This window comes from Eublepharis macularius, chromosome 2, assembly GCF_028583425.1.
Source record: "Eublepharis macularius isolate TG4126 chromosome 2, MPM_Emac_v1.0, whole genome shotgun sequence".
In the NCBI taxonomy this organism is placed as follows: domain Eukaryota; kingdom Metazoa; phylum Chordata; class Lepidosauria; order Squamata; family Eublepharidae; genus Eublepharis; species Eublepharis macularius.
In genome coordinates, this window is record NC_072791.1 from 117,522,310 (window position 1) to 117,658,707 (window position 136,398).

The window sequence follows — 136,398 nt, forward strand, 5'->3', positions numbered from 1 at the left end:
ATGGAGGCCCAGGTTGCAGAAGATGCCTGGTATGCTTTTTTCCACCTTTGGCAGGCCAGGCAGCTTGCTCCCTATCCTTCAGCCTATAACCTAACAACAGTGATCCATGCAATGGTCATCTCCAGATTAGACTACTGTAACTTGCTCTACATAGGGCTTTCCTTGGTTCTGACCTGGAAATTGCAACAGGTCCAGAATGCTGCTGTGCATGTCCTGGTGGGCACGCCATACAGGGCACACATAACTCCAATCTTGCAGCAGCTACACTGGCTCCCTGTGGAGTTCTGGATCAGATTCAAGGTGTTGGTTTAACCTATAAAGCCCTAAACAGACTGGGACCAGCATACCTGAGGGACCTTTTCCTGTATATGCCCCGGACGATGCTGAGATCAGCAGGTAAAGACCTACTGGTGGTCCCTGGCCCCAGGCATGATTGGCCTCCACCAGGGCCAGGTCATTTTTGGTTTTGGCCCTGACCTGGTGGAATTCTCTGTCAGAAGACACTTGGGCTCACCAAGATCTTCCATCTTTTTGGTGGGCCTGCAAGACGGAGATGTTCCACCAGGCATATGGATGAGGCCAACGTTAAATCCATCAAATGAGTCTCCCTGCCAGTCTACTACCTGGGGGAGAGCTATATGGCCACGTGCCCCTCCCCCAGGCATGAGCAGCCACAAGATATTGATCCAGACCTTCACCCTTTCTATATATGGTGAGCAGGTAAATTTCTTAAATTGTGTTGTGTTGTGAATTCTGTGGTTTTATTGTACTCCTGTATTTTATCTTTTTTATTGTAACTTGCTCGCAGGGAGGATGGGCTATAAATCAAATTGATGATGATGATGATGCAATGTTAACCAGAAAGGGTATTTTAAAAAGACAGAGGCAGAGAGGTGAAATTGACAGAGCCTTAGGGGAGGCCTTCCTGAAAGCGAAGATGAAATTAACAAAACCTCTGAGGAGCGACCACCGCTGTATCTATCTTTTTAAACAGCCCTTCCCGGCTAACATTGTGTCTCCATACACTTGATGAACATGTGCCAAGGTGTCTCGTGTTGAGAAACCCTGAGTCAGTCAGGGTCAAACTGAACCCCACTGAACATGGAAATCACAATGTTTTCAAAATCTCTGCCTTCCCAACCAGCATCACTTACATCTTATCTGGGTTCAATTTAGATTTGTTTCCTTTCAGCCATTTGACTACAGCTGTCAAGCAATGACTCTACTGCATTACCAGAGGATTCTTCAGTGTTGTGTCTGGTTAATTCCCCATTGTAAGGTAAATGCTTTTGTTTGGTTAATTCCCCACTGTATTATTATTATTATTATTATTATTATATTACAATTCTAGACCGCCCTCCCTGTCAAACAGGCTCAGGGCGGTGTAACAACATACGATTTTTACATAAAGATTAAAAAAAATAAAAACATTAAAACATTATTCCATATACAATTAAAATTGGCGGGTATAAATATTAAAATACAGCATTTTAAACGCTGGGCTTGGCTCTTGCATCATGCCCTGCGTCACACTTATGAGCTCCTGCATGGGTGGTGGATGGTCTTCAGTGGTATGGCTGGCGAGAGGACAGCCTCGCCCCCACCAAATGCCTGGCGGAACATCTCCGTCTTGCAGGCCCAGCGGAAAGATAACAAATCCTGCCAGGCCCTAGTTTCCTCAGACAGAGTTCCACCAGGTCGGAGCCAGGATCGAAAAGGCCCTGGCTCTGGTAGAGGCCAGACAGACCTCCCTGGGGCCAGGGACCATCAGCAACTGTTTATTAGCTGATCGAAGAGACCTCCAGGGAACATATGGGGAGAGGCAGTCCTGAAGGTATGCTGGGCCAGTTCGCATAAGGCTTTATAGGTCAACACCAGAACCTTGAACCGGACCCGGTACTCAACTGGTAACCAGTGCAGCTGACAGAGGATGGGTGTTATATGTGCCATGATTGGAGCTCTGGCAACCACCCATGCAGCTGCATTCTGAACCAGCTAGTTTCCGGATGAAGCCCAAGGGAAGCCCTGCGTAGAGCGAGTTACAGTAGTCTAATCTGGAGGTGACCGTTGCCTGGATCACTGTTGTAAGGTCATGGGTCGATAAGTAAGGGACAAGTTGTCAAGCCTGTCTTACACAGAAAAATGAGGATCCAACAACCGCTGCGACCTGTGCCTCCATAAACAGGGAAGCATCCAGGACCACCCCCAGGCTCCTCACTCTCGACACCGGCATAAATGGCACTCCCATCGAGAATGGGGAGCCAGTGTCCCGCACCCATGGACCCTAGACCCACATACACGACCTTCGTCTTCGAGGGATTCAGTCTCAGCCAACTCTGCTTCAACCATCCAGTCACAGCTCCGAAGGCACGTTCCAGGACATCTGGGGCAGAGTCCGTCCGTCCATCATCAAATACAATTGGGTGTCATCTGCATATTGATGGCACCCAAGTCCAAAACTCTGTACCAGCTGGGCGAGGGGACACATATATACGTTAAATAGCAAGGGGGGGAGTATTGCCCCTTGAGGGACACCACACACCAACGGGTGGTGGGATGACAACTTCTCCCCTAGTGCCACCCTCTGTCCCCGACCGTGGAGAAAAGAGACAAACCACTGCAAGGCTGTCCCTCGAATCCCCACATTGGCAAGGCAGTGGATCAACAGGACATGATCGACCATGTCAAATGTTGCTGATAGATCTAACAATATCAGCAGCTCCGACCTGCCTTGATCCAGCTGTCTACGGAGATCGTCCATCAGGGAGACCAGCAATGTCTCTGTCCCATGTCCCGGATGGAAGCCAGACTGGAAAGGATCTAGGGATGAGGAATCATTCAGGAAGACCTGCTCTACCACCGCCCACTCAATACCTTGCCCAGGAATGGGAGGTTCGAAACTGGGCAGTAACTGATTGGGTCGGTAGGGTCCAAAGATGTTTTTTTCAGGAGGCCTAACCACAGCCTCTCCTGCTGCCTTCAGAGTTATCCGAAGGCAGCAAGCCCAGTCTTCTCCCTCCCTTTCCTCCCCCATTCCTGTTGTCGTTTCCCTCAGTAGCAAGAATAGCACCCTCCATGGGATGAGAGCCGCCCTTTGGTTTCTGGTCTGCACCCTAAACATGCTCAGAGTACTTTCATTAAGGGAAGGGGTACAAACACAGGTAACCTTTTCGATAACAATCTTCAGAACCACGCAGCAGAGATGGGACTGATTGATACTATGCTAGACTAGTTCAAATTCTATCTGGAAGGGAAAATTAAAAACAGAAAATACACAAATAAGAATGAATCAGTGAGGCTACACCAAACTATAAGATTCCATCTTGTATCTAATGCTTTTAAAGATCTACACAAAACAACTGGAAGAGATCATCTTGAGATTTTGGATGAGGGTCACCAATATGTGGATGACACTCCTTTCCATCAAGATCCAGAGAAGCAGTGGATGAAATTTAAGAGTGTATGAAAAGTCCAGTGGCACCTGTCATTGTGGCAGGAGTGGACTAATGGGAAATGTCCTTTTCATCTTATCTTTCCACAAAATTGTACATTACCTGAAAAGATTAGTAGAAAGGATATTCTGTGGAACTTCTGTTGCTGGTTGCACTGTTAGTTCTGTTGCCACTATGAATTTGGTTGGTGTAGACCAAGAAATATCAATTTGAAGCTGTTTTTCCATGAAACCAGTGAATTGAATTGAATTGGCAATGGAATGTGAGTTCTGTGGAAGTGTTTTCATTTCTAAAACCTTGTTCTGCATTGTCTGGAATACTTCCCACTGTTTTGTATGGAACTGCCATTTCTTTAGTGCATGTTCCGGCATGTTTTGTGCTGTTCCAGGAGCCCTTTGGCAGGGAAAGAGTTAATAAAAGCATGCCACTTCAGTGTTTTCACTTCTAAAATATTGTTCTCCAGCGTCTTTAATACATCCCACTTTCTGTGGTGCTGGCATTTCTTTAGTGCCTGTTCCAGCTCGTTGCGTGCTATTCTGGGATCATTTTGGCAGGGAAAGGGTTAATAAAAGCATGCTGCTTCAGTGTTTTCGTTTCTAAAATCTTGTTCTCCAGTGTCTTTAATACATCTCACTGTTTTTTGTGGTACTGGCATTTCTTTCTTTCTTTCTTTTTTTTTGAAAAATTTTTATTGGGTTAGAATTCATTATTTTTTACATTACATTCAATTTTCCCCAAATTTTCATTCCTAACCCCCCTCCCTTCCCCCCCCCCGTTTTGTTGACTTCCAACAGCTTTCCCACCCTTTGTCCCTTTTCCCTTACTTCTGTTACATTCCTCTATCTAAAACACATATATATTCTCTATTATATTAAGCAGTAAATCCTTAACTACTTTTCTTCTTATATACCCAAACTGTAAGTTTTTATTTCCCTCTTAGATAAACAATTTATCCCATTTTCTAGTTTTAAATATTTCTATATATCATAAACCATAAAAATCTTACATTTAAATCAAACAATTTGACTTATTCTCTATATATTCCTCATTCTATCTTTTTATGGTAATTCTATACAGCACATCGCATAGTCAATCAATTTGACTCTTCTATACATTCAGTTTGGTATATATAAGTCTTATCAAAGAAAGAAAATATTGTTAATTATTCAATCCTTATATTTAAACCTCATCATTAATTATTTTCTATCATTATTCTATCTATTAACCCATATATATATCTTTATATATCAACCTGTTAACTGCTTATTGCTCCACATTTATCCCCTCCTCCCTTGGTAAAGTCGCCCCCCTCCATTACATTTTTATTTTACTTCAGTAGTTCTCAAACTGCCACAGTTTTCCTCCCACCTCCCATTTCTTCTCCAGATATTGTTTCAGCTTCTCCCAGTCTGTGTTAAACTGCCCTGAGTCCAGATTTCTCAGTTTTCTTGTCATCTTGTCCATTTCTGCCATGTACAGCAATTTGTAGGTCCAATCTTCAATAGTTGGCACTTCTTGTACTTTCCATTTTTGCGCATACAAAAGTCTGGCTGCTGCTGTCATATAAAATATCAACGTCCTATGATGGGCTGGAATTCCCTCCATTCCCAAGTTTAGTAGCAGGAGTTCTGGGTTCTTATTTATTTGAAATTGTAAAATTTCACTCATTTCTCTTATTATTTCCCCCCAGTACTGCCTAGCTACATCACACGACCACCACATATGATAGAGGGAGCCCTCATGCTTCCTACATTTCCAGCATTTATTGGAAGTGTTCAAATTCCCTAGCGCAATCTTCTTTGGTGTCATGTACCAACGATAGATCATTTTGTAGATATTCTCTTTGATATTTGTACATGTCGTTGTCTTCATTGTAGTTTTCCACAAGTATTCCCATGCCTCCATTGTTATCTCTTTGTTAAAATTTATAGCCCATTTCACCATTTGTGTTTTAACTGTCTCATCCTCAGTATACCATTTCAACAGTACTTGGTATACCTTGGATATTCTTTTCTTATCCTCTTTAAGAAGGGTCTGCTCTAGTTCCGAATTCTCCATTCGTATACCTCCCTTTACAGAGTCTGTGTTGTACAAATCTCTGATCTGTCTGTACTGGAACCAATCGTAGTTCGGTGATAGTTCCTCTTGCGTCTTTATTCTAAGTTTAGATATTTCTATTTTAGTTATTTCTTTATAAGTCAAACATTGTCTTTCGTTATCAACAGCTCTCGGGTCTATCACCTCATATGGAACCACCCACCAAGGGGTTCCTTCTTGTAGGTAAATTCTGTACTTCTTCCAGATTATATATAGACTTCTCCGTACAAAATGGTGCAGGAACATCGAGTTGACCTTTACTTTATCATGCCATAGGTATGCATGCCATCCAAATATTTTTTTATATCCCTCTAGGGCTAATAGTTTCTTGTTCTTTAATGTCATCCACTCTTTCAGCCAAACTAGGCAGATTGCATCATGATAAAGTCTCAGGTTGGGCAGTTGCAGTCCGCCTCTTTCCTTTGCATCTTGTAAAACTTTCATTTTCACTCTAGGCTTCTTGCCTGCCCATACAAAATCTGATATTTTCCTCTGCCATTTTTCAAATTGTTTAGAGTCTCTGATGATTGGTATTGTCTGTAGCAAAAACATCACTCTTGGTAACACATTCATTTTAACCGCTGCAATCCTACCTAACCATGACAGGTTGAGCCTGTTCCATTTAATCAAGTCTCTCTCAATCTGAATCCACAATTTTTCATAGTTATTCTTGAACAAATCAATATTCTTTGCAGTCAGTTCAATTCCCAAATATTTCACCTTACTTGTTACCTCACAATCCGTTGTTTCCATTAACAATTGTTGTTTCTGCTTAGTCACGTTTTTGCATAATATCTTTGACTTCTTTTTGTTAATGAAGAAACCTGCCAAGTCCCCAAACTCCTTGATCTTATCTATCACTTTTGGCATATTCTCCAGTGGGTCCTCTACAATTAACATTATGTCATCCGCAAATGCTCTGACCTTATATGTATAGTCCTTTATTTTTATTCCTCGAATTTCCTCATCTTGTCGTATTTGTATCATCAGAATCTCCAATACTAAAATAAACAACAGTGGAGACAACGGGCAACCTTGTCTTGTTCCTTTGCTTATAGTCAATTTCTTGGTCAATTCATCATTCACCACAATTGCTGCAGTCTGGTCTCTGTAAATTTCCTTAATTGCTCTGATGAATCTTTCTCCTAATTGTAGCTTTTCCATAGTGGCAAACATAAAGTCCCAGTTTAAGTTGTAAAATGCCTTTTCAGCGTCAACAAAGAAGAAACCAACCTCTTTATCACAACGCTTATCATAATATTCAATAGCATCAATCACTGTCCTTAAATTGTCTCTTATTTGCCTATCTGGCAGAAAGCCTGCTTGCTCCTCCTCTATAACCTCCGAAAGCCACCCCTTCAGTCTCTCCGCCAGTATCTTCGCAAAGATTTTATAGTCATTGTTAAGTAACGATATAGGTCTGTAATTTTTCACACTAGTCAAATCTTGGCCCTCTTTTGGGATCAATGATATGTTCACTTCAGACCAAGTGTCTGGAATCCTTTGATCCCTTAAAACTCCGTTGATCACCTCCTTTAGGAATGGTGCCAGCTCATTAGCCATAGTCTTATAAAATTTGGCTGTAAGTCCATCTGGCCCTGGAGCCTTTCCTAAGTTTGCAGATTGTATTGCCTTACTTATTTCCTCATCCGTTACTTCACTGTTCAATTTATTTCTCCAAGCTTCCGAGATTTCTGGAAATTTGATTTTCTCCAAATATGACGCTATTGATTCTTTATTCACTTCTTTCTTATTATACAACTTAGCGTAGAATTTATAAAAGGCTCTACTAATGGTAGTCTGCTCCAAATACGTTTTGTCATCTTCACAAATTTTATTTATTATTTTCTTTTCCCTTTTCTTCTTCAATTGCCATGCCAGGTACTTCCCAGGTTTATTAGCCCCCTCAAACGCTTTTTGGTTCAGTCTTTTAAGATTCCATTCCAATTCTTTATTACTCATTGCTGTTAGCTGTTCTTGAAGTATTTTAATTTCCTGGTATATTTTCTTTTTCCCTGGTCTCTTTTTTAGCTGTAATTCTTTGGCTTTTATTTTCTCCTCAATCTCTTGTCTTTTCTCCTCTTTCTTCTTTCTTGCTCTACCATTTAAATCCATTAGTATGCCCCTTACAACCGCCTTGTAAGCATCCCAAACTTTGTTGGTTGGTACTTCTTTATTCACATTATATTGTATGAAAAAGTTTGTCTCTTTTCTCAATATTTCCATATTCTCATTTTCCTGTAACAAATCCTCATTTATTCTCCATGCTTTCCTTTTTCTCCTTTTTCCTAATTTCCACATAATTGGGTTATGATCTGAGCCTACCATCGGCATTATTTCCACCTCTTTAGTCCATAACGCTAAGTCTTTTGAGGCCCAGATCATATCAATTTTTGATAGTGAAGAATGCCTTGCTGAATAAAAAGTAAACTGTCTGCTTTTAGGATATTCTCTCCTCCATACATCTTCAAGAGTCTCTTGTTGAATCAACTCAAAGAAAAGCTTTGGTAAAAGTCCTTTTTTCTTTTGTGCTGTTGTAGTTTTTTTATCTAGTTCCAAATCTGTCACTCCATTGAAGTCTCCAGCAAGAATTATCTGATCATATACGAAATCGTCTAATTGCTTCCTCAAGTCCTCAAAGAAGCTTTCTTTTGCACCATTAGGTGCATAAAGTCCGACTACCAACACTTTCTTTAAATTCCAAATACATTCCACTGCTACAAATCTAGCTTCCACATCTCTCATAACAAATTTTGGCTGTAGCTCCTCTTTTATATACAACACCACTCCTCTTTTTTTCTTGTTAGAGGCCGCTACAAATTCTTTACCCAATTTTCCAGATTTTAAATATTTTACATCCTGTTTTCTAATATGGGTCTCTTGCAAGCACACAATGTCACATTTTTGTTTTAGTAGCCAGTGGAAAATGTTTTTCCTCTTATTCGGTGAATTTAGTCCATTTACATTCCAAGATAATACCTTACACTCCATACTCATTGTCTTGTTGGTAAGTCTTTTTCATTGTCCTTAATAAATCGCTCCATCTCTCGCTCAGATCTGATGCGTTTTTTGGCCCCTCCAAACTCAAAGGACACTCCTTCCGGTAACTCCCATCTGTACCTGATTTTCATGTCCTTCAAAATCTGAATTAGCACTTTGTATTTTTTCCGGTCCAATAACACTGATCTGGGCAATTCCTTCATTATGATAATCGTCTTGCCATCAATCTCCAATGGGTCTTGAAATTGTTTTGTCACAATCATCTCTTTCATATTTCGTGTTGTAAACTGCACAATCACATCTCTTGGTAATTTCCTCTGGGTTGCAATCCTCGAGTTCACACGGTATGCCACGTCTAGGATAGCCACAATTTCCTCTTCCTCCTTCCCCAGGTATTCAGCCAACACCTCGGTCATCTGTTCTTGCGCTGACTTTCCATCCACTTCTGGCAGACCACGAAAACGTAGCTGCTTCTCCATATGTTTAGTTTCTGCAACTGACATTCTCCCCTTCACCAGTCTCATCTCTGTTTGTTGCGTGTCTATTAAGTTCTCCATCGCGTCTTCTACTGTTTTAACTCTCTGCTGCGTCCCTTGTAATTCACTTCGTATCATTTCCATACCTTTTTTCACTTCTGACAGCTCCGACTTTACTGTCTGAGTAACCTCTTTAACCTCTTTAATCAGCTCCAATTTCGTATCCTTGAGCTCTTTAATCATATCTAAAAGTTTTTTGTCCAAATTTTTATCCAAGTTTTCTATCGCCGATTGCCACTCTTTTTTCGACATCGTGGGGCTTGCTTTGGCTCGCTCCCACGAATCTGCTCTCTTCCTTAACTCCGTGGCGTAAAATTAAACGTTTTCCTTTTTCAAATGTCCCAATCTTCTTTCCAAAATTAAGTTTTAAATTTTAAAGTGTCCAAAATGTCGGGCGTCTTTTCTCTATGGTTTCTCTATGATTTTGTAATCCAAGATGGCCTACTTCCTTTTCCGCTGAAGCCGCGACCCTTCCCTTTTCAAAAATGGCGATTCCCTACTTCCTGCCCTTCAGCAAGGGCCGCTTCTCTCCAGCCGCTCTATTGTTATTACGCACTTCCTGTCTCCCATCTTCCCACAGCAGGTCTCGCGATGGTATCTTTTTCTCACAGCTCCAAAGCCACAGGTATTCAAAACAATAGTCCGTTTTCTTTAATAACTTCTTTAAACTTAGTCTCTTTTCAAATACAACTCCTGCCGAGTCTTCCCCTCCTTTTCGCTAGTCTGTTGCAGTTTAAAAGTCTACTTTTTTTCCTCTCTGTTTTTATCGATCTGTCCCGTATTGAAAGATAACGATCTTTACCTTCTCTTCACTTTTCTCGGGTTGTAATCACTGTTTCGATTTTAAGTTCTCCTCTCAGCTTCTTCCCCCAATCGAAACTTGGGTGTGAAGGTCTTATGCCAGCCGAATTGGCCCCAAAACTGCCGCAGAGATTATAGCCGACCCGTCGCAAGGTGGGACCTCAAGGATCGGGAGGGGGCCCGTTGTGTAGAGCCCCCCCTCGTCCGAGATCTAGCTCACCCTAGGGTCTTGAGCGTTCTTAGCCTGCTCCCCGCCTGAGAGCAGTCGGCCGCGGGCTATTTTCACCCCTCCGGCCGGTTAAAACGGCAGTCCGGTCAGCTCCGCAAATGGAGCTGCGTTAGACCTCCATGGATCCCAAACCGGAAGTCCGTGGTACTGGCATTTCTTTAGTGCCCATTCCAGTACCTTCCGTGGTGTTCTGGGAGCATTTTGGCTGGGAAAGCATTAATAAAAGCGTGCCAGTTCAGTGATTTCATTTCTAAAATCTTGTTCTGCATTGTCTGTTATGCTTCCCACTGTATTTTGTGGTACTAGCATTTCTTTAGTGCCCGTTCCAGCCTGTTTTGTGCTGTTCTGGCATTTTGGCAGGGAAAGGGTTAATAAAAGCGTGCGCTTCAGTGTTTTCATTTCTAAACTCTTGTTCTGCATTGTCTGTTATGCTTCCCACTGCATTTTGTGGTACTGGCATTTCTTTAGCGCCCGTTCCAGCCTGTTTTGTGCTGTTCAGGGAGCATTTTGGAAGGGAAAAAGTTAATAAATGCGTGCCAGTTCAAAGTTTTCAGTTCTAAAATATTGTTCTGGAGTGTCTTTAACACATCCCAGTTTTTTGTGGTGCCACTATTTGTTTAGTGCTTGTTCCAGCCTGTTCCGTCGTTTACCCCGTCCCATGGAGATCAGTTTCCCTGTAGAAAATGGCTATTTTATAAGGCAGGCTATGGCATTATACTCTGCCAAGGTCCCTCTTCTCCCTAAACTCCACCCTCTCCAGGCCCCACCCCCAAAATCTCCAGAAATTTTCCAACCTGGAGCTGGTGACCCAATAGCCTACTGGAGTGCCTGCGGCGTGCGGTGGGCTCAGGGGGTTGCCGGCTGCCTGCTTCTCATGCTGGAGCCCTGCCGGCACTTGCTGGGAGAGGGGTGGGGTGTAACTTGTCTCCACCCCCAAAGCTACACTGCCCTCACAGGGACACTGAGGAATCCCAGCTCTCAGCTGGAATTTGGCCCCAAACCGGCCCTGTTGCTTCTGGCCTCCCCTGACAACCTGTTAAGGCCCAGCAACATGAAGCACCAGGAGGCCCTGGTCAGCCTTCTCACTCGTAGGGGCAGCGCTGCCACTCAGGAGGCATCAGTGGGGCCCGTGCCGGAGGCTCCCGCTCAGCAGCTCCTCCTTGATGTTCACTGCTTGGGGCACTCTGCCCACTCGGCTCCCAGCTACTGGAGAGGGGTGCAACCTATGAAGAGGCTGCTGTGGCAGCGGGAAGGGAAGGTGTGCTGTCGAGACTTGCTTTTTATCCCCATGAATGCGCCGGCATGGGGATAAAATGTGAGTCATCTCAAACACGCTTACCCAATTATGTAGTAAGATAAGAGCATTGACCTAAGATTTGGGACATCCAGGTTCAAATGCCATTCTGTGTCAAAGGCTTGCCTGTGATCTTCGGTCCACTGCATTCTGTCAAGCTGATCTGCCTCACAGGGTTGTTGTGAGGATGGAATAAAAAGCTGGAAAATATTATAAGCCAGTCTGAGACCCAATTGGGCAGAAAAGTGGGGTGTAGATAAATAAACACACCCATCTTTTTAAAGGACACCTTATGTTTCTACTCAAAAAGGGTGCCCACAGAATAAAGTCCTTGACATGGAAACTCTCATTAAATTGGCTGCTGTCAGAATCCCTACTACAATCTTTATGCAAATACATACTTGATTCCAGTGGTCATCTCTGTTGTTGTTGATGGCCTGCAGATTAAATAGCACTTCTGTAATTCAGCCATTGTGGAGTGTAGGTGCTGTAGTGAGAATTTCCTCACTAGCCCATGCTAGGAGACATAGGGTTTTTTTTAAAGGGAGTAAAAGCTTTTATTGCAGCTTCATACAGAGCCTCAATTCTTCTGTCCTGAGAGACAATATTCTTTGGGGAGGAACAGGATTGGTGTTGAATCCTTAAGAATCACTTCTTAAGGATTCAACACCTCCTTCAAACAATATGGTGTCTCAGGGGAGTGTGCACATTTTTCCCTGTGCAAGATGTGCACAAGATGTGCATTTGTTTATCCTCTATGGTGATTTATTCTACAAGAGAAAAACAAGGTTGCACTTACTTGTAACTGTTATTGAGTGGTCTTCTGTGAAGGTATGCATGGGAACGGCGTATATGTAGGGTAGCTGCGGGCATTCAAAAGCTCCTAAAAGTACGAGATGCTCATCTGGGGTGAGAGGCTCCCTTCCTTATTTCTGAGACTGCCACTGTAGAAGGAAGTGAGAAGAGCTCACAGTGGGGTCAGAGGGATGGATGTATGCCTGACAGAGAACACCACTCAACAGACAACAGTTACAGATAACTTCAACTTTGTTTTCATTGTTGTGGTTTCTGTGCAGTCCTACATGGGATATCGCATACAAGAAGAGGCTTGCCTGGTTACACCAACTACAGGGAAAAAGAGAGCTTCCTGAGAACAAATCCAATTACCATCAATACATGTATCTCAATTAATCAATATAATTAAAAGTGCTAAAGTGCTCTAAGTGAACAATGGGCAGGGACCACTCTGATTTCAAACACCCAATTTATAAATGCCACAAATAAGTCAATAAATAATGCAACAATATAAATACATACAAGCTGCAATACAATTTCAGTCCATCAAGATACAGTACAAAAATCTTCCAGACCAACTGTTAAGTATATAAAATGTATAGATATTTTACCAACCATTGTCTTCTTGATATTATTGCAGGAAAAACCTGCAATATTTGTCATAAAATGATTTATTGATGATGTATTTGTGATCTTCAAGGGGCAAGATGAGGTGAATAATTTTGTGAACTGGATGAACTTTGTAGACAGCAACATTAGCTATATAAGTTTTTTGGACATGGTAGTTTACAAACAACAGCCAAATACGTTGTAAGTAAGACCTTCTAAGAAAAAAATGGACAATGTTCATATCTGCATTTCTCCTCGCTCCATTCAGTAAGTTTGAGACATCCCATTAGGTCAGTACCTCTGCCTAAAAAGGAATTCATTTGACATTGCAGATTATGAAAAAGTATGAGACTTGGAAAAGACTTTTTAAAAAGGTTACCTGAAGAGGGTCATTCAGCATGCCAGTAATAGAGCTAAACATACAAACCGTGACTTCTCTCTTTCACAGAGGATTAGAACAAACGATAACTGAATTAGATGGGTGGTGGATTTCACACCAATGTCATCAGGAATTTGCAGAATTAAACGTAAACACTGGCATGTGATAACTGACATTGAGGGCTGTGATAAGGCACCAACCATAGGATTAAGATGAACAAGAAATTTGAGGGATATCTTGATACACTTGGGCTTTAGGGAGCCCTTACCCGAGCCATCACAGCCGAGAGGACATCACCCTTGTAGCACCTGTACCCACTAGCAGTAGGGGTGTCAAGCATCAGAAACCTGATAATGGGCACACCTCTCCAATCCTCTTCTTTCTCCACATGTAAAACAGTGGGGGTTGTGTACATCATACAATGTAGTTGCCCACTATATTGTGGGGAGCCCTACCCACCCTTTAAAAGTGAGAATCCAGGAGCACATTTCATGGATAAGAGCTAGGCTCCTCTGTTGCTACATTTTATACAGCACCATGAAAATCAGAGAGATTTCCAGTTCTTAGCCCTAGATGTAGCGAAATCCATGTTAAAAGATAACACAGGCAGACATTTACTTAAACTGGAGGCTCAGTGGATTTTTAGATTAAATAGCCTATCCCCACAAGGGACTTAACAATGAAATAAGACTATTCATGTTTTGTGTGATACATTATAGCCTTGTGCAACATTGGCTTTAAGTACATGGTCCCTTTAAATCAGATTTGGAGGAAGAATTGACAAGGATTTAGGCCTGTACCTCAGATCCAGGCAAGAGCAAGTGGAGAATTCTTCTTCTGGATACTAATAGTGATTATGCGGGTGAAGGAATGGAGACCCCTTGTACTCACAGATATGGAAAGAATGGCATGGAGATTCGTAAGTATTGAATCTGACAGTAGTACCTATGGGATTGTGGAAGTTCTAACTGCTTATTGAGTTTGTCCAGGGCTGTAGATGGGTTAATAGCTGAAGACAGAGGCAGAGGTGAGATAGCAGTACACAACTCCAATACCTCTGAAATCTCTCCCTCAGACAGCAAGGGCAGTGAAGTGGAATGGTGTCTGGGAGTCAGAACCACAGCAGGATTCTCACAACCACAGCAGAAACCAACAAGCCAGTTGCAGCCTATGTGAAGGATGAAAGTTACTACTTAAGTGAGGAAGCTGAAGCCAAGGGAGCTTTTCAAGATGCTTTGTTTTCATTATTGCTTTCTTAGACAGTGGTTTGAACTGGCTTTTAGATGGAACTGAAGCAGACACTGATAGAACTAGTGCATCTTTAGAGCTCAACTTGGTCACTGGAGCTGTAGATGGAACAGAAGCAGCATGCTTGGGGTGCCCTGGTTCCTTGTTGGAGGCTGCTAGAACTAGGGATGTGCACTTCAGGTTTCCAATTCAGGTTTTTAAATCAAATCGGGCCCAATCTGTAAAGATTTGGGATTCCTGAATTGGCCACAGTATCGCTGAGCCAATTTTGGAATCCCAAAGCAAAGCTTCTCAAAGCAACTTGTATCCGCTCCCCCCCCCCATGGGAACCCTCCTCCCCTTCCCATGGGAGAAAAAAGCTGCGGGGCAGAAAGTTTAAAAACGCCTCTTTCTGTGCTGGCTTGCTCCAGCTGACTGGTGGGGGAGTCCTGAAGGGGTTTAAAAGTTAAAGCGCCCCTTTCCACACGGCTTGCAAGCCATGCGGAAAGGGGTGCTTTGCAACATCCCTTGGCTTGCTCCAGTTGACCCATGGGGGTCAGCTGGAGCAAGACAAGGGGGTTAAATGTTAAAGCGCCGCTTTCTGCATGGCTTGCAAGCGGCACTGAATGGGGCACTTTGCAACCCAGTGTGACTTGCTTCAGCTGGCGAGAAAGCTTCCCTGCCAATCAGCTGAAGCAAGCTGTGCCGGGTAAACTTCCTGCCCTGTCGCTTATTTCACCCAATGGGAGCGGGAGGAGGGAACCTCTCCTCCCGCTCCCATTGGATGAAATAAGCGGCAGGCAGGAATTTTGTTGGTGTGCTCTGAATCTTCATGGAGTATACTGAAGCGGGTCAATAAGCAATTTCTCAAGTGGCTCATTGCTTCGGAAATTGCTCATTTCCAATTCTTTTTCCTGCTTTGGAAATTCCAAAGCAAGAAACCCAATTTTTTTTTTTGCACACCCCTTGCTAGAACCATCGAGGCAGAACCTATGAAGGCCAATTCTCAAAGTGCCATTTTAAGCTGTGACATACTTTCAGGGCATGCTTCCAGTGTAAATTACACGCACACAGTATTTTGTAGAGTATCGTATGCTTCGCTCAAACAGAAGAGACATTTGCCATTGTCATCAGATTGTCTCATTTTTGTTCCGCACTGGGAACACTTTTTAAAGAATATCTTTGATGCCATGAAATCAAAGGCTACAGGGTGTATTCCGGATAGGAGCTAAGGAAGCAAAAAGAGGATAGGAGAATGTTCTTCAAAGGTGGGGGAAAAAAAAGAACTGTAGGAGGGAGCTGCTCACCTAGCCTTTTTATAGCTATGCAAGGAGAGTGCATGGAAGGGTTCAGATGAATATCTCATGCTTTTAGATGCTTTGGAACATCTGCTCCCACGTGGAATTGCATAGAAGCCACAACAATAAAGTAATAATCCTGAGGTTTGCTGCCTTGCTCATTAACCACAGATTTTCTTCAGTTCTGTTTCACATTTGTATTGCTTTGTGGGGTCAGACCCAAAATCTTCTCCACTTCTCCGCTCGGGGTGGGGTGGGGTTGCCTTTCCTCCCATTAATTGAAATATTCAGTACAATACTCTTTCTAACTCAGAAAAAGGTGTTGAGTGATTCTTTTTTGTTAAGGAGAACAGGTAAAAATGCCTACTATGCCCAGCCATAGCAAGTAATCTTGACCGTTTTGGAGGTAAAATCTGCCTCAAAGTGGGGGAGTGAGTGGGGTTTACATCATACCATGACAATAAAGCTCATTGTGAACTCTCTAAACCTGCAGTTCCTTGGGGACTTTGGCAGCAGCATGGAGAGAAATAAGGGAATTCTACCCTCTCCTCCTGGACATATTAGAGTTTCAGCATGAAAGCACTAAGGGAAGGGGAAGAAAGAGTTCTAGTCTTCAAGAAATCTCTGGAAATCTTTTCCACAGCCAGCCCGCACAACTACAGAACTCCATCTAGGCCTGCATAGAAGACTACTCAATGTACAAAAATTACAGGTGAGTACACAACCTTCTTTTGCTGGGTGGAGCTGTCAATTTTGTATTTTGTTCAGTACTGATTGTAAAGAGGGGACAGTATTAAGAAGTCAAAGGGCGTGTGTTCATTCAAACGAACCTGATTAGGCTTAAAGCACTCTAAGCATTTACTTTGGATTTCTAAGTACATGAACACATAAAGCTGCTTTATACTGATTCAGAAGATAGACTTCTCAAACAGTCAGTATTGTTTATTCTGACTGGTAAGCAGCTCTCTGGGGTCTCAGGTATGGATCTTTCATATCAACTATACCTGATCCTTTTAGCTTATGTCAGGGACTGAACCTAGGACCTCCTACATGCAAAGCAGTTGCTCTACCACTGAGCCATAGCCTCTTCCCACATAAAGTTACCAATGCACAGGATTGCTTTGAAAAAGCTCTTTGATCAAAGAATGATTTGCTCACAATTTGTACTTCTGTATTTGCACTTGTTTTAATATTTCAAGACAAGAGAAATCTTATGTATCTTAGTCATTCCTGGAAATCATCAGCATGTGTAGCAGTCTATTCTAGATGTTGAAATAGGGGTTTTACTGATCCTAAAATATATGAAGATTTGTATTCGTGATCTACACAACTTAAACAACTTGATACATTCAATAAACATAATCAGGAATTTGTTTATTTTTGGTTTACAAACAAAGGCACCCAATATTTATGTTTTATAAAAACTTAGGATTTAAAATTTTGTTTGCAGAATTTGTTTTGACAGCAGAAAAGGTTTTCTTATGGTCCCAAATTTTAAATTCTGGCATACCTATTAGTGATCACTGGCTTTAAAATGCTCTTCTGTTACTGTTTTGTAAAACTGATGAGTAAACTGCTTAGATTAATACACAAAATTATGGATCCATTTATTTTAGTTAACAATTCTGATATGAAATGCGGCATTCATATGAAGAATGGCAACACAAGATGAAAGTACCTTAACTGTAATGATTTGTGTGGTATGCCAAACTCTGTGGTATATTTTTTGAATGAGGAAAACTAAACATTCAAATAACTCAAAACCAAGATGGCAGCCACTATATATTAGAGTCACACGAAAAATTGCATAACTCATTTAATTACTGATTCCTTTCAGCAGTGTTCTGAACGGCGCTATTTTATCATCTGCATTCATTTCAGGAATTCCAGACCAAGTTACACTGAAGAAAGTGAACATAATATCCAAAAATCTTACAAACACCTCTTTCACTAAGTTACATCACACCCACGGAAATCATGGTGGGTTGTAGAATTCCAGGCACCTTGTGCAAAAAAGAAAAGGGAAAAAGAAAGCAAGCAAGAAAAATAACCTATAAACATGCTCAAATGCTAAGTAAATGATTTTAAGCCCAACTTAAGAGGAGGAAGAGTTAGGAAGCAGCTGAAACATATAATAGGAATATTGCCAACTGCAAAACCTTAATTCACAAAATCTATAATTTATTGTATGTTTCATCACTGTCACAGCAGTCTCTCACACTTCTTAATGTGTGGTCCTTGACCATGAAACATTTGTATTTCTGGAAAGAGTACACACAAAAAACTTCAAAAATTACATTTAAGTTCTAAATGAGAAAATTTTAACTTCTATTAGGAAGCTTTATCCAAATTTAGATACTTGCAAGAAAGTTAGATTTCCATAGCAGCTGAGTACAGGAAATGTGCTTTGTGTAATTCTTATATTGTTCATCCAGAATTCATCCTCAATCTACCTAGACAGTGATTATAAGAAGAAACAGCTACAGTACAAGTTGATCAGTTTACCACCATCATATCCAGAGGTACGCTGTTTGTATCAAAGAAGGAATGTTAATGTTCGCACAGAATTTTATGCAAATGAGTTGCACAGAAAAATTTAAGTACTGAATTATATTTCATCTTTTATTAAAGACTCCTATTTTTTTCTTGTGGAAGCAAATTAAACATATAAAAATGGATTCCTGTTTATTTAACACCTATTCAATATGTCTTTCCACCATTCTGAAAATAAACCTCAAGTTTTATTTAGCATAAATCTGTTGACTTTACAGCTTAGAAGAAAGGGACTGAGAATTCAGTTTTAAAATTCTGTGTGTAACAGGGAGGATATGGTGCGTTTCCTAAATGGATTATGTTCTGCATCTCAGAACAAAAACTTACGAAGTTCCTGATATCTTGTGCCCTTTCAGAAAAATTCTAGTGATCTGTAATAATGTGTTTTCTTTGTTCGTACTTCTTCTAATGAATGAGCTTACTTCTTTCCTTGGCCATATAGTCATTTCTTATAAAAACCACAGTTCAGAATATGAGGAAAGCCACCATTTGCACCTGTTTTGGTTTTTCAACTAGAGGAAGATTATGGAGCAATTTGGGTGCTTATGCTGACCTATATGCATATCCCCCTTCTGGATCATTAGCCAGTTATTTCAACTGCAATCTCTTGTGGGTCAGTCTGGATCAGTAGGTGCACTTTTAAAAACAAACCAAAAAAGGTTCAATTAGGAAGGTCTCAACTCGGTAAAGTAAACTCCACATCCTTATAGTCACCAGGAAGGAGGCAAGAAGAATAAAAGACTAATAGAAAGCCAAACTCACAATCATTTACAAGGACATTGCAGTTTAAAAGTCTAAAATAAATACGTCTACCACCCAAGTCAATAATTTGTTCACCTTAACTAAATAAGCTTATGTGCAATAAAAATTAAGTTTACTATGTTAAGGCAGATTTTAATTCAATGCATTCCAGAATTGCACAGTTACACTGGTCAGTGGCCTAAAGGTTTTCCTCACATACAGATATTAAATCTGTTTTGTTGGATATTTAACCTACATATTTGCCTAATGACAGATTGCTCCAGAACCAGCCATATAATCTTCACAGAAATACACAATTAAGCATCACATGTACTGTATTTCACAATCCAGATCTAATAGTTCATGTTTTTACAAAAGACAAGATGAGTAGGTACATTATACGGCTTTGTGCCATTAGACCACCATATGCATAGATGTCCTAATGCTAGAATTGTCCTCTTCAGTATCTCATAGTACTAGAGGCTCTAAAATAAGAGAGGAACTTGTAACACAGGCTCACGACAAAATACCAGATGTTTCTCGCCATTTGTGATCTTGCAATGAAGATACGCCAGATAAGAATAACAAGCACTGTATTGAAGCCATAACGGATGTTCCTTAACCTAAAAAATAGATAAAATGCAAATTATGAAAAATCGGGTAAAAGATACATGAAGTTGACTGGCAAATAAGGTAGAATGTAGCTATTTTAAACTTCTCCACACCCATCCCATTTGATTACAGGAAAAATTTCACAACAGTAATTAGTATTTGGTTAACAGGCAAGACATCTAACCATCATCTTGGATTTGTTTAGAAAATGTCTATGCAACTGGAGACATCTATACTGACTGTACTAGTGGCCCTCAACATTCATGCTGAGGATTCCTTGCCAGGGTGGCCCCAGGATTTTATAGCTTCTTTGGCTGCCCTAAGCCTCTCTATTATTGTGATGGACCCAACACATGGAAGAGGTCACACCCCTGGACTTAACGTTTTGTATTGAGCCTCCGAGGGAAGGACTAGTTTCAGGAACTGAAATTCAGCCCAAACCATTGTCTGACTACTAGCTAATCAAAGCAAGGGTGAATGTGGCTCAACATCCCATAGGAGAGGAGTGGAGTTAAAGTGGTTCATGCACAGAAGCTCATAGATTGTACTGGGAAATTTTAGGACTCCAGATGTACACTCTGTTGAACTGCAGTGGGAGTTTGGAACGTGAAGCTCAAAGCTATAAGACAAGGTTGCCCCTCAACTTTTCCCACCCTTGGAGTGGAATCCAGTCCTGCAACCACAGGAGCTAGGTAACATGAAGAAGGCTGAGAGATGTCTACAGCAGGAGTCCTCAAACTTTTGGCACATGGGGGCTGCATTAGACTGCTCAATAACTAAAGAGGGCCACATTTTAAATCAAAGTGTAACAAGATAATTAACCTACCTATTTAGATCAACAGTAAACATTCAGAGGTCAATGAAGAAATATTAACTTGAATGCAATCCATTTTGGAACAATATTTTATTGTCAAATCCTTTTATCTAGCTACACATGCTTACCTAGTAAGTATGATTTTTGTGGCTGTTTTCTGTTAGCCTTGGCAACATAATTTGTAAACTGCTCTGAGTGGGCATTAAGTTGTCCTGAAGGGCGGTATTGTTGTTGTTATTATCATCATCATTATTATTACAGTTTTCATCTTGGAAAAAGTTTGTTCACAGATGTATGTGGTGCCAAAGACTGAACACGCCTGCAGCAAATTTCTTTAGGTTGATAAATATATCAGGTAGACCACAACAGAAATTGAGCAGATTATTTTCTTTGGAATGCCTCTGAGATGATCACTGGTTTGCAAATCAATTAGTTCTATCTGAAAAAAGTTACTTGCATCTTCTGGTGCTAATTCAAATGGATTCTGAAACATTTTTACTTCCTTTCCATGCTTATGGCAATCAGTAAATCAGTTCTGGAATTCCACCTGCAATAGGTTCAGTGCTTTGACATGTCTTTCAACACTGAATTGTAAATTTTTGTCCTTCTCAAATTTTAGTTTACTGCAGCATGAGAAGCTTGAAAAGTTACTTTCATTAACTTGCTTCACAAAAAAGTTTAGTTTTGCTTCAAAAGCTTTCAGTTCATAATACATGTCACACTCAAGCCTTCCTTTTCCCTGTAACCTTATTCAATGTGTTCAGATGCTCCACGACATCAGTTGAGAAAGCCAAATCAAAAATCCATCTAGGGTCAGTAAGTACTTCTTGACTTTTCCCTTTCTCCTTGAGAAAGACATCAACATCATGGCAAAGACTAAAAAACATTTAAGGACTTTGCCTCTGCTAAGCCACCTGATTTCTGCATGGTATAATACATCTCCATATTCTGCATCTATCTCTGAGAGAAAATTTTGATACTGACGATAAGTAAGACCATGATGGCTGATGTAATTAATGTTAGAAACAACAATATGCATCACACTTTCCCACTGAAGAATCTTACTACACAAGGCTGGCTGGTGGATGATGCAGTGAAATTGCCATTTAATTTCAGTATCTCTTCACTGATTCTTGCAACTACACCAGTTTTACATCCAACCATATTTCCTGCACCATCAGATGTGATGCTTTTCAATTTATCACAACTCAGACCAAAATTTTCTACTGATTCACACCCCTTCAAGAATATTTTCTAGAAACGATTTGGAGAAATGACTGTATCAAAGGTGTACAAATCAATTAAGAAATGCATAAGATTAAGTTTGTTTGCAGACGATGTTTTATTATACATCACCCACCCACTAACCTCTTTGAAGCACCTAGAGGACGAATTACTCAAATTCAAATTAATATCAGGATTAGAGGTAAATCAAACAAAATCAAATATTCTATCAATAAATTTGACAGAAGTGCAAAAAACTTTAAACAACATAAATATCATTGGGCCCACCCCTACTTGACATATCTTGGAGTAAAAATTGCATCAGATTCAAAGCTTCTAATACAATATAACCATATAAACAAAATAAAAGAAGTTAAAATGGATATATATAAATAGGAAAAGCAAAATCTCACTTGGTTTGAGATATATAATTTAATTAAATCTTTTGTATTGCCCAAATTATTATTCCTGTTTAGATCACTCCCCATACAAATTCCTACCAAATTACTTAAACGGTAGCAAACAATGCTTAACCAATTTCTTTGGCAACGTAAACATCCAAGAATAGCTTTTAAAATATTAAAGAAAAGGAGGATATAATTATCCAGACTTGGAATTGTATTGTACCACAGCTTGATTAATTAACTTAAATCAAATAATCCAAGACAAAGGACAAACTGACTGGATAAAAACCATAAGCATCCCACAACCCAATATCACATTACAAGACATAATATGGAAGAAACCAAATCATAGACCCAAAGAAATGACTCATAATCCGTTTTTAATAGCCATTTTAAAAAACATGGGATAGATATGAAAGCAAATCAATACCGGGAGTTTCTCATTTTGCTACTATCGTTTCGCAAGAAGAATCATGGAGTAGTTACAAGATACTGTAGTTAATTTAGGAAGTAAAGATCAATACAGAAACCCTGGTTTAATAGATATTGCTTCAAAAATTGGCTTATTGAAAAAAATGCAAATTAGAAGAAAACATAGGACAGAAAATACCTTGCTTTACATATTTCCAATTAGCTTATTTTTCTAAAGACATCAAACTGAAAGAAATAATGAGTAAACCTAAAACCGAGTTTGAACAATTTATTGGCACTCAGAAATTTGTACGTAAAGGTTTAATTTCTAAAATTTACAGTTTATTAATACATACACTAGATACATCAAATACAGGTCTACATCTAAGATGGCAAAAAGATTGGGAAATCGACATTTTAGATACTGATTGGAAATGAATTTGGACCTCTATACTATTTAACTCACAAGTTATTAATCTTAATCTTCAATCACATAAACTTACTAATTATTGGTATCTTACACCTCAAAAGTTATCAAAAATTTACTCAAGAAGTTCCCCCCTATGGTTGGAGACAATGTGGGAAATTAGGTAATTTCGCACATTGTTGGTGGAACTGCCAATATGTTGAAGAATTTTGGAATAAGATTTGAAACCAAGTGGAACTTATAAAATCATATAAGATTCCTCTGAAACCAGAAATAATTTTTTGGGATATTTGGAAGGATCAAGACATACCCTCTATTAGGAAGGATTTAATAACTACATTATTCCATGCAGCTAAATCCTCTCTGGCTTTATACTGGAAATCACAATCGACTCCTACGATTAACACATGGTTCAATAAGGTATGGGACTTTTTGCTAACGGAAAAAATAACTGGAAAGCTTTATTTGCAGACTAACCCCACCGGCACTTTGAATTTTTATATCAAGTGGGAACCTTTTCTTGAGTTTCTCTCCAAAAATGAACTGATACTAACGAAACTGCCTTCTCAAGATGTTATTGATAAGGAAATGTGGGGTCTGTGGTGATTTTAGTTAGTAGAAGATAGTATCACCAATAACTCTACCGTAATTACTGCTCTGTTTATATTATGCTTAAAACAAGAGTTAATAGTTGTATACATAATGACAAATTTGTAACTAACATTGGTTGTAGTTTGGAAAGGTTTTGTTTTGTAAATTGTTAATTGTTAATAAAATTGATTTAAAAAAAGAATATTTTCTATAGCTGTAGTGCCTTTCAAACTCTGCAGTGTGTACAACTCTTTCAGTAGGATGGAAGCAGTCTTTCCCTTGCCGTTCCTAAGGAAAATGCACCAAATTTGCAGGGGATCCTCTCCTAACCCTCAAGATCTGAATCGGGCCCAATTTGGGATGTTTTGGCATTCCCAAATCTGCCTCAGTATATAATCAAGCTGATGCAAGGGGAACAACTTCACATCAGAGAATCACACTAAGAAAAATTCCCCCTCCCCCTAAAGAGAAAAAAATCACTCTCAAACCAGTCTCCATTGCTCCCTATGGGGAAACTAGGGGGGGGGGGCTTTCTAGGTGGCTGGGGGGGGGGGTGGCATTTTGCAAGCAGAATGGATCTGGACTTGATTGTACCTGATGACTGCACCTGGAGGCACCTTCTTTGTTGGGGCCTGAATCTTTTTAGGGAGCACACCTCTAATTGTAGATGCAGATAAACTGACATAACACAAGATACCTTACCAAGGCACAATTCCTCCATTACTTTAACCATGCACTTTTTAACAAATTCACCATCAGTGACTCACCTACCACTCTCAGCAGTACATTTAGCAATATGATAGTTGGCACTCACAGTAGACAGGTTCTCCTCAATGTGCTTTCTAAAACTATTTTGCTGCAAAAACTTTGATTTTTAAAGAATGTATCTTGTTCACTCAACCACGGCAAGGAGAAGAGACTTCCACCTCTACATTTCTCAGGAGTATTGGTTCATATGCACAGGCTAAGAAGAATGTTTTAAAAATCTGACCTACCAGATGGCAGAGTTGCAATCCTAAGTACATTGAATACTATTGAGATTTGTTTCTTAATGAACACACTGCCTTGAGGTTTAAATCTATACATGCTAACACTTTGAGGACCCTCCGAAAAAGGACAGGTAGAGAGAGCGCAAAAAAGAGCAGCCTCCCACCTGGAGCAGAGGATATGCCATTAAGTTGGCTTCAAATTATATGCAGTCCTATGCAGATACTTTAACTTGAATTGTATTTATATATGCATGGTTTTATTGGCCCCAGACTAAGCAAGTCCAACAAGCTTCTGTGCTTTCAGGACTATTTTACTGTGAATAAACTCCATACATTCTAAAATTTCTACAATTAAAATATACACAGCTGAGACCACCTATCCCATTTTATCTTTGTATGATGGAAAGTACGGCTTAATACTTGGTAGGATCAACCCTTCTATTAATCTTTTCCTCTTTCAACACAACAGGGTGAAACCAAATAAAGACTAAGTGACAACAAAACGCTGAGCTCTTATTTGAGTTTCTTAAACCCATTCAGATAATGATGCCTCGGCAGAACTCTCCTGGAATTAAAATCATCTTAGACTCTTGAATTATTACAAGCCTGAGTGCACAGGACTATGCTTATTTTTGGTGATTATTAGAAAGAAAGCAAGATTAGACAGAACCTGCTAAACAGAAGATATGAAATGATCTTCCAGAATTTAGTTGTTTAAGCTTTGCCCACAATGGTCAATACAAAATAGAAAAAATACAAAACAGCATTAGACAACAGAATAGAATAAAAATATAAAGACATACTTATTCAAGTGTTTCCTAGCTGCTGGAAGACCAGACATTTCCTCATTCAGAACATATTTCTTTGTTCCCATGCAGTAGTTTTCCATATACTCTGCCCAATGCAACTGGCGAACATCAAAATTAAATGCCTGCCACGTAATAAAATTGTTAGTATTACAATAAACACTGAATACAAAAATTTAACAGCTAAATATTAAGAGCAGCATAGACAAAAATGGCTTCATGCACAAAAATTAAGGCACCTGCAATGTTACTGTCCCAAGTACTATCTATTAAGAAGTCCTTAGACAAAAGTAAGGTTTTAAATGGATGTGATACTGGGAGTTCTACAAGCAAAGCTCCTAGAACGTTTCCCAGAATCACAGAAGAACACAATTTAGATCAGGCCTGTGGTATGAGTTTAAGCCTTCTCCGTGTCATTTTCATGACAAGGAGCCACTTGTTGTTCCATTGGAGTAGTTTGGATAAGACCATTTGGATCTTATGATGTTGAGTCTAAGGTTCAATCTATACAGTAAGTTTAACAACTTGGGTCACAGGAACCTGCTTTCCTTGCAGTGAGACAGCAGCTGCAAGGAACTTATTTACCCAAGCGACCAGATTCAGACTGAGACCATGGTGCAGGGGGGAAAGGGACCTCTACCCTCCCTGTGCCATTTTCCTGAGTCAAAATGGTCCTAGGGGATCCTTTCTCCCATTGCAGGTCTGCACATACACTGACTGAAGCATATGCAGCTCCTCAACCAGGCAACTCCCCACTCCCACTCCATTGTTTCAACTTGCAAAATCATTGTAGAGAGGGAAGGCTATGGTCCCAATTCAAATCAGACCCTGTGGCACTTGGTGAATTAACTTCCCTGCAGCTGCTACCTGGATGCAGGGAAAGTGATTCCAGTAGGGGGAACCTCCATTTAAAAATTAGTTTGTGCTGAGAGTGATGTAAGTATAAAATGGAAGCAGCCTTTGCCTATTAGCCCTTTCTCCCTTAAACATTTCTTAAAGCAATTTTTCATTTTCACTAGCAGTTGAACAGGAAATAAGACAATAAAGTGTCTATACCTGTATAGCACTTTTTGTCAAAAGTGGATTTTTAAAACATGTCTGACACTAACTGCAATCCTTCAGTCTAAGCCCATTGAAGTTAACTCTCCATAGGATTGCACTGTAAAAATGTTGAGTATCAGGATAACTGCAGAATATTTTTCACAGTGGTTATCTGAACTTTTAAAAAGCGTTTGATAGCTACTTAATAATAATTATCTATCTTTTAGTTCAGCCCTAATATCACAATGCAACAAGAATAAATTTGAGGTGGGACCACTCTCATTAATATTTTATTCCGCATCAAATACTTGACATTTATTTACATTATGGAACCATAACCCTTGGCACTGATAGCAGAACTTATTACAACAGAAGTATCCATTACTATATATCACAATACAAATAAGTAGATAGTACTCTCAAGAATGCATGTTATTTCCAGACTCTCCCATTACTACCCAGAAAATTCAAAGTCCTGTATGAGGGATGTCTACTGTCTGTGGCTGTAGGTGTCAGCTTGCTACCAAGTAAGGGCTTGCCTGTATAGACCTGTGCTAAATGAATTTTTAGAGCTCTTTGCAACAAATGTGTGCACTGTATACAGGATGAGTTGCAGATACATTTGATATCCTTCTGTTCTGGCCTTTGTTGTGGACCAATTGGTATTCTCTATGTATGGTAAGCAAGTATCATGATGACTGATGGGTAAATGAGTTGCCACAGAATCTCTTGGAATGGCTATTAGGGGTGTGCACAGGGAAAAGAATCGCTTCGGGATTAGGGCATTTCAGCCGCTTCGGTATGCTCTGTAAAAATTCAGAGCATACAGAAGATCACAGCAGGAGCTGTCGGCTTTTTTACCTGATGGGAGGGGGGAAGAGGGAGCTTCCTCTTCCCTCATCCCATTGGGTGAAAAAGCCAGCCTGAAAACTTTAAAAGCTCAAAGCAGCACTGAAAAGCCCTGCTCTGAGCTTTGAAAAATTCCAAGCTGGCTATATTACCCAATGGGAGGGAGCTCCCTCTGCCTCCCTCCCATTGGATGAAATAACTGGCTTGGAGTTTTTCAAAGCTCAGAGCAGCGCTGAAAAGCCCTGCTCTGAGGTTTGAAAAAGTCCAAACCGGCTATTTCACCCAATGGGAGGGAGCTCCCTCTGCCTGCCTCCCATTGGATGAAATAGCTAGCCTGGATACTTCCAAAGCTCAAAGCAACACTGAAAAGCCCTACTCTGAGCTTTGAAAAACTCCAAGCTGGCTATTTCACCCAAAGGGAGGAAAAAAGCCATTGTGAAAACTTTCAAAGCAGCACTGAAAAGCCCTGCTCTGAGCTTTGAAAAACTCCAAGCTGGCTATTTCACCCAATGGGAAGGAGGCAGAGGGAGCTCCCTCCCATTGGATGAAAAAGCCAGCTTGGACTTTTTCAAAGCTCAGAGCAGGGCTTTTCAGCGTTGCTCTGAGCTTTGAAAATATCCAGGCTGGCTATTTTCCTCCGATGGGTGAAACAGCCAGAGTGGAGGTTTCAAAGCTCAGAACAGGGCTTTTCAGTGTTGCTCTGAGCTTTGAAAATAACTAGGCTGGCTATTTCATCCAATGAAAGGGGCAGAGGGAGCTCCCTCCCATTGGATGAAATAGCCGGCTTGGAGTTTTTCAAAGCTCAGAGCAGGGCTTTTCATTCAATGGGAGGGAGGCAGAGGGAGCTCCCTCCCTTTGGGTGAAAAAGCCAACTGCATTTCCCTTGCCCTTGGATCAGCTGTTTGGCAGGGATTTCTCCACCAAACAGCCATCCCAGTTTAAATGCCCCTTTCCCTGCTGCTTTGCAGGGACAAGGAAAGGGGCATTTAAACCCTTGACCCAAAGCTTCCCAAAGCAGTATGACTTGCTTGGGGAAGCTTTGATTCAGGGTTTCCAAATCGAGCCCAGCGTGCTGGGCCTGATTTGGAAGTCCCGAATCTTTGCAAATCAGGTCCGATTCGGGTATTTTTCCGAAATTGGAAACCCGAACTGCACACCCCTAGTGGCTATTACTGCTGTCCCAACTCTCCTTTCTACAGTTGCTATTTACTTTTTACAGTTGCTTTTACTTTGTTGCCAGGACACATAGGATTGCAACTATGTTGGGGGTGAGAGTGCCGTCAAGTCATATCTGACTTATGGTGACCACTGCTGGGGTTTTTGAGGCAAGAGACTAACAGAGGAGGTTTGCCATTACCTGCCTCTGTATAGTGATCCTGGTCTTCTTTGGCGGTCTCCCATCCAATTATTAAACAATACCAACACTGGTTAGCAGGTGATCTGATAAGATCAGGCTTGTCTGGGCTATCCAGATTGCAACTATGTAATACTAATAAAAAATCTGGCATAGTGGCTAACATACAGGACCAAACAGTGTGCCCTTCTCACAGGAAGTAGTAAAATAAATAAATCTATAACAGAGACCATATCACTTCAATAGTTACTGCACTTCAGAATTCAAGCTTAAATCAGCTGCACACATAAATTTCTAATTTTCTCTTAATATTCATTATTATGCAAAATTTGCACAAAAAGTAAGAAGACTTCTTACATTCTTTATACAACAATTTAACTAATGCCCTATTGATTAGAAAGTTACTTGCCTTTTTGTCTTCAGGACCGAGTTGGCTCATAAGCATATTTACATTGTCTGTATTCCAGTCCCAAGAATTACTGGTAAAGTATTCTAGTAACATCATAGCTTTGTGAAGACGTGTTATTGTTTTCATCATCCTATATCCAGGGAAAGTGTGTTACTAAAGAAGGCACTGTTCAAAAGTACACCACCACCATCCTAAGTTCAGCAGATATAACGCAATACAGGAGCCTCCAATTTGGCCATCACATGAAAGCATTCAGTACATTAAGATAGAATATTTCTGCATTGTTTTTGTAAACAAAACGTTGCTTTTTTAGTCAGTATCATAAGATTTAACATTTAGACCCACGTTATTAGATCAGGAAGAGGAACTATATGCAGTAGTTTTAATTAAATTATGAATATTCAATAACATTATGATTTGATAAAAGCATATCCTTTCATTTTTAAAGGGTAAGATATAGAAATCTCTCCTCTCTACCCCTCAGGCTAGATTCCTTATTCCTGATCAAACAGAGACTACTTGTACTATGTATTCACACACCTATCAGATGTCAGAGCCCTCTCTGGGGAACATCTTTTTCTCCATCATTCTAGCTAGCAACACAGAAAGTAACCAAACAGCTTCCATCGTAAGATCTTTTTCCAGTATCACTGCTAGTTACCCCGCAGAGTGCTAGTTTAGATATTTAGTACTTAATATGCAGAAATATTCTATCAATGTTTACTGCCTAGCTGGGCAACTACTAGTACCTTATCCAAATACAGTGCATCCAGTTATTAGGATCAACTTGGAAAACAGGCTTTTAAATATTACTAAGAATAAATTTGAACCCAAAAAAACCTGAATGTGCAGGTTTGAATCCCACATATTTTTCATCTTGGAAGGGGGGATGGGTGGGTGGGAGGTCTGCTCTATGTTTTCTTTCAACTTAACCAAACAGCAACCAATTCCACCAGCACCTGCTAACCGTTACCAACAGCAAATGGCAATTCTCTATATGACAGTTACTAAGAGTCCATTTCCAGCCTGATCCTTATAATGGAACACACTGATGATAAACAGCAGGAAGGATGAAAGGGGTGGTGAAAAATAAAAATCAGCACCAAATCTGCAACAGCCTTTGGAAAGTTATATTTTCTCTGTACAGACTGTGGACACTTTTACTTGCCTACAATGAGCAGGATGGCCAAATTCTACTGAGTATGAGTATTTGAAATTTTAAAGAGTTGGCAAAGAGGTATTAAAAGGAAGATGTACCACAAACTAGCCACTAGAAAAAATACAAGGCAATAAAACTAACACAATATTTTTGCCTATGAGGATATTCTTATTTTAATCTTAATTTTAATATTTATTTCTATGAGCTACAATGAGGTAAAGTGCACATCTCTCACCCATATTATAAAGAGCTTAGCCAGAGCTCTTCTCCTAAACATTCATAAGCACAAAATTGAGAACAGAAAAACAAAATGCTGTATATAATCAATGGTTTCCAGCAATACAGGGGGAAAACAATGAATTAAAACACAATTAAACTTATGTTTAGAGTAACCATTCAATCTTTTTTCAACCGAGGACTTCTTGGTTTGTTCCATGGATGAACTTCATAAAAATTTAAAAAGCTAGAACTTCCACTATTAAGTAAAAAGCATTTCTACTATGAAGTAAAGGCTACTGAATTGAGCAAACCACAAGTTTCTAGTAAGACATTCATAGTTCCACTGCATTAGAAAGTGTCATAAAAGGGATACAGTGGTACAAGTGTTGTACTACCACAGCAGGTCTACAAGGAAACATTACAACAGCCCTTTTAGATCAGACCAAAGGTCCATCTAGTCTAGCATCTTTTTTCTCCCAACGGCTGACAAGATGCCCCAGAAAATCCACAGCAGGGATGCAGGTGCATCCCTCTATTGTTCCCCTCCGTCATCTGAACTTGAAAACCCTAGGTTGTTTAGCATTTCCTTGTAAGAAAGGTACTCTAGTTTCTTGATTTAGTTGCCCTTTTCTGCATGCTTTTCATCTTTACAGTTTTCTTTTGACGTGAAACATTTAGAGTATTCCGTATGTGGTCATTCCATTCATCTATAAAAGGGCAATATATCACTTGCAGTATTATTTTACCCCTTCCAAATGCTTGTGAATGTTCTTGAACTCCAAAAAATTGGAAATGCAGGAGTAGAATATGCAATTCAATTTATTTGGTCCAAAAATATACCAAAAAAATCTTATTGGTATTTTGGAACCCTGATCAATATCCAGAGTTATCAGTATTGCTGGTCCCAATCAACTCCCAAAATATTCCATAATAACTGGGACCTGCATTTTAAAGACTGCAGCAGCTTTTACCTTTTACCTTTTGCAGCTTTTTCCTGGCCAAAAAAGAGAGAGAGAGAGAGAGAGAGAGAGAGATGGGGGAGGGATGCAACTCTCACAGGAAAATAGAACTGCACTTTAGGGAGATCTCTACTGTCTGTCCAATCATGACAGTTCTCTCACACGGTCTGTGGGAGAATCGTTATGATTGGACAGACAATTGAGTTCTCCCTAATATGCAATTCTGTTTCTCTTTGACAGTTATCACTCACCTCCCTTCCTCCTTTTGCCCTGGAATGGTGAAAGAACAACTGCTATGACTGTCTGCCAAAGAGAGCATTTTTAGGAGTGCATGCCTTCAGCTGCCAGGTTGGTTCTGCTGCAATTCTCTGGTTTGACATTGGTTTTGTTAGGCTTTGTTTTGTTTACTTTGCATGTTCGGCTAAGATTTGTGTGTCCTGGAGAAAGAATTGGATTTCCTCTCCCGTGGGATGGCTGGACTTGTTTAGGGTCCTGGAGAATTGGACTCCTTTCCCCAATCTTCTTCAAATTTGGGGGTTCTTTAGAGGACAGGCAGCCCTAACTCCACTGCAGTTTTGGTACTATTTACTTCAAAAACATCTCCTCCCCCGCCCTGGGAATATTGGACTGGGTCAACTTCTGGACACCCCCCCCCGAAAAAACTCACTCACTGCTCCTCCGCCTCTGCTACCTGCTTTTCTCTGCAAGGAGAGGACTGTGGATTCCCATCCCACCTCCACCCCTACCCAAGATCTAGAAGTGCCCTTCAAGCCATTGCCAGCCCAAAGACAAGAAGTCTTTGTCTCGATTCAGTCCAGGTGGATGCATTGTCTTGAGCTTCGTTACTAGTTGCAAGTCAGTAGTCTCTCTTTCTATTCTCCCTTTGAAGTTCCTCTTCAGGATAACTGCTACTTTTAGATCAGCAACTGAATATCCTGGAAGGTTAAAATGTTCCCCCACTGGTCTTTGAATGTTGTTGTTTCTGATGTCAGACTTATGTCCATTATTTCTTCGTTGAAGGGACTGGCCAGTTTGTCCAATGTAGAGAGTGGAGGGGCATCGCTGACACACTAAGGCATAAATCACATTGGAGGATGAGCAAGAGTATGAACCCCAGATGGTATGGCTGATGTTGCTGGATCCACTGATGGTGTTGCTCAGATTGATATGAGAGCAAAGTTGGCATCTTGGTTTGCTGCAGGCCTTGGTACCTAAGTCCATGTTAGCATTAAGTAGTTTATCATTGTGGGTGAGTAGTTGTTTCAGGTTAGCAGGCTGTCTGTAAGCAAGAAAAGGTCAGCAGCCCCAGTGCTTGTGTGAGAAACGTTTCACAATCCGACATGGGTTGTAGATCATTGATAATGCGCTGGACTGGCTTGAGTTGTGAGCTGTAGGAGACCAACGGCGTTCTGTTGTTATTTTATTTGGGCTTGTCTTGTAGCAAGCTGTCCCTGGATGTCATTCTGGCCTTTCCAATCATCTTTCTCATTATGTCAGGGGGATACTGTAGTTGCAAAAATGTCTTTTGCAGATCGTTCAAGTGACTATCTCTGTCTGAGAAGTTGGAGCAGATGTGGCTCTAGCATAGGGCTTGGCTATATGCAATGGATTGCTTGAGGTGGCTGAGGTGGTGGCTCGAGACGTAGATATGTTTGCTGATCTGTTGGTTTCCGGTATAATGTGATACTTATGTGACCCTCTTGTATCTGTCATGAGTCAGCCAGGGCTCAGTGATAGTGAAGACTCCTCAGGGGAAGAGGAGCCCCATGCAGTCAGCCTGGAATTACCACAAGCTAAGGACTCCTTAGGAGAAGGGGAGCTAACGGAAGCTGATCAGCAGGGTGCTGATCAGCAGACACAACCAACAGCTGAAGCACAGCCAACACCCTCTAGCTCTGATCCAGCAGGTGAAACTCAGTTAGCTGGCCCCAGCCCTCCAGCTTCACCTCCACTCAGTCTGCCTTCCCTTGCCTGTTCCCTGAAAGCCTGACTGCCGGACCTCTGACCTTGGATTGCCTGATCTTGCCTAGCCTTCCTGCTGCAACCCTGACCTCAGACTGCCTGACTCTGCCTAGCCTGACTGATTGGAACTCTAACCTTGGACTGCCTGACTTCGCCTAGCCTGCCTGCCTGGCCCCTAGAGTCTCAGCCTTGGACTGGGTATTGGAGCCCAATCCGCCTCCCAGCACCAGTATTGGGAATCTGCAGGCCAGTACAATATCTGTATTGTGGTGTCCAGGAAGTTTATTTCCTGCGTAGAGTGATTGTTGGTTTTATAGTGGGGTGGAAGTTGTGGAAAGCCTGGTGAAATCTCTCGAGGGATTCTTTGCTATGGGTTCAGACAATAAAAATGTTATCAATGAATCTCAAGTAAAGGAGAGCTGCCAATGTGTAGGCATTCAGAAAACGCTGTACTAGGTCCACCATGAAAATGTTGGCATCCCATGTTGGCATACCCATGTTGGCAAATGTTGCGGGTGCCCATGGCTGTGCTACTGATTTAGAGGTATAGGTTCTCACCAAACCTGAAGTAGTTATGGGTGAGAACAAACATGCAGAGTTCAGTGGCAAGATCTGCTGTAGTCTTGTCTGGGATGATGTTTCTAATGGCTTGTAGTCCATCCTGATGGGGGATGTTGGTGTACAATGACTCAACATCCATGATGGCTAGAATGCCGTTTTCTGGGAGAAGGTCGATGGACTACAGTTTCCTCAGGAAGTCTGTGGTATCACGGACATAGCTGGGGGTGTTCGACGTACAGTTTTAGGATGGAGTCCATAAATCCTTCTATAATGGTGCCTATGCTCGAGACAATGGAATGTTCAGAGTTGCTAGGTTTGTGTATCTTTGGCAGGTGGTAGAAGGTGTCTGGTCAAGGTTCCTGGGGTATATACATGTGTTCCTGTATATGTTGGGACTTTCTTCATGATTTTGCTGAGTTCCCACTAGTATTCATGTGTGGGATCTGAGGATAGCAGCTTGTAGAAATTGGTGTTGGAGAGCTGTCATTCAGCTTCTCGTATGTAGTCTGTCTTGTCCATTATGACAATGGCTCCTCCCTTGTCAGCTTGCTTTATTATAATGTCTGGATTGTTTCTCAGGCTGCTTATGGCATTCTTCTCTGTGCAGCTGAGATTGGATCTTGAGCGGTGGTGGTTTGTTTATTATTTCAACTTGGGCTCAGCAACAGAAACATTCTATGTATAGGTCTACTGTGGGGTTGCAACCCTCAGGGGGAGTTCACATGGAGTCCTTCTTTCTGAAACATCTACCTACAACCCATGCTGGATTGTGATACTTTCCTCACACAGGCACTGGGGGGCTGACCTTTTCTTGCTTACAGATAGCCTGCTAACATGAAACAACTACTCACCCACAATGATAAACTACTTAACACTAACATGGACTCTGGTACCAAAGCCTGCAACAAACCAAAATGCCAACTTTGCTTTCATATAGAGCTGAGCAACACCACCAGTGGACCCAACAACATCAGCCATACCATCTGGGGTCCCTACTCCTGCTCATACCTCCAATGTGATTTATGCCATGACATGTCAGCAATGCCTCTCCACTCCCTACATTGGACAAACTGGCCAGTCTCTTTAACAAAGAAATAATGGACGTAAGCCCAACATCAGAAACAACAACATTCAAAAACCAGTGGTGGAACATTTTAACCTTCCAGGATATTCAGTTGCTGACCTAAAAGTAGCAGTTATCCTGCAGAGGAATTTCAAAGGGAGATTAGAGACTGCTGAATTGCAACTGATAAATGAAGCTCAAGAGAATGCATCCACCTGGATTGAATTGAGACATTGACTTCCTGTCTCGTTACCATTGCTAATTTTTCCACACCCACTAACCTTCTGCATACCCCACCGTATTCAATCATACCTGCTATTGTCATTCACTGGCTATTATCATTCAGCTTCTGTAATCACTCCACTCTCCAAGATATAAGGACAGATGGACTCACATTGTAGCTGCATCTGAAGAAGTAAGCTGTGGCTCACAAAAGCTCATACCCTATCACAAATGTGGTTAGTCTTATAGGTGCTACTGGACTCTTGCTCTTTTCTCCTGCTGTTAAAATGTTTTCTTGCTTGATATGGTTTACTATCAAACATTTCTTATATGAGTAAGAGATTACCTTCACAAGGAAACTTCTTCCTACCTTTCGAACCTCTTTATAGGCTTCCTCTGATGTCCAAAATGACACACTACAGGAAGCAAACTGCACAAAATAAACAGTGTACCTTCACAGATCTTTTTCTATATCAATTTGACTACTGCAGAACTTATGCAGGTTACAGACTTTTTGGGGAGTATTCTATGCTGTACTTGTAAGTATTCTATGCTGCACTGTCCATTAACACAGAGTACTGGCCAGGCATATTGGGCCTCAATGTAATCCTGCATTAACAAATGGAGCAAGCACCCTAGAATAACATAACGTTTGTCTTTGAATGCAGGAGGGCAGGGAAGACCAGCAGTAGCGGAGTCAGTAAACAGACTTTTAGTTATGCTTTTCTACTGAACTTGATGTTATAAGCCTTGATTATCTAATACAGAAACTTTCTTACATCACAATTGATATAGTATGAACCCTGAAAGGCAAAGGAAAAACAGGTTTCGCTTACCGTAACTGTTGTTCATCTAGGTCTTCCGTGCAGGCACACATGGGACTGCGCACGCGCAGGCCTGCCGATACCGGAGATTTTTATAGCTCAAAGCCACCAGGGGGCGCTCTCGCCTTCCACCGCGCATGCGCGGCCATTTTCCCGCCTAAATGGACTATAGAAGGCGGAGCGCCCCACACATACCCTCAGTTCCCCTTTCGCCGCCGTACTACTCTCAATTTTCACCATACAGCGGGGAAGGAGGGAGGGCATGTGTGCCTGCACGGAAGACCTAGATGAACAACAGTTACGGTAAGCGAAACCTGTTTTTCATCCACGGTCTTCCTCTGCAGTCCCACATGGGAGATTATAAAGCTTAATACCTGGGTGGAGGTGCCACAGTAAAGTCACTCAAAAATAGAATGCAACACTGCGGTGCCCACTGCAGTCTCCTTCCGGTCCAGGACGTCCAGCGCATAATGCTTGATAAAGGTATCCGCTGAAGCCCACGTCGCCGCTCTACAGATGTCATGCAGAGGAACACCTCTCAGCAGAGCCGCAGATGACGCCAAGGACCTAGTGGAATGGGCATGCACCTCCAAAGGACAAGGTAAATGAGCAGAATCATAACATGTTAAAACTGTTTGAACAACCCATCTCGCAATAGACTGAGATGTCGCTTTCTTTCCCCTCTTTTGTCCTGCAAAACAGACAAACAAATTAGAATCCAAACGAAAAGGCTTGGTACGATCCAAGTAAAAGAGAAGAGCCCTGTGCACGTCCAACGAATGGAGGGCCCTCTCCGCATCAGAAGACTGCATCGGGAAAAAAACAGGTAAGGCAATGTCCTGAGACAAATGAAACTGAGACACCACCTTAGGTAAAAAGTCAACTTTAGTCCGTAAGACCACCTTGTCCGCATGAAACTTCAAATAGGGGGGTTCTGACGAAAGCGCAGCCAATTCCCCCACCCTTCTGGCTGAAGTAATCGCCACCAAGAAAGCCACCTTCAAAGTAAGGTAGCGTAAAGGACAGGTAGCTAGAGGTTCAAAAGGTTTAGACATCAATCTAGTCAAGACTAGCGGTAAAGACCACTGAGGGACAATAGCCCGAACAGGGGGGTACAAATTATTCAGTCCTCAGAGAAACAATTTCGAAGTGTAGTGGGAGAAGACTGATTTCTTGTCTATAGGAGGATGGAATGCCGAAATTGCTGCCAAATATACTTTAACAGAACTATTGGCCAAACCCCCTAATTTAATCTCCCAAAGGAATTCCAAAACCTCAGGCAAAGAGGAAGAGAAAGGGTCCAGATTCCGGCTGCGGCACCACCCAGAAAAACGTTCCCATTTGAACGCATAGGACTGTCTCGTGGAAAGGCGTCTAGCATTCAATAAAACATGAGCTACAGCTTCAGAAAACCCCGATTGTGAATTATCAGCCACGCTGTCAGTTTGAGTCGTTGAATGTCGTGATGCAAAACCCCGTGCCAGGACAGAAGGTCTGGAACGAGTGGCAATCTGATCAACTGCGACTGCAATCGAAGGAGAGTGTGAAACCAAGGTTGTCTCGGCCAAAAAGGGGCTATCAGTATGACCGTCGCCCCCTCCCCTTGGATTTTGCTCAGAACCCTGGCCAACAGGGGGAATGGGGGAAATGCATAACACAGAGGACCCGACCACTCGACTTGAAATGCATCCCCATCGGACCCGGGGCCTAGACCCCCCCTGGAGCAATAGCGATGGGCCTTGCGATTGTCCAGTGTGGCAAAGAGGTCCAGTTCCGGGAAACCCCACATCGAGAAGATCGGAACGAGGTACTTGTCCCGAAGAGACCATTCGTGAACATCCCGGTGTAGTCTGCTCAGCTGATCTGCTTGGAGATTCTCCACCCCCGGGATGTGTACCGCTCTCAGCCAAACCGAGTTCTGTATGGCCCAAGTCCACAGCTTCATCGCCTCGGTACAAAGGGTCGCCGATGCCGTGCCACCCTGTTTGTTGACATAAAACATTGCAGTCGTGTTGTCCGTCAACACTTGCACTGATTTGTTGCGCACGGTATCTGAAAAGGAGATCAGTGCATTTGAAATAGCCCTAAGCTCAAGGAGATTAATATGTTCCGAGCGTTCGGCCTGAGACCATGTGCCGTGAGCATAAGCACCCTCACAGTGAGCTCCCCAACCCAACAGGGAAGCATCAGTGGTTACGGACAAGTGAGTTTGACGATAGCCAAACTCCACACCCTTAAATAGATTCGCATCTGCAAGCCACCATTCTAACGAGGCCACCACCCGTCGAGGGACTGATAAACGTTTGTTCTGGGAATCAGAGTTGGGAGAAAAACTGGCATTAAACCACATTTGTAATGGCCGCATAAACAGCCTGGCGAACGGAACCACAGCCGTAGTAGAGGCCAAACAACCCAAGAGAGTCTGGATAAAATGAGCTGATTGAAAACGGCAGCGCTGCAGCCGAAGGACCATGCCCTTAATCCTGGCCGCCCTGTCTGAGGGCAGGAAGCCAGCATTCTTGATCCCATCCAAGACTACTCCTATAAATTGTACAGACCGTACTGGGGTCAATTTTGACTTCTTCTGATTAACGAAAAGACCTAACCTAAGACATAAATCTAAAGTCAGGGATACTTGGGTAAACACGTCATCAGCAGAACTTCCAACCAGGAGCCAATCATCCAGGTACGGGAAGATTCGACAGCCCTGTAACCTCAGATGGGCCACCACCACAGCTATACATTTCGTAAAGACCCTAGGAGCAGTAGCTAAACCAAAGGGTAAAACCCGGTACTGGTAAATTTTACCATCATAAGTAAAACGTAAATACTTCTTGTGTTCGGGAAAAATGGAGATATGGAAATAAGCGTCCTTCAAATCAAGGACAGCAAACCAGGAGTGTCTAGGTAAAAGGGTCAGAACCATTTGCAAAGTGACCATTTTAAATTTTCGAATTTTTATCAGTTTATTAAGGGCCCGTAGGTCTAAAATGGGTCGAAGACCACCATCTTTCTTTTCCACCAGAAACAGGTTAGAGTAAAAACCGAAGGGGGCAGGATCACAGGGCACCTCTTCAATTGCACCCTTCTGAATCAGGGTGGCCAATTCAGTTAAGATCTCCGTATGAGGAGGTCCGGAAGAAAAGACAGGGAGACGCAGGTAAGGTAAACTCACAAACTCAACATTATAACCATACTGAACAATATCAGAAACCCAAACATCGGAACCGATGGACAGCCACTCCCTCCAGTAAGCATGTAGCCTGAACCCAAACATAGGCTCAGGTCCCTGTAATTGTCAGAATTGCTTCTGGGCGTGGGGGGCGTCCTTAGCCTGTTGATGCTGAGAACCAGGCTTGGGACGGTGACCTTGTCTGCGCCTGGAAAAGGATTGTTGAGGGCTCTGGTAACTCCTCTGAGACTGATACGAATACCCCTGATAAGGCTGGTACCGATATGATCTGCTCCGCTGAGAAGATCTGAAGTAAGGTCTGGCGGGATGCTGAGGAGCCTGGTGCAGAACGCCATAGGACCGTGCTGTGAGACGATCCGTTCTCTTTTTCGACAGGTATTCATCTGTCTTCTCAGAAAAAAGGAGCGTCCCTTCAAAAGGTAAGTCCTCTACTTTGTTCCTCGTCTCAGGCGGGAGAGCAGTCGTGCGGAGCCACGCAAATCGCCGCAAAACCACTGCAGAGAGCAAGGAACGTGCAGACGTATCGGACAAACTCCTGCTCGTATTAATCTGGTGTCTCGAGAGGCGGGTGGCCTCCTCTTGGATGACACGCAGGAGGGTCCGCTGGTCTTCAGGGAGTTTGGGAAGGAAAGCAGCCACTTTCTTCCACAGGAAGAGCTGGTAAGCCGACATCATAGCCGCATAGTTAGCCACTTTGATGGCAAAAGCAGCAGAGGTGTACAATTTCCTCCCCAGAGTATCAATCTTTCTACTGTCTTTGTCAGTAGGAGCCGACATGGAACCTTGTTTGCCTCTTGCCTGCATCTCCTCAGTGACTAAGGAGGAAGGAGGTGGATGGACAGCCAAGAACGGATGGTTTTCGTCCTTTGTACGATAAAGGCCTTCCACTTTTCGGTTAGTGGCGGGGATAGAAGCAGGCTTAACATTGAGCTTCTTCCACAACTCCACAAAACCATCGATCAGCGGAAAGGCTACGGAAGGAGTGGAACCCGAGTAGATATGCTGGTAGATCTTATCAGTAAATTTCGACTCCGTAGAGGTCGTTTCCAAATCCAGTGCTTTAGCCATTCGCTGAAGCAATTCATTATAGGCCCTGAAGTCGTCCGTCGGCGAAGGTTCTTCCGCTGGGCCAAGTTCAGCATCAGGTGAAACCGAAGGAGGGGACTCATAACTCCTTGGTTGGTTCCGATGGTAATCAACCTCAGAAAGGTGTGGTGTTCCATGCGAGTCGCCATAGGATCGGATCCAAAAGGAAGGAGACATCGAGTCCCTTCGAAAAGAGCGGTCCGATCGGAGCGGACTATCCCCCATGTAGTATGAGGCCGCCCGGCCCTCACTGCTGTATCGCTCCCTCGATCGGCTCCGAGTCGGGTACGGGCTGTATCTACGGCCCGATCCACTCCGATAACTCCGACCCGATCTGATGGACCTGGATTCATGGGAGGTCGATCGCGGACGTCCCGTCGGGGGTTTCTCTACCGGAACCGGGTCCTCCTGGGAAGAGGTCAAGACAGGAACCGGGTCGGGATCCTTACGCCTCTTTTCCGGTGGGTCGGAACCGAGCGCACCCGAAGGGGTCGGTAGCGGAGAGGAGAGTAACTGCTCCAGAACCGCCTTGTCCCTTTTGGAAGAGTGTTTTCTCTTCTTCTTCTTCTTGTCAGAGTCGGACGGAGCGGATGGTTCTCCCGCTGTCTCCGAAGCGACTGCACCCTGAGACGGTGGAGGCGTCGGTCTTGACACCGAAGGTGTCCGGCTCCGAGACGCAGCTCGATCCAAGGCTGGTGCAGCAGATGAAGTCGAGGGCGGTCGGCTCCGAGGGAGCTTCGGAACCGATGGTGCTGGTTCCGACGCGCTCCGAACCGAGGAGGACGAGCGATCTCTCGGTCTCGACTCCGAATGACTCGGGGAAGGTAAGGCGCGAGGGGTCCTCGAGCTCACGGTTTCGGCCGGCCGAGGAGTGGATCCGGGCGCAGCAGATGGAGGTGCCTTCGCCGGAGGGTCCACAACAGACATAGCACGTTGCCACAGCGAGGCGTGCAAATGGTCCGCCCTCTCCGCCCTGGCCTTCGAGTAAAGGCACGGCAATGTTTACAGGCCTGGGTATTATGGGTTTCCCCGAGGCAATAAAGGCAATTAGAATGGCCGTCTGACCTGGTCATCTTTCGATTACAGGAGACGCATCGTTTGAACAAAGCAGTATCCGACATCGAGAACGAGTAGAAGAGCCAAAAACCTCATCTATCGGCGGCGAAAAGGAAACTGAGGGTATGTGTGGGGCGCTCCGCCTTCTATAGTCCATTTAGGCGGGAAAATGGCCGCGCATGCGCGGTGGAAGGCGAGAGCGCCCCCTGGTGGCTTTGAGCTATAAAAATCTCCGGTATCGGCAGGCCTGCGCGTGCGCAGTCCCATGTGGGACTGCACAGGAAGACCGTGGATGAACAAGGATTTAATGGCTGTGCTCTTCTCTCTTCTATCAATAGAATCATATACTGCTTTAGAGCACCAAAGTATTTTGTCATACAAAACTACATTCATTCTACGCCATTTTCAGCCTTCAAACCAGGCAATTTCAAAGTCATTTTAAATGTCCCAATACCACAATTCTCAGTAGAGAATTGGCAATGACTTATTATTGCATTACTACTGAACACTGTTGCTATATCTCCCAAAAATTACCCATGCTGTTTTTATACCAGCTATATTTTTATAATCAATTACAAGACAATTTTAAAATTGCCTAGATTAAAGCAATAGGAAAAACGAAGGCATTACAATTATTTCCCCCCTTATTTTAATAGTGGAAAGTTGCTTGCAGTTCAGGTGTTCCTATACTGTAGATAGTTGCACAAAATATGAGATGTAACCTGTGTATTTGGTAATGGATTTAACATCCAAGCAGTGTACAACTTAACAGCTAAAATGTCTCTAGTTCATAATTTTCACTCACCACAAGCTAAGAAGAGTCTGTATAAGATTTTTATGCCACAAATTCTCCAAGCCATTGGGCAGAATACATGGTCTCTATTCCATTAACCTTTACAATGTTATGAGGCAGGTTGGGATGAGAGAAGGACATCACCCAGTAAACTTCATGGCATACTAAAGATCTGAACCCAGGTCTCCTTGGCCATAATCCAATACTAACCAATACAGCAACAAGTAGTTACGAAGTTAGGCCATTATTGGATTTCTAGGCAATTCCTATTTAGTTTTTCTTTACGGAAGAGCAATCTAACTACCTACATTGTTCTACTTGACAGAAAAATAGAAATATATAGAATTTGACTCATACCAATGTGTCATAATATTTACTATGCATAATAGGTACATGCACAGTAACTGCAGGGACTGTCATTCAACCCTTAGATCTGCAAATATCAAACTTAATTTAGAAGATGCAAAGTAGGTCCATCATTGCTAAATGGTAACATTACAAGATAAAAATTATCACCTATCATTTCATTTACTTTCTGCTGTTATTTAAATATAGAGTTTAACAATACTATCTTACTACACATTTGATTGCCCGGAGACAATCTGCAACTCACTAACCAAAGAACTTTCTGAAGTTGTTAGGATGAACTGTCTTTTTTAAAAGGTCAAATAGGCTAACGAAATGAAAGCTAGCCAAATTCCCTGGAGATCCAACTAAGATTACCCTGCTTAAAATAAAGTACAGAAATACGTATCAAATTTAAGATACGGAATGCAAATGGATGAGTTTAAACTATCCTCTAAAGAGCAGGACAATCATTCAATTCCAAACCAGCATTGTACCACCTCACCAATCCTCTTAGAAACTCGGGTGTTGAGGAAGCACACCAGTACTCTTGGCCATGAAGATCGTAAGATAATACAAGAAGATGCTTGTATACCAACAGTAATGAATGTGTCTGTTGGACATACTTCTCCTAGTGCTTTGCTGGTAGCTACTATTACCAGGAACTAGTCAAATCCTGTGCTTAGTTGCCTAACTTTGAAATCACTCCTTACACCACCACCTGCACCTTAAGTACACTCACCTGATCCACCTGCTGGCCAATCACATCCTTTTTGTTTCAGCAAAGAATGATACTATAGACCAACTCAGGTGTTCCCCCGTCTAGTGCAATTAAAGTTCCAGTAACAGCAGCAATCTGTACACTATCACAGCTGGGCATATGAGTGATAAAATCACATGCTGGTAAAAAGTGTAGACATTTATGTACACGTACACCTTTGTATTCAATATTTGCAATGTGTTAAATATTGCTGTTTCATTTAAAACTGTCTCTGATGTGCTTTATATTCCCTTCCCCTCCCTAATATTTGGAAGAACCTATGGTGACAAATTACAGATTTCCAATTACACAAATCAGTTAAGTGAGCATAAAATCAGATGTGTGAAAAATATGAAATACTAGTCAGTCTTGTAGTTACATAGGACACTTATATAAGAGGCAGAATTTATATACTTGACAAGGTATTTCAAAAGTACACTTGAACATATAAAGTGAATTTCTTTGTAAAAAAGTCATCCTCTAATGAGGAGGGTATGGGAAGCTGCCAAACCTGGGACAGCAGCACAGCTGAAGTTCCATGCCTCTGAATGTAAGAAGACTGCACTGAGCAGCACAAGTGTAAGAAGTTGGATATAAACAGGTAAAAGCAATCAGAGTTACTCAAACTCCAGCAAAGATGAGAACTATCACCTGCTCTTGCTTCTGGTTGGCACTGTGATACAAGTAGAGGCAGTTGCCTAAATCAAACAAGGTACAAGTAATATCCTTTATATAATGAAAGAATGAATTTCTAATCCCTCATCGGACATGCTAACACCACTGGCATTTTTCAGCAGGTTTCATTCTAGAATTCTGAAAAATCAATGGTACTAATATGCCTAGTATCTTTTTAAAAATAATAATGCTTCCTGTTCTAACCTCTCCCCCCCCCCGCCACTATTGTGGAAAGAACAAAAGCTGGGTAGTAGTCACACAATCTAAAAACTGATTCTGCAAAAGAAAGCGTAAAACTTGTGCTATTTTGAAACTTTAAAAGAGGAAAAGTGAAATTTCAGTTGAGTTGCTAAATGGGCAAATAGCTTGCTTAAAAATGTAGCTGGAATAATTATAAGCTGAATGATGCTGAGATACAATGTGATCAAAGTAACCTGCATCATCTATAAAAACTTCACAAGTATGTGCACCATTTTTGTATTCCCTCCCAGTGCACTTCAGCTTATAATTTCAATAACAGTGCTAGAACAGGATAATTCGAGGGATTTAGTAATTTGCCAGGATAGGTCTGTTATAACTGCAAACTTCAAGCAACCACTAAATCCCATAAACATCCAACTCTTTTACTGTTATTGTTGATTATTTTATTAGTAAATCTAAGGAAAAAGCTCATGCCATTGATCTTACACCACCAACAAGCCTCCACCATCCTTCCAGCAAAAAAGTTAGCCCTTTCCTTCTTACCACGGTTTCTGACCTGTCAACCTGAGAACAACATCGTGTAACAACGCAGGAAGTATGTGACCAACTGTTGTCCAATACTGATGTATAAGGGGGTTAGACTGGAGTTTAACATTGGGACGCCTTATTGCTTGTTCTAAGGGATTCCTCTTGAACACCAAATTTAAGTAACACTCTGTAGGAAAAATAAGGGGCAAATGGTTTGAATAGCTCTTGTTCAAAGTGTGAGCTTACAGTGAATTCAAACTGCCTTGGACATCTTGATTTAGGTACCTAGTACAATAGGAAGATCACACCATTTTTCTGTTGCCAGAAATGGAAGACCTGAATTCATACTCCTCTTACTTAAAGGATCATTCAACCATAAGTAAAAAGAAAGAAAACTTAGTTAATATGCATTACTGTGTAAACATGGGTTTGCATAAAGCCAGAGAAACACAAGACAGAGCTAGTCACCATTACCTTGGGCTTCTTCCTGTAATCCTGAGGTAGATATCATACAGGAATGCTGGGGCCTTATGGCTTACAGCAATCCAGTAGTGATATAAAAGGTGATTGGAGGTTAGATTTACATTGGGCCGTCTGAAGGCCTGTTCGAGAGGATTCCTCTTGAAAGTGGATATTACATGGTATTCTAAGAAAGAAAAGTTGTGTAACAGCTTTGATAATAACCATGTAGATGTAACGGATTTCCATGGACATCACAATATACAGTACTGCTCACAGAATTAAACTTACATTGCTCTTACACTTTCTTCATTAACTAGCCATGTTAAAATGTATTTATATTGTTTATTATAAGTAGTGTATCTCACATATAGTGCTAGTTTTGTTCTTTCTACTCACTGTAACGCCTCTATTCTGAGCTCTTAGTTCTAATTCCTATTATTAATCCTATGTTAGTAAACAACTGAAAACAACATAGGCTGATATAAACTATACATCAAACACTATACTGCACTACAACATTTTAATCCAAAAATTTGAATTACTTGAGATTACATATACGTTCAAGTTATATTTGAAAAAATTTAAATTTACACTACTATTCTGGATTGCAAATCTATACTAGAGTAACCCTTGTTTGTAGAAGTCAGAAAAAATGAAATGGTCCATGTTTTACTAAATAGGAGTCTTCATTTCAAGAACTAAACTATAACTGATATATTAACTTGAACAAAAATGTTTTAATTAAGAAATTACGGTAATGTTTAGCAGGCTGCAGTTCATTTTTGAGCAGCGAAGACAAACCAAGTTTCAAAGCAGGTACTATGAACTGCTTGGGAACTAGATGATAAAAGTAAAAAGTTGAAATGAAAGTTAAACTCAACTTATAGAAATAGACTAAAGAATTAATATTTTATAGTTTAAGAGTCTTACAGTAATATTTTTTAGTTTTATAACCTTAATCCAAAATGCTTATATCTTCCTCCAATGCACATGAGCGAACAGCATCAGTTTGACACAGTTTACATAAAGCCAGTCTTTCTCCATCTTCTGCAGTCTACCCCTTTAAGTGAGATCTGCAGATATTAAGCTGGCTCAGAAGTGAGACTTTTGGCTCTCCCAACTTGTACAAAATCATTGTTCTGTACTTTACTGCTAATCAGTGTGATATCCTGCCATTAGTTATAGTTCCATTGCTAAAAAAAATAGGAGTGTGTGTATTCTGTATATTAAAAAATTGTAAAATTATACACTAAAGCAGTGCAAATTCTGCCAGATATTCAGGGCACTAAACCACTGTCCCCTTAATCAATGGAAAGCTTATTTCATCATGGCTTGAGATTTCAACAGGCATTGCTTCAGAGGCTATAGCAGAGCCTTTATTTTGCACTGTGATCATCTCCAGTTCAGTCCCAGGCACTTCCAGTTAAAGGATCATAGGTATCAAGTTCTAGGAAAGACCTGTCCAAAAGTCTGGAGAACCACTACGAATCAGACCACACAATTCTGAGCTAGATGGACCAATAACCTGATATGGTATAAGGCCACTTCATATGCCATATGAGTTGGAAACTTTCTGAAAGTAGACTTTTTTCCTGAGAATACCACATTTTGCAATTTTCTTCACTTTGATACAATCACAGCATACACACACTCCTCAGTAAGGCTACTACTCTCAATTACTTGTATGTGTTATATACCTAGTATAAAGTACTTAGCATTCAAAATGACATAACTAATATTTTATAATGGAGAATGCTGACAAAACTTAAGCATTTAATCTTGAGCCAGTATCTTAACACTCATGTCACTATTTAAAGGCAAAACTGACTGGACATAAGCTTCTATATCAAAAGTTGCCTTCTTGCCTCTCAAGTATGCTGAACTACCCACAAAGGCTCTGTGTATTTTAAAATGCCAAGAGACCAGTTACCATCCTTGTAACTACCATTCAAGAGGTTATCTGTATAGTAACACATGGGTTCTACACTGGCATAGAAGCAACTCTGAAAAGTTCTAGAGCCCTTGCCCCCAAACATCCTCCCCAAAGGGACAGTTTTGCCTCTCTGTACATACCTTGTGGGGGCAGGTGAATACCATCCCACAATTCCTTCAAAACAAAGCATATAGAACCCATCAATGTGACAATGGAAAAGCTACCAGCAGGGAATACAGCGAGTTGAGCAACTACACAGATGGCCACATGAAGTACTTCAATTTCAGGTAACCAATCTATGTTTCTTCTTTGTGGTCTCCGTACAGTACTGCACATGGGAGATAGCAAGCTAATATGTCTGAAGATATGAAAAATATCCATAAAGGACTACTATTTACTGCCAGTCATTTGGTGAAGCAACATGGATCCGTTGCTAAGATGAAAGGGAGGTATGTTCTGTACTGTGGCCTAATAGTAATATGCAAATACATACACCCTGAAGGTCTAACGTATGACCCATGAAAAGCAGAAGAATGCCAACAGGGAAAGCTTTTACAAACCTTGTATGGAACATTTTTATTGATCTCCTTAGTTCCAGCATAGGATAGAGCTCTTCATTCTTTTCCAGGGAAATAAACAACTGGTATATTTTTTAAAAACCTCACTATTGTTTGCTGAGAAGGCAGAACTGGCTCTAAAGGACTTCTTCCTGAAGAGCAGAGCTGCTATTAGATTAGATATGAAGTGTTCCAACAGAACAACAGCACTGAAGCTGATAACATACCTCAACCCAAATGATGGTGAGGATCCTCAAGTCTGAAGTGATGGACCCCATGTCAGCAGAGACTGTTTGGTTCTAGTGTGGGAAGTGAATGGGTAGTTGTGTATGATACGACAACTGTATCTTTCAACAACCATGCTTGGTCTTTGATGGAGTCTGGATTTTGCCATACTGCTTGAATCCTGGACAATACTGGTCCTTGTTATATGGTTGTTGTTTTTCCTGGTGGAGTTAGCAGATGAACTGGGGGAGGGGAGCTGATATAATATGGATAATGACCAAGACTATTGTAAAGAAAAATAAACGACTGTTTAAAAGTCCAAGGTTTCACACACAGTCTGCATCTTCTCTTGCACCTCAGCTGAAAATATGAGCTTTCATAAAGGTATGATGAGTGGAAGAAGAGCATGACGAAGTATGCTGATGAATTGTCACAGATTTACAAGAATACCTAATGGCACTGATTTGTTCTGCCAACATAAAACCTTCCACCTAGATAGTCTTAAGAATACTGTGCTTGTAGTCAGGCAAGAACTGGAGAAGTGGGTAATTTATCCCTGGTAGGGGTATTAAACTATTTAACATATATCAAGATACCAACACCTGCATAGACACAACAATGAATACAGCTTATTCAACTTCTGACCCTCCTCACAGGTCAGAGCTGAGCTAGGGTTTTGCTGGAAGATGAATGGGAGCTAGGTGTGTAAAGGTGAAAAGTGCAATCCTGTTTCTGATATTAGTACATACTATTTAACTGTGGTATGTAGTTAACAGCAACAGCCTTGGTTCATCATCTTTTGCTACTTCTAACAGCACTGTTAGCATTGCTAAGGTCACTGAGATACAGCATCAGATTGAACATATACTATAACTAAAGAGATATTGGTATACTTTTATTTTCAGAACTGCAGCAAATTGACCAAGCTTGTGTAATGCTTATGGTCTTCTATAGGAGAAGGATATTGCTACCCAACAATATGTTTCAGAGACAACTCAGTAATAAACTGGGACCAGATCAAGTTATGCAGATGCAAGATAATTTGTCTTCAGAGCTGATATGGGAAGTAATAGACCTAACCTGGCCCACTAAAAAAAAAATCAACAAAAGGTCAGTATTGAAATTGTACAGAAAGTGAAACTCAGGTACCTGAGTTTCAAAAACTACCCTATGGGGAAAAGGTGTATGTGAAAGGGAAAAAGGAAATGATGAAGTCGACTAAATCACACTAACCATTTTAATGGCTAAAGCTGGAGAGAAGAAAATCTGAGATACTTCTCAGGGAGCCAGTGTGGAGCTAGCAGGAACAGAGTTTCCACTCCTCCACTTGAGCCCTGTACAAAGAAGCAAAGCTCTCTCTTGGGAGAGGGGATTTGAGTACTACTGTCTGGGCTAGAACTTTCTAGAATTTCTACTTGCTAGCTTAGAATCTATATGTAGGACTGCACAGAGACCACAAGGAAAATAACTTACTTGTATAACATCTTCAATATTCGCAGCACTTCTTGTATATATCACAGTAATTCATACAACAGCTCTGCAAGACAGATGAGTGGCTTGCTTAAGGCCACTGGTGAGTATTTGGACGAGATTTAAACCAACATCCTCTAAGATCACAGCTTATTCTTTTAGCCGTTGTACTACACCAGCTCCTAAACTCATCATCTCTTTTACATATTCCTTAAAAATGAGTAATGAGATCTATAATTTAATTAAAGGAGGAGTCTGGAATAAGGAGAGATATCTTTTAAGTAAATTGAATGGACATAGAGTAATACTGACTGGAACTAAGTCTTATTTCAACTTACTAAAGTTTCTATGTTTAAAACAACTTTTAATTTTTTAATCTACCTAAACACCTTCTTAAAACTTTATAAATAAGCCAATGCTATTCAAACATGGATACAAAGTTGACATACCAACTTCACCCCAATGGAAAGGATTGGTGCCACCCGTGGTACAGTTGTATACCATTATGTTTCTTGGTCTGAAAAACATCAAGATTCAGGAAACCTTATGAGAATCATTTTTCTAGAAGCATTCAACATAAAGCAAAGAGTTAAATATGACTCATTAATATTAGTTAATTCATACTAACAAAAGTAAGTGAAAGCTAAGCGAGAGAAGTTATTTTAGAGGGCAGCATTTAAATTATTACAAACTGATCATAAACCTGATAGAATAAGAATGCCTTTACTGGTCATTTAAGAGTAGCTTTGGGCATTCCAGATGTGCAGTAAAGAGAAGAACACGGAACATGCGCCTTTGGACAAGAACCACAGGAAAGCCTAATTGAATTCATTTGTATTTCCTCTTGTGTCACTACTCTAGGATATCTTAAGTAGCTATTTAAGTACTCAGGAGCACTGTACGGGGAAGGCCTGACTGTGGAGATTATTCCAGCATAACAGTGCTACCACTAAAAACCTGCAGAAACCCATAAAGTGTTCAAGAGGGTGCTCTAATTTCAAGGCCAAGCCATACAAGGCTTAACTGTGCTGGGAAGCAAAACAGCACCTGGTGCAGGTGAGCAAGGATTGAAATAACTTGCTTATTGAACCTAAGTCAATTTGGGGTTCAGGTAACATCATTCCCTGCAACTACCAAACTGTTTAACAGCTAACATACACAATTACTACAAAACAGCCTTTCCAGAAAGGAGTAAAATGGCAAGCTAGATGCAAAAGAGACACAAATCCCTGGTCAAAGCTACCATAAGACAATGGTTGTTGTGGGTTTTCCGGGCTGTACTGCCATGGTCTTGGCATTGTAGTTCCTGACGTTTCGCCAGCAGCTGTGGCTGGCATCTTCAGAGGTGTAGCACCAAAAGATATAGATCTGTGACACTGAGAGATCTCTATCTTTTGGTGCTACACCTCTGAAGATGCCAGCCACAGCTGCTGGAGAAACGTCAGGAACTACAATGCCAAGACCACAGCTATACAGCCCGGAAAACCCACAACAACCATCGTTCTCTGGCCGTGAAAGCCTTCAACGATACCATAAGACAATTTGACAGCACGGTATGGGGACCTACTTTACCTCACTGGCCCAAGCTATTAGAGCCTGTTGAATGGCATCTCTCTCAGCCTTATTCCATCAACCTTAACCCCAAATAAGAACCTTTCACCACCATAAGCCCTGAAAATAAGAACCTTTCACCATAAACCTTTCACCACCACTTAGCCTTGAAAACTAAACTATTTCTTTAAAGATTCTTCTTCAAGAGCTCCAGGCTTTTCTCAGCTACATTCCTGTTTTTCTGGTTAGAACAAACCAAGTTAGGCCTTTTATCTGGAACAGAACATTCACACTAAAATACTGGATTCATAAAAAGAAGAAAAATTACTTGTAATGAAAGACATTGACAGGAAAATACTATTGAGTTAGCAAACAACTAAAAAGCAAAAAATGAAAGGAGAGAGAATGCCATCTTCTTTCCCTGGGTCTAACACATCTCTAATATAGTCTTGAGAAAGGTACAATAAACCAAATTCCAATTTCTACCTTTTTGTGTTTGTTTTTGTTCTGGCCACATTCTTGAAATTAACTTTTTCCCCTTTTCAGCTAAATCGCATGAGCCATGCCTCCTGCAAGCAGGGAACAGCACCCACCCACCTCCCACACACCAAATATAATAGCTTTTTCTCTCCCTTCCAAACATGATGCTGTCCTGGAATTCCTGGCATTCAAATCAAGCCCCAAAGGGATTACACCCATTCGACTTGTTTGAAAGTCTCCTGCCTTCAGGAGATTCCAAGAAATTCATTACCTATGTGAGAGTCTTGGAAACTACAGGAAAATAATTATGAGTTAGCTACTCAGTATTGATATATTAACTGTCATCATCAAAGCAATAGGTTGAAAGCTAGCTAAGCATGTTCTATATATTTTGTCCAGCTAAGTGGCATAGGGTAAATTAGCCTCTGAGTATTAGTAGACTGCAATTTCAATTCATCTTCCATAATTGTAATTGTTATACAAGTTGCCTGTTGCGTGACAATACTAGGTAGGAACTAGGAACACAAAGTCAATAACACTGTTCCTTCAAGGAGGTCTGATGCGGACATTCAGTGTAACAATAATTTAAGCAACGTGTGACAGAATCTCATTTCCAATCCCCACGTCCAGCAAACGCTGCCACTTCTTGCCTCAAATCGTGCTTCAGCTTTGGGTGCTATCCCTAGCAATCTAAGTTATAAAGACACTAGTCATGTTCCTCAATTCAGATTTGACAAACTTCCAAAATTAATCTAGAAGCGTACTCTGGTTGACAAATGATGTTTAACACTGAATATAAAGGGAAGTAGAGGAAAGTCACAAAAGAGAAGTATTATGGGGACAGACTGCCACTAGAACACCAAAGATCAGGCAGGAAAGAAGACTGCAAATTTTCTTGTTCTGGCAAACAATGAGCAAAACACTAGCTACCAGCATTGCTGCCCTGGCAGTAGAGGTTTGTCCTTGTGCCGCCACAAACATAGGCAAAGTGGATGTTACCATAATGGAGAAGACTTCCCTGCTGTCACAAGTGGCGAAGCCAAGAGGAGGCATAGCAAGAATGTCACACATGATAAAAGAGGGACAAGGCTAATAATGACAGCCTCAAACTTCTTCAGAGAGCCAGCTGGGAGGCCAGGGAAAATGTGCTGGAGGATTCTTGGGTTAGCTCAAGTGCCTTCCATTCATCTGAGACTCTTACTGGGAATACAACAAGACTGAATCACCATTCCTACCCCACGCAAGAGGGAAGCACATATGCAATCTTGAGTCATTCTACTCCACGCAAGAGGGAAGGGCATATGCAATTCTGTGTCATTCTACAGATGCCTAAATACTGGCTTATCTCTAAATTTGCTCTGGGCCAAAAAAGGAAATCCAGTTGATAACCATCAATAACTACAAATCATTTCCTTCCTTATCTGGAATAGCTTCCATAGACTAACCCCCCATAAAACTAAGATATTCTTCAGGTTGATTCAGGGGTATTACTACTGTCCCGCCATCAAATGAAATACACTGATGACATCCTTCTGCTTTCCACTGGAGAGCCTTCTTAATAGTATCAGGTATTTACTATCAGAAATAAAATGGAACCTAATGGAATCCCTCAGGTTTCAGCTAGAAAAAGATCACCTAACACACTGACTTCCACGAATGCTTGAAGAGTTATGACACTATTGCTAAAGTGTCCAATGCTAACCTAAGTGACCAGAAGGATTTCCTGGTCAATTGAAAAAATATTGGGCATAGTTCTTTACTTATCTTTGTTCCTCAGAGCCAATCAATTGCCCAAACCTCTTGTCTCTTTATATCTGTAGTGTTTTTAAAAGACACAAGTCATTGGTGTTGCCCTCTCTGATTATTTCTCATCATGATTTCTATTACTTATGGATTCATCTATTTTTCATCTTAAGTCTCCTTTGCTCTGAAGAAGTTGCTCAGTTAATTCTGTTTTCTATATCCCTTTTCTCTGTGCTTTCAGCACATCCTTTCCACATTAACACATTAGCTGTTTATCTTAACTAGGAGGGTGCAGTGCAAAAAAAAGTCATTATTCAAATTTGAGTATGTGGAATACCACAAATAGTGAGTATTCCAGATATCCAGTCCTCAATAAACTGGTAGGGTAGCCAAATAAAACGGAATCTGGGAATCCTAAATATATTCAGCCATTATTCCCTTTTGGGGAAACTATTCAGGAAGGGCTGTGTCTGGTGGGCATTTTTCCAAAAAACTCTACCAAATTTGCTGGGTACTTAATCCTGACTGTCCACTAAATAATCTCCAAGTTTCAGGAAGATTGGACCTAGGAGGGCTTTGTTGGTTCAGATTGCATTGGGACTTGCAGTGGTGACTGGCTTTTGGCTAAGGGTTGCCTCTTTGCTTAAGTTCATGGAATATAGCTAGGCACAGAAGGACAGAAGAAATATGTTACCTTGAGTGTGCTAGAATTTGAAGAGGAAATGAAATTTGGGGACAAAGATGAGTAGCAACTAAAAGGAGCAAGAGAATGAATCACAGGGTTGGAAGGTACCTCTAGGGTCCAACCCCCTGTACAATGCAAGAAATTCACAAACACCCCCCAACTGCTCCAGTGATCCCTGCTCCATGCCCAGAAGATGGTGAAACACATCCAGGATCCCTAGCCAAACCAGCCTGCCACCCCAAAGTGGCGAACAGTACCACCCTGGGCATGTAAGAAGTGCCACAAAAATGAAACACTGATGCAACCCCTTCAGCCCTCCCCTCACGATCCTCCCAGACTCATGGAATCAGCATTGCTGTCAGATGGTCATCTAGTCTCTGCTTAAAAACCTCCAAAGGAGAGCCACCACCTCCCGAGGAAGACTGTTCCACTGAGGGACGGTTCTAACTGTCAGGAAGTTCTTCCTAACGTTTAGCCAAAAGCTCTTTTGATTTAATTCAAGCAGTTGGTTCTGGTCTGAGCTTCTGGGGCAGTGGAAAAAAAACTCTGCTCCATCCTCTATATTGCAGCCCTTCAAGTACTTGAAGATGGTTACCCGATCACCTCTCAGTTGCCTCCTCTCCAGGCTAAACATTCCGAGCTCCTTCAACCTTTCCTCATAGGACTTGGTCTCCAGACCCTTCACCATCTTCATTGCCCTCCTCTGGACATATTCCAGCTTGTCTATATCCTTCTTAAATTGTGGTGCTGAAAACTGAACACAATACTCTAGGCGAGGTCTAACCACAGCAGAGTAGAGCGATACCATCACTTCTCATGATCTGGACACTATGCTCCTTTGCTTAAGGTTTCTTTGCTTGGAAAGCCTTGGAAATAATGGAGAGTGGCTAGGGGTACCTTGAAATAATGGAGAGTGGCTTGGGGTACCTTGTTCAGGAGCTCAGAGAATTGGACCCTAGGGGCCAACTTGCCTGAAACTTGATGGGTCTTTAGTGGACAGGAAGGACCAAGTTTCCTGCAAATTCAATGGAATTTTGCCAGATAAACTTGAATATATTTGAGTATTACCAATACCAAATTGCACATCCCTAATCTTAACCTATAACTTTCTTAATTTTCTTGCTTCTTCTAAAGTCTTGCTACTCATCTTTCTCCCCAAATTTCATTTCCTCTTCAAATTCTAGCACACGCAAGGTAACATATTTCTTCTGTCCTTTTGTGCCCAGCTATTTTCCCTGCCATACTCTGATTATATTTGCTATTTCCACGTATTTACAGGACTGCTAAAACATTTTTATTCAAAACTTCTTACATTCTCCTTTGAGTCCACTGTGCACTTCCTGCACTCAAGTTTTCCCATTCCCTGATCGTGTGTCTTTGATTACAAGCATCTGGATAAAGAATGTCTACAGTTTTTAAAAAGTAGTATATATCTTTTAGTCAAATTGAGGGATAAAGAATTAACATAGGTCTATTAACCCTATTGATGGATATAATATCACCCAACCAGGCCATGGAAGAAGCTGATGTCCAAAAACTGGATGAAATGAGCACAGACCTCATTCAGGGGTCTAAGAAGAGACTGAGGCTGCTGAAGAGCACTAACACATCACAGGGGAGGGAACTAGCCAGGACCAACACTCCTGGAGTGCAAGTTCATGCCATTTCGCTTTCACCTCTGCAGGCACCTCTCCCTGTATGAAACAGCAACCTACTTCAGAGGCTTCAGCAGCAATGAGACTTTTTATCCTGCCCTTCCACCAAGGAGCTCAGAGACTGCTACTTTTTTATCCTCCTTTGAGATAGCATAGACTGACACTATGAGTGGCCCAAGGTTACCCAGTGAGTTTAATGTCAGAGGATTTGAACCCAAGTCTCCCCAGTCATATTCTGACACTCTGGACACGGACATCACACTGGCTATCAATGCATTAATTTCTTGGAGAAACATGTCATGTCCCACTGTCCTTTGACCTTTGCCCTGCACCCCCCAAGGGGCAACCCTTAGCCTGTGGACTCCTAGAGGTTAGTACCTTCCCATCCTCAGACATACACAATGTTGCAATTATTAAGGCTCAGAACAGTAAAAATAACATTATTTGTCCCTAAAACAATAAGTAGCATCAGCAATATTAACTTACGAGTTTAAATCTACAATTAAATTGGAGTTGACAGTATTATAGTATTGTATGACTTAGCCCATTTGAAAACTGCATTGTCACCTGCTATACCTATTAACTCCTGAATACCAAGCAGCAGCTATTGTTGCGTTGATCACTACATCTACTGGAATAAGATCTGCAACTGCATTGTTGGAGGCTCGCATTGTTCGAAGAATTCCTTTTCCTGCCTTAAAACAGAAGATATATATTAAGAAAACTATCTGAAGTAACTTATTGAATTTTCAAAGACAAAATGCATATCTACATTTCAAAGGATGCTTACAGCAATAAAGAGGCCACTAGGTCCATTAAAGTTGTCAATCCATCCCTATTGGAAAACAAAAAGAAGAGAAAAGCTTATTGGCATAACTACTATGAAGCAGCTAGAATTTTTTTTGCAACAGTAAATACCACAAAAACCACATTGTTATTTACAGTCTAATTTTTCCTCTATCATGTATACATGAATAAACAGTAATTTACCTTTTCCTAAGTCCTTTAAAAATATGTACATGGAAAAAGAGCAAGAGTCCAGGAGCACCTAGAAGACTAACAAAATTTGCTTTCATGAGCCACAGCTCACTTCTTCAGGTACAGCTAGAATGTGAGTCCATCTGTCCTTATATCTTGGAGAGTGGAGTGATTATAGAAGCCAAATGATAATAGCCGGTGAATGACAAAGGTAGGCGTGATTGAATAGGGTGGGGTATGCAGAGGGGTAGTGGATGTGAAGAAATTAGCACTGGTAATGAGATAGGAAGCCTGTGTCTTGATTCAGTCCAAGTGGATGCATAGACTTGAGCTTCATTATCAGTTGCAATTCAGTTGCAGTCTTTCTTTCTAATCTCCCTTTGAAATTCCTCTGTTATAAGTAGTTTATCATAGTGGGTGAGTAGTTGTATGGAATTTATTTCCATTTTATTTATAGTCCATCTTTTCACTGAGACTCAAGGCAGATTACACAGTGCATGTCAAACAGCTGGGATATTCAACAAACAATACAATAAGGAAGCTTATCGCTCTCTGTTTAAAGATCCAAACCACATGTGCTAATGTGAAAGCCCTGTGGATATATCTGTTTCAAAACTACCATTAGTTTTGAACTCCTTCCAATTCTATAGTTGGAACAATTTGTAAGATAAGAAGTTATCCCATTTCTAATTAAAGCATTTATGACAAAAACGACTGAGCTACCTTGGTAGGGATCACATCACTTACATTGATCATACAGAACCATTATCAGTGATTACACATTACTACTTATATTGCACTTATTAACCCTTGTCACAGAAATCTCAGTTAGAAGCAAGATTTCCTCAGGGCCGAGCACACATAATTTATCAAATGAAGTATGCCTCAGAACAAAGAGTTCTAAATACATTTATCATGTGGCTTCCCTTCACACACAAAATTTGAGGGAAAAAGGACATAGGGCCAATCCCCAATCAAGCAATACTGGGTTGTTGTTTTTTACATAGCTCTAACACTCTTCAACATTTCATCATATTTGTTGACTAGTAAACACTGATATTTGCTAGTTAAACAAGAAAAACTGACTTACTGGGAAAGGCTCCTTCCAGCTGGCACCCACAATTGATGGCCTAATAATAGCTATGTTTAGTTTCGCACCTTCTTGTTGAACAATGTATTCTGCTAAAGCTTTTGTATATGTGTAAGTATTAGGCCTATCTCCGATCAGTTTTGGAGTAATATCATTCACTAGGCTGTCATCCATCCACCTACAGAAAAACATTCATGTTTAAAATATTTATATCCTGCTCTTTTATTCTAGCGTTTCCAAGTAGGACTTTTGTATTATATAAAATTATATTCACACACCCACTTTAAAACAGAAAAAAGGACACTTTGAAACAGTTTTCTAGTTTATACAACTGACAACTAGTTATTAAGCTTTTAGGTCATTTTCAAAAACAAGTGGAAAATCGTATTTTACCTCAATTTAAGTGACCATTTGTTACTAAAATACTGAAGGCAGAAAAGCCGACAACGTGGATATTTCACATCACTGATCTGAACCAAAGGCATGGGGCTGGAAGTTGACTTCCATGCACAGAAAGGCACCACTAAATTCAAGTTTAGTTTCAATTCAACCAATTAAATATTACAAAAGGTAATGTAGCAGTTTCAACTACTCAATGAAAAAGATACTGAACAGGTAAAAAGTAGTTGTTCCCTTTTTTCCACCCAACACACAAATCAATATACTCACTGGCTGCTGGTTTGCTTCCAGGCACAAAGTTCCATTAAGACCTATAAGGACCCACGGGGGTCATCCCCTTCTCTCATTCCACAACATTTCTCCTGTTTTGTCTGTATTATTTATGCCAATAAAGGTTGCTGTGCTCTCTCATATAAGCCTGCCCAGCAATAATCAGAGGCTTTGTTCTGTGTAGTCACACTGTCAGAGGTTAGATGGGTAAGCACAAGAAACAAAGCCTTTTCAGTGATGACCCTCAGGTTGTGGAATTCCTTCTCTTAGAAACTTGCCTACCACTGAATTTATAATCTTTGGGCAAGGGCAGTTTTATTCTCTGGAGGTTTTTAGATTTTCTCCTGAATTATGCAGTTTTATTAGCTACTCTATTTGTAGACCATTGTCTTTCAGAAGGCTCTTAATTTTAATGGAGGATGTTTTAGAGGATTTAAACATCTTTATTCCATGTACTGTCGAAGGCTTTCACGGCCGGAGAACGATGGTTGTCGTGGGTTTTCCGGGCTGTATTGCCGTGGTCTTGGCATTGTAGTTCCTGACGTTTCGCCAGCAGCTGTGGCTGGCATCTTCAGTAGTTCCTGACGTTTCTTGGGGCTACACCTCTGAAGATGCCAGCCACAGCTGCTGGCGAAACATCAAGAACTACAATGCCAAGACCACGGCAATACAGCCTGGAAAACCCACAACAACCATCTTTATTCCAATTTATTCTACTGCTCTTTTAAATTGCTTTTATTTGCATGTATTTTTATCTGACCTTGCTAGTGTTTTATACATTTTAATGCTTAGCTGGTTTATTGCCCTTTGTTGTAAGATGCATCATTAATATGGGAAGGTGGTATATACACTTTTTAAATATCACACTGGCCATTCATTTCCAAAAAGACCTTTTCATAAAAAGTCCAGGCTTTTCATAAAAAGTCCAGGCTTTGTTATGGTTAAAAAAATCTAACAACTCCTACATGAAGCCAAAGATCAAATTAGAAAAAGCAGCTAAACAGAGCAAAAAAGGCTATTATATAAACTAAACAGTAAAATATTCAAACTAAGGCTTAGATAAGAGCTGTCAATGTTTGATATTTTTCTGAAGGGTTTGTTTGGTATTTAAGCAGGTCATAACGAATAGCATAAAAATTAAGGTGAAATTCACAGTCATTAGCAAGAGTTCCAATGGGATGGAAATTATGCCTTAAATTTAGTTCATCTTCCACTTTCTAAGAAAGTTTTTGAACTTCGTGGGTTAGGATGACTATGGTTTCAGAACATGGGAAAAAAGACAAATGTTTCTAGTCACCTACTAAAAAGTAGCAAAATAAAAAAGTAATTAAGGTTTGTGTGTTTTAATTCTAAGCATTTTAAAATCTGCGTTTAGTTCTTTGATTTTAATTATATATGTTTTGTAATACACAGTTGTTAACTGGACTGTTATATTTCACGTCCCTGCAACCTAGTATTGCATTATTTACCACCTTGAGTCTGAGATAAATATAACCTTGTGTCAACTATTAAATTGCCATCCCTTTTTATTGTATTAATGTTTACATATAGAATGTTTTTCAGCTATGATCCAGCATCCAGATTCAGGAAAATGTTATGCAAATACACTAAGTATACCAGTTTGATGACTGGTTGTACAATATTGTGCCTGATAGCAGCACTGATGCCTACACCTTCTTTGAACTTATATCAACTTTCTACTAAACTACAAACTAACATATTCCTGATTATTTAAAAATAATATTGGCAAATTGTTTGCCAGACTTAGAATTGTCAACACATTAGCTTCATGACTTGAGAGTAAAATTAAAATTTTCTATTATACTTTTTAATCTATTTATTTCATTTCTACATGGTTTGTTTCTCCAATGGATACCCAAAGTGATTTACAATGTTCTCCTTGCCTGCATTTTATCCTCACAACAACCCTTTGAGATAGGGTAGGTAAGCTGAGGTAGGATAGCACGCTTCCATGGCAAAGTGGGGATTTGAACCTAGATCACCAGATCACAGTTCAACACACTAACCACTATACAGCACTGGGTGTATATATACACAATATATATGAATAGTCCATATCCCTCATAATCATATCTTCAGTTTATTACCACATACAGTCAAAATTGAAAGAAACAGTAATGTCTGATTCATCTGATTTTAGATCTGTTTAAAAGAAGAACTTCCTAACAGTTCTCATTATTCAAAATGTAGATACAAGATGAAAAACACAAAACACATACTCTAAGGAATCTATCAATTTCTTGGGATCAACAGGGGGTGGATAGACAACTTCCTCAATGTGCTTTCGATTACAATAAGCAAACGCTGTTGAAACATGGATAAACACATCTAGATTCTTCATTTTCTGGGCTAATAAAAGAAGCTGTTGTGTTGCAATTACATTGAGCTGAACAGCATCTCTGTTGAAAGAAGAAACAAACAAGCAAACATTAAATGTGTCTGTCCTAGAGGACATTAGATAACCAGACCCAAGATCCTGTGTGTGCATATAACTAAACATGTTTACATTCCTGTGGGATTTTTTGTTTCTTAGGTGTTCCCTGAACACCTGTATTGGTCCGAGCCAGGTACTGCCATTATATTTGCTGCAAGCAAAAGGACATGATTGGTTTACAAGTGTTTCTAGTAGCAGAGTGTATCTCATCTTTAACTCTCTCTACGTTCATCTGCACTCCAGCCCACATTATCTTACTATAGAAGGCAGCATAATGTTGCCTCAGGTTGGGAGAAGCAGAACTGTCAGGAAAAGGAGGGTATCCATTACCATTATTGTTTTTCTTCAAAAGACCCCAACACACAAAAAAAGGGAGATCTTACTTATAAACTGAACACTGGTCTCATATTAGCAGCTAAATGACAGTAAGCATATACATAATACACAAAGGAACCAAACTATATATTCTGCATAGATGAAAATCTCAGGATTAATTAAAACAAGTTTACCATAAGAATAATAGGATACTAAAACAAGCAGGCATTGCCCCTCTCCTAGACAAATTAGTGCCTCACCCAGAGTGGTGAACAAGTTAGTGTTATCATTATCCCCACAATACAGCTGGGGAGCTGGGGCTGAAAGGAGTGGCTTACCCAAGGCCATCTACTGAGCTCATGGCAGTAATGAGATTTGAACCAGTAGAGTGCTGATTCGCAGCTGAACCACTCAGTCACTGTGCTACAGCAACATACAAAGGGCAGGGGGGAGAAGAGCTTTAAAGAGTAAACTTGTCTTTTTAAAAGACATGCTTTTACTTCAATCATATACAGGCAGTGGCTAGGGTAAATAAAATCTGGATTAGATGCTAGTGAGAGGGACAATGCGAAGAGGTATTAAGATGTGGAACAAGCAAGAACCCAGTGTTTCAGTGGGTTATATATATGCTGTATTTGCAGGAATACTCAACAGTAAGACAGTAGAGCTCAGGTATGGGGACAGAGGCTACATTCAAATGATAAACCGTTCATAAACCATGACTCTGTTAAACCTCTGTTCATTGCAATGTTTGAATTCAAACTGTCCAACAAATTGGCTTGTTGGTGTTTGCTAAACTGGCATTCTAAACTATAGTTTGTACCATGTGAATACAGAAATCACAGTTTATTCAGTAGCATTGTCCCTCTAAACTCCAACATAAAAAGAGGAAACCATGGAAAACCTTGCCAATCCAAGCATTCAAGGTTTTGAGGGTGCTTTCTGAGACATTCCCTCCCTCCTTCCTTCTGCTTTCATTAAACCAATCCCTTCCTTGCTAGCGATGACTACCACTAAGTGTCAGATTTCGACCTCTTTGGAGATGAAATTTAAAAGGTAATAAAAATAAGCATGAGGGGTATATAGTTCATTTCAGTTAACTAATACAGGAATTCAGCAAATAAGACCGAAAGGGGAAGGGAGAGAATGGATCCTTAAACAAGATTCAGGAGGTGCTAGCATCTTAGTTTCCCCTAGGCTCCCCCTCCTCCAGCCAAGAAATCTGGCAATTCAAGTAACCTCAATACAGCATCCAGGGATTGTGCCCAAAGATGGGAAGAGAAGCAGAGTAACTGGATTTGTGAACTGTTACATCTGTCTAGTAGCCTAACTAATTGTAAATAAACTAGAAATGTTTGAATGCGGCCAAAATCACTGAATTATTTCTGAGAAGACTGTTTCAAACAAAGAAAAACATATATATACATATACCCAGTTACATTCTGATGAAAGATGTCCTGGAGCACTTTGTAACTACAGGTTTTACAAATCAGTATTTCCCAAATTTCAACCAGACACAAATGTCTAAGCTTGTACAAGTGGTACAGTGTCCTAAGACTAAGCCATAGTTCTAGTTTTAATATTTATTGTTAAATCACTGATTATCTAAATCACAAGAAACAGCACACATACATAGCCCGGCTAGAGAGCATACACTCTTTATTTCTGGTCACTAATTATGCTGGGAGCTAGAATACCTTTATACTTGACTGCCTCAACAGAACTTCAGATGTGGAGTTGGAAAAAAAAAATCAGAAAAAGTCTGTGTGACAATCCCAAGCACTTTTTTCCCCAGTTTTGGCAATAAGGAAATTTGGGGGAACATTAGAAAAAACTGTTATGAATTTTGGGGGGAAATGAGAGAAATGCTTCTTAAGAAAAGGTTTTACTCAAAATGTGTACGTACAGCATTATATATGATAATTCCTATTTAGGTAGCCTTTTTTCCAAGGATGTGTTTATTGTTTAAATATGAATAATTTTGTTCATAATTCATTTGCTCAATAATAATAATTCATGTGTTCAATAATAAAGAGTTTAATTTTTCCAATGTTACAAAGTTTAACTTGATATTCTAGTTACTATAATTTTATATGCTATGGTATACATTATAAATTTTATATTGTCAAAGCAGCAACGTAAGGTTAGGTTTGATAGAAAAATTACTGCAAATATTCAATTTCATCCAAAATATCTATGTTGGGGGTTTCCCCCCTGAAAATCCTTTTCGCATGCTTTCAACATTTCTGGAAGCTTTACATTTGTAAACAGCACTCAGTTTTAAATAAAATTTTCTCCAATTATGAAGAAAAAGCGAACTATACATATTCCCTGATGAACGAAATAATTTAAGAATCTTTTCAAGGCATACCACTTAATTTGTCTTTCAGAATGGGCAGACTCCATTTCACTAAAACAAAAAATTTAAAAAGTTAGGCTAAGACCTTTTAAGTTTCAGAATAAAAGACGAGAATCACAGTACATAGGATGAATTCTCCTGCTCTTATCATGACCCAAAAGCATTAAGTTAATGTGGGACGAAGTGTTTTCTTTTACAACAAGGTTTATGAGACAAAAGCTGTTTATGTTGAGGTATGTTTAACTTAAAGCACTCACCTTAGAATTTCATTGAATCTTACAGTAGCGGCACAATGAAATATAATATTTGTACGCTCTATGAGAGTCTCCTTGTCTTCTTCACTAAGGGCCATTTCTAATTCTGTAAGGTCGCTAGCAACTGCTATAATTTTTTCTTTAAATTGTGGCTGTTCATCTCTCAGTCGATCAAAGAGCTGCCAAAAGAAAACAGGACTAAATTTTTAAAAGTCTCAAAGTCCAAAGTACAACATGTTTTAGACAATTTTCTGGAATAATCTTGACATGGTTTCTACCTAAAATACTGCATTGTATTTTTTACCTTTACCTCTGTTATGAAAAACAATATATCATCATATATATAAGAAAAGAGAATATAAGACAACTTTCCTCAAGTAAAAAGAAGGCTGAAGGAAAAAGGATAACCCTGAGTTTAAGATAACCTTACTCTCCACCCACTTCTGGTATGAGTCATAAGGAGCAGAAGCATGTTCACCATCCCCACCCCTGATTTGTTGCCAGCAGGGTGGTGCTTCTTTCTCTGCACCTGCACCTTCTACAAATACTCAAAAAATATAGAGGTATCCACCAGCTGGCTCACTGCATTGCAAATAGCCCGGTAAGCCAGCTGGTACAGGGAGCACCATCTACCTCTGTGCCTTCTAGGTGCTTCTTGTGGTCTAGCCAGCCATCTTGATGAGTTCACAACCAACTTACATATTTAAAAGAATCCATGGCAACTAGGGAATATATTAGTTTCCTATTTATAGGTTGTAAAATATATAAATAGGACACAAATTTATATGTTGTTAAAAATGCAATCAAAATCCTGTACTAGTAAATCCTAACTGAACTTTGACTAAGTTACATACAGCCACTTTATAACAAGCAGCTTGTTGAACATTGAAGGTACCAGAACATATTCAAGTTTGTATCTGAAATCATGGGAACTTTCATGAATGTCTTGAAAAGCAACCAGCACAGGCAGCCATTTTTGTTGCATAAAAGTTCCTTGAGGGAGCATTAAACTTGCAAATGGAAATCTCTGTTCTAAATAATACAGTTATTATACAGGATAACAAATTGTAGGATATCCAAACCTCTAAGCTTGCCAACATATATAAAAAGAAGAGTTTTTAAACTCTTTATTGTTGATTTTTTTTTGTTTTTATAGCAAGATTAAACACAACAATTGACAATTGACACTGAACAAGTAACAGTATGTTATACAGAACTAAAACAGGATAAACACAGCAAACAATCGTAAAACACGCATTGTTAGAAGTGTCTGTGTACATTAAAGTACTATTTCAAACAACAGTACCAACTACACCTAAACTTTTGACATGTAACAGTAAATTTTAAAATTTAATAAAAGTAATTATAGCTGAAAAATGAAGTTTAGTATTAGTAGCTCTGACAATAAACAACAACTACAAATGAGAGCACTAGTCCAGGCTGAAATTCAAACCATGGTTTGTCTTTATGTGAACGAACCTATGGGCTTACACAAGTTTACCTTCTATCAACTGCTGCTATTCTGTCCTTCTTTGTTACACAGCAAATGACAATGTGACAAGTGTTATGTACATACAGTGTGTGAATTTGGGGAACAATTTGCTATTACTTTTGAACTGACAAGCTAAGGTTTGTCGTGGAAAGAAGAAAATCTGAGTATATAAACCCAATGTAACACCAGAGTTTGGTATTACAAGGGAACCAAGCCAGTCCAAGCGCTTTCAACCCATGAGTAGCAGTTCTTTGTGACTACATACATTGCTACAATGATAGAGAATCTACACCATTAATTACATAAGGCTGACATTCTGAAGGAAAGAGAGCAAGATATACACCCTGTGAAGAAATATGAATGGCTGGAAACTTCAGGAATGGACCTTTGGACACTTACTGTGAAGAGTCCTTCTCCTCTGAGGACAGGAGGACATCTTGAGGCGGAGGACATCTTGGGTGTTCCCCACTATCCAATCGGGGAGGCAGGAAGTTGAATCTTTCTTCCTCTTCCTCTGGTATGTGGGACCACCCTCTCACTCCTCAGTTTGAGTGAATCCCCTCAGCAGTTCCAGTTCCTTTATATGAAACTAAGCTATAACTATTCTAAATTCCTAAGAGAAAAGATGAAACAGTGTGCAAAAACACAGCAGCTAACAAACATTCAGAACAGAACAGGTTAGTTAGATAGCGAGTGCAGGAAAGATGTAGTAGGAAGGTCTGAATTCCGTAGATCATTCTTGAAGGTAGAGGAAGTTCATGGGAGGGCAAGATGTCCTCCTGTCCTCAGAGGAGAAGGACCCTTCACGGTCCAAAGGTCCGTTCTCCCTCTGAGGCGGAAGGCATCTTGGGTCCTCCCAAAGCAGTCCTCTATCATCCAGGTGGGATTGTATCTTTCTCTCCTACTACATGTTGAAGCACTCTCCGGCCAAAGGCTGCATCCACTGATGCATATGTATGCAAACGATAGTGCTTGATAAAAGTGGGCAGTGAAGACCAGGTGGCTGCCTTGCAGATGTCCTCGACTGACGCGTTTCTTCTGAGAGCCGCGTTCGTAGCTGCACTCCTCGCAGAATGTGCTGTGATTCTAGAGGGTACTTCTAGTTTAAGAGCCCTGTATGCCTCTCGAATACACAACCTGTTGCTGAAGGCAACAGCTGACGAGGTTAGGTTGAGAGATGTTGACAAAGGGAGAGTCTGTTCGACGTATCACCTCTGTCTGGATTATATACATCTTGAGGGCCCACCGCACGTCCAGATTGTGCCACTCACGTTCCTTAGGATGTTTGGGAGCCAGACAAAAGGATGGAAGGTTGATCTCTTAGGATCGATGAAAATTAGAATACGCCTTAGGTAAGAACATAGGATCCATTCTCAAAATTACTTTGTCCTTGTGAAAAATGCACAAGTTCGGTCGAATAGATAAGGCGCTCATCTCCGATATCCTACGCGCAGACGTTATTGCTACGAGAAATATGGTCTTAAACTTCAGCCATCGAAGGGCAATGTCCTTAATGGGCTCAAATAGTGGGTTTGTTAATGCTGAGAGTACCACGTTCAGGCGCCACGTCGGAAATTGGTGCACTGTAGAAGGATTGAGCAAGGTAGCCCCTCTGAGGAATCTCCGCACATGTGGATGAGAGGTGAGAGGAATGCCATCCACACTGGGTATGACTATACTGATGGCCGCGATCTGTTTCTTCAATGTCGCTGGTCGTAGTCCTCTATCCAGGCCCTCCCTACTTTAGCAGTAGCCAAATTTCTCTCCCAATCAGTTAAGGAAAAAACTTACTAAATTTTTAAATTTTAATACTAAACAGATTACATATTAAAAACGTTGCCTTTTAATTCTAATTCTAGTGAATAGGCTGCATGAGCAGTATCATTAAAGTAAGTATCCAGGCCCTCCTGCAAAAATCCCAGGATGGAATTCAGGGATGGTTCAAGTGAAGTTAGTTTCTTGCGTCTGCACCACCTATTAAAGGCCTTCCAAGCGCAATTATAGATTCTGATGGTGGATCTCTTTCTAGAAGCCAACAGGGTATTTATGATCTCTGGAAGGTAGCCTCCGCGTTGGAGATGGCTCCGTTCAATTTCCATCCTGTCAGAGACCACCAATCCGAAGATGCCATATGGGGCCCTGTTGTAGGAGGTTCAGCTGTACTGGTAGTCAGAGAGGAGGTGCCACTGACAAGTTGAAGAGTAAAAAACCATGGCCTTCTTGGCCACCATGGTACAATCAGAATTATGTTTGCATTCTGCTCCCTTATTCTTCGCAGACGCTTGGGGATCATCAGTAAAGGAGGGAATGCGTATAGGAGAACCTTCAGCCTCTTGGAAGTGAGCGCGTCCATGCCTTCTGCTCGAGGATGGAAGAATCTGGAGTAAAACCTCGGAACTTGATTGTTCTGATGTGACGCGAAGAGATCCACTTCCAGAGACCCGAAGTGCGCCGTCACAAGTAGGAATACCTCCTTCTTGATGGACCATTCCCCTGGATGAAGGGACTCCCTGCTCAGCCAGTTTGTGTGAATGTTGTGAATCCCTCTGATATGTTCCGCCTGAATTGATGTGAGATTGCTTTCTCCCCAGTGGATGATCTTGTTGGCTTCTCGCTGTAGTTGAGATGACCTGGTTCACCCTTGTTTGTTTATGTAGGTTTTCGCAGCAATATTGTCCGTGCGAATCAGAATATGGTTGTGCACAATCTGTCTGCTGAAGTGCTTCAGGGCTAGAAAGATAGCTTGCATCTCTAGGACACTGATAGGGAGTTTCCTCTCTCTTTTGGACCATTTCCATTATGCAGGGATGCCCTCTAACATCGCTCCCCAGCCCCACAGGCTGGCATCTGTGAATATCTGAATGAAGTTATGAGAAAAGAAGCTCTTGCCTTGATGGAGATTGGTGTCAACTGTCCACCATCTTAGTCTCTCCTTGACTGGCCGAGGGACTTGTACCTTGATGTTTGTTTTCTGTGCAATTTGTAGCTGAAAGGGTCTCAACAGTGACTGTAGCGATCTGGTGTGAAAATGTCCCCAGTAAATGGCCTCTGAGTTCGCCACCAGAAAACTCCTAAGTTTGGAGAGGTCCATTAGGAGAGATGAAGGTTGTCTGAGTACTTTGGCAACAAGAACTTTGGTCTTGCTTATCTTCTCTTTGGGAAGGAAGAAGCAACCTTCCCTTGTGTCTATTGTCAGTCCCAGATGTTCCAGCTTCTGCAATGGCTATAGAGAGCATTTTGACTGGTTTATTAAGAAGCCATGCTTCTCTAGAAAATGGATTGTAAATGCTGTCTCCCTGCATGAGGCATCTCTGGAAGCTGACCTTATTCAGATATCGTCCAAGCATGGGTGTATATGGATACCCATTTCTCTGAGCTTGACTATCGGCGCCATGAGTAGCTTGGTGAAGACTCTCGGGGCCGTCACGAGGCCAAAGGGCATTGCCCTGAACAAGATGGATGTCTCTTACACAAAATCTGAGGAATTTCCGATGAGCAGGAGCAATGGGCACATGTAGATATGCTTCCGTTAGGTCTACTGAAGTCAGGAACTCTCCCTGTTGCAGGGCCTCTGTGATGGAACGAAGGGTTTCCATCCAGAAATGTCTCAGTTTGATAAATCTGTTTACGTATTTCAGGTCCAGAACAGAACACCAGTCCCCGTTCCTCTTGGGGACCGTGAAAAATATTGAGTAAACACCCTGTCCCCTTTCATCTTGAGGGACAGGTTCTGCGGCTTTTATTTCTAATGTTGAATGGCTTGGACAGTTATGGCTCTTCTGTGAGGGTCTTTCTTGAGAGGGGAAATTAAGAACTGCTCCAGTGGAAATGAGACAAACTCTATTGAGTAGCCATTGGAAACTACTTCTGATGCCCAGGCATCCGCTTTGGATTCTTTCCATGCCTGTTGAAATAGAAACAGTCTTCCCCTCCCCGGAACATCTTGCAAGTCCAGGCTTCTGCCCTTTGTCCTCCGCGTCATACCTGTTGCCGCAGTGTCCCTGTTGTCCGTTGAATTTCGAATGGAAATTCCCTCTTCTTGGATGTGTTCTGGGAAGGTTCCAGCCGCGTTTGTGATCCTTTCTGTTCCTGGGTAACGTATGGTGAGATCTGAAAGGTTGGTACCCCAACGACCACCTTTGTGTGCTCTTCAGAGATTTTGGGAGTGCCTTCTTTTTGTCTTTTGTTTCCACCAGCATTTTCTCCAGTTGATCGCCGAAAAGTTTTCCTCCATGGAATGGGTAGGGCATCAATATTAGTTTGGCTTGAAGGTCAGCTGGCCAGGCCTGGAGCCATAACAAACGTCTAGCTGCTACAGTCGATGCCATGGCTCTGGAGGTAAGGGAAAGTGTGTCTAGAGTGGCACTGGCTGTAAAGGTGCAGGCCTTCAGTATCCTGTTGGTTCCCTCTAGCAGCCGCTTGTTGTTTTCAGGAAGCAGTTGAAGCAGCCTCCTAATCCATACCACAGATGCTCGTGATACGATGGACACAATAGCAGAGGCCTTGATGGAAACGGCCATTGCTTCATGGGCTCACTTTAGGACAGCCTCGCCCTTCTTGTCCAGGCCATCTCTGATGGTGCCGTCTGTCCTCTGAGAGAAGACCCTGAGACTGTAGCACTGCCACTGAAGCATCGATGATGGGAACCTGTAACAGTTTGTTAGCAAAATTAGGCAATACATACAGTTTCCTAACAGCATTAGGCACTTGCTTGCATGCCGCTGGCATAAACCATTCTGCTTTCAGTTGACGCTCAAAGTATTCAGGGAACGGGAACACCCTAGCCCTGTTCTCTGATCTGGGAAAGAATTCCCTGTTCCCTTTGGGCCTAGTCTTAGGTCCCTCTGGCTTGGCTGCCTCCTCCTCCCCATTTTCAGTATCTTTCAGCCAGCAAATACTGATAGTCTTCTACTTGGAAGAGCCTATTAGACTGTTCAGGAATGGTAGAGTCTCGATCCTGTTCATCCTCTGACAGAAACTCCCCCTCCTCTGATTCCTCACTGAGTGACTGTTCCTCATCCAGCCATCTAGAGGATTTGCTAGGAACTTTACTCTGGGGCTGTTTTCTAGCTGCCTTGGTGGGCCAGGAACCCCCCTTCTTATGGTAACTCATCTGAGAGGCATCAAGCAAGGGAGTAGTCGAAGGAGAGGAGGGCCCAGGCTCTTCTGAATGACATAGGGATAATTCCTCCCGCAGGGATTTCCTAATAGCCGCCAAAATTTCTGGGGACAAGGTGGGAGAGGAAGCACTTACTTGATCTTCTGGAGTGCCTGCACTGGGGCCCTGTGCCGTGGTTGTTGTTTTTTGCCTTAATTATCCCGCTGGGAGATTGGAAAGCACATCTTCGTGATTTGGCAGGAAATCACTTTCTGCAGCTGTTCCAGCTGAAGCTGGGCTCCGCGTAGCCGCACCGCTTCCATTCTGCTTGTGATGGCGCACGGCTCTCTCCGGCTCTTTTGATGCCAGTTAGGGCCATTTTTTAGCAAGCTGTTTCTCTTCTAGTGGCACTCTTTTGCCAGGGAACCGAAGGACGGCTCCTGGGAGGCAACCCTCAGCCCTTTCCATAAATGAATCTTCGGAGTCTGATGACTCCCTTGCTACCATTCGATCTCCTTTTCAAAGGAGAGGAATTTCCTCTCCAAAGGACAGAACAGGAAAAGAGAAAGGAATGGAAGAGAATATAAGGTAGAGGTAAGGTAAGAAATAGATGAGATTTGGAAATTTAGCAGATAGTGAGTCAAAGGTAGCAGAGCTAACCTATGGAGTACTGCTCTCCCCTGAGGCAGGAAAAGAACTGAAGAGTGAGAGGGTGGTCCTACATGCCAAAGGAAGAGGAACAAAGATTCAACTTCCTGCCTCCCCAACTGGATAGTGGGAAACACTCAAGATGTCCTCCGCCTCAGAGGGAGAAACTTAGTTTCCTTCCTGGCAACCCCCTCGAGATTTTTCATTGACTTTTCCAATTTTATAAAGGAATATCTTAAAGATTATCCTCTTTTAAAACGGACTATTGGATACTCACCATGAGGGATCCTTCTCCTCTGAGGAAAGGAGGACATCTTGATGAGTGAATCCCACCCTCTGTTCAGGGAGGCAGGAACAAATCAAATTTCCTGTTTTCGTGGTGGGTATCACCCTGTTCCTCAGTTCTGGCGACTCCCCAAACAGATAACATTCCATGAACTATAATACATAACACTCTAATAGGTGATAACAAGAGAAAGATAAGTGATATCACGATAAGAATAACAACAGGACTGGAAGTGAGTCTAAGAATATGGCAGAGGGTGGAAAAGACGATATCTTCGGAAGGGACAAGATGACCTACTTTCCTCAGAAGAGAAGGACCCCTCACGGTGAGTATCTAATAGTCCATTCTCCCTCTGAGGTGGAGGACATCTTGATGGGACCTCCCATAGCAGTGTCCTCAGTTACTGGGTGGGGCATCACCTTCCATTTGTAATATATACTGCAGCACTCTTCTACTGAACTCTGCATCTGCTGAGTCATAAGTGTTGAGCTTACAGTGTCGAATAAAGGTTGAAATGGTCGACTAGGTGGCTGCCCTGCAGACTTCTTCAACTGTGGCGTGTCTGGTGAAGGGTGCATTAGTTGTGGCGTTCCAAACTGAATGCCGGTTGTTACATTTAGCTTCTGAGCTTCATATGCCTCTATAATACATGTCTTGAGTGTATTACTAATGGCTGGTTTTGATATCTTCAATCCCTTGTTCAGTGTGGAGATGGAAATAAACAAGGGGATGGATTTCCTGATACGTTGTGTTCTGCATATAAGCGTCTTCAGTGCACGTCTTACATCCAGGGTATGCCGCATCCTTTCCTTAGGATGGGAGGATTTGGACAGGATGGCAAATAGATTTCCTGAGATCTGTGGAACAAGGAATTCACTTTTGGAGTGAATGTAAGATCCATCCTCAAGATCACTTTATCCTTATGAAACTCACACAACTCAGGGCTAACCGAGAGGGCCCAGAAATTTGCTGACGTGACTGCAGTCAGGAATAAGGCTTTCATCCTCAGCCACTTGAGAAGAACTTCTCTGATAGGCTCGAAGAGAGCCCTGGTTAGCGTGGATAGAACTGTGTGTAGTTTCCAAGTTGGAAACCTGTGCGATCATGGTGGGTCTTTTAGGGTTGCGCCCTTAAGAAAATGATGTATGTGTGGGTGTCTGAAAATATTTACTCCCTGGAAACGTGGTAGCACTGTTGCCAGGACTGCAACCTGTCATCTCAGATTGAAGACCACATGCATGACTGTCCTGCAGAACTGATAAGATGGACCTAATCTTGGGTTTCAATATATTAACTCCCTTTCTTTTACACCATCTAGTAAAAGCCTTCCATGTCATATTGTATATCCTCTGTGGTGGACTGTCTACTAGAGGCTAATAGTGTGTTGGTCACTTCCTCCGAGTATCCCAATCTTAAGAAGCATTCCCACTCAAACTCCAGGCAGTTAAATGTAGCCACTCCAGGTATGGGTATCAAGACTGGGCCTTGCTAAAGCATGTCTGGAGATATTAGTAGTGCTAGCGGTGGATGGGCTGCTAGATGTTGCAGGGTAGAGACCACGGTCATTAGAGCCAGTAAGGAGCAACTACTATTACGTCTGCTTTTTGTTCTTTGATCTTCCTGATTTATTTGAGGAGAATAGTCTGACCACTGTAATGTCAGCTGCTTTAGCCCCTGGATGGTGGAATCAGGTGAAGAACCTGTTCAGTTGGTGTTTGGTCAAGGACGTGAACAGATCAACCTGGGGAAGTCCTAGGTGAGATGTGATGAATCGGAACAGGTCTTTCTTCAGATACCATTTGCCTTCTTGGATGGTTTGTCTGTTGAGCCAATCCGCCTGTGTGTTCACTGATCCCTTGATGTGCTCCGCCATGATCGATGCCAGGTTCCACTCTGCCAATGCTAGGATCTTGGATGCCTCCTTGTGTATGGCTGTAGATCTGGACACCCTTTATTTGTTGAGGAATGACTTTGCCGACACATTATCTGTTCTTATTAAGACGAGATGTTGTGATATCCATGGGCTGAAGTGCAATAGGACCAGATGTATTGCCCTTAGTTCCAGAAGACTGATAGGCAGCAACTGCTCTCTGTTGGACCATCGACCCTGCACTGGGGAGTCTTCCAATATTGCTCCCCATCCAGACAGCTGACGTCTGTGAAAAACTACTTTAGATTCTAATTGAGGTATTGCTTCCCTTGGCAGAGATTGGAGATTTTGGTCCACCATATGAGACTGGACTTTACCTTTGTAGGAACCTTTCCATAATTTTTAACTGGAAGGGTCTCAGGAGTTATTGAAGAGGTATGGTATGGAGCTGACACCACTGAATAGTGTCAATACTTGAGATTAAGAGTCCCATCAGTTCGGCAAAAGTTATTAAGGATGAGAACCTGGCTTTGAGGATAGAATGAGACATTTGTTTTTATCTCTTTTTTTTTGTTCTTTCCGTTAGGAAAATGTAATCGCTTGTTGTGTTTATAAGGACTCCCAGGTGTTTCAATTTTTGACTCAGATGAAGAGAGCTTTACTGAAGGTTGACTAGAAAGGCGAAGTCCTGTAGGCATTGTATAGTTTTTTCTGTATCTACCCGCACTTTGGACTTGAAGTTTGATCTGATTAACAGGTCATCCAAATACAGGTGAACATTAATTCCTTGTTTTCTTAATTGTACAATTGGGTGAATCAGAATTTTTGTGAAGACCTGGGTGCTGTGGAGAGGCCTAATGGGGAGGGGTGAGAAACTCCCCCAGTGGTAGGGATTCTGTAATTGATCTCAGTGATTCCATTCTGAAGTGTCTCAGCCTGATAAATTTATTGAGGAACTTCAGGTCCAAAATTGCTCTCCAGTCTCTGTTCTTTTCTGGAACCATGAAAAAGATACCCCTGTTCTGGAATGGGGACGAGTTCTATGGCCCGGATGCTGAGAAGATGTTGGATGACAGCCTATGTCCTGTGAAGTTTGTCGGGCTGTGCTGTGTGAAGGGGAGAAGAGATAAAATGGTCTGGTGAGGTTCTCATAAATTCTAGGGATATCCTCTAGTGACTACCTCCAAAGACCAAACATCTGCTTGAGAGTTGAACCACTTCTCCTGAAAGTGCCAGAGGCATCCCCCTTCTAGTATTCATCCGTAATCATGCTTTGTTCTGCTTGTTGTCATGCACTGGTTTGTCACTTCTGTTTGGAAATTGCTTTTTGAATCGGTTGTATAGATGTCCCCTTCTGAAGTCTTGTTTGGAAGGGGCCCAGGATGATCCTCTGCTGTCCTTACTAAATTTTGGTAGTATTCTGTGGGAGCGAAAGGAGTAATTGCTGCAGGATCTCCTGTCACTGCAATTCAACATTTTGGGCATCGCCTTTTTCTTGACCCTGGTCTCTATGAGTATCTTGTCGAGGGCATCTCAAAACAATCTGTCTCCTTGAAAGGGGAAGGCTATGACTATCGATTTAGAGTGAGAGTTGGCTTGCCAGGTCCTCAGCCATAGAGATCTGGCAGCTGCTGCAGACACCATGACCCTGGAGGAAAAGATCAGGGAGTCCAAAGTTGCATCTACTATGAAAGGAGCTGGCCTTAAGAACTCTGTTAGCTCCCTCCACTAAGCGGTGGTTACTTGGAGGAATGAGCTGTAAGATTTTCCTGGTCTATACAATTGTGGCTCTGGATGCCTTGATGGCCAATGAGGTGGCTTCATGAGCCTGTTTCAGTGTGAAGTCGGCCCTCCTGTAAAGATTGTCTCAGATTGTACCTCGCCATCTGCTGGTAGTAGGCCAGAGAATTGCAATGGTGCCTCAGAAGTGTCCACTAAAGGCATCTGAAAGAGCTGGTCAGTGAAAGATGATATGGCATAAAATTTCCTAGCAGATGCTGGAAAATTTCTATTGGCCATAGGTTTAGCCCATTCAGCCTTTAGCTGTTTTTCAAAAAACTCAGGGAATGGAAAGACCCTCTCAGTTGTGTCAGACCTGGGAAGAATTCCTTATTTCCCTTGGGTCTGCTTTTAGGTTGAGATGAGGTAGAACCTGTATCTTCGCCTGGAAAGAAGGTATTGATAGTCTTCTGATTTGAAAAATAGTGCAGACTGCTCAGGTATTTCTATATCCTCTTCTTCCTCATCTGAGAAGAATGCCCCCTCTTCCCTGTCTGAATTCTCACTGCCCTCTTATCCTGTGGGATCCCATTAAGGAAGCTCTTTCCTTTTCTCCAAGGAGACTTTCTTTTCTATCTGCCTTGGTGGGTCAGTTAGATCTCTCTGTGAGCGGGGGAACATCCTCAGTATTTTTCTGCCTAGGAGGAGAAGGGCAGGAGGATGAGTCAGGAATCTTTGTCTCTTCCACCCACATTATGATAGAAATGGGCAATCTCTTCCCTCACGGTCTACATGATCACATTCAGGAAGTCCTGAGACATTACTGGGTTTCCTAAATAAGACGCATTACTCACAAGCAGACCCATTCCTTCCACTCTGGATTCTGGGGTCCTGGGTACTAGGTGCCCTTCAACAAGATTCAAGTGGCCTTCACTAGGTCTTAGGGTTGTCGACTGACTTATGGATGAGGTGAAAACCATTCTGCAGCCACCTCCTGTTCTGTTGGCAACCATGTTGTCATCATTGAGACCAGAAATGGCTGCTGCAGGTTCTGAAGCCAGGGAGGGATGGTGCCTCTTTTTGGCACACTTGGTTGGAGCTGCTCTTCCAGCTGATGCCTTCGGTGTCTTGACTGGGAGCAGCGGTGAGGGGGCTTCTAGCTCTCCTACAGAGAGGAAGCCATCAGTTCCCTCACGATCTTCTATTTCGTGTGAAAATAGTTGCAAGACTCCAAAGGCTTTGAACCGGCTGCAGCAGCTAAGAGGAAAAAGGCAAGAGAGAAAAAAGATAGCATTCCCTGTAGTTGCTGAGAAGAGACTCAGAGAGGAACAGGAAAGAGAGATAAACAGCAAGTATTCAGATGCAGATTAGGAGAAGGATTGAGAGGCAAAAATGAAAGTAAAGTTTTGAAAGCAATGCAGCATCCAAAGGCAAGCTGCTCTCCCTATCAAGACAGAAAAGGAACTGAGAAACAGGGTGACACCCACCAGGAAGACAGGAAATGTGCTGTAATGTCTCTTTAAGTGAAAGTTTCCCCAGGAGAGCTGAAAGGTATTTAGGGTTTTAGTGTTCTTCCTGTCTCTCAGTTGTTGGCGTTCTTGGAGTGAGAGTTTGTTTGGAACCTTTCTCTATGATGCCAATAAATTCACTTATCTACTACGAGGGACATCTGAGTGACTTCTTGAGTATCTTGTGTGATCTGAGCTGATACAACAACATTACATGGTGTCAGAAGTGATAGACATGGATTTTTTTCGACCTCCACCTCCACTTGTGTTGAAAGGTAACCTGGCTGAAAAGTGGAAGTGCTGGGACCAAGCTTTTCGTCTGTATTTTACAGCAGCTGGTGTTAATAATGTTTCTAAAAAGCGACAAGTAGCTATTTTGATGAATTGAGTGGGAGAAGAGATTATCAGTTTATAATACATTTTTTCCCCTGATGAAATTGTGTTTAGTGCCACGGACAAGTTAAAGGAAAGACTTTCAAATGAACCTGACCTTACTCTTGAGAAAGCCGAAAGATATTGAAGAAGTTCTTGAACAGTTCAAGAAATATTGCACTCCTCGGAAGAATATGATATTTGAATGTTACTCTTTTTGAAATCATTTATGGCAACATGGTGATACCATTGAACAGTTTGTGACTGAGTTTAAACTCAAAGCTAACAGCTGTGAATTTGGGTCTATAACTAATGACATGGTCAGAGATAAAATTGTGTTTAGTGCCATGGACAAGTTAAAGGAAAGACTTTTAAATGAACCTGACCTTACTTTTGAGAAAGCAGTTGAGATATGTCAGCTAGCCAAAGTAACAACAACTCAGCTACAAATAGCAACTTTTTCTAAACAGCTGTATGACATGCCTGTGAAAGATAAGGATTGTGGGGAGTCCAGGTGCTTGGACATGGGAGGTCATATTCTGAAGGCAGACAGAACTTTGCTAGAGATAAAGAATGTTTTCACTGCAGTATTGTACATAAGCCTCAAAAATGTCCAGCATTAGAAAGATTTGTTATAGATGTGGAAAGAAAAATCACTATGCCAAATTGTGTAAGGCAACTTTGATAAGTTGTAGCAAAAGCCAACAAAGACATGAAGTTCATGATTTGGATTTACATAATTTGTTTATAGGAGTGTTGTCTCACAATGAGGCTGGTTCTGCTGTAACTCAAGCTCCTGGGTAGTATGTTGATACAACTTTAAGAGGGCTCTCAGTGAAGTTCAAACTGGATACTGGGGCTGAAGCAAATGTTTTGTCACATGGAATATTTAATGTTTTGCCAGGCCAGAAAGCATTAACTAAAAGTGATGCCATGCTTGTAGCTTATGGTGGAGCACAGATAAAGCCTTTGAAGACTATTGTCCTTGATGTGTGCACTTCAAAGAGAAAATCCAGACTTATGTTTTTTGTAACAGATACGTCAACTCTTCCATTGTTGGGCAAGATTGCTTGTGAGACCTTGGATTTGGTCCATCGGGTTGATGTTATACGTCCAGTCGAATTGTCAAAGGAACAATTGTTTGCAATATACTCTGATGTTTTTGAAGGTCTTGGAGAATTTGAAGGTTCTTATCATATACATGTTGATTCATCAGTTCCCCCAGTTATTCATGGTTGTAGGAAGGTATCTCTTGCAGTAATGGATAGATTAAAAGAGACCTTATGTCATACGGAAAGTGCAGGAGTGATATCTAAAGTTGTGGGACCTACAGACTGGGTGAACAGTTTGGTTATCACAGAAAAAATTCATGGGAAGTTACGTTTATGTCTCGATTCCCGTGATTTGAATAAAGCAGTGCATAGGCAGCATTATACCATTCCTACAGTAGATGATGTGTTGAGTAGATTAGCTGGAATGAATTTTTTTACTATTGTGGATGAGAAAGATGGGTATTGGCAGGTGAAGTTAGATGAAGCTTCATTGCGTTTGTGTACATTTAATAGACCTTGGGGAAGGTATTGTTTCCATCAGCTACCATTTGGACTTAAATTTTCCAGTGAAGTATTTCAGCAGAAAAATGAGGAAGCCTTTGGGCACATAGTGTATATGGTAGCTGATGATATGATTATAGCAGCAAAAACTTAACAGGAGCATGATCAGATTTTGCATCAGGTTATGGAAATGGCAAGGGTTAAGAATATCAAATTTAATAAAGATTCAATTTAAGGTCAACTCAGTAAAGTATATGGGACATATAGTGACTGCCCAAAGTGCAAAACCAGATGATGATAAGGTGAAGGCTTATTTTTTAAAAAACCAATTGGTGGCGCTCCTGCTCACTTGCAATGTATGTTTTTGCAGCTTCAGAGATATCAACTTGATGTTGTGTATACCCCAGGGAAGTATATGTATCTTGTTGATACATTATCATTGGCTACTGTGGAGCTTCCTGTAAGTGATGAAGAATCAGTAGAAGAAGAGAGAGTAGTGCATGAAGTGAGTACCACAGCTATGCATTCAGAGGGAATAACCACTATACAGGAAGCCACAAGTCAAGATTGCCAACTTCAAGCGGTGGTCGCCCTCATAAGGCAAGGATAACCACAATATTTGAGAAATGTTCCACCTGAAGCAAAGTCATTTTGGTCAGTTAAGGATCTGTTACGTTGTGAAGATGGTATTCTTTAAGTGGTGAAAGGATAGTTATTCCTTTGTTGCAAAGGCAAAATATGTTGTTCCAGCTTCATGAGTCGCATCAGGTTATGTAGAGAACTAAAGCTTTCTTCCCCTTCCTGTCTAGCATGTGGGACCACCCTCTCTTCAGTTCAGGTGACTCCACAAAGCAGTAACATTGAATTTATCATTCAGCAACTGTCAATACTGAGAGAAAAAACACCTGTTGCATTAACATGTACTGTAAATAAAGCATAACCCGGAGGAGGTAGAAGAATGAGGCAGCAGGGTAGAGAAGGACGGAGAACCAGGGAGGGCAAGATGCCCTCCTTTCCTTAGAGGAGAAGGACCCTTCATGGTAAGTGTCCAAAGGTCCGTTCTCCCTCTGAGGCGGAGGACATCTTGGGTGCTCCCAAAGTAGTTTCCAGTTTCTGGGTGGGATGTGGTCTTCATCCACGATCATGCACAGCAGTACTTTTCTACTACAGTCAGTGTCCACTGAATCATATAGATTTGATTTGTAGCATCTTAATAAGGTCAAGACTGACAACCTTGTTGCTGCCTTGCAGACTTCTACAGAAGTGTTCCTGTGTAATGCTGCACTGGTAGTAACACTCCTCAAAGAGTGAGCTGGTATTCCACAAGGAACCTCTACGAAGAGAGTTTTTAGGAGTTTCGACAGTGTATGTTTTGCTATTGGCACCTACCACTGCCGAAGACATTTTCTTCCACAAATTGAAGGGAGATATATTTAAGAACAGCAAGACTAACTTTCTGATTTGCACTGTTCGGAGGAGATAGGTCTTGAGCCTCCTTCTGACATCTAGGTTGTGTCAGAGCCTCTCCCTAGTCTATTTAGGGTACAGGTAGAAGTATGGTAGCCTTCTCTCTTGCAAACTATGCAGTTTGCAAGACAGCACGAGGCATCACCTTACCATTGGGAAAGATACAGAGTTCTGGTCTGACTAAATCTTCTGGCAGACGCGAACATAATAAGGAAGATAGTCTTCATTCTCAGCCTTCTCAGGGGAACATCCTTGACCGGATCAAATGGATGTTTGGTCAGGACTGTGTAAAATGTCTACTGAGTGAGGGCTTCCCAATAAGAGTTGTAAATTCTGAGCATAAACTGTCTTCTGAATGCTAAAGAGAGTGTTGGTCACCTCTCAGGAATATCCCCATCTTAGGAAGGTGTTCCTTTCTATTTCCACACGGTTAAGCAGAGTAAGTCTAAATGAAAGAGCCAAATCGGCCCCTGCTGTAACTTGACCGGAGAGGTCAGTAGGATGAGAGGTGGAAATATCACCATCTGTTGGAGGGTGGACAGGCATGGTCTGTTACTGGTAAGGGTAGTAATACACAGAGGAGGCCTAATGGCCACTGCAATGTCAGGGCATCTGCTTGTGGGTAGAACAAACCTTGTCATGTACCCCGGTAGTTGATGGCTGTGTTGGGGCGCACACAGGTCCATGAGGTGTTGCGAAGTGCAATGTTATCCATTGGATGAGATGTTTCTTAAGGGACTATTCCCCTGTTGTCCCCTCAGCCAGTCTGCCTGGGCATTGGATATGCCTTTGATGTGTACAGTTCTGATCGAAGCTAGGTGACCATCCAGGTAAGTATCTTTGCTGCCACCTTGTGTCGCCCTGAGGTCGTGAATCCCCTGCTTGTTTATATATGTTTTGTCTGCAACCTTGTCCATACAGATCTCTGAACTGGAATAGGGCCAGACAAATTGCTCACCTTTCTAAGTCATTGATAGGAAAACATGCCTAACCTGATTCTTAACCTGTAAATCTTTGTTGTTCTTGAGGGGTCATGAATTTTTTGCTTTGCATTGGGTTAGTGACCTTGGCTCAGATGGATTTTGATCTGAAGTGGTATCTGAATGAGAAGATCTGTCAGTCTATGGTAAACAGGATACGTTGAAGCTGACTCCCCCCTTGCAGCAAGAAATCCAAGCTCTCTTGAGTCAAGGTTTTAAATTGAGAAATCATAAGTAAAGCGTATATATGTCCATAGGTTACACAGAAACAATAAAGGTGGTCTGGCTGTACACAGAACTCTTGTTGAGAATGATGTATGGAATGCTTGCTACGAAGTTCCAGTCCCTCCCTGTGAGCCCCCCACCCTCAGTGCCCAACCAGCTGAGCATAGTCAGTGGGAGAATAGGATGGAACCATCTCAAGGCCTCTGTGGCGAGCCATCCGAGATAAGCATTCTGTCTTCCCAGGAGCTGGACAGCCTGTGTGAAAAACTACACACACACCCACACACATACAGAGGATGATTGCAAATCAAGGGAAGATGGAGAGACTGTGGGCAACAGACCTGACATTTTGCCCCCCCCAAAGGCCCCCCTTCATCCCCCTGGCCCCGGCTTGGCTGGGCATTTCTTGTGGAAGTTAGTTGTGAGACGTGGAGCGTTAACATGGGAATGTTTGACCCATTCCCTGAAGCTTTCATCAAAGTCTTTCCATCTGATTAAGTAGTAAGGTTTTTTGTTTTTTCCATTTAGAGTCCAAGATTTCCTCCACTTCATAGTGGACTTGGCCATCAATTAGGGTTGGATGTGGAACGCCTCTCTTAGGGTGCCACTCATCGGGAGGGGGAAGTTTTTTTAGAAGGCTAAAGTGGAAGGTTGGGTGCATTTGGTGTAGGTTCTTTGGCAATTCAAGTTCTACTGTCACTTCATTGATTACTCTTTTTACTGGGAAGGGACCCATGTATTTGAGTCCTAGTTTTTTTTTGTAGGGCTGATCACTTTTGAAGTTTTTAGTGGAGACATACACCTGGTCGCCAGGTTGCAGGTTCCATTGTTCAGTGCAATGCTGATCTGCATACTTTTTGTAATCCTCTTTGGCTTTCTTTAAAGTCTCCTGGATGATACTCCACTAAGCTGTTAAGAAGGACCACCATTCTCCTAGGTCTCCTGCCTTATGAGTCTCTGGGTTGGTGGCAAAAGGTAGGGCTTGTCCTTCGTATCTGTGCACTATTTTAAAGGGGGAAACCCCCGTGGAACTGTGTACTGCGTTGTTGTATGCATATTCAGCAAAATGGAGAAAGTTTATCCAGTTGTCTTGCTGAGTTAATGTAGCAGCGTAGAAATTGTTCCAGTACTTGATTAATGCATTCTGTTTGTCCGTCGGTTTCGGGATGATGGGCGGAGCTTATTCCTTGCTCGATGCCAGCAACTAGGAGTTCCCGCCAAAAGCTGGCCACAAATTGTACTCCCCGATCTGAGATCACTTTGATAGGAAATGAGTGAAGCCTCACTATTTGTTTCATGAACAACTTGGCTAGTTTTTTGGCTGTTGGGATGGCGGTACAAGGGATGAAGTGTGCCTGCATAGAGAACAAGTCCACCACTACTAATATGCATGTACACCCCTTGGAGGGGGGTTGGTCAGTGATGAAGTCCATCAAGATCACCTCCCAAGGTTGGGAAGGAGTTTCTAGTGGCTGGAGGAGTCCTGGGGGTTTTCCTCTTCTGGATTTCCCCAGTATACAGACTGGGCAGGTGGACTGGGCAGGTGGACACGTACAGGGAGACGTCCCATCTCATATGAAGCCACCAGAACTGGCACTGAATTAGGTGGAGGGTTTTTAAGTAGCCGAAGTGACCAGCTAACTTGGCGTCGTGGCACTGCTGAAGAATTTCCTTGCGTAGGTTGTGTGGAATATAGTATGTTGCCTTTGTACCATTCACCCGCCTCTGTTTGGGTGAGCTTGTTGCGAGGTATGCCTTCTGGCTACGGGTTGTCACTGCCCCCCTCCCAGTTGAGTTGGTGAAAAAACTGTGTCAATAATGTCTTCCTTCTGGCTGTCATGTTGGGACATTCTTGATAGGGCATCTGCTAGGAAGTTGGCTCGCCCTGGCAAGTACTTGAGTGTCAAGTTAAACTTGGAGAAGAATTCCGCCCAGCGAAGTTGTTTAGCATTTCGCTTTTGGGGCGTGCAGAGAGTCTGTAAGTTTTTATGATCAGTCCAAACTTCGAATGGGCTTCTAGCCCCCTCCAACCAGTGCCTCCATGTAGTAAGAGCAAGTTTAACCACGAAAGCTTCTTTTCCCCACACGCTCCAATTGCGTTCTGCATCAGTAAACTTTTTGGATAGGCACAGGGGCGGAGTTTGCCTTCTGCATCGGGTTGCAGCAACACCCCCCCCCCCGTTGCCGTGTTGCTGGCGTCGACTTGCACAATGAATCTGCGGTGTTCGTCTGGGTGCTGTAGCACAGGCCCTGAGATGAATTTTATTGTCAGCTTCTCAAACGCTTGCTGACACTCCAGGGTCCACTGTAATTTGGCTTGGGGTTTTTTCTCTTGACCCCCCCTTTGGTTTTTAATACGTCCGTCAACGGCAGAGCTATTTGGGCAAAGTTTTCTATAAATGGTCTATAGAAATTGGCAAATCCCAGGAAAGATTGTAATTGCCTTCTCGTTTGGGGCGCTTCCCACCCCTCCAGTGCCTGTACCTTAGCTGGGTCCATTTTTAGTCCTTGACTAGATATACGGTAACCCAGGTAATCCAATTCCTCCTTGTGAAATTCACACTTGGACAGTTTGACAGACAACTTATGCTTGATTAGGGCGTTTAGTACTTTCCGGACCAGTTCAACATGTGATTCCTTATCCGCCATATAAATAAGCACGTCATCAAGGTAAACGACCACCCCTTTGTACAAGTATTCATGGAGCACTTCATGAACAAGCGTCATGTATACAGCTGGGGTGCCTTTAAGCCCGAACAGCATGACTAGGTATTCAAATTGTCCTAAGGGCGTGTTAAAGGTGGTTTTCCATTCATCCCCCTCCCGTATTCTAACGCGGAAGTATGCATCTTTTAAATCCAGTTTCGAGAAGACTTTGCCTTGAGCTACTACGCTGAGCAGATCCTGAATCAAAGGGAGGGGGTAGGCATTTGACATGGAGACCGCATTAATGCCTCTGAAATCCGTGCATAGTTTCAACCCCCGTCCTTCTTTTTGATGAACAAAATTGGGGAGGCATGTGGGGAGCTGGCTGGCTGGATAAACCCCCTCTCCAAATTTTTGTCTATGAACTTCCGTAGCTCCTGGCGCTCTGCCAGGCTCATGGAATAGTTTGCCCTTGGGTAACTTCTCCCCGGGAATTAGTTCAATGGCACAGTCAGTGTTGTGGTGGGGGGGAAGCTCATCCGCTTCCTTTTCGCTGAAGGCTAGGCAGAGATGCCTGTATTCCCGGGGGATAGCTTTGTCCTCCTCCTCGGCTAGTAAGACGATGTTCAAGGGGGAGGGAGGTGTTCCGCCCCACTCCCTCATCCACGCATGTGCACCGCACTGACTTCCTTTGAACATGACAACCCCCTCTGACCATTTGATGTAGGGGTCGTGGTCTCCTAGCCAGCGGCTACCCAGGATCAGGGGGTATTTAGCTGTGTTGCTGACTATGTAGGGGCGGGCCTCCCAGTGTTACCCATTCCCGTGGGTATGGGTTCTGTTTCAAAGGGGGCAGGACTCATACTTGACCCATCCATCTGTTAGAAAACTATTGGATCCTCCAGTTCATGGGTTTTCAAGCCTAATCCATTTACTAGGGCAGGCAAGATGGTATCTCAGGAGCACCCAGAGTCGATGAGGGCTTGAACTCGCACATGAGTCCCTTGTTTAGGGTTTACAAGCACAACGAGCATCAACAATATGGCCCCCCTTTCTCTCACCTCAGAAGGGGTGGACTCCTTGGTGACCTGCCGCAGGGGTCCTTTTAGAGCAGGTCCTCCTCGTTTCCCGATGGGGCGAGTACCTCACCTTTGGGGGCGGCCAATTCCTCAGCTTACAGCCTGGTATCCGGCTTCCCTCGCCATATGGGGGCCTTGCGTGCTGTTTTCAGGACTCACGGCGCTGGTACGGGTCTTGGCGCTCCTCTTTCCGGAGGGGCTTTCAGGGGACACTGTGCTGTGAAATGTCCAGTATTTCCACACTGAAGACATAAGCCCTGCCTCCAACGAGTGTCCCGAAGTTCTCTGCCTGGTCCCGGTCCTCCTGGTGTGGTCCAGCCACGGGTAGATAAGTTGGTTCATCTCGTCCCCAAGAGCAGGTGCTGTTTCACCAGGCGAACTAACTGGGTGTGGTTTTCAACCTCGCAGGCCAGTTGAACCCAGCCTAGGAGGGTGAGTAGATCATCCTGCATCAGGGCCCGATCCAGTAGTTATAACTATTCCGAAACAGAATGAATCTCGATCTTGACTTCCTCAGGATAGGTTAGGCACTTAGAAGCGAGTTGGCTGAACTCGACGGCGTAGTCCCTCACTGGCCGGAAACCCTGCCATACGGCCTGGAGCCTCGTGCGTGCTCTCTCCCTCTCCATGGGGTCCTCATATTGGGCTCGTAACGCCGCAATAAAGCCTTGTAAATCATACAACTCAGGGGGCTCCGGTATCGTGAAGAGTCATGTACCATTCTGCCGCTAACCCTTCCAGCTGGGACCCCAGGTGGATAACACGGCTCTGTTCAGAAGGGAACAGGTGGCCCCACTCATTAAAGAATTGCAGCACTTGCACTATAAAAAAGCCCAGCTTTCGTGGCTCTCCGTTGAAAGAGGCTTCTAGTTTCACCCATCCCATCAGGATTTCCATAGGCCTTGCTCGAGCATCCGGATAGGCATTGGCAGGAGGCATTGGGTAGTCCTGTTCTACATGAGGGGGTGCTGGTGTTCTCTCGACCAAAGGGGCATACGGCACAGTTTGCTGCAGCCGCGGCGGAGGGTCTGCGCTAGGGGCCCTCCCACCTTGGATGATTCTCGGAGGCGCTGTCGGGTGCGGCCACTGCAGTTGGGGCAGCCAACCCTGCCCACCGGGGCCACGGCAGTCCCTGGTAGGGCAAAGGCCCCAGGACTGGTATTATGGGTCATACCTGCCTGGGCCCAACGGCTTGCCTGGCACTGGAAACCGCCAGAGCCACGAGAGGAGGAATGGGCTCAGTCTCAGTGGCGACAGAATGGGTCGCCGTGGGCGCAACCTACAGTGGCAGCGGCGGCGGGGCAGTTGGAGCTGCTGGGGGTGCCATCATCTGTTCCACAAGCTGTGCCGCGTGCAACAGCTCTCCTCTCAACGCCTGCACTTAGGGCCTCCAGTGTGGCATAACGGGCTTCTTCGGCCTGTGCAGCCAAGACATCTTCCTCCCCACCTGGTGCCACGGGGGCGGAGGCCGTAACCTGGAGGATTTCCTGCTCCCAGGCACGTTGTAAGTCCCCAGCTCGCACCCACTCCCCGGCCAAGAAGTCCGGCTCTGGCAGGGCCCCTGAATTTTGGGTGGCGCCCGCTCCAACAAACGTCCCAGAGGAATCCTGGTAGTCACTCACTTCTGATGAACTACCTTCCTGGGGCTCTTCGCCACCTTCACTGGCTAGCTCCAGTATTTGTACATCCCGTGGTGCCAATTGCGCCGCGTCCAAGGAGGCCAATGGGGCAGCTTGAATAGTTGCGTACAGCCCCTGACCCAAGAGCTGTTGTAACTCGTGAGCGCTGTCCGCCCATCCCTGCACAATGCCGGTTACCGCTAACATATTGTGGTGCATTATCTGAACTTGTTCCATTAGGACATCCAAACAACCCCCCCCCGGGCGACAGAGGGGGGGTAGGTAGCCCCACTTTCCGGCGCCTCCACATAGCACCCGGCTGTCTCATCCCACCAGAGATCAGGGAGGTCTCTGAGTGCTGCTGTGTGAAGCGCCGCCATAGATGTTTAGAGTGACTCCCAAGCATAGCCTTCTCCCACTTCCCGCTCCGCTCCCAGGTTGTATGACTCGATCAGTGTAAATCCGGTAGCCATCTTGCTGGGGTGTACGTTGAAGGGAGAAAGGGTGATTCTCAACAATATGTCAGTCTATGGAAAACAGGATACGTTGAAGCTGACTCCCCCCTTGCAGCAAGAAATCCAAGCTCTCGAGTCAAGGTTTTTAATTGAGAAATCATAAGTAAAGCGTATATATGTCCATAGGTTACACAGAAACAATAAAGGCGTCTGGCTGTACACAGAACTCTAGTTGAGAATGATGTATGGAATGCTTGCTACAAAGTTCCAGTCCCTCCCTGTGAGCCCCCCACCCTCAGTGCCCAACCAGCTGGGCATAGTCAGTGGGAGAACAGGATGGAACCATCACAAGGCCTCTGTGGCAAGCCATCTGAGATAAGTGTGCTATCTTCCCAGGAGCTGGACGGCCTGTGTAAAAAACTACACACACACCCACACACATACAGAGGATGATTGCAAACCAAGGGAAAATGGAGAGACTGTTGGCAACAGACCTGACAAGATCTGTCTTCTCCATGATCTGTTGTTAATGAGATCTAAGAAAGGTCTGAAGTGGTCTTGCCTATAGACGACCCCAAAGGTATTGCATTGTAGGTGGCCACTAGCAAACCCATCAGTTTCAGTAGTGTCGTGAGAAGTGATTTTGCACTCTGATGACAGTCTCAGTCAGCTGTTTGGTCTTCCTGACCTTTTCTTTGGTGAGGGATAGAAAAGGCCCTTTTGGTGACTGTGATCTAACCCAGGTGTTCAAGCTTGTAGGAACTGAATGGTGAATTGATAGTTGTGGTGAGATTTTCTCTTGAACTTGAACCGATCAGGAGATCATCTGGGTACAAGTGAACATAAATGTCCCATCTCTGAAACGTATGATGGGGCTGATCATGAATTTTGTGAATACTCTGGGTGTGGTGGACAGGCCAAAGCAGGATGGCTCAGAACTGCGAGTTTTTTTGTTTGTTTCTGTGAGTACTGTAGATGTCATGTGTTCTTCTGATTGATTGGTCACTGCGACTGAGCGCAGAGTCTCCATTCAGAAGTGATACAATTTGATAAACTTGTTCAAAAAACTTGAGGTCTAATAACACCCTCCAGTCCCTATTCTTTTTAGGGACTGTGAAGAAGATCGAGTGGACCCCTTTCTGGTGGGCAGCTTTCAAATTGTATGGAATAGCCTTGTGAGACTATTTGTAAGGTCTGCCTGCTTGTCAACCTAGGCTTGATGGTAAAGAGTAGTTGGCCTCTCACAGGGACAGCTAGCAAGCCCTGTCTTAGAGATCTGGGTATTAAGGTTGGATCTCTTTCCACGTGTGGAGAACTGTCTGTTTGATCTTGGGAAAAGGTAAGCATTATCCCCACAATACAGCTGGAGAGCTGGGACTGAGAGGACTGGTTTATCCAAGGCCATGTGGCAAGTTCATGGCAGCAGTGAGATTTGAACCTGCAGAGTACTGCATCACTGTTCAGTTACTTAACCACTATACTACAAGTGGAGTCTTGAAAGGACCCCCCTTATTAAACGGCTGCCTAGGTTAACCTCAGGATGGCCAGTTGGAATTTTGTCTAGACCTTAGTAGTGTGTGTTGTGAATAAAAGGCTGAGGGCCAATGGATCGCCTCTCAGGTGGTTTGAGTGTTTTTGGCAACACATACTTCTGTCCTAGGTCTTAATCTAGATCTTTTCCAGAGCATCCCCAAATAGCTTGTCTCTCTGAAAGAGGTAAGCCGGGACGATATTTTTAGAGTGTGAATCTGCTGGCCATGCTCTTAGTCAAGCGTGCCGGCTTGTTACTGCTGTCAAGACCATAATCCTGGAAGAAAAAGGTAAATGTATCCAGGATGACATCTGTCTTGAAGGTATTGGCCCTTACATTTCTGTTTGCCCCTTCAATGGGGGCAGCAAGTCACTCATCGTGTTGTTTCCCGCCTAAATTGAGCTCCGCCAGGTGGCGGTGTTCTCAGCTGGCTGACTGAGGCGCACTGTTTTAACAAGCTCCCTCTATGGAAGATGGGGCTGTTGAGAGGCCTGCGTCTCTTCTGAAGCCATTTCCTTGTCGGGGAACCACACAGCCTAAAAGACATGCTGGTGCCGGCTGGGCTTGTTCCTGCCGCCAGTAGGACAGCTCCATGGGAACAGCCCATATTCTCCTTGCCAGGGAACCCACACAGCCTAAGAAGCATGCTGGTGCTGGCTGGGCCTGTTCCCGCCACCAGTAGGACGGCTCCGTGGGAACGGACCTTTGAACACTTACCTTGAAGGGTCCTTCTCCTCTGAGGAAAAGAGGACATCTTGGGTGATTCCCACCATCCAATCAGGGAGGCAGGAACTAACTTTCTTCCTCTTCCTGTCTAGCCTGTGGGACCACCCTCTCTTCAGTTCAGGTGACTCCACAAAGCAGTAACATTGAATTTATCATTCAGCAACTGTCAATACTGAGAGAAAAAACACCTGTTGCATTAACATGTACTGTAAATAAAGCATAACCCGGAGGAGGCAGAAGAATGAGGCAGCAGGGTAGAGAAGGACGGAGACCCAGGGAGGGCAAGATGCCCTCCTTTCCTCAGAGGAGAAGGACCCTTCATGGTAAGTGTCCAAAGGTCCGTTCTCCTTCTGAGGCGGAGGACATCTTGGGTGCTCCCAAAGCAGTTTCCAGTTTCTGGGTGGGATGTGGTCTTCGTCCATGATCATGCACTGCAGTACTTTTCTACTACAGTCAGTGTCCGCTGAATCATATAGATTTGATTTGTAGCATCTTAATAAGGTCAAGACTGACAACCTTGTTGCTGCCTTGCAGACTTCTTCTACAGAAGTGTTCCTGAGTAATGCTGCACTGGAAGCAGCACTCCTCAAAGAGTGAGCTGGTATTCCACAAGGAACCTCTACGAAGAGGGTCTTTTAGGAGTTTCGATAGTGTATGTTTTGCTATTGAGGGGAGATATATTTAAGAACAGTAAGACTGATTTTCTAATATGCACTGTTCGGAGCAGATAGGCCTTGAGCCTCCTTCTGACATCTAGGTTGTGTCAGAGCCTCTCCATAGTCTATTTAGGGTACAGGTAAAAATATGGTAGCCTTATCTCTTGCAAACTATGCAGTTTGGAATACGCTTTTGGAAGACAGTACGAGGCATCACCTTACCATTGGGAAAGATACAGAGTTCTGGTCTGACTAAATCTTCTGACAGACACGAACATAATAAGGAAGATAGTCTTCATTCTGAGCCTTCTCAGGGGAACATCCTTGACTGGTTCAAATGGATGTTTGGTCAGGGCTGTGTAAAATGTCTACTGAATGAGGGCTTCCCAATAAGAGTTGTAAATTCTGAGCATAAACTGTTTTCTGAATGCTAGGAGAGTGTTGGCCACCTCTCAGGAATATCCCCATCTTAGGAAGGTGTTCCTTTCTATTTCCACATGGTTAAGCAGAGTAAGTCTAAATGAGAGAGCCAAATCGGCCCCTGCTGTAACTTGACCGGAGAGGTCAGTAGGATGAGAGGTGGAAATATCACCATCTGTTGGAGGGTGGACAGGCATGGTCTGTTACTGGTAAGGGTAGTAATACATAGAGGAGGCCTAATGGCCACTGCAATGTTAGGGCATCTGCTTGTGGGTAGAACAAATCTTGTCATGTACCCTGGTAGTTGATGGCTGTGTTGGGACGCACACAGGTCGATGAGGTGTTGTGAAGTGCAATGTTATGAGATGTTTCTTAAGGGACTATTCCCCTGTTGTCCCCTCAGCCAGTCTGCCTAGGCATTGGATATGCCTTTGATGTGTACAGTTCTGATCAAAGCTAGGTGACCATCCTCCCAGGTAAGTATCCTTGCTGCCACCTTGTTTCGCCTCGAGGTCTTAAGTCCCCCCTGCTTGTTTATATATGTTTTGTCTACAAACTTGTCCATACAGAGCTCTGAACTGGAGAAGGGCCAGAAAAATTGCTCACCTTTCTAAGTCATTGATAGGAAGACATGCCTAACCTGATTTTTACACCTGTAAATATTTGTTGTTTTTGAGGGGTCATGATCTTTTGCTTTGCATTGGGTTGGTGACCTTGGCTCAGATGGGTTTTGATCTGAAGTGGTATCTGAATGGGAAGATCTGTCTTCTCCATGATCTGTTGTTAATGAGATCTAAGAAAGGTCTGAAGTGGTCTTGCCTATAGATGACCCCAAAGGTATTGCATTGTAGGTGGCCACTAGCAAACCCATCAGTTTCAGTAGTGTCATGAGAAGTGATTTTGCACTCTGATGAGAATCCCAGTCAGCTGTTTGGTCTTCCTGACCTTTTCTTTGGTGAGGGACGGAAAAAACCCTTTTGGTGACTGTGATCTAACCCAGGTGTTCAAGCTTGTAGGAACTGAATGATGAATTGAGTGTTGTGGTGAGATTTTTTTCTTGAACTTGAACTGATCAGGAGATCGTCTGGGTGCAAGTGAACATGAATACCCCCTGTCTCTGAAACGTATGAGGAGGTTGATCATGAATTTTGTGAATACTCTTGATGTGGTGGACAGGCCAAAACAGGATGGCTCAGAACTGCTGGTTTTGTTTTTGTTTTTAACATAAAATCTTAGGTATTGTTGAAGGGCTGTCAGAATTGGTAGATGGAGGGATGTTTCTGTGAGATCTGTAGATGCTATGTATTCTTCTGATTGATTGGTCACTGCGACTGAGTGCAGAGTCTCCATTCAGAAGTGATACAATTTGATAAACTTGTTCAAAAAACTTGAGGTCTAATAACACCCTCCAGTCCCTATTCTTTTTAGGGACTGTGAAGAAGATCGAGTGGACCCCTTTCTGGTGGGCAGCTTTCAAATTGTATGGAATAGCCTTGTGAGACTATTTGTAAGGTCTGCCTGCTTGTCAACCTAGGCTTGATGGTAAAGAGTAGTTGGCCTCTCACAGGGACAGCTAGCAAGCCCTGTCTTAGAGATCTGGGTATTAAGGTTGGATCTCTTTCCACGTGTGATGGAACACACCCAAATCAACTTAAAGTCCCATTGCACTTATTCCCATTTGATATATCAATTAATACATACATTTTTATAATTGATTTGAGACCATGAGGAATCATGGTGTCTACCCGAAAAATCCATCTAATCTCGGCTTGAAGAAGAGATTTAAGGTGATAGCCTGGTCTAGGTATAGTCTCTAAGACCGAAAATTTAAAAGTTCTGTCAGATGTATGCACTGAATGAAAGTGTTGGTAAAGGGGTGTGTCCAGATTCCTCATGGTCTCAACCATGACATTGATTTCTTGTCCTTTCTATGAATTGTGACCTTAATTGGTCTATCCCTCCCCTTCAAACAAGTTTCTGTATACCTCCTTCTCGTTCCTCTCTGCATCCCTTTCTCCCCCCCTTCTTTTTCCGCCCCTCTTTTTCTCTTTTCTCTTTACCTTACTTCCCTATTGTTGCTCCTCCCGGAAAGTGATATTGCAACTTGAGAAAATCAATTATAAAAATGTATGTATTAATTGATATATCAAATGGGAATAAGTGCAATGGGACTTTAAGTTGATTTGGGTGTGTTCCATCTAACTAGTTAAATGGAAGGGAGGGGATCGGGATTTTACTTGACAACCTATGGAGCTATTGATGGTGATTGAACTGAATTAATTTTCCTGTTGATGTAAGTAAATGAAGGGTATGTGGCTATGTAATATTGTTGTGCTATTGGTGTGATATCTGTAGCATTATTGTGTATTGTCAATTTCAGACATTGTGGCCTGAAGAAAGACATTTTGGTCTGAAACGAGCGAAGAGAAATTGCTGGCTCGCACTCATTGCCATCTACTCACTTTGCCACTTACCTGCTTGGAGCGCTGTCCTTCGGACAACGCGTTACGCCACAGCTTGAACTTCTGCCATCTACTCACTTTGCCACTTACCTGCTTGGAGCGCTGTCCTTCGGACAACACGTTACGCCACAGTTTGAACTTCTAGGAACTGTATACTTACCCATTGTGGTGAAAGACTGATTCCTACTGGGACTCTGAATGCCTATCTCGTAGTGACTGTTGATTTTGTATTTGCAGTTTGTGTATACATGTAAATTACGAGTATTTTCATGACTGTGCCTCTTCACTTCTTTTCTTTTGGTGTACTAGGTTGACAAGCAGGCAAGCCTTACAAATGGTTTCACAAGGCCGTTCCATACAATTTGAAAGCTGCCCACCAGAAAGCTGCAAGAAGATCTTCAGAAGGGCTGCAAGAAGATCTTCTTGGGCTGCAAGAAGATCTTCAGAAGGGTCAGGATATATAGAAGTTTATTGCAGATATTTGTTGCTTGAATGTTATATTATTAGCATTTATATCTTCCCAGCAGCATTGTTATTGTTCTGAATAGTATTTGCTAGTACACATAGATCTAAATATAAGCATAGGAGTTATAACTTTACATTCTATACAGTTTGTGTTATAAAAACATAGCTATTTACATAATTGTATAAAAATCATACATTGATTCAAACAGCTGTTGTACATTACAACAAAATATAAAGAGGTTTTTCTTGTACTTAGAAATTATTGTTAGGCTATCTAGAATATAATTGATATTTCTAAAAAAAAAGAAGAAGGGTCAGGATAGGCAAAAATATTTTTATGATAGGACAGCAAAATCTCTCAAGCGGCTACAACAAGGAGGTTCAGTATGGGTAGAATCTAATGATGGGTGGTTCCCTGCGATTGTAACAGAGAAATGTGACCAGCCCCACAAATATCTAGTTATGACTCCAGATGGGCAAACTTATCAGTGAAACAGATGCATGATAAGGTGCCAACATAGAGGGTCTGGAAATAATGATTTTATAGGCTTACAACAAGATATAGAGCCTGACAGACAATGTGATGAGCCTAATGATATGTTTAGTGGGGTTATGGAAGATGTTAAACAGGATGTAAATGTACCTTGTGAAATACGTGTTTTACAGGTGGAGGAAAGGTGTCCCAAATTGGTAACATCTTGTGGTAGACTTGTGTTTTCACCAGAAAGAAATATACTCTGAACTGTATTGTTACACACGTTTTAACTATGTTTTTACCTGATTTTTTTTTGTATTCTTTTTTTCCCGTGAATGGGGGGGACGTGCTGTAATGTCTCTTTAAGTGAAACAGTTTCCCCAGCACAGCTGAAAGGTATTTAGGGTATAGTGTTTTTTCTGTCTCTTAGTTGTTGGTGTTCTTGGACTTTGGGAGTGGTAGTTTGTTTAAAATCTTTTTCTATGATGTCAGTAAACTGACTTCTACTACATCTACTACATGGGACATCTGAGTGACTGCATGAGTATCTTGTGTGATCTGAGCTGATACAACGACATTACACAACAACAGTACAAAGATTTGTTTCTGCCTCTCTGAACAGAGGGTGGGAATCACCCTTCAAGATGTCCGCCACCTCAGAGGGAGAATGAGTGACAAAAAGCACATGTTTTAACTTTTTAAAGCTGCTCTTTAAAATAACTTTGCAACTATGTAAAAAGGTATGCAATATAGTAATGTATGCAATACAGTAAGGTGATACGAGACAAAGGTATGTGTACACATTCAACCAAGTTCATTCCTCTTTCTGGTTCTCCAGACTGGCAAAAACAAAGCTATACTCTGGCATGTTAGGATCCAGTACAACACTGTTTCACATATAACTCTGGGTATATTTGTAAATGTTGGAATAAAAAAAAAGCATTTATAATTTGTAAAACTTTTACACAGCATTACTTAATGTGGTGAGTTACATACTGCAGTTTTGTATTTTTAAGTTTAGATCTGGTAAGAAAATTTATTTCCATATTCCCCAAATGTTCATTTTTTTTCAAAAAAGAAAAATAAATCATAGAAGAACCCACTTATACTCCATTTTAAGATATTCTAGTCTTGTGCAGATGTTGATTATCTATACACTGCAGAGGATCAATATTCTACAGTTGTCCAGATTCACACACTATATGTACATAATAGTTCATGATCAGTTTGCATGCAGTCTGCATACCTTTCATGGAACAGGTAGGCATCAGATTCAATGCACTGCAGGTCCTATGCAAATGATCACATGAATAACCTGTGGAGGTATGACAGAAGGCAGGCTAGTGTGAGCTTTGACAAATTTTCATTAAATCTAGGAGCCAGCCTCACTTTTCAGCCTTCATAGTTTTGTATTTTAATGACCACATTTTCTTATTGCTACTGCAAAACATTTTTTCATAGCTTCTTGCAATTTTGTTAAGAGTTCCAAAACTAAAGTGTTGCAGTCTGCAGAACTAAGCACAACTATCACTACCCCAACAAATAGCTAACCTCCAACACTAAAGTAGCTTCTTCACTGAGGCTGTACACCCCCCACTCCCAAATTTGATTGATTCAGATCCAGGTTTCAGGGATACCACCAAAAAATGGTATCCCTAAAATCCAGGTAAGATTCTTTAACCTGGTTTGGCAAGATTAGAGAATTCCAGATTTAGCAGGCCATTATTCTTTATGAGTAAAACTATTGGAGGGGAGGGGATTTTTTCAAGCAAACTACCAAATTTCCAGGTAACCTAACTTGCAGAAAACCTACTTCTGACTGTCCTCTAAAGACTCCCCAAGTTTCAGGAAAACTGGGCCCTAGGGTCCAATTCTATGGGCCCCTGAACAAGGTGCCCCCAGCCACTCTCCATTGTTTCCTATAATGGGGAAAATGTCAAGCTGACTCTCCGGCAGAAAAAATGACAGGGGCAAAGCAGCCACTGGCCAAAGGCACAGTCGCAAATGCAAGCTCAAACCAAAGAAAGCGCATCAGAACCAAATTGAAGCAAAGAAACAGAATCCCGCCAGAACCAAAGTGAAGCCAGGGGACCAACATCAAACCAGAGAATCATGTCAAACCAGAGAATTCGACCAAAACCAAACTGAATCAAGTGACACGGTTGCAAGCCCAACAGAACCAGTGTCATGTGAAGAAGCCAGGGTCAATGGAGCAGCACCACAGAACAGAACCAAGCAAGGACCCACATTATCAGCTGTTGCACTGGAACCACCAAGCATGTGATAATGGCAAGCAAACACAGTTGTAACTTAGTATAAGATGAATTCCTCTTGGCCTCAGAAAATGAGAGGGGGTGTGTGTGATCATTTTGGGAAATCCAAATTCTCTCTGGGGTCTGCTCTGCAACCTACACTGCCACTCTCACTGGCTCAGAGGAGCCTCAAGACAGAGCTACAGACCTCAGTAGCTCTTCCTCACTGGTCATCCTGTTCCCTCTCATCCCTGTAATGAAGAAAGTTAACTTTACATACACAAATACAACAGCATTCTCTAGTGTCATTTTGGGTATTTCTGTGAGTTTGTTTCTGCTTGTTTGCAGCACTTGCATGGTGTGTCAAATTCTCTACATTCCCTACCACCTCTCTCTGTTCTAAGGGCAAGAGAACAACATTTCAGGTGCTGCTTTTCTTAATTTTTTGCAGAGCTGTGCCAAAGGTCCAAGAGTATGCTGGATGGGCTGGTGTTTTTTTTTAGGGAGGAGGGCAAGAGTGTGCAATGTATGGTGTGCCAACTGGATCAAATGTCCCTCTTACTGGTTTTTCTACTTAAGTTTGACTTTGGGAAGAATGAGTTTCCCCACCTCACCAACATAAACTGATAGGGGTTACAGGCCACAAGGTGTGCTCACTTCACTCACTCTGAAAGTCCAGAGCTGGGAAATTGAAGAGCAGCAAGCTGATCTTCAGAAAGACCAACTCCTGAACTCTCCAGGGGTGCAGGAAAGTGCAATGTTGCCACATGGGAAAAGACATACTTGCTCTGCACACTCATCAGGGGGCATGAGGGGAGCCTCTGAGCCATGAGAAATAGGTTGGCCCAAACTGCCTCCTTCACCTAGTAGCTCAGAGAACAGGTGGAAAGCAATTAACATGAGAAGTTCTTAAAGGGCCTAAGGACTGAGGGCTGAACTGACTCTCACCCCTCCGAAGTGTCACTTGAGGGTGGCCTGCTGCTCCACCAAACACTCAAGCATGGCATAGGTGGAGTTCCAGAGAGTGATAATATCAACAATCAGGCAATGTTCCAGCATGCCTGTCAGGTCCTCATTCTGGCACAGGTAGTGAGTTGCTTCCATGCTTCACAAGAAGTGACCCATGATGCACTGAAACTTACAAAGTGCATCTGTTCCAGGTTCCTGAGAAGAACCGAGACCCACAGCACCCTTCACCACGAGGTTGTCTGTGAGTTGCACCATGAATGCACAGTAAATGACTTGAGTCTCACTTGCTCAGCTGCTGCACTGATGTCTGAGCGGCCATCGATCACCATGTATCCCAATCCTGCTCAGCATGGTGGAAGCAGAGGTGTATACTGAAGAAACTTCTTGGAGCAGCCCACAGAAGCCAATATCCTTGACTTTGGAAAATGCAGAAGCTGGGTTTGCCACATTAACTGGATTAACATGGATTAATTCGGCCCTATTGATCTAGCCTCCAAGATCAGATCTGGGATTTTCTTATTTGAACTGGCAAGGCCAGATTTTGCTGAAACTGCATAAATCTGGCTATAAACTCCAGTTCAGAAAGCCAGATTGCATATTCCTGTTTTTCACACCAAAATGCAATTTCACAATTGCTTTAAAAATATCCAGGTCATGAAATTTTGGAACAAGCACAGAAAGCAACTTGTTAAGAAATGAATTTATCTGCTATCGCTGAATGGTATGCTTTAAAGCTTACATATAAACAAGAAATGACAAAACTTCATACACAAAATCGACAACAACTAACTTGATACACATTGTTTTTTTATTTCATACAACAGAACATGTTTTGTTGCAAAACAATGAGCATTGCACTTCCAAGGATCAATGAGAGATTCCACAATGACACTGAATATACTAGGTGTCACTATGAAATTTCTAAGTGCCATGGTAACCTGGAGCCTGGAATTGCCAAACCCTTGGCTAGTGTCATTCCAGTCCTGCAAAATACATGCAGAATATTTGCACAGGAAGTAGCTTACAACAGAAAAGCTAAATATTAATGCTGCAGAATTTTCAGTACCTCTTTCATATCCCCTCCCCCCATTTTAAAAAAAACTAAAGCTAAAAAGCTTGCCAAGTTGCTCAAAGAATATTTTAAAACAGTAGTTTGTTTTGATATTAGCTATCTGAAATCTGGCTGTAAACTCCAAGATCCAGCTTAAAAGTTATCCAAGCACTTGTGACAAACGATTGTACAGTCTTTAAAGATAGAAAACACAGGAAGCATTAATTTGAAATAAAAATAGTATATTAAATTAAATGCGGAAAGCGCAACTACTTAAGCTGAAAGTCTCCCTTGAATTATCTTGTCTAAGACTAAATAAATTACCTTGATAGGCTGGAATAACCCATGGAGCACCACATATCTGGAAAGCAAACACTACTACTCAGCATAAACTGAGTAACATAACACTAATCAATGAATGGGAAGTTCTGTAATCTGTGATACACAGATTACATGATAAATCTAGACAGGTTGGATATGCAGTTACCATGGTCAAAAACGGCAGAAAATGCCCAAAGTGCTGATCAATATTCCTGTAGGCTACACTTTTTTTTTCTTATATTTCTTACACACATTGAAGACTCTTTTGCCTTTCCCCATGAGCAAACACCATTAACAGGAATTTTGCTGCAGAGGACAGCCAATTCTCTACTTAAATCTGAGAATCAAGACCCTGTACAGAGAAAACATGCAGCGCCTGGTGGAAAAAAAATCTGAAAAGTTAAAATGGAGGGAGAAGATGAACTCCCCCCCCCCAAAGAGCCACACCGTCTGAATTTGTGCAGACAATACATTTGTGCAATACAATACATTGGCCCTTGTGATCCACAGCAGCTGCATGTAGGAGACTGGGAAAGAGATTATGGTCCTGAAGGTGGATGAGGGAGCAAAGTCTGGGAGCCATCACTGTTACCTGACAAGGAGGGGGACAGGCATGCAGGCAGAGCAATGGGGCACAGGTAGGAAGTGAGCAAGTTTCCATCTCCTCTTCAGGTTTCTCACTGTTCCCTACCATGGGAAGGAATGGGAATATGAGCTGCTATGTCAGCCAGTGTGGCAGAAGCAGTAGCACTACAGATGGATGGGCAAAGAAATGAAGCAAGGGGGAATGATGGGATTCCCCCTGGAAGCCACCAACCCCGCCCCCCCCATGCCCACAAGGTGATGCATCAGGTGGGCAGGGTTGGAGATGAAAGGAGGGGGAGAATGACCAGGGGGCTTTGGAGCTGCCACTTCACACCACCCTGGCTCAGGCAAGCAGGCAGAGGCTTCAGGAGACAGATAAAGTGAGAGAAGGGGGCAGGCACTTAGACCAGAGTGCAGGAAGGTGTGTCTGTAAAAAGGGCGCTACCATCATGATGCCCCCTCTTGGCTAATCTGCTTATGAAACTATAGTAGGAACATTAATTTTTTAAAAAAACCATATCATCAAGGTATTCATGCTTCTCATGAAAATTTGCTGGAGGGGTGATGGTAGAAATCAGCTACTTTTGGTGTTAATTTGGAGATTTCAGACATACAAATGGCTTATCCTCTGTACTTTGCCTGGGGAGCAAGAAGAGGAGAAAAGTGATGGGGAAATTTTGATCAATTGTAATAACAACAGTGGCAGCACCTTAAAATACTTAATACCTGCAGCTATTTCCCCAGTTACATTTCAAGTTGCACCAGATATAGACTTGGAAACTAAGTGCACAGCACAATGAGATTGTACAATGAGTGCAGTTAAAGACGCCCCAGCCAGCTTCACCCGGGGCCCCAAGTTTGCAGCCCACAGGGTGTAGAAAGAAGCAGAGCATGGCAGCTACCATTCTCAGGGGCCTGGTGGCTCCCCTCTAACTTAGGCATCATGGCAACCCGCCAAGCAAGCGCCCATCCAGCCAATCAGCAGTAGGCTGGCTGGGTCTGTGAGAATTACAACTGATCACCAGACTACAGTGGTCAGTACTCCTGGAGAAAATGGCTACTTTCAAGGGTGGAATCCTACACTCCCCAAACTCCACCCTCCCAGGCTTCACCCCCCAAATCTAAAGCTGGCAACCCTATGTGACATGACTATTATTTTATAGACAAGGAACGCGGTCTGAAGTAATGATTTAAGAAAGCAGCATGCTGATTACTTGAAATGTGATGTAAATCAGTTTTGTTCTGCAATGCTAATCATATCTAGTGATCATCACTAGTTCTCTCTTTAGATCTAATTCTTGTTGCAAGTTTCCTTCAAACAGGCTTAGGCCCAATTGAAACATGAAACTGGTAAGGCAAAGAAACAGGATTGCATTTACTTGTGACTGTTGTTCATGGTCTTCTGTGCTGGCTCACATTGCGACTGTGCACACACACAGGCCTGCCACGAAGAAGATTTCCAGAGCTTTCTAGAAGACTAGGAGCACCCCTTCTCCTTTTGGTGCTTTCCTACCAAAAACATCACCTAACCAGGAAGAAGGGCACTATTCCCTCAGTTCTCTCCATGCTACCAATGGAGACCGCTCAGAAACCAAGTTTCCCAAGAGTTCACAGCGAGGCCAGAGGGAGGGATGTGTGCCTGCACAGAAGACCACTTGATGAACAACAGTCATTGTTGTTCATCAAGTCAAATGCAATACCATTTTTATCTTTGCAGCTTCTGTGCAGTCCCACATTGGGAAAGTAGCAAGCTAACTTACTGAAGAGGTGGGTGTGAAGCTCTCAGAGTAAGAGACTATGGAGCCCACCTTCTCAACAGATGATTAGTGTCTCATTGACATTTACCCAGAGGTGCTTCTAAAAGAAGCAGGCAGCTTTCTAAAAGTGACATTGCCAAAGTACAGGCAGTAATGCAGCAAGAAGAAAATAGTGCTCTGGTGGGGAAAGCCACGCTAGGTAAAGGTCACTGAACAGTTATGTACTCAAGGTAGAGTGTGACAGCCTCTACCAACCCCAAAAGATTGTGAAAAGATTGTGTTTAGAATACTACCAGGTTTCTCTTGGAACCTGAACTACTAATACAACCAATTGAGGTCTTCTGTGCAAGTACACATGGGACTGCACATGTGCAGGACTGTTGATCGGAGGTTTTGTAGCTTTAAAAAAGTCACTAGAGGGCACCCAATGCCTCCCAAATCACAGCCGCAGCTGTTTTCCCACCGAAACAGCCTATACCTGGGAGGAGTGGCACTCTCCACCCTCAATTCCTCTTTCACCACCTCTCTTGAGCCATAACGATGAAGGGAAAGACAGACTTTCTTCTTTAAACGTAGTTATATTCTTCACTAGAATGTCTATTGAGGGTTAAAAACTTTTAAAAGAAATAATTCTCCTCAGCCTCAAGGATGAGGTGAGGGAAAAGCAGATAACAGCAATGGAGATCCTCTCTCTGTGGTGGCAAAAAAAAAAGTGAGGGAACAGCGCCCCATCTCCTAGTCATGTGATGTTTTTGGCGAGAAAGCACCAAAGGAAGGAGGGGCACTCCTAGTCTTCTAGAAAGCTCTGGAAATCTTCTCCGTGGGTGGCGTTCGTGAGAGCAGTTGCAATGTGTGCCTGCACAGAAGCCACAAAGATGAAGTTCTTTGTGAAACTTTGCACAGGCTAAATGTCTCCTTTAAACTGTGATGCAATCCACACAAAATAGCTATGCACACTTAGCTTGCATGCTAGAGATCCAGTACTGTCCTAGTATGCTAAACACACATAGCTACTTTACATAGGTGGCAGCACAGACCATGAAAAGTCATGCAGGTAAGTGCTTTGCTTTGCCAAAATCACATTTAAAAACAGCCCAAAGTAGTCTCAAGTTTAATTAAGCCAGCTGTGCAATCAAAAAATATGACATGTCTTCTGCAGCACAGAAGAATTTGTAAGCAATAAAATACTAGAAACATGAATATATTGTTTGCTTCATTATAAGGAACTGGGGCAGATACATATATATTCAGGGCCAAATATAACCAGGTAAACAACAAAGAAACAATCCATATCTGGAGACCGTCAGATGTTTACAGTCAGAATGCAAAGCAACTATATACCAGATGGCCAAGTAAAAGCACTCTTATTACAGGGACTGCATTTTAATGCTTATATCTGATCAATTAATTTAGCTGCTACTTTTGACCGGCAACATAACATGTCCTTGTATTGTAAAGAAACTAATTCAGAAACTCGTTTGTAAGGAGAAAACACAAATTTATCACACAGAACATGTTCATTTATTGAATCATACCTTGCAGCTGATCATTTCTTCCACTCTTTCTTGAGACATCTTTCCTGCTTTGTGTCTTACCAACACATAAACTGCTTTTACTTTCGGACAAGCCCTTAACAGCTTTTCAAGAAGAACTTTTCCCATGAAACCGGTAGCTCCTGTGAGAAGGACATTCTTGCCTTCATAGTATTCTGGGATGGATACCATCATGACCTTAAAAGAATTTAAAGGCAAATCAGGGCTTACATCCATATTTGTTCCATGAATCATTTTATCTTCTTCACATTTTTGCATGACTGTGATATAAACACCTTTTTAAAAAAGAAGTACTATAAGCTATCCGTGTTAATAAAATCTATGGGTTGTTTTTTTATGTGTAGGATGCTGTCATTTCACAGCCAACATGGTGACCCCATAAGGTTTCCAAGTCAAAGAGGCAAACAGAGGTAGCTTGTCATTGCCTGTCTCTAACTAGCAAACCTAGACTTCCTTGGTGGTCTTCCATCCAAAGGCTAACCAAGGCTGACTCCGCTTAGCTTCCAAGATCTGATAAGAACAGGCATTCAAGTACACAACCATACATGTATAAACCAAAGAATGCATTAACAGGCTGCATTCACACACATGTGTAAAGCAGAACTGAACAGAGGCGTTACACTAGTCACTGAACCAATAAAACTCAGAAATGTATTTAATGCTTGAATAAAGTGCTCAAGTATAAGATACTGAAATTGTGTCAAAAGAACTGATAAATGGTGAATATTAAAGAAATTAATCTGCCATAGCAGATTTGATTAAGTGAAAGAAGTTGCATTACTCAGTTTCAAATGATAAAGTGTACGACACCTGAGTTTGGTGTAGCCAGTTTGGTGTAATGGTTAAGAGCAGCTAAACTAAAGAACCGGGTTTGATTCCCCACTCCTCTGCTTGAAGCTAGCTGGGTGACCATGGGTCAGTCACAGCTCTCTCAGAGCTCTCTCAGCCCCACCCACCTCACAGGTTGATTGTAGTGAGGATAATAATAACACACTTTGTAAACTACTCTGAGTGTGGCATTAAGTTGTCCTTAAGGGTGGTATATAAATCAAATATTGTTATCATAACTTAACCTACAATTATAAAAAAGCATAAAAGTATTATTTGGGAGAGACGACATATTTCCCAGAACAAATTATAGTCTCTGGTCCATCAAAATATGCAGTATTGCCATGAGAAAAGCTGAATGTCACATGGGATTTACTGACTTTATACTGGAAACATATGCGGAAACAGATGTATCTTTTAAATAAGCAAAGTATTTTGCAGTCTTGTCAATAATATTCAGTATGAAGCTATTGCTCAGAAATAAAGTCAAGTTCCTTACATATGTGCTACCACTGACACTTTTTCAGTTGAATAAAAATAATCCAAATGTAATGCAAAGTTTGTTTCCATACAGTAATTTTCATAGTATTCCTTCATGGTATTATTCTTTGGAAGAAATGTTTTGAAAATCAACCCTACATTTTAGTTTAACGTTAACCCTTCTGTTTGCTGGAACTTCAGAATGTTGTTGACCTAGACTGCAATTATATCTATTGCTTTATCAGCATCAACTCTATCTATGTGTGTTATTTTATCTTAATTAAAACAGAATTACAAAACTCTTAAGTGCAGTTGATGTTCTGACTCGTCAATGGGCAAAGAACTTGTTTCAAGAAATGCTTTACTGCCACCCATACTTTACTTGTTGTTTGTTGCTACAATGGCTTATAAAATGCAGGAATGTAAACTCACCTCTTATCAATGATAAAGTATGAATGCTATCTACAAGCCAAAATCCAACTGATTTTTGCATATTAATTCATGTATAGTTTTATGTTATATGCCAGTGGCTGAGGGGTGGACAAAACTGTATCAGTCACGCTTCCAGTGGCTACAATGGTCTGACACGCATTCAAGTCTTATCTCTCTTCTTTCTTATCTTGGGGCCAAACTAGATAAGGCGAGTAGCAGATCCATGATGGAATCACCTGTATTTTTTCCCCAAAGTTAAAAAGCAGCTGTGCACCACCCCATCAAAAAAGGCTAAACCATTCAGGAGGGGTTAACCATTTAAATCAAAAGAAATGCATGAAGGAAACTACTCTTTCCGCAAAGCTGTTATTTGCCTCCGACCAAAGATCTACTACTACTGCCTGGTCTAGTTTGGCCCTCAGTCTCTGAGAAGAGACAATGGCTCAGATGTTAACCAGTGTCATAGTCACACCTGAGAAAGCCAAATTCCCCATCTACACCATTCCCACTGTAGCCATTAATTCAATTACTGTGCTCCTGCCATGCCAGGCCTAGGAACAATATGAGACAGAGTACGAATCTGCAGGAGGAGGGAATCAGCAAAAGTCAATCTCTTCTCCTATGCAAACAGAAATGATGTTCTAATGGAGAACTGGCATTATGCCAAAATAATGGCAATTTAGGATACAAGACAATATAGCCTTATATCTAGAATGAATGATGAGAACAGCCGGATATAATCAAAATTCCAGATTTTCTTATCAGTCAACCCCCAAGCATTAGAATCAATCTTTTCTGCACATCTCTCCTTCTGCATTTATATAGTTGTGGAGTTGGTTTATTTTGTTCTGCTCAAGATTTAAGCAAGATTTTCAAGTGAAGGTGCTGTCATCATCGGTGGCTTCAGTGATGTTATACCCCCCCCCTTTTTTGCTCATTTATATTAATAGATCAAGATTAGGGCTGAATTTTTAAAATGAACATATGGGGAAAATCTTTGTATAGGGAAGCCTAAAAGCAGTGCAGCCCCAACACCCATACCTAAGTTCCCCCTATCCAAACTGGAAAGCATTGCCTGAGCTGACCCAGAGCCAGGAGGCAAAGGCTGGCACCGGCGAGGCATATCAACCTCTGCTGGATCAGAGTACAAAGCAGTAGCCGCTATGTGCTTTTCAAATCGCACCACTTTTTCTGGCACCAGAAGTGGCCACCCCACCTCTCTTAGGCCACCAAGGGTTTTGCAATTCTTTTAAAATTGTCAGTTTTATATCAATAGATTGAACTAATTTCATATCAACAGACTGACCTAATTTTGTAATAAAAGGTGCAGCAGAAAATCCCAGTACAAAGCATTTGCTTTCCTAGGCTGATTCCGCACAAGTTGGATAATGCACTTTATCAATCGTTTGAGGTGGATTTTTTGTTCCGCACACAAAAAAATCTGTTCCAAATTATCTATAAAGAGGATTGGAAGTGCATTATCCAACATGTGCAGAATCACTCCTAGAATGGGTTGAATGCAACAATCCTGGAATTCAACTTGCCACAGAGAAGACACTACAGAAAAAGCTATTTGTTCATACAAATCATTAATAAGAAACTTAACTTCCTAGTCAGACTGCACCTATTGATACAAGAGAATCATTTCAATTAAATATATAAAAATTCTGGTCTTTGGATAATTAAAGGGGAGATAGAAACTTACTTAAGGTCAAAAGGGGGTATATTTTACTGTATCCTATTGGATTAGTATAGAGTTATAGTATCATAGTATTAAAAAGTTAAGAGTGAGATAGTATATTTATAGGGGAAAGTATAAGATTGAATAATAAGGCTGAATAAGTTATAGGGAGTATATATGAAATATAGATAATAGGTATCTAAGGAATAGTATATTACACATATATATGTATCTTTTTTTTAGTTAGTATATGTACTTACTATATACTTATATAATCTTTATACTTTTAATTAAGATAAGTAGTATATTAAGCGTAGATAGTTAAGATAAGTAAATAGATTAGATTAGTATGTATAATATATATATTATAGACTTTAAGAATTTATATGATATACTCTTTAGCTTAAGTTGGGTATGGAAAACTGCTGGGAGTCACCAGAAAAGGGGGGGGAGGATGGAGAAAATGCAATGGGGTGGAAAATGATAACGATTTTTATGTGTATGTTTGTAAACCCATCCAATAATTTTTTTAAAATATATAAAAATTCAGAGTGAACAAATTCAAGTTTAATATACTGTCTCACTACATCTAAGAATTGCTGTACAACAAGAGAAACTTACATTTTATTAAGGCAACTCTGCAATACACATTACACACAGAGTTTCTAAAGCTGGTCCCTTGAAGTGGTCAGTTAGAACCCTTTACATGTATGAAGGCTTGTGAAGCTGTCTCTGGTACATTTCCAGACTCTTACAAATTTCACCATTTCACAATGCAGCTGTGGGAGAAATAGCAAGGGGTAACGTCACATAACTCACTGACATCACTACCAGATGAAGATCCAGAAGTGATGTCACCACATTGAGCAACACTTTAGGAAGGTATTTACCATAGAGACTGGGAAATTCCTAGTGTCACTTGCTGCAATAACATCACTTTTGGAGCTTTACCCAGTACTGATGTCACCACATAATACATCTCCACCTGCCAGGCTCCACCTATAAATGTTCTCACCTGCAATAAGCTCCCTACTGGCAACCCTGCATGGAACAGAAAATAAATGGAAACACAGCCCTATGTAAAGACTTCATTCCCCTCTAGTACTGAACATCCTTTTGCAAGGTATATATTTGTATGCTGTTTCATGGACTTGATTACATCCATCTTCTCCTTCCTTACAACAGCAAAAGCATGTGTAAGGATATAAGCTGCCTGCTTTGCAATTCACAAGCAATTTCCTTTCTTTCTCAAGGCTTGAAACTTCAGTGTTTCCACAACATCAATAGCTGCTGCCCAACATCTACTATTCTAAGATTGAACTAAAAAACTGGGAAGAATATGGAACAGAGCTAAACATTTCAATAGCTCAGAATTCACTTTTCTCTATCTACACCTTCAGTCCCAAGCACCTTATCATTCCACAAGTTCACTTTCAGGAAATATTTATTTCTGTTGATCTAGACACTACTCTGCCCTCGTCCTGGTCTCTGTCTACCTGCTTTTTTATCCACCTGTTCTGTGTTACAGAAGCCTCCATGACCTTGCTCACCTTGCTGGTGGGTGAGAGCAGTAGAGAACATAAAGAAGAATGAGAATAACATGTCAAATTGGAAGGAAGAGAAAGTACCTCTTCAAAATATACTTTCCTATTCCTTGCTCAGTGAGGACAGGGAGAGGTAGGACCACAGCCATGCTTACTCTGGTTTCTAAAGTTTGCCAAAATTTTGCACACCTAAAATGTATCCTATTTGAACTGTATGTAAGAATGCAGACACTGTACTGGTTTAAACACAAGACACTCTCAGTGGACAGTCCTTCTAAAGTCCTGATTTTAACAAAGTAAATAAGTTCTGATATGTTAGCTAAGAAAGGCTTGCTGTCACATTATTAGGTGGCATGCATGTATGCCCTCTTTACCTAGAACTATATAACCACAGCTACATGCATCAAGTAGCTGTTATACATTAGCACCAGCCACTGATTACCAAGTCAAAACTTCCTCATTTAGAAGACTAGCAATGTTATACAATAAAATTTTGAATGGATTTAGTGTTGGATCAAGAGCTTTTATGAAGAGTAAAAGATCAAGGGAATGTGACCACAGAAGTATGATTTCATCATAGAGTTTGTGTTAGAGAAGATAGTGTTAACTCTAGAAAAAGCAATTTGAAAATTTAGTATTCATGCGCTCAGTATTTTAATTCAGATAATGAGTTCCAGAGGCACTATCCTTTTGACAGAAAGGAAGCCATATTTTTTTTAAAAATCAACAGGAACTAACAATTCTAGCATTGTGGACAATATTTTCACTCAACAAAAGATTCTGGTGTCTAAGGCTGTCTATGCACTATTATGGAGCATACAATGGCCCTTCTGTTCATCCTCTGTATACCATCACATCTCTGTTTTGTTCAAGTACAAAGTTTATTAAATCACATTTTCTTTTAGAAAAAGTTTGAGAAAATTTCAACTCTATTGTTTGGATTCATATAAGACGCAATATTATAATTTATTTTGAGAAATTAGCACAACATACCAGTGGCAGTTACTATTTAACTATTTAACAACTGAATAGTGATTTGCCACAATACAATCTTTGTTGCTTTAAAGAGAAATAATATAAAGTTTGAACAACAACTATAGTCACAATGGCTATAGTTAGAACTATCTGTGAGAAAGTGAAACCACTAAAGGGAAAGAATTACCAGATTTTAAAGGCCACAGTCCCATTATACAGAGAAATTCAATGGGAGTACGAGTTTGATATCAGGAAACTAATGGCATTGTTGCAACAGGACAGTGTAGTATACAACATTCTATTCAACTCAGAGCTGGATGACTTGAAGAAGACTGGGAGAGTTCTAGAACAGTACAGATGAAAAACAAATTGAATCTGACAGAGTGTGCAGTGCTACACGGCTCATTTTAAGATCTATAAGGCGGAGGCAACAGCAACAAAGAAATTGTACATCTCTGCTACTATTGTATCAGGTAGTTCGTGCCCTCTTTTGGCACTTGTTGACTCCAAGGAGAACCTGGTCAGTCCAGACTACCTTGTCTCATTGTTGTTTCTGGCATAAGTCTGTCAGAGGGGCAGCTAGGGGACTATACTGGGACACAAACTACCCAACCAGCCCAAGGAATGATTGAAGTTGCTTCTTCATGGGGCGAACAGCCCAACATTCTATCACCTCCTCCTTGGATGTCAGTGTCCCCCCCACCCCATTTTACATCCCAAATGCACAACTTCAGAACGCCCTATCTCAGGGACCATAATCCTAACCTACACTGGTTAATGGTTTTCTTATGCTGTCAACTGCATTTTGTTTTAATTTGTAATCTTCCTCACGTCCTTAGAAAGGTAAACTATGAAGTAAATAGATGAATAAACAGTGCTGGTCATTTGGCCAGTCAAAAAATGTTTGACAACTGACTAGTCCAGTTCTTTCAAATAATGGACAAGTATTTTGAAATCATTACCTTTTTAAACACCATCACATCTGATACATGGATCCAGAGGAGTTAGCCGTGTTAGTCTGTAGTAGCAAAATCAAAAAGAGTCCAGTAGCACCTTTAAGACTAACCAATTTTATTGTAGCATAAGCTTTCGAGAATCAAGTTCTCTTCATCAGATGCCTGATCAAAACCTCCACCCTAATTGCATTCTGTCTCTTTGTGATATATGTTCTTTCCTCTCTCTCTCTCTTCTCCCCTCCTCTTCTGTATCTGCCCAGTTTTGATCAGACATCTGATACAGTAATTATAAAAACAAACATATAAAGCAACTGGCTTTTTTAAAAAGTATATATTTTAAATTTTAAGTACAATTTCTACAAATATAAATAATTCATTGAACAATTCTAACTTTTCTAGAATACTAATCAGTCTACAGTTACAAACTTTTTAAAAAAAAGATAAAACAGAAGAGGATGTACCAAAAAGGAAATCTGTCTGCCTACAATTATAACAGAAAGGCAGTAGCAGGACCTTTGCTATGGTACTAGGTTTGCCACTGACTGCTGCAGAGCAAGGGGACACGCAGTTCTTAGTCTTACCCCTTGCTAACAAACACCAATGAGATAAAAAGTAAGCTGCTACCTACACAGTGGCATTCTTGGCTTCATTAAACTTTTAACTCCTGTCAAACAGGAGATCAACTGCCTAAGCTGCTGAGTGTGCCAATCTAGAAGGATTTACAACCAAAATTAACAGCCTTATTTCAGAGGTTTCCATATTGTTACAAAACATGAAGTTTGCTAGTCCCCCACCCAATGATCTAGAAGGATGAACACACAGAACTAAGCAGCTCAAAGGAAAAGAAATGGATCAGGGACCATTGAACAGAGACTTATTTTCAGGCAGGGTTCTAAAGCAGTAAGGCACTTATGAGAAAAAGGGATTACTTCACTGACCTTCAGCAGCAGCAGCTGTTCAAAGGGTAAGTCCTAGTTTGACACAGCAGACTAACATTACAGATATGTGCCAAGGGGGCACACAATGTCTACCGAGCACTTTAAGGAGTGTCATGGGTTAATTCAATGTGTCAAATTCAATTTTCTGCTTCAGAAAGTTGCATCGTCAGATGGATCTGGCCTGGTCAGAATTTGCATACTTCAGATGACATAAGATCTTAAAGCTAAAGATTTAAACTGTGCCTTGCTGCTAATATTTATATAATTGAATTATTCATTCAGGAAATACTGCTCTGACATCAATACCTATGTAATTATTTCAAAAAATGAGTTAATTAGACTTCAGGAAAAGTAGGCAACTCAATGCCAAATATCTTGAAGCAAACCTTGAGTAGCAATACAAGTGGGAACACAGAACAAATCACAATAGAAGAGAATCTTGAAAAGGTAGGAAGGAAAATGTCTCTTTATCCCAGCATTCTGTCCTCTTCCTTAGCTTGGAAAAAAGTACTTATATACAACCACTCTCAATACCCTTCCCTTGTTAATGGGTAAAGTTGTTTGTGGAAGCCACCAGGACATGTTTTTGGAGTTGGAGTCAGAAAATGCATGACAAGTCACACTGTTCCCCTTTAGCTAAAGTTGACTTGGATTCCCAAATGTTATGTTTCAAAAAGCAAACATTTCTATACCTAAACAACTGATTGGACTTGACCTGGCTCAGGGGAAAGCAGAGGCCATGCTCTTCCCTTAAAACTAGGGTTGCCAACCTCCAGATAGAGCTTGTAGTCTAACTAGAATTACCACTTATTTTCAGAGATTAGTTCCCCTAAAGAAAATTGCTGCTATGGAAGATGGACTCTATGACATTTTAACCTGCTGAGGTTCCTCCCTTCCTCAAACCCTACCCTTCCCAGCTCCCACCCCAAACCATCAGGAATTTTTCCACCAACAGTTGGCAACCCTATATAAAACCATTCCCGCCCACCCCCCAAATAAAGAACATGAGGAAAGCCATATTTGGATTGGGCTAACAACAGGACAACTGCTGTTGTAGCAGGACAAGAGCAGTTAGGATCTAGGAGCCAGATTCATTTTTCACCTGTCCGGTGACATCACCAAGTTCTACAAAGGCATACAGATGTTTAAATAGTTATGCTTTAAAAAATCTACAACATTAGGCAGCAGTGAACCCTGTGCCAAGTCTTGTTGTATGTGCAGAGAAATAGCAAGGAGAGCATTCTCTGTCTTCTCACTGAAAGAAAGCAAACAAGCACTGTTTCTTCCTTCTCTAAAAACCCAGTGGAAATGGAAAGAAAACACCTTTTCCACAAGTTCTCTGTGATTTACAGAGAGCTCAGGCAAAGGAAGAGATGGTTTCCCTGCTTTGCAGCAGGTTTTGGAAAAGGCAGAACAAAAAATCCTCTCTCTGTAGTTCATAGACTGAGTAGAAAGGCTTTGTTTACTGGCCATGCCAAACAGAAATCAAATGCAATGTGTTTAAATTCTCTTTTAGTAGTTAGTTTTGTATGCTGAATACGAAAGAACAGTTCTGATTGATCAAAACAGAGGCCCCTCTAGTCCAGTATCCAGTTTCCAAGGAGGCTCAGCATGTATTCAAATGACATTTCAGACTCCTGTTCCTTCTTCCAAGGCCAAAAAGGCTCATGGGGATGGAGAGGCAGGAATTACATTCTTCTTGCCCGGCATGAATTTTGGCTCTAAAGATATCACTGATCTTATTTCTGGAACAGCACATATCTGGGGAGTTCCAAACCCCCAGTCCCCCCACATGTCTTACTTTTTAAAAAATCTTCTGAGCTGAGATTGGAATACTGGAATTACTCTGAGGGTTTCATCTACTTCAAGATCAAGAGGACATCCCACCACAACTGAGTACTCCATATAACCCCTTGAGGCAGGAAACAGGTTGCTTTTTTCAGGCACCAATGGGGAGAGACTGCCCGGCATTTTTGTTTCAAAGACTTTCACAGCTATCCAAAGTCTGAGAACAGTGCCCAACGTAAATTAGAATAAACTGAGTTCAACTGACTTGATTATAACTTTAGAGACTGTAGGAGCAAAGAAAAAGAACAAAGCTTATATAGCAGAGATAACATTGCTTCTTTAACAGATATGCTTTGTTATAATTGTATGTCAGAGCAAAACCAAGAACCCAGTTATGATAAACCCAGTGCTGTTTTCATCTGAGAGAGAACATCCTGTCAGAGTTGAGATGTTACAAAGCTGTACACCCAATCAGGGAGGAAACACCACTTACCAACCAGACCACCTGTATTAAGATCCTTTGCCCAATCTGCTAAAGACTCCATTTTTTATTGTCTAATGAACATGGATACAGAGGCTGATGTAAATGTCATGCAGATGTCCACAACCCATATAATGGTGAGAAAAGTCACAGAAGTAGATGCATTTGTGGTTGAGTGAGCTATAATTGCCTCTGAAGGATTGAGACTGTAGCCAAGTCTGCACGGGCCAATTTTGCCAGTTCAGTTCCCATACTGCAGCATTTTTAGTAACCGCCTGCAATGGCCACTATGAAGCTTTTCCCCAACTTTCCTGGGAGCGCTTATGCCCCAACTTTTTCTTAAAATCAGCTTTGCGGTAAGCTGTTTCCCTGTGCATACTCTTTATTCCGTTTTTGGTGTTTCACTCTCTTCCGCTCCCTCTCTTGCCCCCCCTGCTAGCCTCTGCATTGTGATTGGCTACTTTCATCTAGTCAGCCATTCCACCTCCCCTCCTTTCCATGCTTCCCACTTCCCTCTTTAATTTTTTTTTAAAGTCCAGTGCAGAGTCAATGAATAGCTGGGTTGAAAGCACAGGGGAAGTTCTCTTTTTATTCTTCTTGCTTTGGCATGGGTGGGAATACTGAGAATATTGTATAAGGGGCTAAATATCTGGGTACCAAAAATAAAGATTTTAATATCAAATTTTAGAGTGGTGCGACCAGACACATAAAATTCCAACTCCATGCCTTTCAGCTTGACTTCAGGGAAAGTGAGCACATATGTTCCCGGAGCAAAGGGGGTGGAGAGATACATATATCAAGATACACTCCTTAAGCCAGCTGTTGAGTAGAACCTTTGACACATTCTCCCTCCCACCCCATGATAAACCATGAAGAGAACATTCAACTTTCTGGTGGCTTTAATCTGCTTGATTTATATATACCCTGAAGAGATCAAGGGAATAGAAGTTCTCCTTAGGAAATGACTATTTCTGTCAAAAAGGTACAGATTTGTTCATTGTTTAGAACATTGGAGACCCCTGGACTAGATGTTGCCTACAGACTAACAGCATGTTTTTAATAATTTATTCTGAAAACCCTTCATCTAGAATTCCTTGATACACAAGCTCCATGTCAGGCCAAGGTGTGAAATCGATCCTTGTGTTTGCTTACTAGACACTTCCGGCAATTCCAAAGTGACATGAACTGATAAAGTAATTAGGCTGGTGAGCCATGGCATTCTGGGCCACTGCAGACCAAGAAGTATCAGCTGTTTTCACCTGTTTGAGTTTATCACCAGTAATAAGGGAATCAGAGAAGGCATAAACCAGACCTGCTGGCCAAGTCACCATCACAGCATCCATTTGTTCCACGTAGGAGCAAAGACAGCAAGGGGGAAAAAACCTTGTTGTCTTTGTGTTATCCTGAGATTCAGAAAGGTCCTCTTAGAGCTAGCCATATGAAATCTTGGAATAGATATTGGCTAAATTAACAATCCCCTTGTTCAATCTGCTCTGCCAGTCTACTTCTGCTTTCAGTGTACTAATGTGCTGGCCTCAGCAAAGAAAAGTGTTTCACTGACCCAATCATGAAGCATAACCCTTAATGTTGCTCCTGCAACTGGTCCTTCCCTGATGGTTCACGTGAGCTTTCAATGTTGTGATGTCCAACTGTATGTGTGTGTTCAAGCAGAGTATTTTGTCCTGTAAGTGAATCAGAGCCAAGTGGATAGCTCTGAGCTCCAGTAGACCGGCTGGGTCCAGCCTCCCTGGATGTGTCTTAAGTCCCTTAAGAAAATCTGACATCCATCTAGAGTGTGTCTTTTTGGCATGAGAGGACCCATGGACCCCTTATTTTCCTTAGAAGGATATGGACATTTTTTTTATTTTGATCAAGATATCATCCAGGCTACCTCTGAACAACTTGCCTCCCATAAAAGTTCAGGACATAATGGTTGCGTACTCTTCTTCTCATCAGTCCTAGAAAAAGGAAATAGGTTGTTCTCTCCCTCTCTGATGTAGAGAGAGTACCTGCCAGCTTCAGTTATTTTCTGTCTTCTCTAAGACTGCGTGAATCAGAAGGCTCTGAATTTTCTTCAAAGCCTCTAGGTTGCTAGGATCCTTTCCTCATGTGCCATTCCCTCAACGTTTTTGTATTCTCTCATTTCAAAGCCCCCACAACCCCTCCAAACCTTGTTTCCCTAACATCTCTTCTCATCCTAGCCACTTATGCTTCTTGCCACCTGAATCTGATGTGGCAATGTTAACTGCTGCTTTAAAATCTGACTAGAATCAATGGGCTCCCTCTGGAGGCTCTCTCAAGCTCATCTCTTTTGATCTACTGTCTGTATAGGAATGAGCTCTTCTGCCATCAATCACTAGTCACCCATCACTTCTGGTATACTTGGATTCACACTGCAAAGTGGGTGGGCAAGAGCAGTGGCTTCTACCAGGCACTGGAAAGTCAGACACAGTGAGGCATTTTCAACACACTATGGTTACCAGAATGGTCAAGCCCTACATTAGGTACATTAGGACTTGCCAAGTGATTCGTAATCAATTAGAAAGCACCAAGAATACTATCTGTGATTAAAAATGGATTGGAAAGAGAGGGTGGAGTTTTGACTCCTCCCTATTTTCAGTTCTTAGAAGCAGAACTATCAAGTTGGAAGATAGGTTAAACAAATGTTTACTGAGAAGTATTTTCACATGAAATGTGAAAAACAGCTTAACTTCGTTTGTTGAAATAGTAAACCTAATACAGTCTTCTTGAACACATAACAGGCTTTAGGAATAGCAGTATCAATGTCCATTGGTAGTTAATGCTTCCACAGATACCTAAAATCTGTCTTGTTAATCACCTGTACTCTGCAGGCAACTAATAAAAATATTTATCTTCCCACTACAAGTTATTGTGACCATTCAGCAGGACTTTCAAAGTAAAGACATGTCTTACCAGTTAGAATCAAGAGAGGCAAAGAATCACCTTACACAGCCACCACCCCACACCGATTTCTGATTTAGGTGGTACTGCTGGCAAAACATAAAACAGAACATTCTCTGCCGGTGTGAAGCTAACTCACAACAAGGCTACATAAGTAGTAGCTTCTACTTTCAGGGCAATAAAGAATGGAAGACATAGTAAAACCAATGAAAAGGTTTCAGGAAAACAAAGAAAGAAAATAAAGATTTCAAAATTCTCTTTAGTAAAAAGTCCAGTAGCACCTTTAAAATTAACCAATCTTGTTGAGGCATAAGCTTTTGAGAACCACATCTCTCTTCATCAGATGCTGTGGTTCTCAAAAGCTTATGCCTCAATAAAATTGGTTAGTTTTAAAGGTGCTACTGGACTTTTTACTATTTTGCAACTACATACTAACACAGCTAACTCCTCTGGATCTAAAATTCTCTTTACAGTTGCAAGGCAAAATTAAAAAACACAGACATTGTACCAATTAATTAGTAATCACCAGAAAGACACGTGTTTGAAGGCTCTGTAGTTTTTACTTTCCAAAGAAGCCCTCAGTTTCCATTAGCTAGAACTAGTTAAAAATACAGAATATTCAAGTATGGGCACTGCACATTCAAGTTACTATTACTAGTCAATTATATCAGCAACACACGGCACCATGGCACAAGTTCTATTTACGTTCCCATACTTCATCACATCTAAAGCTTCAAAGTCCGAGTATTATTTAACAGAAGAAAACCAGCACTGAACAAGTTTATTGTTCATATTGTGAAATTCCAGCTGCCACAAAACAAGTATATTTCAAAACATGAAATAAGATTAAAGTGATGCTTCATTCTATGCGGCTGTACAGAAGACTGTCGAGGATATATTGTCAAAGGTGGCATCCACATGGGGACAGGATTTTATGGTTTCTCTGTTGCTGGTGCAGCTACACATAAAGTAGCTGCCTCATGGCAGTTTTTCCAGCCCAAATCTCCCAGAAGTGATGACCCCTGCTCCCCAGGCTACCACGGTGTAACGTTGTACTATATACATAGTTTGTGTTCTGTTTCTGGTGGTTAACGTGGGGGTTTTGAATATTTGTTACTGATCAGTAAATACAATATGAGAAAAGTAATATTAAAGAGAAAAGTAATACAAAAGCAACACTGAGTGTTAAACACCCTTTTTACCTGTTTGCAACTAATTCTTGGAAGCAAATCTTATATATTTGCATCACTGCTAATTCTTCAAAAATTAATTAGAAGATGCTAGTTGAACACTATTTGTCAGAAGTTTATAGACAGGTGAAATGGGATGGAAGGGAGGGGGCAGAACCAAATAATTTATTTATCTTAAAGGACAACACAAACTCAGCAACAGTATTGTTTTCCAACAACTTTTGGTAGACCTACAATCTCATCTCTTACTCTTACAGTACAGAAAACTATGAAAGCTAATTTTGTTTTATGTATCTTTTGTTCTACACACAGAAAGCGTGGAAGACCCATGTGGACTTGTGAGAAAGAAGGGAAATGTCATTGGTCCCCTGCTTCTCCCACTCTAGTTCTATCCCCCAACCTTCTTGTTGGTGATGTTCTTCCCTACATCCCAGAGCTAGGCCACTTCCAACGACCCCATCACCTGTGCAGTGGATGGGGGGTGAGTTGGAGCTGAAAGCATACAGAAAGTGTATTTTGTCCCAAGCCACCCTCGAAGGTCCCATTAACCAGCTAATTCACAAATACCTAACAAGTCAGCTAATTGGGACTAGCTTGGAACTGAAAGGTCCTTAACCTTCTCCCCCTTCCAGTCCCCGTACTCCTGACTCCCCTCCTCTGGCAAACCAAAATGCTACCCCACAATATTTTTTACCCGCTCCAGCAAAGTCTATGCAGCACAGGCATCATGTTGTACTTTTCCAGAGTTTAAAAATCCCCCTAAAAATGCTGTTATCAAGATTTACACCTTCCTCATCCCATAATTGTCATGATCTGCATTTTACAACCAAGTTCAGAATAATATAAACACATACATATAGTATATGAAGATCCATTTAAAAAGTGGATTAAAAATGTGTTTAAGTGATACTGATCCCTTAGAGTAAGAAAAATGGTGCCTAATCTTGTATATTTTTGCTTGGCACATACTCATCCAGCTATACTTGTAAAGCTTATTATTTGTTTGAAAGCATATGAGCCTCTAGGTGCAAAAAGTATGCATAGGCAGTTCCTGAAATAAATACAGAGGTAGGATAACTGGGAAAACAGGGTAATGGGATGGCTACTGAAGCGGCTGTCAAGAAAAAGAAAACGACAGCTTATAAATGAAGGGCAGTCGCATCTGCTCACAGAATGACCAGCAGGCTGAAAAAACAAGTCTAGCATACTCTTTCCAAAGCTAACCCAGGTATATTTCTTCACTGATCAACTGGTTTTCAGCATGTTGCTCATACTGATTTACAGCATCTTTCTGTTATTAAACTGCCATTTCCTATAAAAACCACTAGACAAGAAACTGCTCTTCCTCTTGGACATGTAAGTTTGTAGCCTTTTCCTTTGGACCACATTCAAGAAATTCTTTTAGCCTTTCCTTCGCACTGTCTATCTCCCTAACATTTTTTTCTGAACTTATTCAAATTTGTCATCTTCCTTAAACTATGACATCCAAACACACAATACTTCCAATGAAATTTCATGAATGCTGAAAAGCACTAGTACCATAGTTTTAGTACCACAAAATGGTTTATAGTTATTATCTCCAATAAGGAACCAGCAACTTAAAGCATATTGAAACAGTGAAGTAAAAAGGCTGTGACCAATTGCAAACATCCCACCAGATTTTTAAGCTTTATCATTAATCATTTTTCCAGACTGCTCCTTTCTGCAGACCCAAATTACAACCTTCTAGAAATAAAATGATAACCAATTTACCAAAAATCAAGTGATCTAAAACAGAATGGACTATCACCACATTTCTCACTAATCTGCGAAATATTTGCACATGGTTAAGTCTCCAGATAATTGTCAGATGCAATTATATCAGGACAGAATATATTTCAGCATATTTACTATGCTGAATGAGATATACCCCAACCCCTTTCTGACAAGTTGCAGAGGGGAGAACTACATTGGTCCTTTCCAGCAAACACACACAAAAAGGTCTTACTGCATTTTGAATATTAACAGATTTATCATGGGATATACTTTTGCAGGTAAGAGCCAAGCTTATCAGACACATGAAGAGTTATATTCACTTCACGAGTTATATATTACATACACAAATGAATGTAGATGAAAACAATGGTGCTAAATGGTCATGACATGCAAATAGGTAATACTTGCATACAGCACCCAAGTGCATAGAACATTCAGGACAGTGGCAATAACACGAGAGCCAGTTTGGTGTAGTGGTTAAGAGCGTGGGACTCTAATCTGGAGAGCCGGGTTTGATTCCCCACTCCTCCACTTGAAGCCAGCAGGGTGACCTTGGGTCAGTCACAGCCTCTAGCTCTCTCAGCCCCACCCACCTCACAGGGTGTTTGTTGTTGTGGGGATAATGATAACATACTTTGTAAACCGCTCTGAGTGGGTGTTAAGTCATCCTGAAGGGCGGTATATAAATCGAATATTATTATTATCTTCCTAGATTAACCACATCAGCTCAACATCTGCAATAGGAAAGAGAAACTCTGGAATCTGCCCCCCACAGAGGAATTCGAATGACAAAGGCATAAGGCTGCTACAAGTGGCAGTGAAGGGGGTCATTTTGTTCCTGATTGTATACACTAGTGTGTCTGAAGAAGGGAGCTCTGACTTGTGAAAGTTAACATGCTGAAAATCTTGTTCTTCTAGAAGGTGCCACTGGACTAAAATCCTGCTGTTCTACTACAGACAAACACAGCTGCCCACCTAAAACTAGAGCTTGTTGAACCTTACTGTTACATTTTGTGCACATTTCCATGTATCAACTGAATCCCAGTGTATGGTTTTAAAACATATGATACAAGAAATCTGTAAGCTAAACAGGTATACAGCTGATCAATATCAGGACAAAACTTCTGGGAACCTTACATACGTACTCCGAGTTTTATTATGGAAGAAAGGTGGGACATAAACAATAAAGCAAGGACAATGCTTCAGGTTGATGTACCTGATTAAATGAGCTCTAGCCTAGAAAGCTTATGGCATAATAAATGTCAGTCTTTAAGGTGCAACGAGCCACCTTTCTGGAATGCCAAATGCTTGGCTCTCAATACCAGCAGTCATTATCAATAAGTCATAGCAAGTCAAGCAAACTTCACTAGAACACACATTCATCTTTTGGAAAGTGACTGCAAATTAGGGAACCTCTTTTAAACATGCTATGCAATTTTTTTTACTAGAAATTGCATCATTTGTGCAAATGGCAGTGTTAAGGAGGAAAGAGCCTCAATCTTGCCCTGTGTGCTCCCCATGGCAGGTTTATCATATAACTGCATATCAGAGATACAATAGAAGTCATCAATTTACAATTCACAGGCCAAAAAGCCTCAACAGGCAAAACTCCCAGGCTTCTTCTGAAAGAGTGTATGAATGTGAGTTTCAGGCAGGTAGTCCTGTTGATCTGCACTAAAAGAACAAGATTCGAGTCCAATAACACCTTAAAGACCAACAAGATTTCCAGGGTGTGAGCTTTTGAGAGTCAAAGCTCTTCATTGGTCAGATAACATGTATAAATCTTATCAACTGTTCCCAAGGAGGGGAAATGGCAATATTGTCACAGCAGATTAAAAGTTATGATGCAGCTAAAAACCACATGCACTGCCCCGACCTCCTCCCGAACCACATGCTGTACGAACTCAAGTGTCCAATTCAGCCGAGTTTAGCCTCCGCTTGTTGCCTTTCTGTCTCCAGCAATTCTAATCGAAGGAAGACGTTTAAAAGCAACCCTAAACAAGCAGCCCCATTATTCAGGGCCATACAAGCACTATTTGAGTCTCTGGTTCCTTCCAACTAAAACCGGGGTGGGAGACTTTAAGGCAGCAGGCCAAGCGGTGGGTGGGGAAGCCAAACCCGGGTCACGCCACAGTCTGCTAGCTGGGAAAGTCCCCCGCCCCATCTCCAAACCCGAGGGCCTGCCAAGGACTATCCTCGCTTAACCAGGGGTCGCTCCCGCCCCATAACGCTCCCTCGCCTCTCACCAGTGGGCTCCCTTCCCTTCCTTTCCCCTCTCCTCCCGCCGGGGCCTCCCTCCCGTCGAATTCCAGCCTCCTTCTCTCCCCCCACCCCCATCCTATACTGGAATATCTCGTGTGCCCAAGGAAGCTCCCACCCACCTTCTGTCCAACGGTCGTCGGCCTGTTTCTTCACAGTATTTCTGTGACCGCCGAGGGCCCCTTGGCGCGGCGCCGCCTTCGCCCCCACCTCAGGCCGGCCAGCCCGCCCGCGCAAGGGATGGATCCTCCAGCGCCCTGCGTGGTGGCGGCTGCTGCCGGCTCGCGCCGCCGACCTCCCCACCCCCCCCCCGGCGGCTCCGCCCGCCCGCTCACTCAGAAACCTCCCTCTCCTCTTTCTCTACCGCTACCCGAAAAGAAACCCGCTCGCTCGTACCTTACGGGCGCCAGCTGCTACAGCCGCTTTGCCAGACAGCGGTACAGCAGAAGGAGCGCGCTGTTGGCCGCTGCCCGATCTATAACTGCAGCGCCACCATAGGTTCCTAAGCACGCCACTCTCCCGCACAGTCGCTGACGCTGATTGGCTGCAGAGGTCCTCAGCGGCATGGCCATTCGTGGGGGGCGGGACTTGCTTGTCTGTCAGCTGCAGCGCAAGGTTGGCCAATAGAGGATGGGAAAGCAAACGAAGCGTTTGCCGCTGTTGCGTCTCTGTGGCCTTACCATTACCTTGGAGCCAGTGGCAAGTGTCCGCTGCTGAAGGATTGTTCAGTTGTTAAGTGCTACACCAGACAAGCGTTTCCAAACCTGTGGGTCCTAATGCAAAAGTGGGTTGCAAAGCGGATCCCAGGCTTTTGCAGTTAGTTATTTATTTATTGCTTTTCTCACAGAGACCCAAGGTGCATTACAGAGTGAAAGTTAAATATAATATAATCAACAGTTTGGACATGCATTGAGCAAAATATAATAGGGAATGGTAGCAGGAAATCTGAAAGAAGCATAAAGCTAAAGACAGAGACAAAATCTAAAGTAAAGCATAACTAGTTAACATGGCGTGTTTAGCAACATTGAAACTCTGGAGTAGAAGCATATCTACATCAGATATTTCTTATAACGCAGCCCTATAATATGAGTAGAATGTTCTGCATCATTTTCAAAAAGCCAATAGGGTAACAGTTTTCCTAACATCAGCAGGGAGGCCATTCCACAGGGAAAGCTCATGTACAGGCAGCTGTTCATTTTGCCCAACTGTAGAGTGGCATCTGCAGAAGCCCCTGCCCAGATGAGTGAAGCTGCTGTGGCAGAACATAGGGAGAGAGGCAGTTGCACAGATGTGAAGGGCCAAGACCACAAAGGGCTTTGAATGTGATAGTCATGACCTCGAATTGAGCCTGGTAACTGATGGGCAGCCAGTGGAGCGACTGCAGAATGAGAGTGATATGCGTGCTCCGCCTAGCTCTTGATAATAATCAAGCTGCAGCATTCCACTCCAGCTGTAGTCTCCAAGTTGACTTTGAAGAGGTAGTCTAGTCTTGATGTTACTATGACATGTATCCAGGTGGCTAGATCAGCGGTGTCAAAGTTAGGGGGCCATCTTCCAGCCTAGTCTGAGTTGGGAGAAGGCCTTTTTTGCAGCTACATTTGCTTGCTTCTCTAGAAGCAGGGTGGTTCTTAACTTAGGTTCTTAACTGAGTCAACCAGGATCAAAGGTTAGAAGCATAGTGTCCTTCAAGATCTCTACTTTTTCATACATTGTTATGATAACTTCAAATATTTACTATCTGATAGTTAATGTAATTTTTTTTTTTAATTTCAAACCAGCTTGCTTATATAGTTCATTAAATGTCTATTGGTTTAACGGCAAGTTTCATTAGGATTAAGAGAGAGAAAATATTCCTGAGTATTATGAATATGCTGTGTAATTGAAACTTGTATCTTAAATATTTTGTTTATCACATTTTGAATAGTCCTTCTAATGCATATTTTAAATTATTTTTCTAAATATCTGTCCCCTTTCCCTTTTTTTTCTTTCTGTATTCCTATTCTGTTTAATATATATATTAATATATAATATTATATATATGTATAAAGATTTTTTTTTCAACCATCATCACTTCTGTCTTGTCTGGGTTCAATTTTAATTTGTTTGCTTTTAGCCAATTGACAACAGCTGTCAAGCAGAGACTCAGTACCTCTATTGCATCACCAGGGGATTTGGATAATGAGATATAGAGCAGAACCACAAGTGACAAAAGGCACAGATTGGACACTTGTCTGCTTCCCTCAAGTTTTGATGGGAAATGTAGGCATCCTGGTCTCACAGCTTCGCTCTCTGACTGCTGTCCAATGGACTTTTCAACTGTCACTTGTCCAACATTCCGCCAAACTGCCTACATTTCCCATCAAAACTTGAGGGAAGCTGACAAGTGTCCAATCTGTGCCTTTTGTCACTTGTGGTTCTGCTCATAGGTATCATCTGCATATCGATGGCATACAATTCCACAGCTACGAATGATTTCTCCCACAGGATTTACATAGAGGTTGAATAACATGGGGGATAAGATTGTGCCCTGTGGAACCCCACAAGATAATTCCCACACTGAAAACAGCTGATCTCAAATAGCAATCCTTTGAGTCCGTTCCATGAGAAATGATTTGAACCAGACCAAGGCACATCCCCTGATACTTAGTTTTGCCTCCAAACGCCTCAACAAGATGGCCACAGTATCAAAGGCTGCAGATAGATCCAGGAACTATAATGAAGCGTGGCCTTTGTCAATATTGAAGCAGAAGTCATCAGCTAGAGCTGTCTCCGTCCCATAGCCTGGTCTAAAAGCAGACTGAAAAAAGGGTCCAAAGCACGAGAGTTGTCCAAGGTGGCCTGGAGTTGGTCAGCTACTTCTCTCTCAAACACTTTGCCCAGAAAGGGCAGATTGGAAACTGGATGATAATTGGCTACATCATTTTTATTTAAGGATGGTTCTTTAAATAGTGGGTGGATGACCTTCTCTTTGAGACACTGAGGGAAAGTTCCTTGAATTAGTGACAAGTTTATGATAGACATCAAGGGCTCCTTTATGTGAGTTTTACAAGATTTTAGCAGCCAGATGGGCAAGGATCCAGTGCCCAAGTAGTGGCCTTAACAGATGCTAGAATTCTGTCAATATTCATCATGGTGACTGTGTTGCCCAGAGCCCCCTTCATTATAATTTGGGCATGGACTTTATGTGGGAACAGTGCATAACTGGGTGGTGAGGCCAATGCAATGCATGAAGAAGGGAGAGCCAAGGAACTGGCAGAGCAGCTCCTGAGCCAGCTCAGGCCAGCCTGCACCCAGAGAAACGTACCTGCTTGCCAAGGTGCCAGCCATTGCTGAGGTGCCTGCAGGAACCAAGACTAGCAGTGAAAGAGAGAAAAACCATCTTCCCAGAGATAGTTTTAAAACGACATCTATTTTTCCTGTGGAAGCCATGATATGTCAGTGTCTCAACATGAACTGTTTTCCAGACGGGCCTCTTGATATGGAGATGCCAAGAACAAAAGGCCTTCAGGATCTCCTGGTAAATCCGCAATCAAGATAATCTTCTTACATCCATCAAGCAATGGACAATCATAAAATGCAGATCACTTTTCATCCATCCTTCCCCCCATCTTCTCTTCCTCCTGTCCCTTTTGTTATTCTTGAGGAGTCACAAGCACAAACATTAAAGACTCCGAAGTACCTAGCCTGGATCTCCATTTGACAGGGCATAAGCCCACCCCAGGTCTAGCCTAGGGGCTGAATTTGGCTATATAAGGGAGATGCTCAGACCCCTCAGGGACCCTACCCCCATCTCTCCCTCTGCCTCACTCCTACTATGCTTACCCTAGTGTAGTGCAGGCCACTACACCAAGCACCCTCGCTGCTAGAAACTCTGCTTCTCCATGGATAAGTGAGTATCACCCAAACAACAACCTTCCTGCTAATGCAACAGTCTCTATAGTTCCCACCTTTTATTTCCTAGTCTTGTAATGAATGTGTGTGAGATTCTCATGTACTTTGAACTCAAGGTTGTTAAGTAAAGTCTTTGATTAATTGAAATATTAGCCTCCTCTCTTATTGGGCAGCCACCAGGATTACTGACTCTGGTACATTGGTCTCTTGATCCCTTAATACTAGCATACTGCTTATTAATTCCCCATCTTTAGAGCAGTTTTGCTAACAACTGGGTCAAAATTATTCCGAAACAGACTGGGGTGTGTGTTAAGCATTACTTTTGCCTCACCAGAAGTCACCCAGATCAGAGTATATTTGAACTATTGTATCAGCAAAAAACTTTGCAAAGGTGTCACAGCTAATTGTTCTGATTTAGGGATCAAAATATGTTGAGATACCTTAAATAGTTGGGATGGGCATGAACCAGCTGATGCAATGGCTGCAGAAAAGTAACGTTTCTTTACTGCTATTACTGCTGCTTTGTAAGTCTTCCAATGGGCTCTGTAGCATGCTCTCTGAGATTCCGCACAAATTTTCCACCAGTGTCTTTCCAGACATTTTCTGGCCCTTTTTAAATCACCCAGCTCTAGAGTGAACCACAGGGCTAACTTCCACTGCAAGCAAGGGGAGGGTCAGCAAGGAGCAGTGCTGCCAGTACCTTCAAGGAGTTTCACATTCCGTACTTCCACTGCAGCCTTAACAGAGCCTGTGTTTGAAATTCTAAAATCTTCCAGAGCATTTTGGAATCCAGAAGGATCCACGAGCCTTCGCGGGCAGACCATTTTAGTTGAACCTCCCATTTTGTGGGATGTCAAGACCATGGATGGTGAAGTCACCAAGACCTGTCAGTCTTGGTATCTACATGTCTGAGTACACCTCTGCCAGCTCAGAAAGCTCGCTTTCTGGGAAATTAATTCCTAATGTAAGGAGCATACAGTCAAATTTCTGTTATAGTGTGTATCAGGAGTCCGCAGAAGTGGAAAGTCTCACAGAGTACAATAGCAACCCTACCTCCCCTGCCAGCTTTGTGGGGTAGGTCGAAGACCACATAATCAGGTGGAGTTAGCTGAGACAGGCACATCATGTCATTTTTTCCCCAACCATGTTCTGGTTATGCAAGCCAGGTTAATTCCCTCCACCTGGGTTACCAACCATACCGAGTAAATTTGTACTTGTTCACCATACCAAAGAGATTGGGAACCACAGCACTACACTAATAGTGCAAGCCTATGTATGCTTACACAGAAGTAAGCCCCACTGTATTGAATGGCACTGAACTCCCAGTTAAGTGTGTATAGGATTATAGCTTAAGTATTGCATAGCCCTGCCATTTTCCATTAACCTTTCTAAGTTTCACAAGAAAATTTGATTGAAAGAATACTCGACACAGCGGAAATGGATAAGCTATCCAGTTTACTGAAAGGCAGAGATAATATGGCATATGATGACATTTGGGACCCCTTCTACAATTGGATTTAAAAGTGCTTCCAAGAAACTTAATTCCTGGATAAGCTGAAGACCTTTATGGACAGTGCAAAAATAAATGGAAAAGCTGTAATAACGAGCCGACCAATGGACTATAAAAAGGACAATGAGAAAACATTTTTGATTGAACGGTGCAATGTATTTGAATGAACCAACATGTATTTCCATCCCCTAACCCTACCCCTCTTACTCTATACTTTCCCAGCTATCAATAATAATAATAAAAATTACTTTAAAAAAACCTTTCTAAGTTTCCACATGCCTTGCCCTTAGCAAAGTGGTGGTGTTTTGCAAGCAACGTTTGTAATATTCCAGTCTTATACTTAGGAATTTTTTCCTAATCATACTCAGATTAAGAGGGCTTTCCCCTCTAAACCTGCCACTTCAGACACGTTGTTACTGCTTCATAAAGAACAGATCCGAGGATACTGAGGTGGGAGAACAGTCAACAGGTTTGGACTGATCAGAGCTCCATAGGGCTGTGGCTAGGGAGATCATCTGCTTTGCATGCAGAAGGACCCAGGTTCAATCCCCTGCATATGCAGGTAGTAGGTGATATGAAAGACATTAACCTGAGACCATGGAAAGCTGCTGCCAGTTAGAGTAGACAGTACTGACCTTGATAAACATTGTCTGATGCAGTGTTCAGTCCACGAGTGCACCACAGCACTGGTCCATCTATACTGCATGTTAGTTTGATTGACAGAAGTTCTCAAGCCTGCTCTTTGAAGCCTGTCTGTAATAATTATGTGTCTACTGTCAAAAATTATAACTCTGTCTGGTTAATTCTCCTTAATTCCTAGAAGTACTTACCAGTGTTATGATTTATTCATTATATTTTTATCCCAGCTTTTCTCCCACCCAAGGAGCTCAGGGCAGCATACGTAGTGTTTCCCTCTTCTATGTTAACCCTACAACAATACTGCAAGGTAGACAGACTGAGAGAGAATAGCTTGTAACTTAATTTCACAGTAAGTAGATATTTGAACCTGGGACCTAGTCCGGCCCTCTAATTGTTAATGTCATGATGCCATTGCCGTCACAATGCTCTATGTTCCCCTGCCTCACTGGTAACCAACTATGTAGTGTGCAAATGTGGAAAATGAGGAGTCCAGCAGCGTCAGGCGATCATAAATGCTATCAGGCATTACAGAAGAGCTAGAAACGGCTGCCATTGTGGTGGTAAATGAGTGATTAGTATCCTGTTTACTTTGGACTGCAGCTCCTTTTAACTGAAGATGGACTTGGGACCTTTTGTATGTGAAGCATCTATTCTGCTCCTGAACTGTGGCCTCTTAGCTGAAGCTCTTGACAATTTGCTAGACTAGGTTAACAACAAAGTGGTGCAACTGGAGTGCAGTTAAGTGCTTTTTTGTCAAACAGATTGATTTCCAGGATCATGGGGAAAATATCCTTTTTTCCCCTTTCTTAACAATTGCAGATTAAGTAAAAAGGAGTCCAGAAGGGCAGAAGGATTAGCAACCAAGGAGGTTTTACTGCAGTGTGACAGGGGAAGCTTTTCAGCAGGAATAAAAAGCAGTCTTCTGGCACCTTAAAAACGAAGGAGATCATGTTATCACCAATTAATAGGATAAAAGTTACTGATACATTTTGTCTGAAGGAGGGAGCTCTGACTCTTGAAAGCTTACACTCTGAAAATCTTATTGGTCTCTAAGGTGCCACTGAACTAAAATCCTGCTGTTCTACTGCAGACCAACATGGCTACCCATCTAACTATGATACATTTTGGTTCAGTAAGTTCATATTGTAGTTTCCCTTGGAAGTACTGTTTTGTTGGAATGTAGTTACTCTGAGGTCAATAGCGGTATTCTATGAAACAAAAATGTTATCACATCAGCTTCTGAATATGACTATTTTTATGTTATTTTTGTGCCCGTTTATTCTCTTATGTATAGACTGATCTGTTGACCTAGGTTGAAAGGTGATGGTGCATAGCACACTGAAGAATGAGCAGATTAATTAGCCCCTGAAAATATGACTGAAGTTATTCTGTTCATAAAGAACTTCAATACTATGTCTCCCACAGGTTTGAACAAGGACTCTGTATTGGATTCCTGTTAATGTCATGACTTTGTAAACTTGTGTTTATCTACCCTATCACATTGTTTATGAAAATGTCCTTGATATTGACTGTACTAATCTCACACTGTGTAATCCACCTTGAGTCTCAGTGAGAAAGGCAGGCTATAAATGACAAAAATAAATAAATAGCGCCTTTTTATTTAGGCAGGTCTCCCAACTTCTGGCATGGGGAACGATCTGTTTCCATAAGTATCTTTCAGAAGGGTAGCCATGTTAGTCTGCCGTACAAGAGCAAGATTTGAGTCCAGTAGCACCTTAAAGACCAACAAAATTTCCAGAGCATGAGCTTTCAGGAGTCAAAGCTCCCATAGTCAGATATAAGTAGGAAAGGTGATTTCTGAGCCCTTATATCCCATTCAAAAGGTAGGAGGGGAGCTACAAAAAAGGGACTCAGGATGCAAAGGTACAATGCAAAATGTAATCAGCTTCATTAGAGCAGGGGAGATGCTTAGGGGTAGGAAATGCAGAAAATTAGCATCTGTGAAAGAGATTAGTATTCTATCAGTGCAATCCTAAACAGGGTTACTCCAGTCTAAACCAATTGATTTAAATAAGCTTAGACTGGAGTAACTCTGTTTAGGATTGCACTGTTAGTTCCTGTTCAGCCCCAGCTTTGGGGGAGTGTCCATTGTTCTGAGCTTGTGAATAAACTCAAGTTCGGCAATGTCACATTGTAATCTTCCCTCGTAGCTTCTGTGGTTGAGGACTGCCACTCTTACGTCAGCAATGGAAAGTCCTGGAAGAGTCAAATGTTCTCCCATTGATTTTTGAGTGCTATGATTTTTAATGTCAGATTTATGTCCAGGTATTCTTTTGCATAGGAACTGATCAGTTTGTCCCTATCTTGTACTTACTTCTTTTTAAAAAAAATTTATATCCTACTTTTCTGTCCTCATAAGGGCCACCAAAGTGGCTAACAAATTAAAATATACATAATAAAAACCACATTTAAAACAATTAAAACCAATCAAACCAACAGCAGCAGCAACATATAATTAAAACAAGTAAATCAGAGCCAAAAAAGAGAAAAAACAAAATTAAAATGTTTAAAACAATTAAAACATTGGGTACAAACACGGCCAAATCGACAGGGGGGCAGAGGGGATAGTCTTCCCCTAGCGCCTCCAAAGAGGGGGCGCCGGGCGCAGCTGCCAGCCCTGGGAACGCATGGGCAGCAGGACAGGGGGCGCGTTTGCCGCACGCTCCCTGCTCTGTGGGGCAGGTGAAAGACAGCGTGGGTGGCTGAGAGGCTGCCCACACCATTCGCCTGCCCCACAGGACAGAGGGTGCATGGCAAGCTGGCCACCCCCTGTCCTGCGGGGCGGGCTAATGGCGTGGGCGGCCTCCCAGCCACTCGCACTACTGCCGCCAGCTCTGCGGTGTGCCGGGACAGCCAGCTTGCCATGGGGCGGCATGCACCGCCCTGCGTGATGACATCACAGAAGTGGTGTCATCACACAGCACCGGGAGCGCGCGGTCACTGCGCGCACATGCAAGTGGCCAGTCTTCGGTTGCCCTGGGCACCGGCAACCGTAGATCCAGCCCTGGGCATAAAGGAGGGATCGCTGAAGGAACACCAAATGAAACAAAAAAGTCTTCAGTCTCTGGCAGAAGATTCAACAGAAGGAGACAGTTGAATCTCCTTGGGATGGAGTTCCAGAGAGAAAAGGTACTCTTCTTGGGTTGCCACTCACCTAATCTCAGAAGGTGAGGGCATCTGAAGCAGAGCCTCTGAAGATGATTTCATTGGTTGAATAGGTTCATAAGAGAGTAAGTAATCCTTCAGGTATGTTGGTCCCAAACCATATAGGGCTTTGAAATTCAACAGCAGTGTTTTGAGTTATACCGGGAAAACAAATTGGTAGCCAGTGTAGATGGGCCAAGACTGGAGGGATATGGTCCCTACAGCCTACTCCGGTCAACATCCTGGCTGTGGCATTCTGCAACAGTTGAAGTTTCCAAATACTTTTCAAAGGCAACCCCACATAGAATGCTTTGCGGTAATGTAATCTAAATGTAACCACAGTGGCCAGATCTTTTCAACACATGAAAGGCCACAGTTGACTAATCATATGAAGCTGGGAAAAGGCACTCCTGGCCACAACTGCCACCTTCTTATCCATCAGTAGGCTTGGGTCCAAGAGCACCCCCCCAAAACTATGGACCTGTTCCTTTGAGGGGGGCACAGCTCCATTCAGAATGGTTGACACCTTGAATCCCAGGTTAGACCTGCTCACCAGCAGCGCTTTCATCTTGTCAAGACTGATGCTTTGTAGGATCTAACCTAATGAGATTAGTGTCATGTATAGCTTGGCCAGAACCCTTTTCATCAGATAGAATCAGACTGAACCTGGAGCTGTCTATATATATAGCATGTGCTCTACCACTATGTTGCTGCTGCTCAGCTTATTGATATGGAACCATGAAAAAACAAGCAATGTTGCAATCTCTTGCAAAACTGAATACTTTCCATTTTTAAGGAAGAAGAAATAGTATCTCTTTTTCTTTTCTCTTGTCTAATTGAGTAAGTAAAACTGTTGACAGGGGAATGCATCAAGGAGGAAATGTTAGCAGCTGAGGAAGTTTTTTAACAGAATGCTGCCGATGAGGGCCAAACTTCTATGAATGGAGCTTCCAGGGGGTTTTGTTCTTTAAATTGCAAGTATGCCTAGGCCTGATTTGGATCAGGACTCTGGCACTCCCTCATCCAAATCAGACCCACACTGCTGTGATTTGGGGGTGGAGGGTGCTAGGAGTTCCATCTATGGAATTATCAGCATTGTGTCTGGGCTGGCGTTCCTGAGGTTGTGGGACTTAATTGGATTAACTCAGAGAGCTCAGACATATGACTTGAAGTTGTAAGTGGTAGCCAAATCCCTTTTTTTTGTGACACAGGAAAATTCAGAAAGAATACTTTCCAAAACTTATCTTCAGAGTGTAATCTGGGTTGGCTATCAAGTACAAGTTTCCTTTTCCATGTATCTCTGACTGCTCAGCTGTCTGGAAAAAAGACAGAACTGGTTTTTTCTCACCATTCTTGGTTCTAAAGTAAATTATGAGTAACAAAGCAGCCACATTCCTGTAATCCTGTGATCTTGTCTTAAATGTGAAGACATTTCACATCCAATCTGAACAAGTTACAGGAAGTGTTTTTTAATATAGAAAGGAGTTGTTATTAAAGGTATAATAGTAAATAGAAGAGGTAAAGGGGAAACTGTAAAATATAGGAAAGCTGCTTCCAGTCAGATGATGGTGATGGTTGGCAGCACTTTCAATGAGAGATGCAGGGTAGAGAATCTCTCTCTATTTGTTCCCCACTCTACTCCGTTTAAAATCAGAGCACCCAGCCCTTCTCCCATATCTCCCGTGTTTGACTTGAAGACATTCTCTTTTTCCTCAGTCTGGCATCAAACAAAAAAGGGAGCAGACTGTCTGCAGCAGAAACTGCACTAACAGAGAGTAAGAAATGCCCACAGCATTCTATACAGGATGGTAGGCACAGACCCTCCCTCTCTATTTCTCTCTCACACACACAAACATGTACACACAAACAATAATTGATAGAAACTGAGATCTGAGTGTAAGAAGAAAAGAAACCTCTTTCAACTTGCTTTATTCTTTCCTGATAGCATCTAGCAATGTGGGGGGAGGGGGAAACGGGCTGGCCCAGTTTGGTAATGTCATGTAGGCTATAGATTGAAGTTTGGAATTTAGGAACAACACTAGCATAAGAACGAATTATTTGGTATTGTTACTAGATATACTAGGTGTGACACATGTAAATGTCTTTGTCCATGTGAACAGGACTCAGGTCCAGGAGTGAATACTGTATGTCTAGAGGTTTGGGGTCAAAATAAACACTGACAAAACTGTAAAGCAGGTTCAGAAAGGAAAACAGAGGCTGTCATAAGTAGAAATAGCCAGAGAGAGATTATTGGAGAAATCAGGGTTACAAGCAAGCAGTCCAAGCAATATTTCAGTACAAAATACCACACAGTTCATCAATACCGTTACTGGATTCTCCCCCATTGGAGTCATACATAGGAATAAGAGAAGTGGAGCAAGAAATAAGTGGGGGGGAGGGGGGAATATTACCTGTTCTTTTCTGTTTTGGAGAATCATCTGGTATAGTCTAGTTCCACTGATCTTCAGTCCATCATACTGGCTTGGCTTGGAGGGAGATCCAAGGAAAGACACTTGAAAAGTGGTCCAGCAGGTGATCCAGTAGCAATTCCAGGCAATAAATTAAAAAAGAGAGCTAGGCCAAGTCTGTTCAGCATGTCAGAAGAACCCAGGGCACACAGATAGGACGCAGCTAAGTAAGGAAGCATATGTGTATGTGCAAACTGCCATATGTATGTGTGTGCTACCAGTGTGCAGGATGGTGTGCTGACAATGTGCAAACTTTGACATTTGAAAGGGAGTTCAGTTATAGGGATCAAATGTAATAGAAACAAAGTTTTTTAACGGGCTTGCCAGGAGGAGAAGGAAGTCTGGGAAAATTAGAATTAGGACTTCTGCTTGGTCTTGGAGGGAGGGCAAGGTGGACTGGAGGCCTGCCACTCCACCAATCAGAGAAAGAGGGGAGGGACTGGAGATGTGAAAGAGGCTTAATTTGCCCATTTGAACAAGAACTGGTTGTAAAGGAATTGGTGGTATGAAGGCAGCCTTTGCTTAGACTATAGTGATGAGTACTTGATTGGATCAAAATAAACCATTTAATTCCATGGTGCCTTGGTTGTGCTGGGCTGGGTCTGCTTCAACAACTTTAATGAGCTGTTTCCTTTAAAAAAAACAACAACAGTGAGATGTACTATATGTATAAGACATTGTTCATATTTATCCCCTGTATTTGGGACCAATATTGTAGGTTAAATTGCAATTAGGAAGACTCCTCAACATGTGTGACTGAATCTGTAGTGAGAAAACAGCCTTACCCCAGAAAAGGGCCCCTTTAATCCTTGTTGAGCTAAGGACAAGAGGATTTCTAGATAGCAGTTCTGCTGACCTAAATAGCAACTGTGCTAACTGAGAGCATTTAGAAGGGAACAAGGGACTTTAGGAATGTGGAATACAGAAGCCATCGGGAAGTAAAGAAGGAATTTCACATTCAGAAAGAGAGAGAGAAAGAGATAGACCAGAGTTTCCTCATAGGGTTACCAGTCCCCCACTGGGGAGTGGGGGGGTGTCCCCTGCTCCCACCCTCCACCATCTGCCCCCGCTTACCTGGCTCGTACCTGGCTGGCTGGGGGAAAGGCGGGGGAAGGTGCCTCCAGGGGCGCACTCCCAGGCAGCGCAGTGCACTCCCGAGGGCCAATTTCAGCATGAAATCAGCCTGATTAGACCCATCTTGGGCCGATTTTGGCCCTCTGCAGAATGCAGCAGCACTCCAGGGCCTGTTGCACCACCCCTGCAGCGCTCCTGCACTCTGCAGTGGGCCAATTTCAGCCCGAAATGGACCTGATTTGGTCCCAAATGGGCTGAAATCAGCCCTCTGTGGAGCATAGGAACACTCCAGGTCCCATAGCACCACCCCTGCACTGCTCAAATGTTCCACAGAAGGCCCCAAATGGGCCAAAATCAGCCCGCCATGGAGCACAGGAGCACTCCCAAGGAAAGCACATGGAGGACATTGGTAAGGTCTTCCACCTCCTACCTGGAGGGTAAAGGGACTTGGAAACCCTATTTCCTCATCCTATTGTTTTAACCTAAATTCCCAGCAATAACAATAACAAGCAATAAAACAGGGTTGCAACAGAAACCACAGGTAACTGTTGTTCATAGAATGGTCTTCCATTCAAGCACATATTGGGACTGCACACATGCAGGCCAGCCAAGAAGAAGATTCCAGATCGTTCTAGAAGACTAGGAGCACCCCCCTCCCTTTGGCGCTCCCCCACCCAAAGCCATCACATGACCAGGAGGACGGGTGCTATTTCCTCAGTTTTCTCCATGCTTCCAGAAACCACCCAGAAACTAAGGTTCCAGAGAGTTCACAGCAGGGCAAGAGGGAGGGATGTATGCCTACATAGAATATCACTCAATTAACAACAGTTACAGGTAAGTGCAACCCTGTTTTCCTCATTGTGGCTTTTGTGCAGTCCCACATTGGGAGAATAGCAAGCTCACTTACTGAAGCAGGCAGGTGTGAAGCTCTCAAAGTAAGAGACAATGGAGGACTACCTTCTCAGCAGATGCTTAGCATCTCCTTGACATTTACACAGAGGTGCTTCTGAAGAAGCAGGGAGCTCTCTAAAAACTGTTCCTGCCAAAATACTAGCAGGAATGCAGCAAGGAAAAAAAGCTGTAGAGCTTTGGGAATGTAGGCTGTTGGGTGGAGCAAGCAACTATTTAATCTGCATGCTGGAAGAAGAATATAGATGTAGCTTCTTTGTTCATTATAACCTTTTTTTTCAAAAATTTTTATTGTATTAGATTATAATATTATTCAAAACATACATTACCCCCTTATAGATCTTTTTCTAACCCCCTCCCTTTCCTCCCCCCTTTTTGTTGACTTCCAACAGTTTTCCAACCCTAAGTCTATCTTATTATTTAATTACGTAATATCTCATATATCCTGTTATACACACATTTAATACTCTTTTCTCTAAGCTTATTTAATCTCTACTAAAAATACTCTATAATATAAATTTCCCTTTGGATGCCTCAATTAAACCACATATCCTACATAAAATAATACTGGCATAATAATATATATTAGCAATCAAGATATTAAAAGATATAACATTGTATTCATTTTACTTTCCAATCACCTATGTTCTTTGCTTTCCACCATCATCCTAACTCTAATATTAGCTTAGACTCTAATACTCTATTACTCATCCATCTTTTACTATTTTTGTTCTAGGCTTCTTTTAAATCTAAGGTAATTGTTATATTCAAATATCTCTTACATACACTTTACTTAAACTATATATTGTAAATAATATCTAACTATCTTAATCTTATATATCCATAGTGAAACATCCATAATTTAGTATTCTATAGTTTTTGATTTTATCATAACTCCATTAATAGCTTAGATTTTTATGATTAAATTCCCCCCTAGGTAAAGTCACTTCTCTCTTCTTCTGTTACATTTCAATAATTCTCGAACTGCCACAGTTCTCCTTTCACGTCCCATTTTTTTTCTAAATATTGTTTCTATTTCTCCCAGTCTGCATTATACTGTCCTGGATCAAGATCTTTAAGTTTTCTGGTCATTTTATCCATCTCAGCCATGTACAACAATTTATACATCCAATCTTCTATAGTTGGTATTTCTTGTACTTTCCACTTCTGCGCATACAAGAGTCTCGCAGCTGTAATCATGTAAAATAACAATGTTCTATACTGTGTTGGAATACCTTCCATTCCCAAGTTCAGTAGCAACAATTCTGGGTTCTTATTTATTTGGGTTTGCGAAACCTCATTAATTACTTCAATTATATCTCCCCAGTATTGCTTTGCTACCTCACAAGTCCACCACATATGATATAGTGATCCTTCATGTTTTTTACATTTCCAGCATTTATTTGACATGTTAATATTTCCTAATGCAATTTTCTTTGGTGTCAAATACCAACGATAAATCATTTTGTAGACATTCTCTTTAATACTTGTACAAGCCGTAGTCTTCAGAGTCGTTTTCCACAAATATTCCCACGCCTCGATTGTTATTTCTTTATTAAAGTTTATAGCCCACTTCACCATCTGTACTTTTACTGTCTCATCTTCTGTAAACCATTTTAAAAGTACTTTATAAATCCTTGAGATTTCCTTTTTACCTTCTTGAAAAATTACCTCTTCTAGTTCTGATTTCTCCGTTCTTATTCCTCCTTTCAAACAATCCGAATTGTAAAGATCTCTGATCTGTCTATATTGAAACCAACTGTAACATGAAGACAACTCCTCCTCTGTTTTAATTCTCAATTTTGAAGATTCTACTCGAGTTATCTCCTTATAGGTTAAGCATTGCTGCTCATTATCGACAGTCCTCGGATCTATTTCTTCTTTTTTTTTTAATTTTTATTGGATTAGAAATCATTGAATTGTACATTCCAGTCAATTTCCTTTAATTTCCCCAGTTCTAACCCCCTCCCTTTCCCCCCCTTTTGTTGACTTCCAACAGTTTTCCAACCCCTTGTCCCTTATCCCTTACTCATTTCAAATTTATTATATCTGTCAAACATTAACTTTCACTTTCTTCTAAGCTTATCTATATAACACAGTGTATCCTCTGTCTTCTTACTTACTTTAACAACTAAATAATGCATAACTAAATAATACATTCTTGGCATATATTCTTTTAATAATAGTCATTTAACTAATTTTGGTACTCTATTCTCTATTTTATAATCTCATCTTCAATATGGGACAAACAATTTATCCCTCATTTAGCATAATTTTAGGTACTTCTATAAACAATACATTCAATATAAGTCAACCAATTTAACTTATATTCTATATATTACTTTTTTCTGCACATCTTGTCTTCGTACTATTTTAATTATATAATTCCTCCATTATGCAGCTATCCACCAAAAGTAGTCAACCAATTTGACCCATATATACCTCAGTCAGTCAATTTAACATGTAATCTATACTATACATATAGTCTATTACTATGTATTTCCCCCCCTTGCTTAGGTTTCTTCATTGCAATTATAAAATATCTCCATTATACAATTATTGCCAAAAATGAAATTAATTAGTTTCTATTCTTATAATTAATTTCTATCATTATAATTCTTATAATAACACCTATGATACTTAATACTATATATAATAGTCAAATAAAATAGTTGCTTAGAAATTCTCATTTAACTCTCCACCCCCCGGTAAAGTCACCTCCCTCTACTTTTATTGTATTTCAGTAATTTTCAAACTGCCACAGTTCTCCTCCCACCTCCCATTTTTTCACCAAATATTGTTTCAGCTTCTCCCAATCCGTGTTAAACTGTCCTGGATCAAGGT

General features: G+C 41.9%; 1 protein-coding gene across 7 annotated transcripts; it reads right to left on the minus strand.

Moving 5' to 3' along the window:
• Positions 1–17,061: 17,061 nt before the first annotated feature.
• On the minus strand, positions 17,062–120,372 carry FAR1 (fatty acyl-CoA reductase 1). Of its 7 annotated transcripts, none has more exons than XM_054970688.1 (12): positions 120,295–120,372; positions 101,652–101,846; positions 63,433–63,608; positions 60,287–60,466; positions 57,378–57,555; positions 56,100–56,144; positions 55,877–56,004; positions 49,645–49,712; positions 45,023–45,194; positions 28,943–29,072; positions 25,287–25,414; positions 17,062–19,634 (listed from the first exon to the last, which is right to left on the minus strand). In XM_054970688.1, exons 2-12 carry the CDS (start codon positions 101,841–101,843, stop codon positions 19,472–19,474), a joined length of 1,560 nt encoding a protein of 519 aa, XP_054826663.1. In that variant the 5' UTR covers positions 101,844–101,846; positions 120,295–120,372; the 3' UTR covers positions 17,062–19,471. The 7 variants fall into 7 exon arrangements, with proteins under 7 accessions (XP_054826663.1, XP_054826666.1, XP_054826665.1 ...); XM_054970691.1 differs by lacking the exons at positions 45,023–45,194; positions 120,295–120,372 and adding exons at positions 44,564–44,735; positions 120,021–120,124 and having other exon boundaries at positions 55,886–56,004; XM_054970690.1 differs by lacking the exon at positions 120,295–120,372 and adding an exon at positions 120,021–120,124 and having other exon boundaries at positions 55,886–56,004.
• Between the last annotated feature and the right edge of the window lie 16,026 nt (positions 120,373–136,398).

Bases quoted from the DNA above. Each gene is read 5' to 3' on its own strand.
- FAR1 (XM_054970688.1), bottom strand. From the start codon at position 101,843: ATGATGGTATCCATCCCAGAATACTATGAAGGCAAGAATGTCCTTCTC. The intron at 49,713-55,876 runs GTGACAATGCAG...GATGTTTTTCAG, and splicing joins GGAGTTAATAGGTATAGCAG to ACCAAGAAACATAATGGTAT. The intron at 19,635-25,286 runs GTATGTCTTTAT...TCTATTTTTTAG, and splicing joins GCTAGGAAACACTTGAATAA to GTTAAGGAACATCCGTTATG.